General features: G+C 42.8%; 3 protein-coding genes across 5 annotated transcripts; all 3 read left to right on the forward strand.

Annotated features, from left to right (window-relative positions):
• The first annotated feature begins 1,086 nt into the window (after nt 1-1,086).
• On the forward strand, nt 1,087-8,107 carry CRLS1 (cardiolipin synthase 1). 3 transcript variants are annotated; one of them, XR_013956646.1, is made up of 8 exons: nt 1,087-1,556; nt 1,872-2,009; nt 2,585-2,714; nt 3,198-3,283; nt 4,005-4,073; nt 4,411-4,502; nt 6,897-7,071; nt 7,940-8,107. XR_013956646.1 is itself a non-coding variant. In XM_080616212.1 (7 exons), exons 1-7 carry the CDS (start codon nt 1,239-1,241, stop codon nt 6,994-6,996), a joined length of 933 nt encoding a protein of 310 aa, XP_080472338.1. In that variant the 5' UTR covers nt 1,087-1,238; the 3' UTR covers nt 6,997-8,103. The 3 variants fall into 3 exon arrangements, 2 of the variants coding, with proteins under 2 accessions (XP_080472338.1, XP_080472339.1); XM_080616212.1 differs by having other exon boundaries at nt 6,897-8,103; XM_080616213.1 differs by having other exon boundaries at nt 1,089-1,556; nt 6,360-8,090.
• Nucleotides 8,108-8,237: 130 nt separating this feature from the next.
• COMMD1 (copper metabolism domain containing 1) lies at nt 8,238-93,662 on the forward strand (the record flags this gene model as incomplete). Its single annotated transcript, XM_080616214.1, has 3 exons — nt 8,238-8,453; nt 32,522-32,803; nt 93,555-93,662. Exons 1-3 carry the CDS (start codon nt 8,259-8,261, stop codon nt 93,660-93,662), a joined length of 585 nt encoding a protein of 194 aa, XP_080472340.1. The 5' UTR covers nt 8,238-8,258.
• Nucleotides 93,663-128,540: 34,878 nt separating this feature from the next.
• Nucleotides 128,541-129,809, forward strand: B3GNT2 (UDP-GlcNAc:betaGal beta-1,3-N-acetylglucosaminyltransferase 2; the record flags this gene model as incomplete). Its single annotated transcript, XM_080616694.1, has 1 exon — nt 128,541-129,809. The coding sequence occupies one exon, from the start codon at nt 128,541-128,543 to the stop codon at nt 129,732-129,734; it is 1,194 nt and encodes a 397-aa protein (XP_080472820.1). The 3' UTR covers nt 129,735-129,809.
• Nucleotides 129,810-144,179: the final 14,370 nt, after the last annotated feature.

The raw sequence follows: 144,179 nt of genomic DNA on the forward strand, positions 1-144,179 counted from the left end.
TTGAGCACCTCGTATAGTGGAAGGTTCAAGGTCCCTTCCAACTCAAACCATTCTGTGATTTTTATGACATCTATATAACATAAATAATGTGTCTTCCACAAGAGTAAAGTGCTGAACGTTTCCTGACTTATTAAATCAGAATCATGGTCTAGTGCAATAAATGGCAGCTGAGCAGCTTTCAGTATAAGAAGCCTCCCGGATGGCAGCACAATGCTTAGCCACTCTTCTGCTTCTGTTCATCAGCAAACTTGCTGATGGTGCAGCCCTTCCCAGTGCTCAGATCACGTTCAACTCCTGCCTTCACCCTCCACATGTCTAAAAGGGAAAAAAGCAAATACATCTACCTGATGTGGCAGAAGGGTTAATAAATTAACAAAGTCACACACATTTTAGCTGCTTTTTCTAGATTGAGGCAGCTGTGGAAGAGGTAAATATCCTACATGCCACTGGGTTTTAAGAACCTCCATTTGTTTTACTGACTGCTGCGTGTATCTAATGCTGATTAAACAGCTGGGACTCAAACTTTACCTGGGTGATAAACTCATGCCAGAACTATGACCACCACCACTGCCTCTTACCGGCAGGGAGGGCGGGCAGGCAGGCAGGCGCAGGTCTCAGAAGCAAATCAATGGCTGCACTTGGAAAAGTAAACTCTTCTTCCTCCTTGAGCTAAAGTAAACGTGGGTGAGGGAGGCCGAAGAGTGAGCACAAGAAACTATTTGGTTCCTTTGAGAAGCTTCTTACGATAAAGCAAACTTTCTCCTTCATCCCCTTATAGAACAGCTGGAGCACAACGCCGCCCGTCGTGACGAGGAGCGGTGTGATCCCGGGCAGCCGCCCGCCATGCCGCCATGGACGCCGCCGCCCGCTCCCAGGGGCCCCCAGGGGACAGCTATAACCAGCGGGTAGGTCCTTAAACGGCGAAAACCCCGTTTTCTCCTCACTTCTTCCCGCTTCTCCTCACAGCTGCGATTTACCAACTGAGCCGGTCCGCCCCCCGCGAGAGGCAGCCTGCCGTAAAGTGCGCGGTGCAGCGGCACAGGCACTGCCGTAAAGCGCCGCAAAAAGTCGCGCGCTCCTCTCCCAGCCGCACACGCACAGCCCGCGGCTCGTCTCCTGTCCCCGAGCCCCCGCACGGCTGCCGGGGCGGCGGATGGCGCCGGCGGCGGGAGGCCGCTCGCTGCCGCGGGCAGGGCCGCAGTTCGCCTAGGCTCCGCGGGCAGGCTCCACCCCGCACCATGCTGGCCGCCGCTTGGCTGGGCAGGGGGTTCTGGGGGCTTCTCCGCGGCGCGGGGCGGAGGGGGCCGGGCGGCGGCGGAAGGCCTCTGGTCAGCCGGCTCGGGGCAGCGGCGGTGGAGGGGCGCGGCGGCCGCCGCCATGGCAACAGCGGAGTGTTCTGCTGGGCGGCGGGCAGCGGGGCTCCGGCGGGGTGGTGGCGGCAGCCCCAGCGGCTGCTGCGGGAGCCCGCCGCCGCCTGGCGCCTCCTCAGCGGCGGCGCCGCCGCCCCATCGGACCCCCCTCAGGAGCGGCGTGCGGCGGGGCGCTACGCCGAGCTGGTACGTGACACGGTGGGGAGAGGCGTGGGGCGGCCCGGGGCGGGGAGCGCTCGTAACCCCGGTGCTGGTGGGAACGGGTGGGTTTGCCCAGAGTTGGAGCCTCGGGAGGGCTCTGTGGGTCTTTGTCCGCGGCGCATTGTCGCTCTGGAGGCTGGGTTAATGTTCAGTAGCTCAGGAACGTGTCCATGTGTCTTGCGCAAACAGCACACAAAGGTTGGTTTAACTTAAAGTATGTGTTTGCCTTGATTAATCGTGTTACGTGCCAAATCGAGGTTTGCCTTCCTGGCCTGAAGTTTTTGCTTTCTTGTTTTACAGTATGAAAACCCCTGGACCATCCCAAACATACTGTCAATGGCAAGAATGGGTTTGGCGCCAGTTTTGGGCTATTTGATTGTTGAAGAAAACTTCAGTGTTGCGTTGGGTGTCTTTGTTTTGGCTGGTGTTACGGATTTGGTATGTGTGCATCAGCTTGGGAATGCTGTGGGGATAGTGATGGGTTATGGGGATCCAATGGGCATGCACTGAAATTGATACTCCAATACAGATTTGGTTTTATGCTATATATGCCCTTGGCAACATTGTGAAGGGAGCTGGCAGGTGCCTGAAGGGGTCTTAATGCTGTTGGAGCACGGGGAATGAGTATCAGAGTTCCCTGACCCAGCCTCAAGTGGGCATTCTCCAGTCAGTGCTTATGCATTGGTTGTCTGTTACTGTGTGCAGGTGTCCCAGGTCCACCCATCGTAACAATAATTGTGTGAATTTTAAGAGCATCAGTCACTCTTTTTTCCTTTTTCTTCTTTTTTTAAAAAATATTATTTGATAATCAGAATTCAATATGTTCAGCGGCTTCCAGAATCTGGAATGCAGTATGAAAAAAAACCATAAAATATCAGCTAAACGGTGTCATATTTCATCTTAAGCTAGCTGTATTATGTGAAGTCATTCATGAAGTATCTCTGTATACAGCCTATATAAGCTATTTTTATTCTTAGTTTTCTAACAAAAACGTTGACCTTTGTTTTTCCCAGTTGGATGGATTTATTGCACGGAACTGGGCTAATCAGAAATCAGCTTTGGGAAGTGCTCTTGATCCTCTGGCTGATAAAATTCTCATCAGTGTGCTCTATGTAAGCCTGACCTGTACAAATCTTATCCCAGGTGAGAAAACATCAATTGCATGTACTGTATAAGGTAAAGAAGGTGATTTCACATGTAGTAATATTTCTGGTGTTTCTGGTAGGAAAACTATGGCTTGGAACTCTTACTTTGTCAGTTGCACTTGGTTATTTGCTCTGATTAAATACTTAACACACATCACAGAAAGCACGTGCTGCCATATCCAAAACCAACTAGTATATGCTGCCATATCCAAAACCAACTAGTATATACTGCCATTTTCAAGTGTATTTCTTTAAAGCAATAATAGTGAGTAGCTATATCAGAAATTTTCTCATGGACTGGATTGTTTTAAGTCTTCAGATTAAACTCAGAAGTCATGGTAAAAACCTTCAGTCACGCATAAAACTTGTTCAGAAGCATTTGAGAGCGGTTATCCTCTTGCTTCGTGCTTTGTTCGCTTTTTGGTTTGGTTTTAATCATGGACATGATTTTTCACTAGATCCTATTGGCTTGGTTTTTCAGTTCCCCTTACTTCCATGATTATTCTGAGGGATGTAGCGCTCATTGCTGCTGGTTTTTATGTGCGATACAAAACTCTTTCTCCACCGGTAAGTGTATAGTCTTAAACAAAATTGTAGGAATATGTAGCCATTGTATTTTGATTAAACCTTCTGTAATGGGTTTAAACTAAAGCAGGGGAAGTTCAGGTTGGATGTAAAGAAGTTCTTTACTGTGAGGGTGGTGAGGCACTGGAGCAGGTTGTGCAAAGAAGTGAATGGTCCATCCCTGGCAGTGTTCAAAGGCCAGGTTGGACAGAGCCTTGGGCAATGTGGTCTCATGTGAGGCATCCCTGCCCAAGGCAGGCGTTGAAACTAGATGACCTTAAGGTCCTTTCCAACCCAAACCATTCTACAATTCAATGATTTTTGCAACTATAAAAATATGAGTAAGCCTTCAACAAAGTTGTAACCAGAAAAGATTTTAATCTTGAGACTTGATGGTGACTTAAAACTTGGGTTTTTAACCTAAGATGTGGTGGTGTGCTTATTCTTTCACCAGATAGATTTATAAGCAGAGCAGTATTTCATAAAGTAGGTTTCGTCAAGATGAATCAGAGCTACTGATTTTTTTTCGTGTGTATGATGTGTAATAAATCATATAAAATTTATTTTTACATTTTTCCTATACATGCTATGTAGTAAATCATGTAAGAGCAATAGCAGTATAATCTTTAATGCTACAATTGACTTTTCTGTGTTGTGTGAAGAGGTATATCAAATTGAATGTACTAAATTGACTTCTTTTTCCCCTCTTTTTCTCATCCAACAGAGAACACTCAGTAGATATTTTAACCCCTGTTACGCTACTGCCCAATTAAAACCGACATTCATTAGTAAGGTAAGAGTAGTAACTAACTCCGCAGTACTTGGAGTGGTGTGCAGTTTGGAGGGAGGGGGCTGAGTCCTACTACCCCTGAGTGCAGTTTCAAAATAGTGCCAACCAATTTGAAGGCAGTTTACATCCTGAAAGGTTTTCAGCTATGCTCTATCAGAGTGCATGCTAATTTTGAGTATGTATAGTGTATAGTTCAGTTGAGTATATAACTCACTAAAAGAGGCTCCTAAATAAATTTTCTGTGTATAGACTAATACTTAAACCAGTAATAAAAGTGTCTATATTCTTTGCATAGTACATATGTTCATTTTGGTCACATTTCCTATTTTTCTTTTATCAGATGAACACAGCAGTTCAGCTAATTTTGGTGGCAGCTTCTTTAGCAGCTCCTGTTTTCAATTATGTGGACAGCATATATCTACAGACATTATGGTAACTTATCTCTTCACTTGTTTTTGGTTTTGTTGTTTTTTTTGATAATTTAATGTACTCTTAAACAAACAGGTAATTGAGATTAATCTAATTGTGTGGCACAAAAAAAACCTATGCAGAGATGATGTAATAGACACATATGCCTGAATTTTTTACACTTTTATTCTTGAAAGCACAGGAGCTAGGTATTTATTGGTATTTAATTTACTGTACAAGCAAAAAGTAGTCAAACGATGCTAGTTAGGATCCAGGAATAAGAGCTGAGAAACAAGTCTTCAGAATAGGCAGAATTCAGATTAATAGAAAAGAAGGGAGTGGGAAGAAAGGCTGTATGGATTTTTTATTTATTCATGCCATAGGTGTCCTTGAAGAAATAACTTTCATGTCAGTAAAATAGATGGGAAATGGTTTTGCTTTATGTTATACCTGCTACCTTGAAATACAGGTTTCTGAAGCCTATTTGAAAAGCACCTGAAGAAATCTGTGATTCCTGCTAGAGTATAGGAAGGAAGGGGAAGGATGGAATGAAAACAGGCAAACAGGAGTGTAACTCCTTAAATAGTGGCTGTTCCTTTCACTGTCATTGGAGGTGTGAGCTGTACCGGAAGCTGAACTGTAGCTGAGGGCAGGTGTTACAAGTGCAGTTATTTCCCCTGAGCAGTTCTGTAAGAGATCAGGACAAAGAGGCTGAACAGCAGAATTACTAAGTAACTTAGTTTAAAGTAGTAGAAAATCCAGTGTTACTTGTATTATTTTTGGGGGGAGGGAGAGACACTCAAAAAACCCCACAAAACCAAAACAAACCTAAAAGCTTTTAAGGAACTAGGGACCTTGATCTTGACAGTCAATGTAGTTTTTCATCCTTTTGAAAGCCCAAAACTAGAATTGCATCTGTGAAAGATGCTTGCTTTGCTGCTTGTCTGGGACTCTTGAGTGAGTTACGACATCTTCGTTTTGGTCAAATTTCTTATTTTGCTTTTATTGATGAATACAGAGGTTCAGCTAATTTTGGTGTCAGCTTCTTTAGCATCTCCTGGTTTTGGCAAGCTGTGGCTGCCCCATCCCTGGCAGTGTTGAAGGCCAGGTTGAACGGGGCTTTGAGCAACTAGTGGAAGGTGTCCCTGCCCATGGTAAGGGGGTTTAAACCAGATGATCCCTAAGGTCCCTTCCAACCCAAACCGTTGTACAATTCTATTGTGTGAGTAATGAAGAAATGCTGGGTGTAACTCACCAGGGTCTTCTATAAACACACCCTCAAAAATTACTTGGATGAGTTGGCCAAGGGAGAGCAGTGGTAATGGAGGGGTAGGACTGTAGCAGTGGCTCTCACCTGAATGGTGTCAGCCTTTGACACAGAGGAGCACTGCTAATTTAGAAATATAGGTGGTTATTACCCAGCGTCTGAGAAGGGAACAAAAGAGGCTGAAGCCAAAATTTGTGCTTTAGCTTTGGAACTTGGTAAAATGAGAAATGCCAGTCCTGTGTGGTTTGAATGTTCCCCTTTTATACTACCAGTGTATAATATCTCCCATCAGACAGTTCTCAAGTTGGTAAAAATTAATGTAGGCTACAAATATTGAATCTCTTGTCTTCCTTTCTCTGTGACAAGGGCTAATATGGTAAAATCTTGTCTCCTATGCAATTACACTGAAACATTCTACTTTGCAGTACATGGCAGTTCCTTTGTTTATCTAATCCTCCACTTAAAACTGAATTTCAGTATGTTAACTGTAAAACCTATTTCTGTCGGACATAGCCCTTGACTGTGTAGTGAAAAATAGTGGTGAGCTTGAAAATGACACTTTCTTATTATTGTACTTGGACTCAAATGACTTACAGGAACTATTTTCCCCAAAGGTGCGTCACGGCTTTCACGACGGTAACATCTGCGTACAGTTATTACCACTATGGCCGAAAAACAGTTCAGGTGATAAATAACAAATGAAGTTCTCCTGAAAGGACAGGCTCTTGGCACTACTGGGTGCTGTACTGCCAAAGGGGGTTATATTGCAACTGAATTTTGGATCAAGAACTCTTTTTTTCTACTTAAAACCATGGCATCGCAATGGAGTGAAGATTGAACATGTACTGTATATATATAGACTTTCCAATGTATTTTTTATTTGTTTAAAAATAGAGTTGTTTACAAAATAAATAAATAATATCCTTAAAGACACAGGTTACTGATTGATGCCACGTGCATTCTGAATAATTTTATACTCTTTTTGAAGTCAAAATATGCACCTTTCACCAGCTTTCTTGCCATCTTCACACAAGACACTGAGTAGGCCGAGATCTGAGAAGAAAAGGCAGTTATAAGAACAGATTTGTCTTTGTACCTCAGCCTAAGTCACTAAACCAGCATTGCTCATTATGGTGTCCATCACCCTGCAGCAGAGGAAAGCACCTCATCGGGGAACAGTATCTTCAGAGATCTAAACCAGAGGGATGGAAATCTTACTTCATATTCTGTGGTGATATGGGCACGCCATGAAGAGTTACTACCCTGCCCCCTTTTTCAAGGAGAGCAACCATGAACTGTACGGAGAAGAGCATTGCTCCCAGAAAGGTCGGCTGTGCAGTAAGGAGTCTGTACTCAGATGGAGTTATGTTTCTCATGCTATATATTAATTTCTAGTCATTGAAAGGAACTGCTGTGTCTCCAGATTCTTTAAAGCTTTTAACGATGCTGTTTAAATACTGCTGTAGATAGAAAAGGGACATTTTAAGTATTGTCCAAATGAATGGAGAGAGTGGAGAATGGAGAAACTGTTAGCTGCACATACTGTTACATCTTTAATTTTCCTGTTTCTCTAGCTTGAAGATTCCCTCAGGCCAGGACAGCTTGCACTTGTTCTTTGCCTATTCTCTACTTACAAAAAGATACAGAATAAAGAACTAGGCAGAACAGATCATGTTGATCATAAACCTATGTTTTATATTTTTGAGCAATGTGATATTTCTTGTATGTCAAAAAAGTGTAACTATGAAGGGCTTAAATAATTGAAATCAGGTGGTGATACCACTGATAAATGATACTAGCAGAAGACAATTTGCTGTAGACTTGAAAGCACACAGTCTCTTTTGTGACTGCACATGCTTGTATGTACAAAGCATTTTAATATTTTTTATATTTAAACTTGTATAGAATGGTGCACAGAGAAAACACTTGATATTTGTTAGTACCTTTTTCTTAACTGTCCCCGTGTTTTGTGGCCAACCCTGCCTCTTACAGCAAAAGGATAGAGAGCAAAGCTGATGGAAGCTTCCTTAAACTACCTGAGTGTTCAGTAAAATGGAGTACTTGAAGAATCAGCATAGAAGAAAAATGCATTGTACCCAGTTGTGTCATTCCTGTTTGGTTCTGGTTAATGGGATTGGGGTTTAAGTGGGGTTTTTGTTGTGTTGAGGTTTTTTTTTTCCTGTTTTAATCACAGAGACCTTTGGAACATTGCATGGCATTGTCAGGGAATGGAATACTGGTCGGTGGAGGCTCCATGTTGGTGTGTGTTATTACACTTTGTTGAAATAAATTCCATGTACTCGGTGCGACGTGCCTAAATACTAGTGTTAAATAAAATTAGTCTGAATGGCAGAGCCGCTGCATTTTCCATTTGCGTGTTGAGTACTCGGTGATTACAATTACCTTGCTAAGGGCACGATGCGCCTCACCGCGAAGAGAAGACTTGGTACAGCGGCGGGGGCTGTCCCTGCGCGGCCGCCGTACTCGCGGGCGGTGTCTCAGCCCTCCTCACGATGGCGGCGCCGGAGCCGTCTCAGCCGCCGTCCGAGGGCTCGAAGCCGCTGAGCGCGCTCCTCAGCGGCATCGCCCAGTCCGCCTACTACGGCAACGCGGACATCACGGAGGAGCTGCTGCGCGGGCAGCTCTACCCCGAGACGGCGCCGGAGGAGTTCCGCGCCCTGCGCGCCAAGATGGGCGGCCTCCTCCAGGTACCGGCTGCGGGCGGCGCGGCTCTGAAGGGAGGGAACCCCGGTCGGAGGGGCTCCTCCGCACAGGGACCAGTATCCTTTCCCGCGGTGCGGCTCTGGCTGCAGCCGGGGCCGTGGGTGCTGCCGCGGGGTGAAGCCGGTCGCCCTCAGTAGCGGGTGAAGCCTTTGGCTCCGTCCCTTCCCTCGCATGCCCTGCTGAGCTCCCGGTGTCGTGGAGGCGTCTCCTCAGAAGCAGGCCAGCGCGCTGTGAGGGTAAAGGTAGCCCTTGGGTTTATGCTTATGGAAGTACCAGTACTTGAGAACTTCCTGCGAGGATCTGCTGTTCAAAACACGTATTTCTTACAAGAAAACTGCGGTTTAGGAGAAGCAGCACCAATTAGGAAGCACGCAAACAGATTTCTCTTTATGTGTAAGAAAGGAAAGTATTTTTCCCTGGAAGGGATGTTTTCCCTCTGTGTACCGAGGGAACAGCGCGGTGTAGTTCCCGCAGCTCAGTGTGGCACAGGGAGCCTCCAGCTAACAAATACTTGAGTGGCCGCTGCCACCTGGTGGTAAATCCTCGGATGTTCGCAGGTTGTATCAGCCTGGCAGGTTTTTGGGGAGGAAAAAGTGTATCTGAACGCAGTAGCGTAGTTTTGGCTGGGTAATTTTTTACGCCCAAGCCAGGGCATTTAGCAGCGAGCTTTCCCTTTATAAAGTGTCATATTTTGCTTACAAGTAAAGCAACATGCTTGCCTGCTTTGCTTTCTCTGTCTCTGCACGTTATTTTTACTATATGCTCTTTGTGTTGCCGAAGGTCGTCTTTTGAATTACTGTAAAGAATCCTCAGGATTACCTTGTGTTAGTCTATATGATGGAAAAAATGTTGGAAAATTTAAAAGGAATTGGCTTTTCTTGCTTTTATCTTTGTTCTTATTTGTTACAAGGTCAAAAGTAAGCGAGTGTGCCTTTTAAAAGAAAAATCACTATAAAGTGTCTTCAACCCCTCACCCCCTTTTATTGCTGCCTTGTTCTCAGGAATCAGTGTGTTAGTGCAGACATGCAGGTTAGCCCAGCAGATGAAGTTAACTGCTGCTTTAAATGACCAGTAATTCAATGCAGTGTCACAACATTCAGCAGAGAATGCAGCTTAGTCTCTCATCGTTAGGGTGTGCCCACAGCGCTGTTAGCAGCAGTCTCCCTGTTTGTGGCAGGTAAGGAACTGCATGTGTGAAATGTGCCACTTTAATTTGATATTTGGTTACTGTCACACATGCCTGCAAACAGCCTCTGTGGTGGGCAGAGCAGTCAGATCTGGTGTGTATTCTGCAAGATGCAGTATGCCAGTTGGGAAGTATGTTATGGCCAAAATGAGGGGGTTTGGCCCTTTTGCCCCATCTCACGTTTTGACAACTGCTGTGCTTTCTGGACTGCCCTGTGAGGTAACAGTTTTCTGTCAGATTATTGAATAACTCAAAGGGAGGAAGAGAAAGAGAACTGATGCAAAGTTCCCGAGTTTGAATTGTCTTGTGACAAAGATCTGATGAGCATCAGAGATGATGGGACAACTGGAACTGCACAGCCAGGAGTAAAGGGGAGCAAGAAGCAAGATCATAGAATCATAGAATAGTTTGGGTTGTAAGAGACCTTAAAGCTCATCCAGTTCCAACTCCCCTGCCACAGGCACTGACGCCTTCCACTAGACCAGGTTGCTCCAAGCCCCGTCCAACTTAGCCTTGAATGCTGTCAGGGATTGGGCAGCCACAGCTTCTCTGGGCAACCTGTGACAGTGTCTTACCACCCTCATGTAAAGAATTTCTTCCTAATATCTGACCTACATCTCCCCTCTGTCAGTTTTAAACCATTCCCTCTTGTCCTATGCCTACATGCCCTAATGTAATGGTCCATTAATTGTGCCATTTTAATTGTGTGTAATGGGCACAAGTTACTCCTGGGGAGATTCGGGTTGCAGACCAGAGGAAAATTGTTCATAATGAGGCCCATCAGCCATTGGAATGGCTTCCCCAGGGAAGTGGTGGGTTCCCCAGTACTGGATGCTTTTAAGATGCAGCTGGACAGGGTGCTGGGCACAGCAGTCTAGATCATGCTTTGCCAGGAAGTGTTGGACCAGATGGTCCTTGATGTCTCTTCCAACCTGGGATTCTAGGGTTCTCCCCATGTATTCTATCTGATACTTCAATGCTTTGTTGTAGATTCCTAATCAATTCTTTATTCATTTTTTGGGTTAATTGTAAAAATCAGTTTCTTTGCTAAATCTCCCTAAGCCAAATTTTACTGTGTCATTCATTCTCCACTGTGCTGGTAGTAATTTTTTAGACCTGATAGATATACCTTTTTCCTCACCTGTTTTTCTTGGTGCTTTTTTTTGAGGTGCCTTTGACTTACCTCTGAGATGTGGGGCAGATAAGAAACACAATTAGTATTTTTCTAGTTATTTCAGTGCAGTACTGCAGTATAGTAACTTTAGATGAATAATAACTTCATGTGAATGATCTCCAAACTATACAGCTTTGTTTTTCTGCTTGAAGAAGTGAGTAGCTCTTTAGCCATCACTGAAATGTCACAGCTGCTCAGCCAATGTGGTGTGTTTGAGGCCAAAAGAAAAGACAGTGCCACATTTGCAGGAAATAGCTAGAGAAATTTAGGTTTCAAATACAGCTCTTATTCAAGCACTGTTGAGCTGTCATGTTCTGGAGATAACATTAATTCAGGCCCCAGAAAACACAGATGATTCAAAGTATTCATTATTTTCCCATTTCTGTAACATAGACATATAGCTTAGGAGGATGGCAATATGTTGGGGAGAGAATATCACATTCCCTGTGTGCTGCTTTAAGAACCAAACCTGGTAACAGTTGTGGTCTTCAGGGTCATGCCTTCCAACATAAGTTCGTATTCATAAATAACAAAGCATCATCTCACTGTTGTCAGGTTCGTCTCATGGTCTTTATCGCTACCACTTTTCTCATCTTGTGAATGAAATTCCTGGGATATAACCAAAGTTTATATAGTTCAACACACTTTAAAGTTGAAGTTCTGAGCTAAGCAATACACCAACTACATTGTACAGACACAACTTCATGTCAAGTGTTGTGGATTGGGTGACTTAAAGGATGTAACACTTAATTCCTGTGGATATTTTCAGGACCTCTGTTCTAGAGCATCCTAAAAAAACCTCTTGGCTTTCTGGTCAGTTTGAGGGCCCTTCCTCTTTCACACCTCTTAGTTTGTGAGGGAAAGGTTGATATTAGTATTGTGCTTTGAAAGTAGGGAAGCTTAAACTTATTTTCCTCTTCCTCCATCTACCTAGTAGGAAAAACCATTGTCCTAGCTATTATTTTTGATACCTCCTTTTTAGTTCTTACAGAAAGCCTAGAAATCTCTGCCTCTTGCATAAACTGACTCTTCTGAAGCTATGACACAGAGGTCACACAGATACAGTGTGAGCTGTTCTCTTTTGTTTGAATGATGTACAGGGAGAGAGCAATCTTGGCCCTACAAGATTCTTAACCAAATCTTCAAGTAACTGAGAACTACCACACGCGTACTTGCATGCTTTAGAGAGTTGCCTGGAACACTTTTAGTATCTCTGTGAATTTAACTATGCGGAAGGTGCCGTTATATTGTATTTGTTGACAACAGCAAACTTCAAAAGTGTTCCTCTGTGCTTATAACATCTTAGTATTTGGACACACATCTTGGATGCTGGAGGAGCAAGCTCCACTCAGAGATCTGTTTTGTCCCTTCTTTGTCAATTGTCATGTGAGTTTCTGAGCAAATTTATTCCAAGTCTTGATATTTAATTCATTGTGAAAGATCTGAATGATTAAAATGTTTGTGTTTCCTTTCTGTGGTTTTATTTTTTTGTTCCTCTTCTGGATAGTTTAGGAAGGGGAGCAAATAGCAGAAATAGACAATTGAAAGTCAGAGTACTTGTTTAAGCAGCCATTTTCCTTGTGTGCAGTGATCTTGTCTGAACTTCAGAAGGCAACAGGTAGCTTTTCTATCTCCATTGATGATAATACCTGATTGCACCAAATACATTCTTTCAGGAGGCAGCCATGCTGTTTGGTTTCAAATACCTCCTTTAGAAGCCCAGGTCCTTTGTATGGCCAATCTAGAAAGAATTCGACGTCTTGTACTGTGTTCTGTTGAATTTAAAGGGAATGTAAGCACCTAAATTGAATGAGATGAATAATGCCTTCTGCCTGTCTCTTGAGGATTTTTTTCTCTGATACCCATCTTCTTGATGGTTAGAAGCAGAGGCATTCATTACCCTTGTGAATTAATTGCTGTAGTACTTCATGTCTTCTAAGTAGTGATCATAAATCTGTACTATAAATCAACCACTTAGTTGTATTAGAGATGAGTATAAACAAGGTGGAGGACTTTTTCTGCACCCTCCTGTGTTCCACCTGTGCAAAGCATGGCACCTGGGAGAAGTATTGAGATGAAAAAGAGCCACAAAAGCATATCATATTTATTGCAGCAATAAGCATTTAAATGTTTCTTTGCCCCTTGTTTGTGTATAGACTAGTCCTGGGTTTGTATTTATAAAAGATGTTATGATGTTACAGCCCAGAAAGCCAACCGTATCCTGGGCTGCATCAAAAGGAGCATGACCAGCAGGTCGAAGGAGGTGATCCTGCCCCTCTACTCTGCTCTTGTGAGACCTCACTTGGAGTATTGTGTGCAGTTCTGGTGTCCTCAACATAAAAAGGACATGGAACTGTTGGAACAAGTCCAGAGGAGAGCCACAAGGATGATCAGGGGACTGGAGCACCTCCCATATGGAGACAGGCTGAGAAAGTTGGGGCTGTTCAGCCTGGAGAAGAGAAGGCTGCTTGGAGACCTCAGAGCAGCCTTCCAGTATCTGAAGGGGGCCTACAAGGATGCTGGGGACAGACTATTCATCAGGGACTGTAGTGACAGGACAAGGGGTAACGGGTTCAAACTTAAACAGGGGAAGTTTAGATTGGATATAAGGAGGAAATTCTTTACTGTGAGGGTGGTGAGGCACTGGAATGGGTTGCCCAGGGAGGTTGTGAATGCTCCACCCCTGGCAGTGTTCAAGGCCAGGTTGGATGAGGCGTTGGGTGACATGGTTTAGTGTGGGGTGTCCCTGCCCATGGCAGGGGGGTTGGAACTAGATGATCTCAAGGTCCTTTCCAACCCTAACTATTCTATGATTCTATGATCTGCTTCTTACAGCTGTTTCCTGCCCATAGATCTGCTGAATGTGCATGAATCATTTGACCTCTAAAATGCTGAATTTATTTTGTAGAGAAATCATTTTACCTTATTAAATTTACTTAAAAAAAAAAAAAATCTCACTTCTTGTGTGGAATATCGTGGAAGGTAGAACAGAGCCCTAGGAAGGCTGACCCTGGAGAACTGTACCGTTTTAATGTTCTCTCAGTTGTTCTTTACCTTCATACTTCCCAGCCTTCTGTCCCGTAAGGTGGCAGAATATTGAGAAACTGGAGGAGATCATAGATCAGCTTTTGGAAATTCTTATCCCCAGCTTTTTCGGTTTTTAAGGACTTCATCGTCCTGATTAAAATACTAAATGTCTTCTGTTTGCGTAAGGTTAATTAACTGTATTCCACTGGTAACAGTTACTTTACATCTGGAGTAACTCTACTGTTCTCCTCTTGGTGGCAGTAAGCTATTGGATTTACTGAGCACGATTCAGTTGCTGCTGTGTTGGAAGTGTCCTGATTCGCTTTTCTGCCTCAGAACAAGCTGTACGTTGGCTAAATGACAATAAAAATTGCAGTGTGAGGAGTCTAAATATTTTATTATATTTGATTTACACGTGTTTATTTTCAGAAATACTGAGGGTGCCACCATCTGTAATAACAAATTCTGGTACGTTATTGGTAAAAGTATTAATCAGGCTCTACGCAAGTGATATATGAGAACCAAGAGCTTGATATCCATCATGTAAAATGCACCCGAACTCTATGTATACACTTTATAACATTCACTAGCTCTCTTCCATTGGTGGCTTTTGTTAGGAACCATGCTGGTATTTCTACCAGACTTTTCTGATGACAGATGTTTAATTTCACTGTTTTTCAGCCAAGAGGCTGATGGTAACCAATATTATTTGGCTCTGCTTAACCACTGGCACACACAGTGTATTCAAATCCCACCTCGTAGCTATTTCTATGTTGTGGAATGCCCAGCTATTTCTAGTGATTACTTTTCTTCATGCCTTTGATGAAAAACTGTTGAATAAGAAAGCTTTTGATCAAAATTGGATCTAAAGGCTTGTGGGGGAAAACACGATGACACTAGTGGATAAATGTGCTCGGTGTGTAAAATGTTCTGGACTCACATGAGCAAAATGTGGGTCCTTTGGAAGCTGCTTAGTGCTGTTATCCTGTGTTGTCCCTAAAGACTGTCCCTCTCCTGATAGAGAATGCAGTCAGTTCCTTTGAAGTTGCTGTTGTTACCTAGAGAGGAGGTCCCAAAGCATCACTGTTTCTGCTTAAGGAGGAGGCTGTTTGCTCTTCATAAAACGGATCTGTCCTTAGGTGAAAAGTCAGAGCAGGAAAGTAGTCACAAGGTTCACCCTCATAGTTGTGGAGGATAAAGGCCTTCAGCAGGATTTCTACTAACAGCCACTGGTGGGAAATAAACAACTTCTTGCATTTTCTAATAAGGGAAGAGCTGTCATTCTTGCCTCTCCCAAGATAACTTGTGATTCCTCAAGTGTGTGAGCTGAGTCATGAGCTCTTCAGTGCTTTGTAGTTGTCCAAGCTTCTGCAGGCTGAGAAGCAGAACAGCCTCAGTCCAAAGACTGATATAAAATCATTTGGGAAGAGTTGATAGGAGAGACTGCTTGTTTTCTGCCATTTAGAATTGTAGTTGTGCCTCCATCTGCTGACTAGAAAGATAACTCCATAAGCATGCTCATTCTTCTCAATTTGGGTAAAAGGTTACAAGTTGCTTGCAAAGCAGTATCAGCAAGTGCTTTGTCAATATGAGGTGCTTTCTGGCCAAATACGATTCTTTCATAGTGTTATAATTTTCACTCCAGTGAATGACTGTGCTTATTATAAATAATTCTGTTTGTTATTGGGTTAGGCAAAAATATACTAACAATAACTGCATGCAGAATTTTGGGAGGGGAGGGGGAAATGTCTACAGTGCTATAATTGGTCATACATAAGAAAATTATTATTGTCTCAATTGATGTTTGCCTGGAACAACTACATAACAAACATACTCTCTAATTAGTGAAACATCACTGTTATATAGCTCGCTAATCTTAACAAAGCTGGACTGCACCTCTGCATTTTCTCTCCTCTGTATATAAACTTACAGTTACTGCTTTTTTTCAGCATCTTGTTAGCTGATGCTACTTCAGCATCATCTTAGGAGGGTAGAAAATGGAATGTTTACTTGAATGTGCTTTATTGCAGCCATGAAAATGTTCATGGATACTGACCTGAAGTGTTCTTATTAGTGCTTCTGATTTGAGTTATTTTAGGTTTTAGCTATGTGTATGTGCAGTCAGTTCACGTAGGGATTAGTGCAGCTGCCAGTTGTAGGAACAGTATAAAGTAGAGGGGGAAAGTCCTTCAAAAGAATGAACTGGAGAGGAAGGTTGACTGCAGAATGTTATATGGTTGAAGAACATTGACAGGAGCAGTAAGATCAGTGCTTCACTGCCTAGAGCAGCAATTTAGTGTGTGTGTCACACACAACCTAACTAGGAAGGACAATGTACCTGCATTGTTCTGGATTTTTTTAAATGCTCCTTTTCCTGTGATTTCTCCAGTTATGAAAGTTGGTGTTTGTTAAAGCCTATTGTGTTTGCAATACTGCTTTCATTGCTATTGGAATTATTGAAAAGCTATATAGCAGGTGGTGTCAGTAGCTGTGGTATGCAGAGGTGATGGTATTCTGCACCATGAGTGAAATTAAGTGGGCTATCATTAAACAATGGGATATGAGCAAGGAATCTGCACCTCCATATTACAAACCTAGTAGTCTTCCTACTGGTGTGCCACTACAAGTGCAAATCCTGGAGGCAGGCAGATGCAGGAGGACTCCCACCATTATAACTTAATTCATTTAATTAGTAGTATCTTCTATAACTCAAGTGTGAGATGGGGAAAGGTTATTTACTTAGCAAGATCAATCTAAGACACATTTCATTTGAGATCGTAAAGTGCCATTATGCTGTAGCTGTGTCACTTTAGTGCAAATGGCTTACCTTACATTTTATGGTTTACTTGACCTTTCCTATCATATTATTTTTTGATGTTCTTATCAATGGAAAAGTGGTAAATCAAAATAAGTTGGTAGACCTGCGTCACTGATGTGTAATAGGTATGGTAAACTCCCTATTGCCCAAACGAGAGTCTCTCTCTCTGCGTTTTTCCTCAATTACAGTGTTGATAGTATCTCTGCAAGTAGAAATGTAGTTCCTTTGTCCCAGTTGCAGAGGAGGGGGCGGCCCTTCCTGTCTATGTCTAGAGCAGGCAGGTCAGTGCCACCTCTTCATGGTTATGATGACTCTGCATTACCTCTTAGTTTTAAAATGCCCTACTGAAAATCAGCTAATTGTTAATGGGCTTCCACAACAGCCTGCTGCTGAGAAAGTTGGATTCCTTGATGGTCCTCATGCTTTGTATGCTGTTGATTTCCCTTTGCAGTCGAAACATGTGGCTCACTTTGTTGCATTTGTAGAACTTCTGTCAGTAAGTAGTATTTTCATCATTAGTAGCACCATCAAGTTTTGGATGCACTCTGTTTCTTAAAAAACCCACTCCACACAGGTATGATGAACAGAAGTTCCATATACATGTGTATGTGATTAGCATATGAGTATATTCATGTGTTTGCACACATGCACAGAAAGGCAAGTGTATTGGTTATGCTGAAATTCATTAGTCCACTCTGGTCCCTGCAGAGTTTCTCTTGGCCATATCAAGAGACTACTGTGAAGACAAGGGAGTTGGATCTTGCCTTTGAAGTTCATTACTACAAATTAAATGCTTCTACTATACTTAATTAGTATTTATCCAACACATGCTGTATGGAGTATATTTGAAAAGGGAAGAAGACTCCCTTAGGCTTCACATGTAGTTTCATGCATTTATTACAGTAATGCTAATGCTCCATTCCCTATTTCCCAAAGTGTGTGGGAAATGCTGGAGAAGGTAATAAAGTTCACTGCCATCATCTCAGCACTGGTGATTTTCTGGACTAGTATGAATTGTTTTTTCTCTTGAAATATGGCCTATGAAAAGGGGAGAATGTGAGATGTCCCTTCTTTGATTTGATGTATAAAGAAAGACTAAAAGGAAAGGAAGGCTGTACACTGAAATTATATTGCTTATTACATGATACTTTTAAAATTGTGTCTGTTACAACTGGTGTGAAGGAAGATTAGTGCTTGCTTGCTCCAGGAGAGTATTGATATTGGCAATGGAGTAGAAATTCTTACTCCAGCCTTGCTGGTGTCACATGAGGCTGCCTACAGCTGGGGAGATAATAGACTTCTTTCTTTCTTCAAAGGTACATGCATTTTGTTTCATTGCAAATAATCTTATTAGGAAAAAAGACTAGTCAATGGAGCCTTTAAATTGGAGTGAGCATAATTCCTTCTGCTAACATATACATCCTCATTTCACAATTCAGACCGAGAGCAACAGGAAAGATGTGTTAATGTGCTAAATAACCAACACCCTATCAGTGATGCAGAGCTGTGGCATTCACTTTAGCCACTGAAGTTCACAGCTAGTGTATGAAAGGAAATTTGGATGACAAGAGTCAACCTTTTTATAAGCTGAAATTTTCCATTCCCACTAATTCTTAGCAGCTGCTGGCTTGGGATGATGTATGTTAGTTTTTCTACAGTACTGGTTTGTAGCATTTGGATGCAGTATATCCAACAACTTTATTATAAAAACCAAGCTGACAATACCAAAATCTTAAGAGTGGTGAAAATGCTGTGTGACTACAATTAATTCCATTTTGCAGCTTGTATTCTCCGGATTTCTTCTAGTCTGGTGACCAAGGTGATGGAGACTTGAACTTTTCAGCATGTTTGGATGACGTTGGTTTTCATAATAGCTGCAGTTGTTACTTGAAGTCTTTTGTTCATTGATGTTTTAGTCATTGAGCCTAATGGGGCAGAAGTTGTCAGGTAAGAACCTCTGGCAGCTTGAGCTGCTGTCTGAATGGGTGATGCGATTCCCTGTGGGCCTCCTTGGGCAGGAAGTGTTGGCTGCAACTTACTGAGAGGGCTCCAAGTTCACCCCTAGATGATCGCTGGCTTTAGAAAAAGATTAAGTGACTTTCTTTGAAGGCAGAGCCTAAAGTAGCCTATTTTTTACTTTTGTGCCTATCATTATAAATATATTCTTTTCCATAACTTAAAAATGTGTTTAATATGTGGAGTAAGTCAGAACTGACTGACATGGGTTGCACAGAGGGGTAGTGAATGAGACATTCAAGGAGACATTCAAGGCCAAACTAATGTGGTTCTGGGCAACCTGATCTAGTCGAAGATGTCCCTGCTCATTGTAGGGGGGTTGGACTAGATGAGTTTTGAAGGTCCCTTCCAACATAAGCCATTCTGTGATTCTATGGATGGCCTCCATTGTGAAGGATTAGGAGTTCATTATTGGGAAAACCAAACTGGTTTCTTACTACTTTGTTTAGAGTGCATGAGCATCTGTTTATAGCTGATAGCCAAAGATCTAAATCAGAGTACTCCATTTCTTAGGACGTTGGTAGTTTTATAGTTGTATAGCAAGCTTGTGACTACCTCCTCCTTCCCAGCTCCCTGTGGAGTTTGGTATCTGTTTATCTGCTGTCCTTAAGGACTGTGTGTTGCTATTCTAAAGGTGACAGTGTTTCTGGAACACATTTTTTTAAAATCCCTCTAATTCTTTGCCATCTTCTATATTTACCTCTTAACAATGCTGGTTTATGTGTGATTCCACATAAGTAAAAATAGATTACAACAGAATCTCACTGAAAGAAGACCTAAAATATACTACGTAGAACAAATGTGAAATAAGAGCCAGCTTGTACAAACAATTTTTAGACTTGTGTTTTTCTAATAATTTTTTAAAATACTTTTGAAATTATCTCACTTTGCATATGTTAATATATTTCTGAAAGCACGTTTTTCATCTCTCTCTCCTCTAACAATAAGAAGTGGCAAAACAAATACAGCTCAAGTGAAATTCTGTGTTTTTTTCCAAATAAGGTTAGATTTTTTTCTGGTTAAGATTTTTTGGGATCTCTGCCAAAAGATTCCTACCTCAGCTTGGTGGGTAGTTTTTTTCTTTCTTTATAGTCTTTATAAACCATGATGCCAGGATTATGAAACATGTTCTGAAGATAGATGCAGACACTTAAGTAGTATCTGTGTAAAAGGCAAGTAAGCAACACATTTTTACTCCTTGTCTGACATTTACACATGGCTCTGTTGTCTCTCTTCAGACTGTCGCATCAGATGTGCTGTTCTCTTATACTCTTTTTGCCATTTGAGGTTCAAAAGTAGTTTATATTCTGTTCTAACAAGAACAAGCTGTTCGTGTAAGTACCCTGTAGTTTTACATAGTCAAATATGGTACAAATATTGTATGCAATTGAGTAATTTGTGATTTCTTCTGTGTTTTTCATTAGTGAACAAAATATTCGTAACTCCTTTTTTCTGTAGAAGTAGAAATGGCACATTTAAGAATTGTGCTATTATTTTAGTAGATAGAATCATAAAATGGTTTGGGTTGGAAAGGACCTTAGGATCATCTAGTTCCAACCCCCTGCCATGGGTGGGGACACCTCACACCAGACCTTGTCACTCAAGGTTCTGTCCAACCTGGCGCTGAGCACTGCCAGGGATGGACCAGTCACCACTTCTTTGGGCAGCCTGTTCCAGTGCCTCACCACCCTCACAGTAAAGAACTTCTTTCTTATATCTAACCTGAACTTCCTTGTTTTAGTTTAAACCCATTACTGCTTACCCTAATGCTACAGTCCCTGATGAAGAGTCACTCTCTGGCATCCTTGTAGGCCACCTTCAGATATTGGAAGGCTGCTATGATGGTCAGATATTCATATGGTGCTCACACATACATGTTTACAGAGAATGCAGAGGTAAGAACAGAAGGCAGAAATGACTACCCTTCTAACACCATTCAGTGACAGACTTAGTTTTTATACGTTGCCTAAGATGAAGATGGTGGTTCTGAGCCTGGCTGGAGTCTTGCAGAGTGGCCCCAAAGTTTGTTCTCCAGTGTTACATGTGGGATGCATGGGTAGCTGGAACTGTACTTTACTGATGAGTCCTCAGGAGGCTAGAGGTTGTTATGCTGCACTTCAGACCTCTTGAGACCTCTAAGATGGTCCTCTCTTGAGGACCCAAAGGAGCCCAAAGGCACGAGCAGCTGATGCAACTTGGCAGAAGGACTCTTTCCCCATCGGTTACTGGACATGCCTCCATGTAAACAGATATCTGCCTGTGTGCCTCTATTTTGTGTCCATTGTGTGAAGTCTTCTGAATGTTTGAAAGAGAAGGATCTGGCATTGGCTTCTTGTGAACCAGGTTAGAAGAGTGTCAGTTGTTCCTTGCTGAGCAGGGAGTGTTTTTGTTCACAGGATTCATTTTATGACATGTCAGTTTACGACGTCAGGAAATCTATGAAAGGTCTCCTAATAAAAAGAAAGCACTGGAGAAATTTTCTAGTTCACGTGGACAAATTGTAGGGAGTTCATTTAATATGAGTAGACCCCAGTTTGACTGAAAGACAAAGAAAAGCCATGGGAAAATCTGATTGAACTATTTTTGATGGCATGGGCTGCAGTGTCTTGAAGCAATTGAGTAATGAAGTTTTCAGGGGTTAAGGCCTGCGATGATGAAATCTGAAGCCAGATTTTGTTGGTCACCACACACTTTTTACTCGTGGTGTGTGTCTACGAGCTCTTCAGACAACTGTCATGCATGTGCAGCTCTCAAGAGCGATGCATGTTGTCTGTGAAGGCACAGGGGTGTGGAGTAGTTCCTACGAGCTCACTGGAAAACCCAGTTACTTGGCCAGCTCTACTGATGGATGATTTCATCAGGAGCCTAACCTGATAGAAATAGAGAACTAGTTAAAGCAGTCATTAATATTTAATGGAATTCTGTTGAATGGTACTTTCACATTGATGTTTTGGCTGTTTGGTTTTGTTTTGGTGTTTTGTTTTGTTTTTTTTTTTCCAAACACAACTTTTACTGCATTTAGTTGTAACCATTTTTGATACAGCAAATGATACTTACATCTTTATGAGAAAGTGAGATACAGTTTATTCTGAGCAATCTGGTTTGGACTTTGCTCCCGATCAGGTGTTGTTTTCCAGCACTGGGGATGGAGCAGGGACCTTTGCAGAACAGTTTTGATGCCTACAGTGAAAAGTTTGACCTGCTGCTCCTTTCTTCTCATAAAGGCTCAGCTGTTAACAACCACCATGGCTGCTGATGGTTTGGGGAACATGTTTTGTATTTCACTGAGCTGACAAGAGGGAAAACCATTTTATCCGTATCAAAAGCAAGATCTGCAGGCTGGTATCCTGAGACTGGAAACTTACCTCTCGCCTGTCAAACCTGTAAACGTGCAACACAAGTTGTCAAAATAGGTGATGAATGACCAGATGGTAAAGTGCTCTTGCTTGCTTCCCTTGAAACTGTGTGGTCTGTAGCCTTGTCTCCTTTACTTGCTAATCTCTTTGCTGCTGTGGAATGTGTCTGCAGGGTTATGGGCTAAGGCAGTGATGTGCCATGTTGTGAGCCTGACCTAGGAGTGCAGAAACCCCTCTATTTCCAGGTAGGAAAATGTAACTCCAGCTATTGCCCATGATAGTGCAGGTAATAATGTACAATATAGTGCTGTGAAAGGAAGGGGGGCAGAGCCTGGAGTCAGGATTTGGCTGTAAAACATTATATGGCAAGACATCATACAGTTGAGGGGTGTGACTCATGTATCTCATGTTGTTCACTGCTGGAGCATCTGTGCTTTGCTGTAAAGGAAGCTGATGTCCAAATGTAAACCAAGGGGAAATGAGCTGAGTTAATGATTAACTGTTAAGATGCAAACAAGATACACAGAGTAAAAGTGAAAATTAATTTATGATGTTAGTTCTGTTTGCTGTTTTTGGTTCATCATAAAGCAAGTTTGTGCTTTGCCTGTTTCACTGACAGGATTGCTGCCTGCAGAGAGCTCCAATAAACTCTGCTAATGTCTGCACCATTTACTGCACTCAGAATAGGGCTACAACTGCACTCAGGGTAGGGCTACAACTTCTTTTCCACGTGCCTTCAAAATACGAGCTGCTCCAACTTCTATTTTTAACTCTCCTAAGTGAAACAAGATTAAACATGAAGCGGTGGCTGCGACAGCAAGTCATTTTCCCAGAATGATTGTAGAAACCTGATAAACACAGTTCTCATTTATTGTATTGTGAGAGAACAGAGGAGCAGAAAAAGAGGCTGACCACGTGGTCTCTTAAGGTCATGTCACCAATTCCGGGACTGTCACCATGTCTGTCTTCTCTCTTCCTGCTTTAACTCCCTCCCTTGAATTTTCCTTTATTTTTTAGTTTACCATCTGGTATTTATTCTGTCCTATCTGGATTTCTCGCTGCCTTTTATTTTCCTCTCTGTCTTTAGCAATACTGCATTAAATGGCTTCCATCTGTTGAGAGTTCTTATTTCTGAATCCAGTTCTTTCAGGAGGACTGAAGAAGAAACCATTTAATCCTGCATGTCACCTGCAGGATTTATGTGTTCTCCAAGAAAACAACTTGCTTCAGCCGAAGGGAGTTCAGGGAGCACATGTGTTTGCACATTTGTTTTGGAACAGGTTGAACCTCTCAAACTTGTCTGTGACACAGCTGCATGTTTAAGAACTACTGGAAATGAGACACTTCTTTGCCTTGATCCCAAGTGGCAAAATGCTTTCTGAACCATAGCAAAGAATTTGACTCAAGTGGGGAGAAAACTGACAGCAAAGCTTGGGGTTTTTTTGCTGTAATTCAGTTGAATACAGGCCAGGATGGACAATTGATATTTGTATTTTTAATATAAATAGATTTTTAATTTTCTGTTTGACCCTTGAAGTTGCAAGCATGTTTGCTGTTAATAGAACATTTCCTTATTTTTTCAGTTCCTTGTTTTATCTCCCTTTAGCCTGTCCAACAGCTATCTGTGCTCTCCAAGAAGCATTTTCCATTGCCTTTTTTCTTGTACATCTCTTCCTCTTTCTATTTTAAATAATTTAAGTAGTTTGGAAACTATTATTCAAGAATGGGGGGGTAGTGCTTTTTCTTTTATGTTTACTGTTTAAAATCCAAGCTTTTAGTGTCTGTTTACAATCTGAGAGTGCAGACATTGTTCAGAAATCTAGCTATGACTAATGTTATTAGTGGGTGGGCTTGTTCTGTCTTTTGGGGGTTTATTCCTAAATGTTTATTTATTCTTGTTCTGTAAGTGGTACAAAGCCTAGACAGTGTCTTTAAGACAAGTTCTTGGGGGTGTTGTTTGATGAGAAACTGAACATGAGCCGGCTTCAGTGTGCACTCACAGCCCAGAAAGCCAACCATATCCTGAGCTGCATCAAAAGGAGCGTGACCAGCAGGTCAAAGGAGGTGATCCTGCCCCTCTACTCTGCTCTCGGGAGACCTCACCTGGAATATTGTGTACAATTGGTGTCCTCTACATAAGAAGCACATGGAGCTGTTGGAACAAGTCCAGAGAAGGGCCACGAGGATGATCAGGGGACTGGAGCACCTCCCGTATGGAGACAGGCTGAGAAAGTTGGGGCTGTTCAGCCTGGAGAAGAGAAGGCTGCGTGGAGACCTCAGAGCAGCCTTCCAGTATCTGAAGGGGGGCTATAAAGATGCCACAGAGTGACTCTTCGTTAGGGACTGTAGTGATAGGACAAGGGGTAATGCGTTCAAACTAAAACAGGGGAAGTTCAGGTTAGATATAAGGAAGAAGTTCTTTACTGTGAGGGTGGTGAGGCACTGAAATGGGTTGCCCAAAGAAGTAGTAAATGCTTCACAGAGCCTTGGGCAACATGGTCAAGTGTGAGGGGGGTTGGAACTAGGCAATCTTCAGGTCCTTTCCAACCCAAGCCATTCTGTGATTCTAAGTAGGTCCAGACAGCAAAGTCCTGATGATCTTCAATTTTTGTTCAGCTAAAGATGGTTTCTAGGATGGCTCTGGGGTGGGGGAGCCACTGCTTTTGAGCTTAGCACAGCAGGTTTGCAGGCAGTACAATCTGACCGCGGGAGCATGGCTCAGGTTGAGGTTCAGTGGTGGCTGCCTATTTTAGTCAACCTTTCATCCTCCTTTGTTGTCAAATGAGTCTTCAAACCACCGAAAAATGACACCTCCTGTAAATAAATTTAGGAAGTTGCGTTTTATGGAATTGTGAGCTCAAACTGGTCATTTCTACAGACGTACAGGCTAATGGCAGAGGCAGGCTAGGGGGAAATTATGTGGTCACTTCAGATGCTTTTAGAAACTAATGCAAAGATCTCTTTTGCGTTCAATTGTAAGGTAGGCCAAAAATAGCTGAATCTCTACTCCACTGTTATTGAACTTCATGTTCAAGTGAAAAAGTAATTTTAGCAGAGAACATTGGGTCTGGTGAGCTTTTATGCACAAAAAGAAAAAAATAGGTAGGGTTTTGGAGGGTTTCTGCTTGGTGGGAAACTTGGGAATGGCAATGGAGGAGTCAGTCAAGAGGCGTGGAAGTGACCCGTTGAGAGGAGTTTCGTCTTTAATGTGCACATTTGACAAATCTAGATGGAATCAAGCATAATAAGATTAGAAGTACAGGAAGAATGGAATTTTGCTTGCAACTTCAGCATGCACATTCATTTTTTCCCATCTGCAGTAGCAGTTAAGTGGTTTTTTGTTGCTGCTGTGTGGTGTGAGTCCTCCCATCCAAGACAATCATGATTCATGAAAATCAGAATAACTCCAACTTGAAAATATTTACAAGTCTACTGAATGTCCGTTGACCTGGTTAGTGTCTCCTCAGCAATGAATCAAAGGGCTACACAGGTTGGAATAAGAAATAGTTGTTGCAGAAGATCTATTTATTACGTGCCAGAAAAAAGATTGAACTACAGGTTTTAAACAATATATGTATTATGATCCTTTTAATGATTCACAGCTCATTCTATTAGCAAACAGTTTCTTTCATTTCTAACTGTTTATTACAGTTAGTAATATTGGGACATAGTATGGAATTTGAATAAAAGAAATTTATGTGGTCTCCCAGGGCTTAGACGAAGACTTAAAGATTAGTTAAAGTCTTTCTTCTTTGATGTAGAAACACTAAATGGTCACTTAAGGTTAAGGTCGCTTGTGATTTCTGACTTACAAATTTGCTGGGGGTGTAGAACCCTTTAGCTTTGGGTTTTTTCCCAAAAGATGGATCACCATTTTCAAGTGCAGACAAGCAGGCTGTTGCATCTAATTTTATCTTAATTCCAATTCTCAGGAGAGCTCTTGGACTCTAACAAGCAGTGTTTATGAGGCACAACCTACCAACTAGTTGAAAACCTCCACTGTCTCCAGAAACGTGGGAAAGTCTACTGGACTAATGTCCAGGGAACATCTATGGGAACAGCTCGTATATTACAGGACTGGATATCTCAGCAGCCCTTGGGAGAGAGTCTGGTTAATGTATGCAGAGAAGGATCCAGAAACCACAGAGTTGCAGAGATCTTCTCTAGTTCCTTCTGTCTGAAGCTACTATTTGCAGAAGAGCACGCTGAGCTAACTTTGACAAATAGCTTAGTGTCACTTGGACCCATGTGTGCTGTTACACCCAAAGATGATGAAAGCTGCTTCTGTTCCCCCTCCTGCTCTCCCAGGGTTGCCTTTCTTTTTAGAGAAGGAGAAACTATACACCCCAAAGCTGCATGCAGCAGGTACCCCCTATTTGCCCCAAAGCCCTTCTAAGTGAAAGGAATGCACAGTATCCGGATGTTAACAAGAATTGGCTTTTGTGCTATCAAAGGGTTTGGCCAAGTGGGGTCCCTTGGCATGTTCCTCCTGTCTGTGGCTGGTCTCCCCCTCCGTGCTTGTGCTTCAAGGGTCTGAGAAACAGTTTTCAACGAGCATCTAAATTACAACGGTTGTGATACAGCTATAGCCTCTCGCTCCCACCTCCTCAAAACCTAAAGAGGCAAGTTCATTAGTGTGAACTTCATTAGTGTGAACAGAACTGAATTGTTTATTTCACTGAGCTTGTGATTGCTTTGTGCTACAGGTTGGCAGCAGCTTGTGATTTTGAGGGTCAGCTGGAGAAAATGCCTGCACATGCTGGCAAGGCCAGCTCTTGGACCTCTTCCGTAATGGTTGACAAGTAATGTTTTCTTTCTGGAAATGAAGTGCATTCTCTTTTTCCCCAGTGGGTTTTACCAGTTGTTGTTTCTCACCAGTATTGCTTGTCAGGCTTTGTTTCTGAGAAGAGATAATGAATATAAGTCTGTTTTCCTGTTCTGTGTACCATAGCACATGTCTAATGGATCTAATTAAGCTAATACAAAACTCTCCAGATTATCAAATACTGTTCCATTAAGGAAACGGTATTTGAAGTCATATTTTTATTGGCTGAATTATATTTGAAGACACAGTGGGTATGTGTTGAAGATTAGCACAAAGAGAAGTTAGTATGACCAAAACTGTTTCTTGTTTAAAAGCATCTGCTTAGCCTCTGGAAAGAAAGGTGAAGACAGTTGCTGAGAGTAGGGTTTACATGCTTGTAGTGTGAAATACTGTCCATAAGCTGTGCTTCCTAGGGGTAAAAAAATAGATATTTTTTTAAAAAATCTCAAAAGAGATAGCATGAGGAAATTTTTAATATTCGTTAGATATTAATGATGTTCTCTTAAAGACTCTAGTTTTGAAAATTGGCTTTTTTCACTTAGTCACTTGAGTGCATAGTCATAATAATGTAAATTAAATTACTGGTGTACAACAGGTGTGATTCTCTACATTCCTAGAAAACTTCTGCTTTTTGTTAGTTGAAGATTTTTATGTTGAAATAGTAAAGCATTTGTGATTTCCAGTAAGAACTGGAATTAGGTCCTGCATAACCTTTTTTTCCTCAGTGTCATACTTTTAGCACAGCACTTGTTGACATGCTGTGGAACTGCTTAGAAATGGGACAGTCTGTAAATAAAAAGGGAAGTGTGATTACATATTGCAAAAGTATGTTTATTGAGGATCATTAAAGAGATAAAGTGGGAAACAATGAAGGCAGGATCTGCATGTACACACACTTAGCTCAGAATATAAAGTCTTTATAATTTAATGACATGTGTCACTGACAGTATGGTGAGTCAAAGTATGGGAGTGGATCCTGCACTTCAAGGTCTGTCTGGACTAAGACATTGACATTAGTAAGATGTATCCCTCTTGAATCAATGCTCACAGCGATTCAGCTGAAGGAGCCGATGGATGAAACAACTTTCCACACCTTTAAATCATAGAATCATAGAATAGTTAGGGTTGGAAAGGACCTTAAGATCATCAAGTTCCAACCCCCTTGCCTTGGACAGGGACACCTCACACTAAACCATGTCACCCAAGGCTCTGTCCAACCTGGCCTTGAACACCACCAAGGATGGAGCATTCACAGCTTCCCTGGGCAACCCATTCCAGTGCCTCACCACCCTCTCAGTAAAGAATTTCTTCCTTATATCCAATCTAAACTTCCCCTGTTTAAGTTTGAACCCGTTACCCCTTGTCCTGTCACTACAGTTCCTAATGAGGAGTCACTCCCCAGCATCCTTGTAGGCCCCCTTCAGATACTGGAAGGCTGCTCTGAGGTCTCCACGCAGCCTTCTCTTCTCCAGGCTGAACAGCCCCAACTTTCTCAGCCTGTCTCCATACGGGAGGTGCTCCAGTCCCCTGATCATCCTCGTGGCCCTCCTCTGGACTTGTTCCAACAGTTCCATGTCCTTTTTATGTTGAGGACACCGGAACTGCACACAGTACTCCAAGTGAGGTCTCACAAGAGCAAGTTGTGATGCTAAAACGTGTCTGTGGTGTTTATTCCACCAGTGAAACTATCTTGATCACTGCTGATTGCTGTGGGAACTGGACAAGAGCTGATCGTTGTCCTGGTGGTGGGAAATACTCCTCCAAAACTCCTAGGGTTTAAAAGCATGAGAGGGATACCTATAATCAGATATATTTTATTTGTCTTTAGTCATAAGCACAGAAGAGCCACTCATGTTTTAACTTTAAATTAATCCTTAGAAATATCAGTAAGATGTGTTCACTGTGATTTGAATTTCTGCGTAATAAATGAACATTGTTAAAGGTAATGGATAGAACTGTTTGTAGTCCTGTTCGGAATATCACTGGAAATATAAATTCTTTTTTTCTTTCAAGTTAAATTTAAATATTTCCTCAACCTTGAAGAAAGTCCAGAATTTAACTATGTCCATTCATATGAGCAATGGAGTAGAACTACACTTGTTTAAAGAAGGAGTTGTTTAAGTATTCATACAATAGAGGAGATGGAAGATCAGCAAAGACCTTAATTGTTCTCTCATTTGTAACTTTTATCAGGTTTCCTGTCGATAGTGAAATGTTTCCAAGATGAAAAATAACATTAAATGAGTTGCTGTTCTTATGTGTTTTGACAGTTTTTATAGCTGGTGAGTTATGTTGAGGAATTTCAAAGTAAATGTATCTTCAGTAGTATCTTCAGGCAGCTATGCTGCAGTTGTACTCATTGATTCTTTGTACCCACTTCCAATTAAAATCTCTATATACTTTTTAAAAGGAGTTTTTAAGTGGTAGTTGTATTTCCAAGCTGAGAGAGATTTTAGTCTGAATGATAGACTCTATTGGTATATTATTTAAGGCCTGCATTACCTGATAAATATTCCACCAAAATACAGTATGGTTGTTACCTTCTGATTTCTTAGCTGTGTACATGTACAGATTAAGCAATCCATACTGTGTGTACCTGTGCACGTGTGAAAGCAAGCAAGGTAAATGATTGCTAATTATGATACATGGTTTCATTCCTCTGTATTATGGGATAGTATTTTGGTAGCAATACCTATCAGCGTGCTTACGATTTCTGAACATAGGGAGTTTTTAAATGTAGCTTGCACCAGATCTTAACTAATCATCAATCTGTTGATGATCTTTGCCAAACAAGCAAGTTTAACCCTCCTGTATAACCTTTCTTCTACTTAAAACTGCAAGCTTGGTCATAAGCTTCCTTTTTCAGATACACTTTGGAGTCAGACTTGTATTGTGTGTCAAGCACAGTAAGGAACTCTGTGTGTGTGTGGGTTTGGTTTTTATCATCTTAGCAAAGCACTGCCAGAAATCTTCCTGCATCTTGCAAAAAGAGTTGTTGTGAAGGGGTGAGGTGAAAAATAATCTGAAGAATTACAACCGTGAAATGTTTGAAGGTTATAGAATCAAGCCTAGGAAAGGGTTACCTCGTTATTTGATCCAGTGAATCTGCATTAATGAAGATCAGATGTTTCTCCATGACACCTTTGCTTCATTCATTTTATGATCTCAGTTCCTGCAAAGGAATAAAACAGAAGGTGATTTTCTGCACAGCTGAAACAGCACAGAAGAAAGTCTGCACAGTCTACACACACTTCTGCACAGAAGAAAGTCTGCGTCTCAACTTGATCTTGGTCTTGACAGGGCTTACATAAGGTGCTTGGGTCTGCAGCTCTATTGCCTCCTCATTCATGTAAACCAACATGAACCAACCAAAAGGTGTGCATAAGTGATAGTTTGTGTTCACAACAACTCATACAGATCCCCACATAGATGTAGTGATATAAAAAATATTAAACCAGAAACTATTCCACACTGCTGTAATAGACAGTCTTGTTCATGTAAGAAGTGGATGTAGGAAAGGGCTGTGAGTCCAAACAACTTTTCTTTTCAAAATGAAAAGTGCTTTTTTAACTTACAGCATAACTAGATACTAGAGAATAATTTCCTCTTAACTTAAATATCTTCGTGATAAAAGCAAGCAATATACACAGGGTGAATGCCCTATAGAAAAATCATTGGTACACTAGACATCTCAAATTTTGTAATAAATTGGCAGATGCTTCTATTAAGCTGGAACTCTGATACAGCCGATTGTTTACTTCTAGTGTGGATTGCCATTTCTTCTCTTGATCACGTAACAGATGGCAGCTAATCCATTGTGAGAGTGAGGGAAGGCAACACGTCCCTCTTAAAACAAAACACTACGAAAGCTCCAGGAGAAAGATCTTATACACTGGATGATTAAAGGCTGTTTAAAAAAGTGTTGTAAATCAGAAGTGGTTTGTTGGGGGGGTGGTGTGGGGTGGTGTGTTGGGCCGTATTGTTGTTTCTGGTTTGCTCTTGGCAAGAAGCAAAACCCTTTAAGTAAGGAGGATGTGGTGGTGTATCTACTGGAGGTTGGGCATGTCATTACTCCCTTCAAAACAGCAAACCTGCTGCTGTTCTGTCATTTGTGTGATACATAAGCTCTTTGTTTTGGGCTAGTTCTTCTGTTAGGTCTTTTTTAGGTCTTGTGCTAGGTCTTTTTTTCTACCTGCCATTTTATTTCAGGCTGCTCCTGTTGTAAGTAAGATCCCGTACTTTGACATCTGTCTGGTCTAGAGGAAGGTGGCAAAGCCTGCTGGTAGCTCACCCCGCTGACAGTTTCAGTTCATCGCCGATGAAGCAGCAGGTCTCACACCCTTGACAATCTCAGAAAGCACTAACCCCTTGGTTTTCAGCTAAGTGATACCCGGTTTTGCAGACAAGCAATGTGAAGTGCATGGATTGCATCCAGCCAAAAGCCACACGGCATCACCCACTTGGTTAACAAGAGCAAGATCATTACTTCCCTGAATGCATGGAGTACAGCAGCAGGAATACTGTGTCAAGGAAAATTAAATAGAGGCAAACCCCAGAGATTGCAGTGTTAGCTGCAGTTCACCTTGATGTGCTCCAAATCAGCACCTGCTTGGAGCTGTCATGTTCATTTAGGGTAAGATACATCCATTTTGAGTGAGAATGAAGTGAAAGTGTCTGTTTGAAACTACAATGGGGAAACTTAGCCACAGTTTCCTCTCCCCACCTCCTGTCCTCCCTTCCTTTCACAGCCATATTTAGCAACTGCTGCCAGTTAGGCAATGCAAATTTAAGGCTGTAGGAGTATCAGCTTTGAAAAAGTATCAGCTTTGAAAAAAGCTGATACTCCTACAAGGTGGAAAAACTGGGTATCTATTAAAAAAAGAGTTTGGCAAGAATAATTTCTGTTGTTCTGCAGGGAGGAGAAATAAATGACCCCTCGCACTCCCTTGCAAAACACACATTTAGCCCGACAGAGTCCACTGACCGTTTGGAAGAAGCTGCAGTTGCGTTTCTAAGGATTGCTCCATGCACACAGGCTCTCAGCCTTGGAAGGCTCACATTCTTGCTGCCACAGCCAGCACATTGCAGCGGCCAGTGCTGCAGACCCTGCTTTACTGGTGCAGCATTTAACAGTTTTGCTTCCTTGTCTGTGGTGTGGTGGTGGCAGATGAAGCTGTGGATGTTGCAATGTGTTGGGATGTCTCCTCACTTGTCTCAGCCTTGGCCAAGGGCATGCCGTGTTTGCCCCAGCTTTCCCCAGACCATCAGAACAGCAGTATTGTGCCTGATTCAGTGTTGCCAGCAGTGACCAGTTGGGTATGCCTGGAGCATACTGGAGGAGAGGGCCAGGCAGACAGTGAGAAGCCTCCTGTACCAGTACTGCACTTCCAAAGGTGCTCTCAGCTTCCTCATCACTGTTGCCGATCCATTGCCCTACATCTCTCTGGGGACAGGAATCTGGGATGAGTGGTAGGCACTTACAAACTGAGTTTCAGTGAAAATTGTCAGGTTTTCATGACCCAGATCTGTTTGCGCTATGCTTTTAAAATCCTATATTTTGTAAAACCCTAAATATGTGACCTTTTGGTAGACTGTTAAAAAGTAGGTTTGAGCCAGCTTTTCCCTTTTACTCCTCTTATTTTCCCCACAGTCCATTGCTTCAGCGGACATGGATTTGAATCAGCTGGAGGCTTTTCTTACTGCGCAAACCAAAAAACAAGGTGGCATCACATCAGACCAAGCTGCAGTCATTGCGAAATTTTGGAAGAACCACCGAATGAAGATCCACGAGAGCCTGATCAATCAGAGCCGTTGGGATAACGTCCTGAAAAACATGAACTGGCGAGTGGATCTGAAGTCACAGTCGAGACACATTGATCAGATAAACACTCCTGTTGCAATAGTTGAAATGGAACTGGGAAAAATTGGGCAGGTAAGCTTTCTGTTGCAAAATACAGAAACCTGATTTAACTACGTATGTGCTGAGACATTTTACCTATTGCTGAATTCTCTATATCCAAATCAAGTCAGTGTGTTTTTCACCACCAAGCCTTTAATGTACTTGTACTTGTGGTCCATCTTTGAATACAAAGATACATTCTGGCTGATGAATGCAATTTGGTTTCTTTTTAAATCTCCATATATGTATTGACAGCTCTCTTTACATTAAGCTTGAAAAATCTGATGATCTAGAAATAAAACATAAAATCAGCCATGCTAGTGATTATATTTGTATTCCATTGTCATGATTTAGACATCAGGACATCCATGCACTGCGAAGTCCATTAGTCTTCGTTTGGTCTATTTTTCTAACCAAATACTAAAAATAGGTAATATCTGCAAAGGAGAAGCTGAAAAAAAACTGAAGTTCACAGATTATGATGATCAAGCATCCCTTACATTTTAGGACAAATAAGGGGAAAGACTCTTATTTTACATAACACCTATTTTCGTGTTGCATCTTTATTACCAGTCACACCCTATGCAATCTAGTCTCAGGCAGTCTGGCCTGAGAAAAAAATTCAGCTCTATCAGTGCTGAACGCTGCATTTCTTTTTAATCTTTGACATTCATATGAATGTATAACTAAAGGCACAGCTTCCCATCTTCAATCTTTCTGTCTTTTTCTGACAGGAAGTGCGTTTCAATTTGTTATCTTTTTCTCTCTGCAATGTCTTAGCGCATCTTAGAACCTCATTTCTTAGCAGCAGCTACTGCAAAACATGCCATGAGCTGATTTGGGGGTTTTGATGTTAATAGTTAACATTTAGCAAGTTGCCTTGGATTTTATAAGATTTTAGTACCTGGATTATGTATACCTAAAATATGTATGTGCACGTGTACACACACACATGCCTGGAATACAGCTCTGCTGACTGAATGATTTAATTGAAACTGTGTGGCTATACCATGGCCAGAATGAATGTACCAGTAAATTGGAATCCTACAGAGACAATGTATATTGTTGAAGTTACTCTGTTTATCCACTTTTCCTCAGTCTTTGAAAGCTTATCCTTACTAAGTGCTGGCCCTCTGCCTTCCACTCATCTGTCTCTGCAGTGACCAATACAGTAAGAGTGTGTGAGTTTAGAGTTTTTTTCCTAGTGTCAAAAAAAAGTGGAGATTTCTGCTGCTGAGATTGGAAACAATTATATTCTATTAGTAATAAATGGAAAAAGTTAAGAAAAAAAGGTTACAGGAGTGCAATTGAATCAGTACATTAGTGAGCAAATGGGAAAAATACCCATGTTCATTTAAAACCAAATACAAATCCTGAACTCAGAACCACTGTTGTATTTCATAAGGGAATTATGTAGCTTGTGACTCTTGTTTTGAAATTGTATTTTCCCCAGTAATGGATTTTTGCGGTAACATCAGTCAGCAAGTACATTTGTATTTCTTCCACCCTGTGCAGCATGGGAAAGGGGATGTGAACATGAAGGAAGAATACACATTTCAGAGACACTGTCATTCCTTTTACCAAAGAGTCCCACAACAAAAGGAAATGAATTATTTTAGCAATGCAGCTTTGTATTTCAAACGGAAGCAGCTGTGTGAATGTGCTTTTTCGAACTGCCACCAGACATAACTTTTGCCTCCGTTGCTGAGGACAGTAGTGAGCTGTCAGCAAGTGTCTGATATTTGGTGCAACTAAGGGTATTAGACTGGTACTTCCAGAAATAATCACACAGTAATTAGCATTGTCACCACTTGAGTCAAAATTGGCATTTATTTTCAGGAGCTGTGGTTTCACATGGTCTTTAGCTTTGGATTAAATAGCTTTTCTGCTGAAAAGCTTTTCGTTGAGGCAGTCCTCATCAGGCTGCACGCTCCTGTGAAGGGCTGAGTTTTGGGAACCCCAGGACTGAAATGTCAGCAAGTGGGTTGCCAGAATAGTTCATCCAGCCCTCAGCCTCTTGCCACATGTGTCTGGAAAGAGGCTACTATTGAAGGTTGAACAAGTTGTTCTTGCACACTGGATCCAGTCTATAAACTTAAAACAATCATGTTTTATAGCCTCTATATGTATTTTTATGTTATCATTAGCACATTTCTATCAGCTCTAAATAATCAAGTTTTGTAGCATGTCAAATACACATATGCTGGTACCTTTCTGAAACTTAACAAAGAGAATGTCTTTTCTAAAAGGTTGTCAGTCATATATGTGACTTGGCAAATAGTGAAGATCTGGATTTGCAGAATAAAGCTGACTGATGATTCAGGAGTAAATTATTTAGAACAGATTGTTTTCATTTGGACACTTGATAACAGGGGAGTATACAAATGCATTGATGTGTAATGAATTGGCGTTAATATTTCATGTTTCAACAGAAGCAAAGAAATACTCTGTATAAAACGTACCTTTCCAGAATTTAAAGTCGCTCTGATTCTTCTCTGTGTGTCTGGGCTGGATTTAGATCTCTTCCCAGCAGAAGGCAAGACAGTTTGGTGGAGTGTTTGCTCCTTCAGCTTCAATAAATGACCTTGCTTTCTGCTTGCCATCTCTGAATTTAATCAGGCAATTCTTTCATGATGGAAAGACTGTACGTGTAAGACCTAATATGGCTAGAAATGGAAAGTTTGAAGTGATAATGTCACTAGATAGAGTTTGCATGAATTTTGTTACATTTCACGAGTGTTTTCTGATGGAAGAGGGATGTTTCTGGGCTTGAGAATCCATTACAACTTGCATGCATTACTTCTCACTAGCCTTGGCATTACCCATCATAGGAAAAAAAAAACGAACCCTTTCCTCTAAGTGCTCTTAAAAACACTTCTGATGAGAAACATTTGGAAATACTGGTGCCCTAAACTTTGAGAAGTTTACTTCAGGATCTTGCATCATAACTTGCATCTTGAACTTTGATTCTTCAGTAAAGATTTTACTGTAACATTTAAAGTTTCCTTTATGCTGATGATATAGTCTTTAAAAATCTTGGTTAAAGGCAGATGAAGATGCTAGCCATGAAAGACTGCTTTGAAAGCCCATATTCATAGAATAGAATAGTTAGGGATGGAAAGGACCTTGAGATCATCTAGTTCCAACCCCCCTGCAATGGGCAGGGACACCCCACACTAAACCATGCCACCCAAGGCCCCATCCAGCATGGCCTTGAACACCGCCAAGGATGGAGCATTCACAACCTCCCTGGGCAACCCATTCCAGTGCCTCACCACCCTCTCAGTAAAGAATTTCTTCCTTATATCCAATCTAAACTTCCCCTGTTTAAGTTTGAACCCGTTACCCCTTGTCCTGTCACTACAGTCCCTGATGAAGAGTCCATCCCCAGCATCCTTGTAGGCCCCCTTCAGATCCTGGAAGGCTGCTCTGAGGTCTCCACGCAGCCTTCTCTTCTCCAGGCTGAACAGCCCCAACTTTCTCAGCCTGTCTCCATATGGGATGTGCTCCAGTCCCCTGATCATCCTCATGGCCCTCCTCTGGACTTGTTCCAACAGTTGCATGTCCTTTTTATGTTGAGGACGCCAGAACTGCACACAATACTCCAAGTGAGGTCTCACGAGAGCAGAGTAGAGGGGCAGGATCACCTCCTTCGACCTGCTGGTCACGCTTCTCTTGATGGAGCCCAGGATACGGTTGGCTTTCTGGGCTGCGAGTGCACACTGAAGCTGGCTCATGTTCATTTTCTCATGGACCAACACCCCCTAGTCCTTCTCTGCAGGGCTGCTCTGAATCTCTTCTCTGCCCAACCTGTAGCTGTGCCTGGGATTGCTCCGACCCAGGTGTAGGACCTTGCACTTGGCATGGTTAAACTTCATCAGGTTGGCATCAGCCCACCTCACAAGCGTGTCAAGGTCCCTCTGGATGGCATCCCTTCCCTCCGGTGTATCAACCGAACCACACAGCTTGGTGTCATCGGCAAACTTGCTGAGGGCGCACTCAATGCCACTGTCCATGTCACCGACAAAGATGTTGAATAAGACCGGTCCCAACACCAATCCCTGAGGGACACCACTCGTTACCGGTCTCCAGCCGGACATCAAGCCATTGACCACAACTCTTTAACAGTATTCTATTCTTTAACAGTATGGCTAAAAATAAATTCCTAAAGCAGTTGCACTTTAGCCTGCATTTGCCTTCATCTGTTCATGATATTCACTGCTATTCGCTGCCAGTTCATTCTTTCCTTTTGAACAGCCCATCTTTTCTTTGGTGCAGTGGTTTCATCCTCCTGTACCTTGCTGGCTTTCTCTTAAAACATCTATAGCTCCCTGCCCCCTTCTTTATGTCTTTGTTCTCCCTCTCTGAGCATTGCTGTAAAGCTCTTTTGGCATGAAATTTCAACTGGACGTGAATCTGCTGTGAGGGACAGTGGTGTGAGCTGCAGTTGCCCTTCTCGTGCCCTTCCCTGCCCTGCTGCACCAACACTGCTCCATATGGCGAGCAGTCACTGCTGCGCAATGTTAGGTTACCTGCAGATTTCTGTCACAGATTTATATCTGACCTTGTCATTAATAGAAAATAAATGCATTGGTTTTGCACTGTGGTTTGGCATTAAGATATTTAAACTAGTTTTATGGACTTTGTAATGTTATTTTTCTTATGAGATGTGCCCCTCCACTGAGGCTATGTTCTTCCCACTACTATTGTGGGCTGTTTCACCGTTAAGTTTTACTTTCTTGCAGCATTACATATATTTTGCAGTTTCTTATCTGAGACTGATCAAATGTTATAGATTAGCCTGAGTATTTGCTCTTGACTTTTATGCTTAAATTTATTTACAGAATGGGTATTTTCTCATGCATTTCTTTCGATTGTTTAAAATACTGTTAATCCATGTAATAGCACTTTTATTGGAATTATGTGGGATGTTAAGCATGTTACATGAGCAAAGAGTATTTTCTGCCCTAATTTAACATGAAGTCTGGGATTCCACTGCAGTATTCTTCCCAAAAGACATGATGAAATTGCATCAGGATTATGAATTGGAGAGGTTTTCTGAAATTTCATTAACTTTAGTTTGTATGACTATGAAGATTTTATTCTTTTAGTGTTCTGGAAAGGAGTGAAATAGATCTCTAATAAAACTAAGTTTCTGACTTATTAATTGCATATGTTCTAAACAAATTTAGGTGAAATTTGTATCAGCCATGCTATGAGCAAATGCAAAGTTGAATTCACGCACATAGACAAATACTGAAATCGATCATGCTTTCACAGTAAAATAGTGAAAGAATTATTATTACTTAGTTAGCTTCTATAAATCTCATTACCTTGCTAGCATTACAGATTGAATGCTGCTGAGCATCTCTTGGTGTTTGTCACATTTTTGTAAGCACAGGTCTCTTGGCTGCGGTTATCTCCAGCAATAGCTTTCACCAGTGAATAAAGGTCAGATCAAGAAAATGTCATGAGTAAACTCATGCTATAGAGAAGAAGGATTATGGCTGCTTTTGGCTCTGTGTGACTGCAGGTCAGGCTGCTTCAGAGCTATCTCTTAAAATAACTTCAGATAATGGACTTCCTGTCCTTTTTATGTAAGATCCATTCTGTAAAGATGTACCACCTTTTGTACAGTATCAATATGAGCAAAGTGATGCTCTGGGAGATGAACAGCAGTTCTAGGTACCCAAACCAAAATAAGGGCAGCCTGGCCTGAGAATGGGGAGGAAAACCAACCACTAAACTGTTTCTCCTTTCTGGCATTAATCCACTTAAATCTTTGTAGTTATTAACATTATCAGAAATGTTGTCCTGGTCAAAAATGGAAAAACACAGGCATTTAGAAGCATAATTGATCAACTTAACTGCAACAGGCTTAATACTTTTATGTGATTAAAAATATAAACCCTGTTAAGTAGAAGTTAGTGGAAAAAAATCACCTTTGTGGCCAAGCCGAATGTCATCACTTGAGCTTTTTGTTCACCTTGGAAATTTATGAGCTGGAGGGAACAGTTACATAAGGCAGTACAGTGCAAAAGCAAATAAAAACCAGAGGGCAGCGGATCACTCAGCACAGAGAAAACTGGAACACAGCTGACTGACTTAACTCAGTTATTTTCTTAAACCCCTGCGTGGCACCCTCTGTAGTCCTTTGCTTTGACAGTTCAATTTTTGTCACCTTCTCCTGAAAGCAAAATGAGATTTGGGGAACAAGAAGAGAATTTTGTTGCTTGTTGCTGTTGGGATTTTTAAGTGTTATATATTACAGAGATAAGAGCATTAAACTGAGATATCAAATAACTGTGTTCTTGAATTATCGCTTTTCCTTTGAATATATATGACAATATTTTTTCATTAGTACCTCATCTATCCGTCCTACATGAAGCAAGGATATTCTACAGTTATTGGTACTAACAGTTTACATCATTGTTTATTTGTGCCGTGTATACACACATAGGGGTGTGTAGGTGCATGCACACACAGACATCCCTTGTCAACTGTTTTTACTCTGGAACTGGATTTGCTGAAGTAGTTTAATAGAGTAATTTAAGTGAGACAGATATTTTTGTGATTGTAGCTGAGCTCAGAGTGTTATGGGGAGAATTCTGTATGAACTAAAGGTGAGCTGTATGAAGATAGGTGTTATAATGATGCATATTTGCTGCCTTTCATCTACCTAAATTCAGAATCAGTCCGAGAGCCTTGTGATTTTTTACCTTCTCAGAAAATATATTGAGGTCTATATTATGACAGGGAACTTGCCATCTGTTATGTGTCCCATATGATCGACGAATGTTTTGCAATCTAACATCTGTCTGGCATTCTCATAGAGCAATAAAATGTTGCTTAGCTTTGATGAAACACCCTCCAGAGCCATGTCTTGCAGCCTTGGGGTACAGATTACGATGAGGTTGGGACAGGGGCAGCTGGGTTCAACAGGCCTGTCTGTTGAAAATTGTTTCTAGCAAATGCATTTCATCACTCAGCTACACCTTTTTCTGGAATTGGCACTACTCATTTACAGTCAGAAGGACCTGTTCTTTCTCGTTCTCATCATCCTTATGTTATCCCTGTCTGCTCATGGCTTTTCTGGAAGTCCTCGCCCTGGTTTTCTATCAACTCACTTGTCCCCAAGAAGTGGTTGGGGTGCTTTTGGAACCTACCCTTAGCTAACAGGCCTCGATCCTCGTCCTGGCTCCCCTACTAAAAGCTTTTCTATAGTTTTCAACCTTTTCTTTGCCATTACTGCTGCACTGGGGTAGGTTACTCTGAAAGTTTGTGGTTGTGCATGCTTTTAGATCTTCAAGACTCAAGCTGGATAAAGTCAGTGTGGTCACATGTATAGGCAGGGTCTTGGCCACAACAAACCTGAGCATTTAGCCCACAGGCTTTCAGGTAGAACAGATGGCTTCATGCTCCTTGTTTAATCCAGTCTCTGTGTGCATTTCAGTTCCTTCTCTATTCACTGAACCTCACGTGGAAGATTGAGCTAAGAGCATGTTTCTTTTGTACTTTGTGCTTTAGTTCCATGTGAATGCGTGAACTTCTGGGTCAGGAAATTGGGAGTTTGGTTTCAGGAGAGCAAGAGCATTTTCTTGGGAGCTGTGGCACTGAAGTGAGGGCAAAAAAAGCTGACAGCACTTAAAGAGAACAGGTTGGAGAGGCTGGATGCAGAGATGGCTGATGAGCTTCAGAATCTCCACAGCTCTGGCTCTGTTCTCTAATCAGAAAGTTATTCTGTGTTGCTAATGAGCTTAGAGGATGGTTATGAGTTTCTTGTGGTTTCTCATTGCTTTGCATTAACTGGGTAATTGGAGATGCTAAATTGCACACCCCCCATCACCAAAGAAATTACTCAAGTTTGAAGCAGGTTGGCGGAGCAGTTTCAATGTGACAGTCACCACTACTGCTGTGGTGGGTGTAAATAATCACAATGACTCCACTGTTGGTGCAATCCCCCATCACCATGGACTTGGAATTATATAGAAACTGACTGCAAATATGCAAATAAAAGCATTGAATTTGCACAAAATTCCACATGCAGATGGCACCATTTGGCTGCATGACCTTGCTCTTACACTAGTTTAGTCAGGGCTTCTGCCTTCTTCAGAGCATGTGGCCTGGCCTGGCTTTCTGCCAGAGGGTAGAAGAGCAGCTCTGCATTTCCCACACCTACCAAACAGGTAGAGAGTCAACCTTGCTGCTGCAAAATCAGGCTTTAATTGGAGTAAAATGTAGTGTAAGGCTTGGAAAGACAGAGTTTAATGTATGAAGTGGAAGGTCTTTGGAGATTTGCAGAAGGTGAGATGAAAAATTTTACTAATGCCAAGCCTGGTGCACAAGGCGGAGGGGACCACGCTTGGCCAATGTGATTGATTCCTGGTTTATTAAAAAGCAACTTTGAATGCAAAGAGTGGGTCTGTTTGCTGCCGTGTTTCCAGTTGTTGAGGACCCAGAGAGAGCATTTGGTGATGTAAGGCCTCCTAGGATCAGTAGGAATTAGTGAATTCTTTCGGCACTGCCCACCTTTTGTGAAACCAGCAGTGTGTAGTTTGGGTGTGAAAGTGAATATATTCTGTTTTCCGAATTAATTCCTCTTGGGATAAATATATTTTGTGAAATACAGTTAGCCTGAGAGGCTTTCAAGTGGAACGTGGTTGAAAGACTAAAAATTGCAATCTCTGCTGGATTCTTTTTAACAAAAGTCAAAAGTTTTGTGTCATTCTCAAATAAAACATTTTTAAAAGGGGGAATATTTGTGCTGGAAACCCTGTACACAGTAAATCAGAGCAACTGGTCTCTTTGCATCTTAGCTCCAGTGTTGCTGGCCATCTGTGTTCTTCAGAGGACTTGGGTAAATTAGCAAGTAATTTGTTCTTAGAAGACTCAGGAAGAAAAAGGAGTTGTTGTGAACGTAAGTGCCCACTGCATTGGTTAACAAAGCATCTTGTTTATACAGGCCTAGCCTCTCCAAACACATTTAAAGTAGTTTTGCCAGTTGGCCAGCCTGCCCACTCTTTTGATGCTATGCCACATTGCTGCTGAAAAACATTTTGGAGATCCTTCCAGGTTTGTCACAGTCTCTCTTGAGATCCCCAGATATTAGTGTTCAGGCATGTACTTAAGAACAGGTTCTTAACCTACTTTAATTAGGAAGAACTACTGCAGGAGAAGATATCAGAGGATAAAAAATTGGAAAGCTGGCATGTCACTGGGAAGAAATGCTTGTAACTTACACTCTGCTGCTTAACTGTTTGGATTCTCTTTACTCTGTCTTATATGTATGTGTATACACTTCATAAAGTATATATGCATACAGCTTAGGCTGTGCAAGAATTGATTCAACAAAAAAACCCAACACAGTCCACAGTAACAAAATCACTGCAAACTGTACCATTAAACTTGTGTGTTTCTCTGCATGTATTAGCTTTCTGAGGAGTGAACCTGTGTGGTTTCTTTTGAGCAGCTTGTATGTTATCTGCCAGCAGCTTTGTTTTTTTCACCTTTCTTCACGACTTGAATTCCCATGTGGTGAGCATTTCTATTAATACATTAGGCAACAGAAGGCATGGGCAACAGGAGAATGCAATTCATAGACAGTTCTCAGTGTAATCTTTTTATTGAGGAGATATTTCTCTTCTAACTTCTAGCAAGCTGTGGCTTTCTGTCCTTCTAGTGCTTCTACGCATGTGTCTCATCCTAGTTAAAAATGAAAAAAAAAAGGATAAACATCACCCTTCTTTCTTCCTTTTCTTCTTACAATTCCATTTACAAAATCTCTGACTGAGGGATTTCACTGGTAGCAGCTGGAATTTGCTGATGTACAAAGCTGTCCTGGGCCATCAATAACTAACTGAGTGTTAGTGCTAGGATATTATGAGCTCCCTGCATGGAAATGTAGTCAATCAACATGTGTGATGCTTGGAATGCTATCTCTGTGTTTGTACAAAAGTGAACTCTCATTCCTGCTGCAGATGCTCTTGCTGCTACCACTTCATACTACTAGCACTGGTACCTAGGGACTTCTAGATGCCAGCAAAGAAATTCTGGGTGAGGCTTATGCCCTTCCTAAGGAAGTGAATTAAAACTGTAGGAAACAAGGCTCATTTAGAAGATACCAACCTCCATGTCATGTAGGTCAGGTTTTCAGCAGATGACTGGTAGGAGTTTGCACCGAAGAAGCGCAAACTTTTCATCTCCGTTTGCAGGTTCACTTTCCTCCGTATTAAATAGATCTGCCTTACAAGTGCACCTTAGTACACTGGCCTTTGCTTCATCTTGTGGAAAGCATAGGCTGAAAGGAAGGCAGTAAATAGAACTGCCATGGAAAAATCACATGTGGGTCTGAGATTGTAGTCTCAAGTTACAGGTCTTTTTCTTGTAGTGATGTGGATTTAAAGAGTTCCAGACCTTTGTTACTTGTTCTCACCATTGCCCTACCCTGGTAGTTACACATTTACAGAGTTGAAAGTGGCTGAGACCAAATGAATGTTTTTTCGTTGCTCCCTCCCCACCTTTTTTTTGTTTTCCCCATATTATTTTTAGTCTGGACCCATTTGTTGAAGGGGTGGGATGGGGGCAAAATTGAGCACAAAAAATTAAGAGGTCATCCAAAAAGGTGCTCATTTAAATATACATGTTCAAAGGATTACCTATTTTAAACCTGAGCTAGTGGTCTCTTGAACATGAGAAGTAAAGCAGCTTTCCTTGAATGCTAAGGATGACCTCTCTGAAGTGCCAGCTTTTCCTCAAAGAGTGGAGGAGGAATAGAAAATGAGAGACACGGCTGTTGGATGAGTTTAGTATTGTAAACTTAATCTGGAGAAGTGTGGAAAAGGTATCTGATTTGGAAATGATCTAAAATGGTATCTGGAGGTGGGAACCTGCTAAGATTGCAAGAACAGAGGAATCTTGATATCTTAGCAGCATTAGTATTCTTTGTTTCTAGAATATATCTCAGCTACATACATTCGTGACATCATTAATGAGAAACATGATTGAAATACTTGTCTTATATTTGTCTGGTTATTTTCTCCAGTGTTAGGTGGGAAATATGGCAAGCTGAACCACAGATTTGGCCAAGTTGCCTGGAGTGATGCTAGAAGTCTGGAAACAGGAAGGAGTAGAGCTGAACAGCAAGCAAGTCCTGACTTAGTCACAGCTTTAACAATAAAACTGGTTTATTGTTTGGGATTGTGTGGGTTTTGAGGGTTTTCTTATTCAATAGTTAGAATAAGTTGATTGCTGTCAACAATTTCATTGTCAAAATAGCTTTTTCCTTGTTGCCTTGTGTGCCTCTCTTCCATTCTTTTTTCTTTTTGCTTGTTTTGAATATGGTTACTTGAGGCACTGTGCTGAAGCATAAGTTTCCCTGCTTTTCTCTGAAAGGAGATGGCTGGGAGGAGATCACTGACAGTGCTTTTGATTAATACATCACTGTCCCACTTACTGCTTTAAAAGTTGAGGAACTGACTACTTTGAACATAATTCCAAGAACAAGTCCTCTTCGTTTCGAAAGAGATTCTAGCTCACAAAAGATACAAAACAACCCTTTGATTAAGAAACCTCTCTAAGCTGTAATTTTGCATAGACCTTGACACAAGAGGGTTTTTTCTGTTCTCCTTTCAAACTGTCATTTGCAAAACTCTGTAAAGCTAATCAGACATGCAAATCTTCCATATATTTTTAGTTCAACTCACTGATGTATATTCATTAATATGTTATTAAGACAAGGAAAGCATAATTTAAATTGCATATGCTTAATTTGGTTAATAAATGCTTGAAATATAGTCCCACTTTTAAAAGTAACATACAAATGATGCCACTTTTTCAGGGTTTTTTTCCTTTTAAGTTACAAGGTGGGTATAAAACCTCTTGTTTTAAGCACAAAAGTAGGTTTCTAGTGCTTTTTACCATGACCCTGTACGACTAAAGGACCCCTGTGTTGAGTTTTAGTCCTCCTTGTATGCATTATATTCCAAATGATGTAACTGTAATAAATTGTGCCAGTGGGCACCTGGTGGAGATTATGGCATTGTATTTGAGTTCCCAAACTCAAATTAGGTGGAGTTAGGTAGCCGGATACAAGATGGAAACAACACAGCTTCCTTGTGTTCCAGTGTGGCTAAGCTCCACCAATGCAAATCAGGGACATGCTTGCCTTATATTTCGTTTGTGGTGGCCTAACCAAATGAGACACTCACAAATTACTACTGGAATTAGAATAAATTCTCCAACAGCTTCTGAACTTTCATTGGCCATTCAAAGCTGCTATATCTATTTCTTTAAACCTCTGAAGAGATACTTGAATGCTTACAGGCAATAAACTTTTCAGTCAATTGATTCCATTTTTGTTGAATCACTCTCAAAAGTGGAGCTGTGCTTTAAGAACTATTAAAAAATGTTCATTCCATTTAACCTGTAAATATGCCACAGGACTTGAGAAAATGAGTTTGATAATGGTATTTTGGGTTTTTTTTAAGACTTCAGCCTGGAAGGCAGCATCTTAAAGGAGCTCATCATTGAGGAGAGTCTCTATCCCGTTACGCTGGCCTGACTTATCTGAAGTAATGAGGCATGACAGATCATGAGTGCAGTGCATCATGTTCACAACAAATAACCCTGTTCAGAAAATTACATTTCTGCTCTAAGCAGTCATTTTGAGTTATTTGCAGCTAATTTTAAACTGCCTGCTTTTATGGAAATGGAGCGCTTGCATTTCCCAGTAAATATCACAATGGTGCTCAGAGACAGCTGTAAAGTGCGACTGTCTGGGAAAAAGCTGAAGTCTGATCAAACTTAATAAGACTGGAACCTGTTCCTGCCTGGAAATATCTTGATTGTACATGAGAACAAGCGTGACACTTGACAGAATTGGCTTTTGTGGTACCTACTGCTGTAAGGACATGGAAAAGAGCTGTTGATTCATGTCTGTCTTGCTGAAGGTGCAGGCATTGGCAACAGCATCTTCCTGTATTGTTTTCCTTCTTACTTACCCTTTCCACTAGAAAAGATACTGATTGAATCCAGTCAACTTCTGTGATTAGTAGAATGTGCCTTTTTTTCACTGCCATTGCTGTCCTGTGGTGTTTAGGTTGCCACCATTGGAGTCTGAGCAATGAGCCATGTCTACACCCAGCTGATCACCCGGAGCTTACTGGAGAGCATGTGGAGAAACCCTGGCTGCTTGAGGGAGTGGTAAATCTGGCTCAGTTTAGGTGTCTGCCTTGGACTATTCCCTCAAAGGATCTGTTTCCATGGACTCCAAAGGAAAGCAAGCATTATTAGCTGAGCTCTAGAGGCCTGAAGTTTGGTGAAACAGATCCCACCCTTTGTCTGAACTCTGTACTGATTAATGATGGCTTAACAACCACTCTTCTCAGATGAAGGATATGGATAAAACATTGCTTAGTTGAGCTCAGAGCAGATGAGGCAAACTATCTCATCCTTTTGTTTTCTAGAAAGCGAAAACAAGAGAAAGGCAGCTCGTCCACTTATCCTGTGGGAAGAGTAGACAAGTGAACGTCATTGAACTGTCAGCCAAAGAAGTGCTGGCTGCTGGATCAAAGACCTGCATTTGCACTGAATCTAAACTCCTGGGGTAAAATTAATGCAAGATATAAGTGAAAGGATAAAGAAACCATCTTTAAATGTTTGTTTCATTTTTTTTAAGTCATATTAAACAAGCATTAAGTTTGCAGAGCAGAAGTACTTCTGGGTTTAAACATGCCAAACGCCATGTGACAGTTAACAGCTCTGAAATATCGTCATGGTCTGGATGTGATGTGTGACTGGGCCACTTTGGGTCGTAACACTCTCCTGTGCAAACACACCTAGTCAAGCTTAGTGGATGCTAAAGCAGAAGAAGCAGAAGGACAATACCCCCAGCTGAGAGCAAGGATTTGAAAGACAGTGGAAGAACAGATCAGTTTCAAGGGCTTGAAGCTTCTCTCTTGGAGACACGGAGAGGCTTGTTTTTCCAGGCACAGAGCTTGGAGATCAAGAACACTTGCTCACCCCTGAAGGAGACTGTTCCCCAGAGCTGCTGGAGGAGAGCTTAGCTTGAGGGTCTTGGGGAGGTTGGATGGTGCTGCCACATCCCAGTGGTCTTGGGGTTATATGGAGGATGTTGGCTTGCCATGATCCTCATACAGAAGCTACCTGATAAGAAAACTGCATTCAGGTAATCTTTTTATTCTAAACCATCGACTTTTGCTCTGCACAGGCAGTACTTTATTTCAGAGAGCATTGGATGTTTTCTCAGTCATTGCTTTTTGGAAGAGGATTTTTGGAAGGAGTTGTCAGGGATGTGATGCTGTGCTCCAAGCCTGCGACACAACATCATTCCTTCTGCCCCCTCTGTTGTGTTTCTTGCTCCTCCTGTTTGCATGACAACATGCAGAGCTCTCCACAAGCTCTTGTTGCTCCTGAAAGAGATTTCAACTCATACCTTTCTCTCAGAGCATCAAACCACGTGCCAGACCAGAGGGCTGAGTATTGTAAGCACTTTAACATGCAAATGGTGGGAGAAATTTGCTGTTGACCAGGAAGCTGCACATGACTTTATATGCTGGCTGTGCTCTGGGTTGGCCTGGCTCATGATTTCCCATCCTAAGAAGTGACAGCAGTGTCCAGCAGCCCTCCCTCCCTTCAGAGGACAGGGTTTTCTCCTTCAGGCAGGGAGTTGTCAACAGGGCTCTCCCGTTGTCGTCTCACTGTCTTCCTCGTTTGGCATCATTCCCTGCTTGAGCGCAGCTCCTCTCCCCCCTCCTTTCTTCTATGCCCTTTGCTTGGCTCTGGTTGTGTGTTTGTTTTTTCTCCCACACTGTCTCTGTTTCATTCGCTGCCCAGAATAATAAGGGGCTTGTTGAAAGGGTGCTGTGAAGTGATTTGTCTTCTTCGTTCATTCTGTATTTATTTAACATTAGTTTTCAGCCTGCCTTGAATACAAAATTGCAAATTTCTTCATGGTTTATTTTAATAGTATTTATTATTTTGGAGGATCCTATGCAAGCCCTATTACTTCCATAAAAATCTCATAAATAAATAGTTAACATCAATTATGATGGTATTATAATTCCCATATCCATTCCAAGGATACAATCAAAGGGCAGAGAACACAGACACAAGGATTTCCACTAATTCTGCTGCCAGTTTAAAAAACCCTAACCCTGAGTTCCCAGAGTGCTGAGCTGTGGTGGTACAGCCAGTGTACGTTTCTGATTGCATACCCACCACTCTGATGGATATCAGCCCTTCTGCAAAGCAGACCCCAGGTGCTTCAGACAGAACCTGGAGAAAACTGGGAACACACAAGGAGTGACCCCCTGGAAAAATGCTGTTAGTGTGATTTGCCCACCATTTCATGTGTTTTCCTGTACAGGCACAGCCCTGTTCTCTGGGTATCATTCAGCTGGTTTATCTGTAAAATTCTTCTTTCTCTTCCTGCAGTTCCCTGTCTGCTTTGCTACGCACCTTCTAGCTTCTGCAGTGGGCAGCCTGCAGACCTCAGCCTGCTTCCCTACACAGCCCCTACACAGTTCATTCGTTGCCTGGGCATTGCCTGCAACAGAGTTCTGCTGGAAGATAAATAGCATTGGATCTTGACATGGCAGCTTGCATTACAGTGCTTATGCAAAAGGGCGGGAGGTTATTTTAAGTTGCCTGGCAACTGTAATTCTGACATTTTCTGTATTATGATAATTTTCCATTGTAGTGCTCATGTTCTTTAATACAGTTTTCAAGAATAGAGTTGGAAAGAGTTTATTCAGATTATGCATGCAGAAGGTCCTGACTTGGACCTCCTGTATGTACACAAGAACATTTACCTCTGGCCAATAAGTTTACTTAATGGCTGCATGCAAATAAAAGCAGAACACTCATGATATTCATAAGCCACTGGAGAAAATATTAGTGGGATTCTTCCAGCTAAAGAAAATCTGAGATGGAGGTATATTGGAGCAGAATATTAATACCTCCCCATCCAAAATCTGGAAAATGGCTTTTAGTGCTACTGTTTTCTTTCCCTGTTCTTAGAACCTAAGTCAAATGCTGCATTTTCTCTGAACTGGTTCACCCAGAGACATGGGCTGCATGCAAGTGTATTCATTATCCAGCTTCATACTTTTCTTAGAATCATAGAATAGAATCATAGAATAGTTAGGGTTGGAAAGGACCTTGAGATCATCTACTTCCAACCCCCCTGCCATGGGCAGGGACACCCCACACTAAACCATGTCACCCAAGGCCTCATCCAACCTGGCCTTGAACACTGCCAGGGATGGAGCATTCACAACCTCACTGGGCAACCCATTCCAGTGCCTCACCACCCTCGCAGTAAAGAATTTCTTCCTTATATCCAGTCTAAACTTCCCCTGTTTAAGTTTGAACCCATTACCCCTTGTCCTGTCACTACAGTCCCTGATGAAGAGTCCCTCCCCAGCATCCTTGTAGGCCCCCTTCAGATCCTGGAAGGCTGCTCTGAGGTCTCCACGCAGCCTTCTCTTCTCCAGGCTGAACAGCCCCAACTTTCTCAGCCTGTCTCCATACAGGAGGTGCTCCAGTCCCCTGATCATCCTCGTGGCCTCCTCTGGACTTGTTCCAACAGTTCCATGTCCTTTTTATGTTGAGGACACCAGAACTGCACACAATACTCCAAGTGAGGTCTCACAAGAGCAGAGTAGAGGGGCAGGATCACCTCCTTTGACCTGCTGGTCACGCTCCTTTTGATGCAGCCCAGGATACGGTTGGCTTTCTGGGCTGCAAGCGCACACTGAAGCCGGCTCATGTTCATTTTCTCATCGACCAACACCCCCAAGTCCTTCTCTGCAGGGCTGCTCTGAATCTCTTCTCTGCCCAACCTGTAGCTGTGCCTGGGATTGCTCCGACCCAGGTGTAGGACCTTGCACTTGGCATGGTTAAACTTCATCAGGTTGGCATCAGCCCACCTCACAAGCGTGTCAAGGTCCCTCTGGATGGCATCCCTTCCCTCCGGTGTATCAACCGAACCACACAGCTTGGTGTCATCGGCAAACTTGCTGAGGGCGCACTCAATGCCACTGTCCATGTCACCGACAAAGATGTTGAATAAGACCGGTCCCAACACCAATCCCTGAGGGACACCACTCGTTACCGGTCTCCAGCCGGATATCGAGCCATTGACCACAACTCTTTGTGTGCGGCCATCCAGCCAGTTCTTTATCCACCGAGTGGTCCACCCATCATATTGATGTCTCTCCAATTTAGAGACAAGGATGTCGTGTGGGACAGTGTCAAAGGCTTTGCACAAGTCCAGGTAGATGACGTCAACTGCTCTACCCCTGTCCATCAGTTTCGTAGCCCCATCATAGAAGGCCACCAAATTGGTCAGGCAGGATTTCCCCTTAGTGAAGCCATGCTGGATGTCACCAACCACCTCCTTGTTTTTCATGTGCCTTAGCATGCCTTCCAGGAGAATCTGCTCCAAGATTTTGCCAGGCACAGAGGTGAGACTGACTGGTCTGTAATTCCCCGGGTCATCCATTTTCCCCTTCTTGAAAATGGGGGTTACATTTCCCTTTTTCCAGTCGTCAGGAACTGCACCTGACTGCCATGATTTTTCAAATATGATGGTCAGTGGCTTAGCAACTTCATTCGCTCCTTCAGGACCACAGATTGATTTCGTCAGGTCCCATGGACTTGTGTACGTTCAGGTTTTTAAGATGGTCTCGAACCAGATCCTCTCCTACAGTGGGCCTGGGGTCTTCATTCTCACAGTCCCTGTGTCCGCCTTCCAAGACTTGGGTGGTGCAGTCAGAGCCTTTGCCAGTGAAGAGTGAGGCAAAGAAGTCATTAAGAACCTCAGCCTTCTCCAAATCTTCGTAACATCTTCCTTTTTCCAAATTTTGAAGTGTGAAGCAGTAGCATGTTAAACATAGTGAAACGTAATTATACAGTTATATTGCATGCACTCTAGTCAATAAGGTGAATCTCAGCCTTAGCTACAGGAGTAGGCAATCATGCAGAAAAATCTCACTTACGCTGATGCAGTAGGATAGGTGTAATACCAGATCCTGCTGAGCTGCAACTGAAGTACACCCTGGGGAGGTGCTGACTGTTTTTTCTTGGCTAAAGTGGGCATTTTTCAAGGCTGGAAAGCTGTGCAGGAAGCACATTATAGAACAATTACCACTGGGCTGTGTTTGTCCAAGGAAGCGTCTGTCATCTTTGTCAGGGCAGAAAGGTCATTTTCTTTGGAACATCTGGAGAAGGTTGTTTGAAGTGTGGCAAGCTAGCATGGAGGATTTGCTTTTGAGATACTCTGCTGCTTTTCTAAGTGATTACCCATGGCTTTAAGATTGCCTGTGTACCAGTTGTGGTGGGTTTGCTGGTAGAAAGGAGACTTTCACTAGGGTTAGCTGCTAAATAGGGAACTGCTAGAGAAGGGTCAGTTGGGAGCAGGAGGCGTTAGCAAAGATGCCCAAGTAAGAGTCTGGAGAGGGCTTGGACTCCACCAGGTCCTTAAATGCAGGTCACCTCTCAGCAGTGGCAGCTCTGCGTGCATCTTCCTGTTTCTCCTTTGCCTTTCTCTGCCAGTTCTGCTTTCATTTCTTCTCCTTCTTCTCTTTTCCCTTCTGCTTCTGCATCCTCAGGGTGCTGCTCTGCCTCTTCTCCCCTCTTTTCATCCCCTTGGCTTCCTCCTCTCTCTCAAACTTGGGTTTTTCTTTTGTTTCAGGAGACCTACCTGGGGCTTTTTTTCTTTGTCAGAGCTGTGCAGCACAGCAGAGGGCCATGAACTGGCCCAGGTCAAAGGTGCCCATGAGCACGTGAAAGTGCAGAGGCTCTTCTGGGAAAGGTTCAGTTTTGCATGGTGTCTCCATGTGCCCTCTGTTATTGTACTGAGACCAGCACTGTGTTACGGAAACAGCGTATTCTAATTGCTCTGTGGCAATGTTTATTTTTCTAGGAAGCTGTGAATAGATTAAGTTGTGTTCTTGGGGTTGTGTGTGGCTTGTTTTTTTGGGTTTTTTTTAAAGCAGTGTATGAAGTTTTCACTTATAACTGTGCATGAAACTCCTTGTCTGTAATTGTCCTGTGGATTTAGTGAACTGCAGTATCAAAGCAGAGCTTTAAAAACAAGGATGGAACATATAGGAATTACTTGGCAGCTGCATGTTCTAATGTATTGTAAATAATTAGCTTTATGTGGTAAGTTTATGTAGCTGAGCTTTGTAAATTTGTTCGTGATGATGATTATACTGAGAATCACTTTTGCTAGTTGAGATACATGTGAACACAACATAGGCTTATTACCCAGGAGACCTGATTAGCAATAGTGCGGGACTTGGGCAGAGTGTGGCTTAAAAGTAAGCATATTTGCATTTTAAGTTAGCTGCAGTTGCCATAAAAGTATGTAAACTGCTGTCAATTAAAATGGTATGTCAGACTGTACAAATGATCCTGCGTGCTAATGCAGCCCAACATGTGGCTCTGGGGTGCATCAGAACACTGGTTCTTCTTTGTGATATTTGTTCCCCTTTAGAGTAGTGGATCATGTGGCAATCTCAGCTTCCAACAGGATGCCATCAAGGGGTTTAGTAGATTCACTGAGAGAATCAATTATGCATGTGTTAGATGAAGTCTTCAGATTTCTCATTAAATATCGGCAAACCAAAGGGTCATCATCCCCCATGCTTCATCTGTCATCTCTTTGTAGCCTGCATAAAAGTCTTCCTCTTTAGACCTTTACTTTTAAGTTGGACTTCCTTGAAAATCAATTCAGAGAACTGAAGATTGACATATATGAACAAATGGGTCCATTTATTTAGAGAAGACTAGCTCTGTATGTTGCATATGGAAATAGATATTTTTTCATTTTCCTTTGCCCACTAGTAAACATACTTCACACTACAAGCATTGTTAATGCAAAGCTCAGCATCCTGTTGACACTCAATGATATTTTTGATGAAGGCAAGGGTTGGGTCACCAAAGTGGATGGAACATGACTTTTTGCACTGAAAAAAACCACATTCAAATTTCTTACTTGAAGACTCATTTTGTCCATGGTTTCTCTCTCGTCTGTACAAGCACATCTTTATCTTGTGTTTAGACTTTAGACTTGGCTGGTAATAATTAGAGACAAACCAGGTGGAAAGTCATGAGTCATATGTTGAGGAAAAGATACAGCTTTTTGGGATCAAAGCAAAGTGCTCTGTATACACAATCTGTATTTCTGGATAAGCAGGAGGACTTTTTCATGTTCTTCCCAGGGTATTTTAGGGTATTAAAGTGATAGCATAAGAACCTAAACATAAAAAAAACCCACACCTTACAATTATGAGTGTGTTGCATCACCAGAGAAGTCACTTTCATGCACAGTAAGTGCTGTGCTGTGCACATGGGCAGAAAAAAGTCAGGCTTTACAAAGCTAATGGCATATCTCCGTGCTCCTGATAAATTCTGAATATATTTGGTTCTGTATGCAGCCTTTCACTTGCACCTGGCTATTTTGGCTTTTCCTGCTCTTCGCTTTGTCTCCTCTTCCTTCTCACCTCTGAAATTCTCACTCCGATTTGAGTCATTGCCATGTGTCAGGTACTCTTGTAACTCACCCCCTCACAATCGTACATGCCCATGGACTTTTGTCTTTTTTGGAAACTTGATTTCAAACTCACAGGGCTGCACCCTTGCCAACGTGCTGTATGTAGGTGTGCCAGGAGCAGAGTATCAATTACTGATGCAGAGGGAAATCTCCAGGGTGGAGGCAGCCCTGGAGATACTCAGGGAGTATTTCTTCGGAGGCTCTTGCAAAGGCTAAAATCTGGTTATTTCAATGGTAATAATAGTAGTTGCTAGGAATAAATGCAGAGGTCTGCTTTACTCATGTCAGTACCAATGCTATCTATGTCCCTCTTGATTACACATGGGTGATCTTATGTGTCCCAGATACAGACAGCTGTTTCCATGTTAGGGATAGAGATGGGGGGAATGCAGAACTTATTTTTTCTTAGTTAATTATCAAAACAACTCTTTGCAGTAAATATTTCCCATAGCAGCCGTTCTCTGTCCGTAGTTCATTTTGTGTGTCTTCCTCCTTACAGGATTGCAAGGGAAACAAATTCTTCACTCTTTTCTGGATGTGGAAAAGAAATGAGTTAGTCCCATATGTCATGCTTGTGAACGATGAGTCCCAATTCTAACCTTACAAAGATGCTGTTGTGTACTGTAATAATTCAAAGGTTTTACTTCTCCTCTAGCATTTCATTTCTAATAATTCCTGGATTAAGGGAATGTTTGAAGAGGAGGGGAGGGAGTATGTACTGTTTTCAAAACACTGAAATGCTTATTAGTATAAGTTGCACCACCTTAGAGTGGTTTCATGCCCAGGGGCTCAAACGCCATCAGCATTACTAGGTTTTAAAGAGTGTTAAAGGAAACAACTATGTTTTCCTGTCCCCCAAGTTACAAGGTCCCTTCTTCTGCAGTATGTAATACCAAGAGTATCTTTTCTTTGTGTACTTACCTTCCCTTTCTTTTACCATCCAAGGAAATCAGAATCTAAAAGGGAGCCTCGGAGCTTACCTCATTTAAAACACCTCCAGATTTCTGGCTTGCTGTCACTGTCATTGCGACAGTGTTGCAGTCAGGTACCATGGTGATCTTAAACACTGTCACGCTGCCTGCATGTACTTGTCAAATAATTTTTATAAGGGTTTTTTTTATTGCTTTGATTCCAAGATGGCTAAAGAACAGTCATATCTAATTCTCACTGCAGTGTCAGTGATGATTTACCTTAGAAGAAATTAATTCTTAACTATTTGCTTAGTGCATATCAGTGCCTTATTCCTTTGTACTGCTTTAGCTTTAGGAGGACAGCTTCCGACCATGGAATCTGCCTGTGTAAAAGTGCTGCTCCCTGTAATACAAATGGATCCCTACTTCAAGGAATGTGTTTCAAACGAATGCTGATAAGGAACTCTTTTGTACTTCTACTTCGAGAATAGAAATACAAAGTGACACAGAATTGTCCTGACGTCCCTGGCCTTTAATTTATTCATGAAGCATTTCTTAACAGTCTTGTCCTGAAACCTGAAACAGAATGTTCTAAAACATGGGAAAACACACTGCATACGGAACTCAAGGCTGTGGCTGCAGGCATGCAGCAGAACCAGTTCAGAATTGTATTTAGACATTGCTGGTGGTACCAGGAGGTATAGTCTTCCCTTCCTGTGTGGCAAAGCCTCCTGTGATTCCAGAATCATGTTGAAGTCTGAAGTGCTCTCCTTAAAGGGTAGGAGTGTAGTTAGTACCATGATTTAGCTGATATTATCTTGGAAAAATTTGTCACGTGGGTTTGAATTGAAGGTATGCATCATGCTTGAGCAGGTCTAACAAAGTGCCGCAGCTGAAAGAGAGGTTTTAGTCATAGAATCATAGAATCATAGAATAGTTGGGGTTGGAAAGGACCTTGAGATCATCAGGTTCCAACCCCCCTGCCATGGGCAGGGACACCCCACACTAAACCATGTCACCCAAGGCCTCATCCAACCTGGCCTTGAACACCGCCAAGGATGGAGCATTCACAACCTCCCTGGGCAACCCATTCCAGTGCCTCACCACCCTCTCAGTAAAGAATTTCTTCCTTATATCCAGTCTAAACTTCCCCTGTTTAAGTTTGAACCCGTTACCCCTTGTCCTGTCACTACAGTCCCTGATGAAGAGTCCCTCCCCAGCACCTTTGTAGGCCCCCTTCAGATCCTGGAAGGCTGCTCTGAGGTCTCCACGCAGCCTTCTCTTCTCCAGGCTGAACAGGCCCAACTTTCTCAGCCTGTCTTCATACGGGAGGTGCTCCAGTCCCCTGATCATCCTCGTGGCCTCCTCTGGACTTGTTCCAACAGTTCCCTGCTGTGTTCTTCTTTCACACAGCAATGTGCCTGCTTTAGTAGATTGATTTTTGGCCAGGTTGATGAACAGAATTGGCTCATAGAAGACTCCAGTGATCACTAGCAATGGTGCAAGGGAATTTTCTGGACAGGGAAGAGGACCTCTGTTTGACTGCCTTGTGTAACTTCAGGAGGCTCTGCCAGAAACTTGCTCTAAATGATGGTGCCCACAAGCCAGCTGTGATGGCCATGATTTGGAAGAGTCCTGTGTCTGAACCAGCAATGCTGTAATTACTACTTTTGCCTAACCTGAAGCCTACTTTGTTTTCACCACTAAGCTAAAGAATTATTTTGAGGGGCTGTTAAATTTGGTAAAGTCAACAAACAACTTAATGAGAACTTAAACTGTAAGCATACAATAATTCCTTCTTTTTTTCTAATATTCTGTAGGTCACATAAGGACCAAGTAGCCAGAAGCACTAAAAACTAACTTACCAGGAAGCTGATGAGGGACGGAGAGGAATATGTTGAGTGGGATAGCTTTCTCCTGCGAGAACTCTTAAGAATATAAACATTGAAACAGAGAATCCGGTTCTATCTGAGTAACTTGTCGTGTGGGTTTGACAAAGGCTAACTTTCAGTATCTAAAGTAAAGGAGGCCTTTTACTTATTTTGGGGATCGTTATTTTATTCTCATCTCAGGATCTGGGATTTAAAATAGTTGGGTTTTTTTCTCCTTCAAAAATAAAGCCACAGCCTTGTTGCCATGGGCTTGGGGAAGATAATTCTATTGAATTTCACAGAAAGGATCCTGCTTCGCTGTGGGTTTATAAGGAGCTTAGAAGAGTACAGCTAAGTCAATAATTAGATTTTGAAATTAAGAGGTTTATATACATATGTGGGTATATATATATATATATATATATATCAGCTGCAAGAAATACATGGAGCTGACTGAATGTAGAAACATGTGAAAGATAAGAGTGGACCATCAGCTAAAACACTTTTCCAGCAGAGAAAATCTGCTAAGAATTAGTGCAAGGAGGTGTTTGATCTTGCTGTTTCTCTGTCCCTTGTGCTAGCAGGTTCACAGGCTTTTCAAGGCTGATGCCTGCAACACCTACCTGGGGTCAAGCTTCCTGGGCCAGAGCCCTGGGGTTTTTTGTTCCTTCTCCTAAAGCTCCGTCTCTAAGGCTGTCCTTGGTTTTTCGTAAGAGTACAGAGAGAGCGAGAAGAGGCTCTAGGTGATGAATTACGGGTCTGTTTTACTAACGGCTTGTATTTCACTGAGGACGTAACTGAAATCTGCCAATATCGCTTGCTCAAAGAGATGTTGTTACAGCAGGAACTTTGACAATATTGCAGTGAGGTTTTTTTCACTTTCATGAGGACTTCAGTACCAGCCTTTATGTGCAGTGCTTGTCTTCCTTCCTAGTGTCGCCTCATTATGCTGGCTTTATGATTTCCTGCTACGCAGGTGCTTGGGATAGTGTATGAAAATGTGAATTATAGTGAAATGAATGGAATTACTTGGGGTTGAATTTTTTCCCCCTCCTGCCAGCAGCTGAAGGTGAGGATTTGTTTTCAAAGTGCAGTGGCAGAATGTCAGTGAAATTTCTGATGGATGCAGCTCTCCTGAGACATGGCAATACTTCATTCTTCAGCTTGGCTGGACCCACAGCAGTGTTCATCTGCAAGTAATATGGTTTCTTGTTCTGTATTATGGATCATGATACACTTAACAGACCTTTTGGCTGTTTCTTAAGGTTTGATGATAGTGGGAACAGGCTCATGGAGCTTGTATCCAGGATAGCAGAGATAACCTTGGAAAAGGTCTTGTTCTAGGGGGATTCAAAATTAACATGACCTGATGGGCCATCTTAATGAAAAAACAATGAACAACTAAACAATAAATACAAACAGCAACCTCCAAGAAGTACAGGGTGACAGCTGGTAAGATTAATTCCCCACCTAATTTTTGGCAACCAGAATTGCTTCTGAACTGCATGTGTTGAGTCTTGAGTCTCATCTCTGTAGGTTCCTTGTAGTGGAAGGAGAGGCTTCTCTGGAGGGTGTCTCAAGGTTGACTCAAAGGGCAAATTCATAGAATCATAGAATCATAGAATAGTTAGGGTTGGAAAGGACCTTAAGATCATCTAGTTCCAACCCCCCTGCCATGGGCAGGGACACCTCACACTAAACCATGTCACCCAAGGCCTCATCCAACCTGGCCTTGAACCTTAAGCACCACAGCTACCTGGGCCTGATGATGTGAATGCTCCTCAGTGTGGTTTATTGTACAGATATTTGTAGAAGACTGCTGGTTGTCCAACCAGTATCTCAAAAAGCCATCTTCCAAGTTCAACTGATGCAGTAAAGAAAAGTTTCTTTGTGATACTCGGATGTATGTTGACAGTCCGTCCTTGACCGTTTGTCATTTTTTCCTATGCTAGCCCTTCTTGATTTTTACTGTGAGGGTGCTGAGGCCCTGGCACAGGTTGCCCAGAGAAGCTGTGGCTGCCCCATCCCTGGCAGTGTTCAAGGCCAGGTTGGTCAGGGCTTGGAGCAACCTGGTCTAGTGGGAGGTGTCCCTGCCCGTGACAGGGGGTTGGAACTGGATGAGCTTTAAGGTCCCTTCCAGCCCAAACCATTCTGTCAATCTATGATTCTGCGATCTTGTCTCCATCCAAAATCACGCACTCATGTTTTGAGTGGCAGCGTTTTCCTGCATCTTTTTGGTATGCCACACTATTTAATCTCTTTGTTCCTGGTGGCAAGAAGAGGGTCAAAAGGAAGTGTGTACTATGAAAGACATTTTTTGTGAGGTGTTTCTTTGTCTCATGTTATCTCAACAACATTGTTAATAGCTATGCCTGTAACATCATCCTTAAATAAAAGCTGAGTGTTTGCTGATTGTTACCCTCCAGTGTTGGACGGCTGCCCTGTTTCATCCTGTATGAAGTGGTATTACTTTGTCTTTTACACTTTGAAACCTCAGTTTTTAAAACGAGATGGAAATTCAAGATGAGTGCAATGCTGTAACAAAGGTTATGGATTTATAGAAGTTGTAATAGGAATAATGGAAAAATAATTTTCTGTTTATAAAAAAATAGAGGGAATTTGTTCGCCTAATGCTCTAAAAGAAACAAAATCTTCATCCATAAATTGATCAGCTGTCACCAACAGAAGTATTTCTGTGTGGCTCTGAGTAGTTTTCTAAACTTGCGATCAAAGATAAAAACACTTCTGCAAAAACAATTAAACCTCTTTAATTCTGTTTTCCTTTCTCTTTCTGTCAGATGCCTGAGACTGTTCTGCCTTAATCTTTAGCAAGTATATACTTCCATTTTAAAATTACAGAATAGTTCAGTATTGCATCAGTATTTTCACAGTGAGTACCAGTTGTAGTAAGAAAGTTTTATCATAGGGTTAATAAAATGACTTAAATATTCTATATTGTAAAACTACAGGAAACTGGTGTGTAGCATATTGCTTACTGCATGGTGTTTAGAGCAGGAGGGACTTGATTTGACAGCATGGCTGGGAAGACAGAATTAAATCCAGTTTGGTTTATTTTTTCATTGAAGCATATCAGTACCCTAAAACCCAACCATTTATTCAACTTTCAAACATTAAATGGTAAAATTAATTCCTTTCCGTCTGAGCAGGAAGTGGCCAGTGCTATCTAGGGAGTTTTCCCATTAGGGGTAGATCCATAGGAACACCTACTGACCTCTCTGTGTCTTGAACTTCCAGACTGATGACTTCTGTTTTGCCTGTTTTATCAGGTGCACTGCTTGCCTCAGGGAATTTCGTGACAGAGAGCAACTTTGCTGATAATCAGCATTCAGAAACCTCCTTAAAATATATATATACAAGTAAATGCACAGGTCTAAAAGATGGACAATTTCATCCAGGGTTTTTTGGATATTTTCTCTTTTATTATTATTATCATCACTGTAAAGAAATATATTTTGTATTAATGGTAGATCAGACAAAAAGTGTGTACTTTTCCATCTTAGATTTATACATACAAAATATATATATTTAAAATAACATATCAGCTAGTTCACTGTTTAGTGAAAAACTCTTGCTGGATTTCATTGTGGGGTTTTCTGTGGAAGAAGTGGTCTAGTCAAATCACAGAATCACAGGATGGTTTGGATTGGAAGGGACCTTCAAAGCTCATCTAATCCAACCCCCTGCAGTGAGCAGGGACATCCTTCAACTAGATCAGGTTGCCCAGAACCACATCCAGCCTGGCCTTGACTGTCTCCTGTAGTGCAAATTATACCAGCTTAAAAAGACTCTTCAGATTCTGGCATTTTTGTGTTAAATGAGCCATGGTGGAAGGATTGCTGGCACAGGATCTGCAGTGAATGGGAAGCTGCTGGTCAGGCTGAGGAGTTTCTGACCACTGAGCTCTGAGTTTCTATCTTTTCTAGGTTTAGGATCAGCAGTGACCAGAGACCTCTTCAAGAACGACTTAAGGGCTGGCTTATGTGCAGGAGTCACTAGTTACGTGCAGGAGTCAATGGTTTAGGGTTTATGCTCCAGGAAAGCCTGTCTTTACCCCTTCTCACACTGCACAGCTTTGCTGTTCAACCCTCTACCCAGGTGTTGAGGGAAAAGCTGTACCCTTGAATTTAACATTGCCTTCCAGAAATCCACACATCTGTGTTGCCATACTCTGCATGCATTTGCATGGCCCAAAAAGAAACCCCAACCCAGAAAAAGGTGTTACGGTGACAGCCAGTAGCTGAACAGTTCAGCCCAGCAAGGATGAGGGAAGCGTTTGGCTTTGGGACAGGAGGAGCTGCAGGTCAAGGCAGCCAGTTTTTAAAGCCTTGGGTTTGTTTCTGTTCTTCCCAGCATGAGGAAAACCTTGTTTTCATAGTGTTTCTGGAGCACAACTAAAAAGTAAGGTTAAATTCTTTCAGGACAAGTTCATCGTATCTGACCTGGGTGGTGGTGGTGGTGTGGAAGTCTTTTGTGCTTATCTCTAAAGTGCATTTTAACTGAAAATTAGGGAAAAACAATAAACAATGAAGGAGACGGGGCTATTTCTGTCATTTGATACTCTGCCTTCTGTCCCTTGCACACATGCTGTGATTTATCATGGTACTTGCATAAGGTTAGTTCAGCGCCAGGCGTAAGACATTTATAAATTGTCTCTGCAGAGTGATTTTCTGCAGGGGTGTGTAATGGTGTGTGCCAAAGCCAGGGAGGGAGGTGAAACCCTTTTCCCTGGCGTCGTGGCGGCTGTGCAGTTGGAGGTCAGAGGAGTCTTTTCTTCTTCTTTTTAGAAGGGAAAGATGTTTTCCTACAAAATTCGGCTTCTCTCCTGTCAGCTTGCTCGATGCATGGTAAATAAAGAGTAGTGGGGGAAAGCGTCTCGTGAAGAAGAACTGGAACAGCATCTCCTTTATTTTCAGTCTTTAAATTTAGTACCTTTCAGCATTGCTACATGAAAAACATGGACCTGATGGCTAAAGCTTATTTTGCCTTACGCTTTATTTATTCAGATCACTCTTTGACTTGTTCACGTGGGAAGAATTGGGTCTTCTATTGTCTTCTGGGCACTGAATTGCGGTCCTTGTTATAGTGCCTCATTAGAAAGTCACATCTCCCAAGAAAGACCTTTTTGTCTGGTAAAGTGCAGCAGGCCAAAACCCTTACTAGCAACGCAGTCAGGCCAGCTGGGCAGCAGTTGCAGACACTTGGGGTTTTGAGGCTTTGCCTGATGGACTGCAATGGTATCTGATGGGGGCTGTTTCCAGATGGTATCTGATGTTTCCATCCACTTTTTGCCAACTTAACTATCAAGATACTGATGCCTGTTATGGTTTACAAATGGGTCACTGAAAGAGGTTTCAGGGCAGGGCATATTTTCCCAGGGAGAGGGCTTGTTTTTTCAAAGGTGTTGTCCACCGTACAGTTGCACCAGAGCTTTGTGCGGGTGTCAGGATGCCACATGGTTCCTCAACCATGGTATAGCCAGGTCACCTGAAAAGCTGTAGGGGCATTTTGTGACCTGGAGCTGTGGTCAGAGTGTGACCCAGTCCAGCCCCTTATCACAGGGTCAGGGCCCTGGGCACGTTCCTGGCTTCCACCACAGAGGGAGGAAGGCTTACGTCTCCTGCTGTTCAAATGAACATAATTAGTTTGGACATTGTGTTTTGAACAACGCGCATTAATTGTGTGGCAAGGCTTTCACTGGAGATTACGTGTTTGCCTTTGCCTCATGCAGTTACTCACACATCGACACGATCCTTTGGTTTAAGAGACAGGTTTATTGGGCAGACATGGCGTATTGCAATCCTCTGAATTACCTCAGACACACCTCAGCAGCAAATCTTGCTCCTCTATTCAGAAAAGGTCTGTGACAAGATTGCAACCTGTGCCATTCAGAGATGCTTTTTCCTTTTGTTCTGCTGGGCTTAAGTCCCCCACGTACATTTTCTTGTGCTGCTGGTTAACAACATTCAGAGGTTTTCAGGTTGCACGTCCTAAAGCTGTTTCCATCGGTGTCCTAGGCTTTTGTTGTTGAACAACAGAAAAACTGAGGTGAACTACGGTTTGTCATGCCAGATCCAGGCTTTGCATGCGTTTAGGGTTTCAGACTGCTGTTGAGAAGGAAAAATCAGAATATCTGACATTTCATTATCTGGCTACTCCAGAAATGAATCCAACAAGTGTTCTGGAAAGTTCCCATCACAGGCCTGATACGAAGTTAGCGGTGAGCGTTAAAGATTACAAATTATTTGTAGCTCAAGATATGTTTTACTCAAACACTGGCTGTACTGCGCAAGGGCTACTCCGGTTCATTTCAGGTTTCAAGCAGCAGGCACAGCGCTGCCCCTCAGCATCAGGATGTGCCTGGTTTGAGAAGACATGCGAGATGGATGTCCATCACCCATCCCTGAGATGAGAAGCTTAATTTTTTAGGAGGGGTTTTTAATACGTTTTGGGACCCTTCAGTCATGTTAAATATGGGGTTCGTTTCCTGTGGCTTGCTGGCTGTCCAGTAATCAAACTCTAACAAGTCTTCTTTGCCACTTGTGTTATTCTGTTTAATAATACACTATTTTTAAGATGCGTTTCATTTGTATTTACTCTCAGTGAACACTTTGAGAAGAGAATTAATCTTGTCTCCTCTTGAAGAAGTTAAAAATGTTCAGGACTGAAGTCAAGGAAGCACTGACTGTGGACTGGTTTGCTTTATTGCATACACCAGCACACATGTTGAACATGCATATTTTGCTCCTGAAACTTATTAACTGTTGGAGCATGGCTCCTTGTGAGCTCAAGAAGATGCAACACAAACCACTAATGCAGTCTAAGTATATGAATAATACTTTATTAAAGTACATTTAACAAAAACTTGTGAACAGAGCAGTTGTAGCTAAATAGTGCATGGTTAGGGTCCAGCAAAAGCTGTATTTTGTGAAATCAAACAAAATTATAGCTTAGGCATCTACAAACTTGGGTTTTATTAGTTCTAAATAAAAGTACCTATTTCTAAGAATTCTCTTTATTACTTTAGTGATAAGTCTTACAAAATGCAAAAATATTTCATGATTACTGTTCAGAAAATTTGGAATTCATTGCAAATTTAGAGAAATACTCTGATATTTCGTGCTTATTAGTAAGCTTTGATAAAAAAGTAGTTTTTACCCCTTCAAATTATACTTAATTCTAAAACTTAACTCCTAAAATTACCTGTGGGTACTCTATCTTTAAGGAGGAAGAAACTGATGGTGTTCACTATTTATCCAGCTGGCTTCCCACTCTTCCCGTGAGTACTGAAACCATATGCAAATAACCACTTGCACTCCATTTGACGTTGCTTTCATTAAATCCATCTCTTCTTCCCTGTAATTTTCTATCTTCAGACATCGGTTATTCTCTTGGTTTTCGGGGTCTTTCTGGAGAAGTTTGATGGCTTGTCCCTTACTATAAATGATAAACCATTGTAAATTCCTGTTAAACTGAAGACTGATGGATCTGCTGTTAATAATTTCTACTTGTGGCAATGTATTAGGTAGAAATGCATTGTGTAGCATAAATCATCGTGTATTTCAAAGCAAGAAACATGCAAAGTATGGAAATTCCAGGCAAGTAGCTTTGCAAAGGTGCATATTGGGATTTAATAAGGGCTGTTCTTTAACTATGGCTACTCAAGAAGATTCTTTCTTATTAGTATGTCAACTAATACAAGCAGTAGTATTTGGGCCAAAATAGAGCAGGTCAGGGAGCTTCACCTTTGGGAGGTGAAGTTTTGTCAACAAATGTGATATCTTTAAATAGTGTGGCAGATGGACATAGTAGATCGGTAATCTGCAGATTGGGGTTGATTTCTGTGTTGATTTCTGGGATTTGGGGCAAGATGCCGAAGTCTGACAATGAAATCAGCTCTATAGAAAAACATCTATAATAAAAGTTTCTGTGACACATTGGGCATGAATAAACCATCAGGTTTTATTACTAGGAAATACCCTGATAGTGGAAGAGGGAATTTTTGAAACGTGGAACTTGAAGTGAATGTTTAACAACACTTGGGAGGAAAGCAGATTGTTCAAGCATGGATGTTTTAATGAAGAGCCTTATTGAAAGTCATGGTCTTTTCCTGTGTTCATTATGTATTTTTCACAGTCATCTGTTCCTTAAAATATTTTCAGTTTGGGGTTTGTTCTGGAGCTTCTTTGGGATGCTCAGTGACAAGCTTCAGGGGGAATATGTGTAATCCTATGCTTTGAGGAGAGTGTCAACAACCAAGAATCCAAGAGTTGAGGCTGAACTTGTGGAATTGTTGACTATAATATGTCCTACCCTTTCAGATACTTGAAGAGCTAATTAACAGTTTTCTGGCTTTCAATTCCAACACCATATAGCTCGGGCTGCTGCATTCCTCTGAGCTGGGACTCGGTTAGGAGCCTGTAGGATTGGTAGTTTTGAGGAAGATAAAACTGCTATTTTTGTTTCTAACTCCTTTGGCAGGCAGAATGTTCAGGGGATAAGGAGGGAGCAATGCTTATTAAACTGGATCATTTGTTTTGGTCAAAACTCTCTTAAGGGCAAGCTATATTTAGAGCTTTATCTGCAACATGAGTTCACTGAGGTGTTTTGAAGCTCACTCCAACAGGAACAGGGATTGTTTTACCACCAAATGTGAACAACTTTGTTTTGTAACTTGAAATCTGTGTTTAGTTACTCTGTCAATGGCTTTGTGGATCCCAGTTGTAAGAAGATTCAGCACGTAGATGTCAGGGAAAACTGCTAAAACAAATGCACCCAGAGGCAAAATTGAAAGGGTTGTGGAGATGTCTTGTACCTTTATTAACATTTATGGCTCAAAATAACCTTGCTTTTCACATTACAGAATATTGATTGTTTTGCAAAATTTGCTAATGATACAATTGCTCATCTGTGTTTAACCGCATGAATGAATAAACCCAACCCAGATGCAACATCAGCCTCAAATAAACATAGTAAACCTTTCATTAGCAGATTCCATAGACCTCCATTTCCTAAACTTTTTAGAGCAAACATCTTGACAGGCATCAGTAAGCAAGATGAAGCTTTCTGGTGATGCTAAGCTAATTTCTTTTGTGCAGGAAGATGAACTTTTTGGCTGGGATCAGGAAGGGCCCAAGCCAATAGGCTGCAGCCCAGAGGCTCTCAATAAATGAAACCAGGGGTTTCTCTTCTCTCTCACCATGCACCTCTTAACCCATACACTGCAATTCCCAGATGATATTTCATGGGTGGGTTTGCTACCAAACTCTTGAAACTTAGCACATTGAGTGCTGTATTGATTAGGATATTGATTGCTTTGCTCTGTCAATCTTTAACCTGTTAGATTTTCCAAGATGTGCAAGTAATAAGTGTCCTGCTTTTTCCAAGAAACAAAATACTGACAGGTACTTCAGCGCTTAAGAAAAACAAGCTTTTGTAGCTTAAAAAACCAATTGTTGCTAATAAAACTTTCAAATGAGAGTAAAATGCGTTGGAGCGAGGCACTTACACATCAGCACAGGGCATTACACTGGCACTTCCTTCCTCTGCTGAGAATATCCAAGTCTTGAATTAACCAAGGTTGGCAGCTGTAATAGCATAAGTTTGTAGTCTCAGGTTTGGATTGTATTTTGGTTTTCTGTGTTTTAATGGATGTGGAAAGAGCATTCCAATTAGAGCTCTAGTTTCGAAAGCACACAGTGTAAAAACTGAAAAGCAGAAAAAATCTCTTTGTCAGGCCAGTACTTGGTTGATGCTCCCCTGCACCCATGGGCATCCTTTAAAAAAAAACCAAACAGAAATAGGTGAAAAATACGTAATTCCTTCTGGTTCCTGGAGGCTCCAGGAACAATGTCTGGAGCTGCAGGCGGGAGAGCCGGTCCCTTTGTTTTTAGCTCTGCCTGTTGTTTTTCCTGGTGATTAGTGATCAGCCCTCTCCCAACACAGGGAACTTCAAAGAGCTTCAAAAGCCACTTGCTTTTTCCTTGATTTGGATGGGAGGAGGGATGGGATTTCGTTGCTGCCCAGGCTTCATTTTCTGAGGTGGCAGGTCTCAAATTCATTTTTTTCTTCTGTAGATTTGAGGATGTGAAAGATTCCTTGGCCGTAATCTTGGGTCTTTCGTATCTCTTCACCTTCCTCCAGGGTTTAAGATGCAAAGCCTATCTTGCAGCTCTCAAAATTCATCCAAGCTTGAATTTGGCTGTTAGCTGCTGTTGCCAGCTTGTATTGATCTCTTGCTAAACCATGGCTTAAACCCATGTCCATTTACTTAAAAACAAGTCCTGTTGTAGTCATCTATCAGAGACGATTGATTTGTGATGTTCTTCCCTGCTTCTTCACAAATCTTTTTCTTTTCTCCAATGGAAATCAATTTGGATTTATGGTACCATCATTAATGGATGGTCAATACATCTAAAATTTATGTAAGGCTCACTCTGAAGGATAAAAACAAAGTGTTACACAAACATTCATGCAAACATTAATTCATCACCAATATGAACATTCTTATTCATGGCAAGCATCATCTCATCACCTCATCTCAAACATTTTCAGGTTGTTTTCCTTACAAAGAGGAAACTACAGTGATATTTTTGGAAACTAGATCATATACTAGACATACTGATCAAGATGAGATCCACGTAGTCCTGTTTCCTGTAAAGTTTGCAATCTTACACAAACTGTTCTCACACTGAATGTGTTATAGCTGTGTATGAGTCTGATGCTGCATCTAATATGTTTAAAGTAAAGCTGGATAATCCATGAGCAAAACAGGAAGGGCATTAGAGATTAAATGGAAGAATGACTACTGATGAACTGCTGAATTTCTGGTTTTGAAACTCTAAAAGTAGTTGCTCACCCTGTGAACTGGCATCTCTGTTTCAAATAATGCTCAGGCATTAAAGCAAAAGCTTTAGCGGATCTTGCTGTGGTGGGATCCACATTGTTGAATTAGGGATGTTTACTTTCTTGTGTAGACCATGCAGATAGTGCAGAATTTAAAATTCCAGTAATAAACCCAGTCCTTGATTAGATAGTTAAAATATAACCATGCTTACTGTGCTCTTCATGTGAGTGGAGTGCTTTGTATGTGCCTTCCTGCCTGCCCTTCTCCTTAGCACTAAGGGCAATTTTAAGAACTTGTTGGGGTAAGCAAAAGGAAACTTGTAAGAAGCAGATGAGGAAGTTCTCCAGCAGAGTAATTCAGTCCCCTGGCTCTGTCATCCTGCAGTAGGAGGTATCAGATTTCTGATAACCCTTTTTTGGAATGGGCCATCAAGAAGGAGCCCTCCCCAGCCAGCAATAGTGTTCATCACAGGAGCAAAACTCCTAAAAGGCCTCATGTTTCAGCCTGATGTGTGTCATTTAATAATGGTTTAACACAGTAACAAACCTAAAAAATCATGCTAAGGTATTGAAGAGTATTTCTGAGATATGAGATTTTATTCCAAGGCTGCTTCAGATTTTGTTTTTCCTGCCCAAGTTGTATTGTGCTTCATGGAAATGAAGTCTCAGATGGCTCATTTAGACGCTGTGTCACGTCTGCTTGTTCACCCAAAGAAAGAAGAAGAAAATTCATGCTAATTCTGATTTCTTCAGTCAGTCTTTTATGTCTGCTAGGCAGTTACATCTGTAGTGCCTGATGTTAGCGATGTAAAATGAGCACCAAAGGTTTTACAGGGGCTTTCTTCCCTCCCAACAAGAAACATTTCTGTATTTACTTCAAAGAGTGCTGCCCGGTTGTGTCACCTACAAAAACAGAATCACAGAGTGGTAAGGGTTGGAAAACATCAAATGAAAAGCAGCAAAAGCACCTGGAAAAAAGTGGCTTTTTTTCTGTGGAGCAATTTGGTAAGTTGGAAAATTGTTGTAGTGGGGTTTTGTAACGACTGGCAAATTGTCTTCTCCCCCAAAATGAAACCATACCATCCTTCATTTACTGTGAGCTGCTACACTTGCTAGCTCTAAGGATGGACCAGTTCTCCATTCCTTGACCTTTACACGGTTTTTCCCTAACAGCCTTTTTCCTACTATTGTTTTCTTTTTGCTACACCTGTTCCTCCCCCCCTCTTCATGCAAAAGCACATTAGTCATTAACACTGGTACATGTGGCTGAAAAAGTGCCTTTTCAAAGCTGCTTTTAGCTGAGGTATAAATATTAACCAGATGATGCACCAGTAGCTTCTTCAATACTGCTGCTATTAAATGCCCTGTTTCTGCATTTGAGAGGGACTAGTCTGCTGTTATGCACTTGGAGATGCTTGATCCATTATTTAACATCTTTGTTGGGGACATTGCTTGAATACACCCTCAGCAAGTTTGCAAAAACGCCAAGTAGAGTGGTGCTGCTGACATTCCTGAGGGAAGGGATGCCATCCAGAGGGACCTGGACAGGTTGGAGAGATGGGCCAGTGCAAACGTCATAGTTTCAACAAGGCCAAGTGCAAGGTCCTGCACCTGGGTCAGGGCAATCCCAAGCACAAACACAGGCTGGGCAGAGATCGGGTTGAGAGCAGCCCTGAGGAGAAGGACTTGACAGTGTTGGTTGCAGAAGAGCTCAATGTGACCCAGCTGTGTCCTGGGCTGCATCACTGGCAGCGTGACCAGCAGGTCGAAGGAGGGGATTTTCCCCTTCTACTGCACTCTGGTGAGACCCACCCTCACAGTCCTGCGTCCAGCTCTGGTGCCCACAACATAAGAAGGATGTGGAGCTGTTGGAGCAAGTCCAGAGAAGGCCACAAAGATGAACAGAGGACTGGAGCACCTCTGCTATGGAGGCAGGCTGAGAGAGCTGGGCTTGTGGAGCCTGGAGAAGAGAAAGCTCCGAGGACACCTTAGAGCAGCTTCTAGTGCCTAAAGGGGGCCTACAAGAAACCTGGAGAGGGGCTTTTGACAAGGATGTGTAGGGACAGGCCAAGGGGGAATGGCTTTAACCTGGCAGAGGGGAGATTGAGATGAGATCTTAGGCAGAAGTTCCTCCCTGTGAGGGTGCTGAGGCGCTGGCACAGGTTGCTCTGAGAAGTTGTGGCTGCCCCGTCCCTGGGAGTGTTCAAGTCCAGGTTGAATGGGGCTTGGAGCAACCTGCTCTAGTGGAAGGTTTCCATGCCCATGGCAGGGGGTTGGAACTGGATGAGCTTTAAGGTCCCTTCTGACTTAAACTGTCCTATGATAGTGGACCCTAAAAATGAGCAGCAGTACTAGGGACAGAAGTGACATGATCTCAAAATGAGTATAGCATGTGCTGGTATTAATCCTCTTCCATTTAATATGGTCTTGGGATGGTGCCTGTGGCATGGGATCATCTTTTTTGAATTGTGGGGCTCAAAATACTTTGCAGGACGTGCTGAACCCTTTGGATGGGTGGCTCCAAAGCAAAACTATGAAATTAATTTTCTTCATTAACTCTTCCTCATCTCCTGGCAGTGGTTCAAGGATTCCAGAATAAAACATGCTATATTAGGTGTGTTGAGAACGTGTTGTAAAAAATGATCTCGTTACCAGACTGCTAATGGAAGGCAACAAAGGGAGATTAAGCAGAAGAAACAACTTCCTTTTTGAAACAATAAATGCTGTTCTTCTACATTGGGGTTTTTTTTTTCCTACTCTCTTTGCTGTGACAATATAGTCACCCTGTAAGGAGCACATGTATTGCAATTTGAAAGTAAAGATGCCTTAAACATGTATCAAAGTCAGTCCCAAGGCAGGGTATTGTAATCAGAGTGGCCCGTGGTGATCCTCTCTCTTTCTATAGAGATGGAGAGATGAGCTATGAATCAGAAAAGCTAAAACAGAGAAGCTTGTGATATTGATGATGTCAGATCAAGACAAGAGAGGGTATTCCATGGGTGTGAAAAAGAGGAAGGCGCGTAAGATTTAGTTCTAGATTTAGTCCTCAGCCACCTGCTTATCTAAGCTCTATATGGGGCATTCTGGAGTGCAAACCGAAGTGTAATGTTTAAGCCAACAGAATAGCAAGCTGCTTTTCTCAGGCCTCATTATACATTTATAATGTTTCTGTGCTTTTAACACTGTCATTAGAGCCGTTCACCACTAGACAATGACAATGACAGCAGTCACATCTATGATGCCAAGAAGTTATTGAAGGGGATGTGTCAGATATAAATCAAATGTAACACATTCAGATTATTTATTTTCAAGATCAGGTTGGACAGTGCTTGGAGCAACCTGGTCTAGTGGAAGGTGTCCCTGCCCGTGACAAGGGGTTGGAACTGGATGAGCTTCAAGGTCTCTTCCAACCCAGACCCAAAAAGGGTGCCACCTTTTCTGATATGAAACTCAGCTTTGTAGAGGATTTGTATTTTCCACTTAGAAAATGGTGTTTCCTGCTGCCAGTGAAGAGTCCCAAGATCCTGCTCTGAATCACACCGAGGCAAGCCATGTCAGGGAGAGCCTATGACACGAGGAAAAAGTAGATCGCAGACTAAGCACAAAAAGCTGCAAATTGAAAGGTATCTTTAGTGAAAAATATCCCCCGAGATCCACAGTCCAGATTCCCCAAGCCTTCTTTGAAGAAAACTCTATGTTTTTTATTTTCCATAAGTGAATTCAGACCAAGGTGAGCAACCGCAGTGTTTGCTTCCCCTCTTTTGGAGCTGTCAGCTGAGGGCACATGTCTGCATCTGCAGTAAGATCTTGCTGCAGCAGTGTATCTCTCAGGTCACTGAGAGTACGGGGAGGGGTGATGTAACTGAAACTCCAAACATATTTGGGGTTTGGGGTTTGCTGGGTTTGGGGTTTTTTCCTTAAAAAAAGAGAACCACCCACAAAACCCCCCCGGTTTTGCCCTTTATAGCTGAAAACCAAGAGGACAGTTATTAGAGCTTTTACCTAAGACAGAAAATTAGTACAGCTGCTTTTCTGGCCATTTTATCTGATAGGAATAGATCTCATCAAGCAGAGTGCATCTGGCCTTATGGATGTGGCTATTCTAAGACTGAAGAACTTCAGACAGTGCTACCGGTGCCTTAGATGCAGGTACCAAGGTCTTTTTGCTCCTGCGGTAGTTATATTTTAGTGAGTGAATCTGCAGAGTAGAACATTAAATGCTAGCTCCTCATTATAGTCAGATAAATGGGTTATAGCTGGGGAAAAGTATGGTGATTCGTTTTTTAATGGAAAGAAATGGCTCCAGTTCTGTTCTGTTTCTGGTAATATGCTATCTTCTATCCTTGTGCTGTCATTTAAAAGTCTAATCCCAGTTTTAGACACTGCGGGGGTTTTTATTTGAACTTATTTCCAGTGTGAGTGTTCCTCTCAGGCTGGTATTTTTCGATGTTTAAGACTCTTGTTTAAAAATAAAAAGTATGGAGCTTGGAGTTTAACACAGCCAGGTCAGTAAATAAGCATCAGTTTTCAGTGTTTACATCCCTGCATCCTCCACATTCAGAGCTCCTGAAGGGTTTCTATATTTTTATTGTCCCTTAATGATGAAGTTGTCTCCACTTATTATACCCATTACAAAGGGGTGGTGAGGGGATGGTCCAGACGGCCTTTATTGTCTTCATCCTGTTCATGAATGATCCAAAGAACAGTATCCAGTTCCTGGAAGCTCTAGGGCTTCATTTTTAATTTTGACTAATTGTTTCCTTGAAATAATGAGCAGTGATGACTCCAGAAGCTGCATTCTTCTGGCGCCCGGGTCATTAATGACTCACTGTATCTTTAGTAACAGTTAAAAATACACTTCACCACAGTTTTAAAAAGTCCTGGTCATTTTGCTCACAAAGGATGCGTAACGTGTGGTAGCAAGAAAAAGCAGAGTTGCTTTGCAGGACTGGTCCAGCTGGAAAATATTGCGTGAGGTGTTCTTTTAACATGTCCAATGACCCTCTTGCCTTCTCCTTAACTCCTTTCAAGTGATGCAGTGCAAGTACCACACCAAGTTTTTGAGGTTCATCTTTAATGGGAGCACTAATGCTAATCCCATCTGTAATGGGACCATTAGTCCCTTGTTCAGGAAGACTTTGGTTTTCTTGGAGATTTCATGGCACACGCTCAAGAGCAGCGCTGGAGGACAGTGGAGGAAGGAGAGTGCGTTGTCCATCCATGGTACCATGTGAGAGAGGTTTCCAGCAAGGGAAATGCCTCATCACTTGTCTCAAATGATTCACAGGCAGGTCTGTTCTCATCCCTATTTAGTTGCTGCTAAGGATTGACCACTGAGTGTGACTGCAGGCTCGGACTGAACCCAGGCCTTAACCTCTTTGCAGCAGCACAGGATTCAACACTGCATGAGAAGAGTTTCTTCTGGAAAGCATCTCTGAGATGTTTTTCATTAGAGGTGTGTTGTTCTGATTTTATAACGCACTGAAGATGTGTTTGATTTCTTCATGTGACTGAGTTGCTTTGTTAGAAGGTATGGTGAAAGTTAATTGTTTTGGAAGTTACTCTTGTGTTGTTACTTTTTGGGGCAGAGGATGCTTATGGTGACCTGTGTGCTCCCCTGCTCTGCTGCCACAACAAAAAAACCCCAAACAGACACCCATCGCTGTCTCTGCACTGGTTTGAAATGAGAAGCTGGGGTCTGTAATGTCAAGCTGAAGTATTTTATCAGCATTTAATTACAGTCCTTTGTTAAATGGGTGCATACAGAAGTAGCACAAACTCATTAAATGGTAATGCTGAATTGTCATCAAGAACTTGTTTATTGGAGAATCAATCGAAGGAGGTAAAAAATGCCATCTTCACTCGCTGGTTACTTCAGGAGCTGTACAGTATGAAAACCCTTTTTATAACCCAGGTTGATATCTTAGAAAATATCTTTACCTGTCTGTAACTTGTTTCCGAAACTGTTAATTGGGCTTATGGGGAGAAAGGCTGTGCCAAATGCAAAGCTGCTTCCCAGCATCCTTTATCTCAGGATAATCCATTTATCCAAGAAAATAAAGGTACATTTTATAATGTCCAGTGGAACATTACCAAGCCTACAGTGGAGCAGAATGAATGCAATAAGCCCATCATGCCACCATGTCTGTTTTTCTTAGAACTTCTTAGCAAACTTGCATTTCAATTTATGAGTGAATTTAGTCCTCCTGAAAATGAAATACCACTTTTGGCTTTGCATCATGCAGAATGCAGGCAAGTTCATGCTGCAGCGTTCACTGCCCAGCCCTGCCAATGCACCTCTCCCTGTGTTCAGTGCTGTCTGTGCATTGTCCTGTGCTCTTCCTGCAAACAGTTTGGCAGGCTCCAAGAAATTAATCACTATGGTTTTGTGGTAGATGCAGACAGCAGCTAACATGAGTTGAACCCAGCCTTGCTAATTAATACAGCCAAGATGAATTTGTGTTTACATCTCCAGAGGGGAGGCAAAAATGATGCTTCAGAGGAGTCATTCGGATTTTGTAAACCTCCCTGAGGTCTGTGTGTAAAGGTTTGTGAAGGAAGGGAAAAACAAGGTGCAAGTGTTGGATGGTCAGTAAAAATCTCCACTGGGCATTCAGCAGCAGTTCAGATAAAAGCAAGCTTAAAGAATCAAAGAGTCAGCTAGGTTGGAAAACACCTTTAAGATTATCAAGTCCAACCATTACCACAGCGCTGCCAAGACCTCCTAGGAGGACGTGTTTAGTCTGATCACATGAACAAGGAGGAGGTGAAACACATCTTGTTTCTCACAGTCCCACAGCAAGTGATGACCTTACATCTACCAAGGGGAACCAGTCACAAATCTTACATTTTGTTGATGCAGGAGAAATAGGCTGTGGCATTACAGGTTTGCTGCCAATGAGAAATGCATCTATTCTGCTAAATGCTGATGTCCAAACTGTGGATGCAGACCGAAAAAGAAAGGTTGCTGTTGTGGAGAGGAAAAAAAAGAGAGACTTCTCCTCTGCTTCAAAGAGACAGAAAGCCTAAATGAGCCATTCACTCATCTCTGTTTTCCCCAGGAGGAGTGGTTAAGTTCTTCTATATTTCATCTTGTTCATGGGGAGAAAGAGAGAACCAATTAAATATCTGATGTGGAGGAGCTGCAGCTTTTCTTTGTGCAGAGGTATCTCCAGCTCTCACTTGCTTATTTTCATATTCAGTTTTCATATGCTGAGCAGATCACTTATTAATTGTTAACTGACTGCTATGCAATTCAGTTACGGAAATTATGTCCACATCAGTGCCACTTCACCCTTGAACTGAGAACAAGAGGTCAACCAGAATTAGATAACTTTTCTTTGAATCTTCTAAAAACATAAGGTTCAACATGGTGCCTCTCTGTCTAGAAGATTAAGAAGTGCTGTGTGTGAAAACGGTCTTCATGGCATGGCAGGTTTTGGGATCACATTGGGAACTGGTGTCCTGATCTGTCCTAATTAAACTTTTAAACAGATGGATGCAGAGGTGGTGCACTGACCGTGGTGCAGAGTTCATATTTATTGCCTGTACTGATTTCTAGGATGAATTTAGCTTGACTAAAACAAGGTTGTAATATTAGCTGAGGCAGAGGGCTGTGTGGGCAGAGCCTGCAGCCCCATGGCTTCAGTGGGATTCTGCACAGGCGTAAGTGTCCTCCCACACTAATATCTCCCCAGTATTGCACCTAGAGCTTCAGCTTTCACCGTGAGCCTTTGCTTTTCCTCTTACAGGAAAAAGGCTGGGGGAAAAAAGGCTTTAAGTATCATGCAGCAAATATTAGCAAGGACATATTATGTGTTTAAAAAAAGGGGGAGGGAAGAAAAATGCAAATCTGTGGCTTCTCTCTTTTTTTCAGCAGAGAGCTGTATTCCTCCTGTGCCTCCCAGCTGGCACGTAACAGTGATATTTTAGTGCATTTGATCCAAAGGTCACTGGAGTCAGTGCAGAGATTTCCACTATCTTTAGTGGGCTTTGCACCACACTCAGCAAGAGCTGCTGTTTTGCTGATAAATCCGAGTGTGATGGCTGTCCTGAGGCTTTGAAAACAGCAACATCAGCAGTGTATGAGGGGCTGTAAAACAGGCTGGACTGCGAAGACGTGGCTGCCCTCCCTTCTGTGGCAGGTTTCTCATGGCAAATGTGAAGGCAGAATTTTGCTTTCTGAAAGAAATGAGAGGAAAAAAAATATGCCAAAAATGAAATAAAACATTTTCTTTCCAATTTGGCTTTTTTCCGCCATATAAGTTCATACATTTGAATTACTAAAAAGAAGCAAGCATAGTTATTTTAGTCCTGCTGAGAATATGTGTTTGCAGTGGCAACATAACTCTTGAGTAGTCCCTTTTGTCCCCACAAACTCTATTTTCAGATCATTGGAAAGGGCATGGATGTATGCTGTAAAAACAGCAAAAAAAGCCTGTTTGGCCTGACCACTTTGTCTTGTTACATGTTTTAAGAAGGAAAACCCAGCTGAATGCATCCTGAACTGCAGGCATATTTTCAAGCCTGTTTTTGTATTTTTAGATGAGCCCTTCTCTTTTCACTCTCTATTTTGAGGCATATTTGTATGTAATTCAGGATCTGTGTGATGTATCAGTGTGCCAGGGACAGAGGGTTAATGTTGCTGTAACAAGATGGGGATGCTGGTGGTAGTGCGTGTGCCTTCAAGGATGCCGCCAGGCTTTGTGCTCTTCCTCCTAGGTGGTAAAATACCCTGGAGCAAATGTCTGCCTGGCATCAGTGTGATGCTGTAAACACAGCAGGGATAGATGCACATAAACAGATGCCCTTGAAAAATTACTGTGTGAAAAATTCCATGTTGTGGTCACAGATTCTTTGCTGTAGCTGGGTTGTGCTGAGCTGAGAGCTTAGGTGCAAGAATACAAGGACTTTTGGGACATGCGGCTTTCTGAGGGCAGTGCCTGTCGCTGTTCAGAGATGCCAGCCAGCAGGTTTGCACAGCTTTTACTAACCACTTGCAAAACTTGCAGCAACCAAAGTAAACGCCGTTGTCCTTTTTGTTCAGCTCTGTGTGTTGAAGTCTTTCAGCAATATGCCCTCTACTCCCCTCATCTGCTCCCTTTCGCGCAATCCAGGTGCGTTTTAGACCACAGGACAAGTACACACTGTTCAGAAAGGAGCCGAAAAGGTTTTAAACACACCTTATTCAGAATGCTGGTTCAGTCTTAGCAGTAGATTCTCAGAGTGTTCAGTCTCTTCTTTGCCCAAACCAGATGTGTTCTTGGCTAAAGACAGATTGGAGTTGAAAAGCCAAAACCTCCTAGCAATTGCCATCAACAGGAGTTAGCACTGCCTGCTGTCATGGAAAATAAGGCCACTTGAACTATCTTAGAGTACTGATTTCCACTCAGCTTTTATATTTGGTGCAATATTTTCAGGCAGAACATTAATGGACGCTTGAATCCGTTATGTAACACAGAAACTAAAACATTAAAGAGCTGCGAGGGAGCAAGAGAGATCTGTTTTGGGGATGCTAACCAAGTTATTAAATCTGCAGGCTGATAGTGCGCTCAGCCAGAATACACCTGGATCCCAAGTCACGCATCCTCCTAAAGGTCGGGTATCCTCTGCTGAGGTTGTGACTGCATTCTTTGACTGTGGGGTTATTTTTAAATGTGGATTACTTAAACTGTGTCTATGTAGTTGCAATAAAAGTAATTCTTAACCCCGCAGCTCATTCCCGTTCCCCTGCCAGTAAATCCTGAAGTAACAAAGGAACGTGGTTGACACTGATCTGAATAAATAAACAGTTAAGTTGAAAGCACAGAAATTTCCTTATGTAATGAAATTTTAACTAAATGAACAGTCTGCAAACTCCAGTGTTGCTGGTACCCTAAAACAAACACATGCCCCAGTAGCATGGAGGGTTTGATGGTATAATATGGTACTTTCCCATACATTTAAGAAAATAGTAAATAATAACACAAAGTACTTAAACTTGGTTCTGAAAAGGGTTTTATTACAATGCTGGATGATTCCTGATTTTATTTTTTCTCTATGATACTGAATGGCTCCCATGTCAGATAATAGGGAGGTTAAAATGTGATGAATCTGAATTCCAGGTCTGATTAATGTTCTCCCTAGGGAAGCCGAACTTAAGGTAAAAGCAGGAGATCCTTCCAGCAGGGCTGTCTTTTCCTTAGACTCATTTCATACTGCAATTAAGTGCCACAAGACTGAAAAAACAGAGACTAGGTATTTGGAGATTAAACAAGGATTGAGAAAGCTCCTCATGGACATTTCAGCTCTGTGTTCAGGCTTTAAAACACCGACCAAACAAACTGTGGTGCAAGAAAACAAGTACAGCTGTCAAACAAGATAGAAATAGAAAAATGCAGATCAGCACAGGAAGGCAGTGATCACAGCTGAGGAAGGACATTTACCCTTTCAGGTGCCCTGCAGGGGACTTCTGGAGGAAAGTACATCACCCTGCAGCGGTTCCTCTTTGTTAATGAAGAGCTGACACAGCAGACACAGCTCAAGTAAACGATGATGGAGCTTTCTCATCACTGGTACCCTTGTGAGCACCGGCAAGGGAAGGAATACCAATGTGGGGGAGCTGAGATGAGCTGGAGAATGATTAAGAAGATGAGAACCTGATACCCTGACAGAAATACAGTGTATTTCCTTTAGTTTTTAAACACATGTTTTGATACGAATCTCACAGTGGTAAAGATATTTTAATTTATTTTCTTTAATGCTGTCTTTATCTGCTTCCCTGTACAGTTTGGTGACATTTGCAGGTATCACTGTGTTTTTGCTTTTAAAACCTCTTAATCATAGAATCATAGAATCACGGAACAGTTTGGGCTGGAAAGGATCTTAAGATCATAGAATCATAGAATAGTTGGGGTTGGAAAGGACCTTGAGATCATCTAGTTCCAACCCCCCTGCCATGGGCAGAGACACCCCACACTAAACCATGTCACCCAAGGCCTCATCCAACCTGGCCTTGAACACCACCAAGGATGGAGCATTCACAACCTCCCTGGGCAACCCATTCCAGTGCCTCACCACCCTCACAGTAAAGAATTTCTTCCTTATATCCAATCTAAACTTCCCCTGTTTAAGTTTTAGCCCGTTACCCCTTGTCCTGTCACTACAGCTCTGCCAGATATCCATAGGCATGCACTGGGGCGTTCACATGGAGAAAGATACATATAAATGTTAAACTTAATAGTTCAGACTATTAAGTTATAATAGTTATTTCCCTAAGACTGCATCCTGTGACAGACACTGGCATTGCATAGGATTCTCAAAAGCTTTCTTGTAAAGGAGGAAAAATAATGAGAAAATTTCAGTCTAATTTACACTTTTAGGATGATTGGGAACCGTGTTTGTTACAGAATTAACATGATTCCACATAAAGCTTTAATGTCCTATCTCCCAAATGGGGGTTAGTCCATATATAAGACCATATATAGTCCATATATAAGGAAAAATTTTTTACAGTGAGGATGGTAAAACACTGGCTCAGGTTGCCCAGAGAGGTGGTGGATGCACCATACCTGGAGACATGCAAGGCCGGGCTGGATGTGGTTCTGGGCAACCTGATCTGGTTAAAGATGTCCCTGCTCATTGCAGGGGCTTGGACTGGATGAGCTTTGAAGGTCCCTTCCAACACAAACCATTCAGTGATTCTGTGATGGTCAAAAATTGACCACAAGCCCTAAAATAAATTCTCCCTAAATTCTCCCTTAATAATCCTTGCTCTTGAAGAGTCCCAGCTCTCTAGACTTGTATTGCCCCTTTCGTGCAAGGAGGAAACAGCCATGCCTGTAGGATGGGGAAGACCAGGGCTTTCTCCCTAATATACCCATGGAGCGATAGAAATCTCTGCAGCCCATCTGCAGAGAGGTATTTTAAGCTTGCCTAATGGAAACAAAGTTTGTGCAAAGAATAGTTAGAAAGCAAATGCATTTCCTAAGTGGTGATTTAACTCTTCGCTTGTTTGCTCCTTCTGTACGTAACAACAGGGCTTCATACCCAACCAGAGTTGCATACCAGCAACACCAAGAAAGTGTTAGTGGACTAAGCAGGTGAAGTGATTTATTTTGCATGCTGTTACACCTGTTTACTTCAAGCTGTTCAAGCAACAGGAGATAAATGCCCCTTTTAAAGACTAAACATCCCATGCCCATTGTTTTAGGGTTTGAAAAACTCTTGAGCTCAGCTGTTCTTTCAGAGATGCTGGAGTTCAACTGCAAACAGATGTGATGTGCTTTCTGTGTCAAGATAGTGTCCGTAGGGTTGGACAAGTGTTGGAGGGGGTTCTTGTTGCATTATATTCTAGACATCAGTTTAGATACAGAAGCATCTTGCTTTTCATTCCTGCACCAGGAGTTAGGTCCTAACACTTCTTGTTCTGCTGCAACTCCGTTCCTATCTAAAGAAGGCAACAGTGATGGCACTGCTGTTATAGTTACCCAACACTGTATTTAGTGGCCTTCGGCTTTGACCAACTTACATGGTCAGTATTTCACATGCCAGGCAGAATCCTTTCCAGACTGTTTGCCCATCTCCAAGATCAAGACCAGGAGAAAAAGAAAAACTTAATTTAGAAGCCTCTGAAAATCTTATTTGTGCATCCTTGATAGAGATTTCATTCAGCAGCTCAATTCCTAGAAGATTTTGCCTGAATTCAGCATGTTCCAGGGTGGAAATGCAGCCTCTGGATGCTGTAGGCACTGCTGTAGGTGCCCAGCTTTGGGTTCAGGCTGATGAACCGTCTCCCCAAGGGTAGGACACAGGGCATTGCCAGAAGGTAAGAGACAACCTCACGCATAAGTCAGTGAAATGCAACTTCAGCCTGCAAAGCCCTGGTGTGAGGCTCCGTGAAGCTGGCCACAGTTGAGCACTGCAGAGTCCTTTCCCAAGTGAGATGTTCCCCATTTTCTGGGTGCCAGAGGCAGATGCAGCTCAATCTGCAATGAGCCATGTGCTTACAACCACAGGGGTTGGAGCCATGTTGAAAAGTTGTGCAGCACTATTAACAATACTGCAGGTTTCTAAAAAATGGGATAGATGTCACAAACTGTGGCTACACAGAGGGAGTTTAGGTTCTGCATCTCTTTGCCTGTTTGCCAAGTGCTGAAATGAAGCTGATGCAGCTTCATGGGTTTGATTGACTTTGCAACATTATTATTGGTGTTCAGTGTTGGCATGTGGGACTCAGGAGGAGAAACTAGGCTATTTTTAAACAATTATTATTAACACATTTCAGTCACTCCACATTTATGAATCTGGTTGACTACAGGGTTGAAGAAATGATAGGGAATTCCCTATCAAATTCACAGTTTTATAACTAGTGGCTTGAACTGTAAACAGACAGGAGACCAAAATACCATGTATGTTCTATGCATCTAAACATACACTGCTCTTCAGCGAGGGAAAGCCATAGGGGGGAGTTCCATTCTGTTAACCTCCTGTGATGTCCAACGACTGCAGCAGATTTGGAAAGGCATTTATGGGGAAACTTGAGTCTCAGATACTTGAAGACATTTTAAAAGGGTGTTGGAGCAACCAGGTAAGCAAGCTGAGCAAGTGGCAATCAATCAGATAAGCCCACATAGAATAGAATCATAGAATAGTTAGGGTTGGAAAGGACCTTGAGATCATCTAGTTCCAACCCCCCTGCCATGGGCAGGGACACCTCACACTAAACCATGTCACCCAAGGCTCTGTTCAACCTGGCCTTGAACACCACCAAGGATGGAGCATTCACAGCCTCCCTGGGCAACCCATTCCAGTGCCTCACCACCCTCACAGTAAAGAATTTCTTCTTTATATCCAATCTAAACTTCCCCTGTTTAAGTTTGAACCCATTACCCCTTGTCCTGTCACTACAGTCCCTGATGAAGAGTCCATCCCCAGCATCCTTGTAGGCCCCCTTCAGATACTGGAAGGCTGCTCTGAGGTCTCCACGCAGCCTTCTCTTCTCCAGGCTGAACAGCCCCAACTTTCTCAGCCTGTCCATACGGGAGGTGCTCCAGTCCCCTGATCATCCTCGTGGCCCTCCTCTGGACTTGTTCCAACAGCTCCATGTGCTTCTTATGTAGAGGACACCAATTGTACACAATATTCCAGGTGAGGTCTCCCGAGAGCAGAGTAGAGGGGCAGGATCACCTCCTTTGACCTGCTGGTCACGCTCCTCTTGATACAGCCCAGGATACGGTTGGCTTTCTGGGCTGCGAGCGCACACTGAAGCCGGCTCATGTTCATTTTCTCATCGACCAACACCCCCAAGTCCTTCTCTGCAGGGCTGCTCTGAATCTCTTCTCTGCCCAACCTGTAGCTGTGCCTGGGATTGCTCCGACCCAGGTGTAGGGCCTTGCACTTGGCATGGTTAAACTTCATCAGGTTGGCATCAGCCCACCTCACAAGCGTGTCAAGGTCCCTCTGGATGGCATCCCTTCCCTCCGGCGTATCAACCGAACCACACAGCTTGGTGTCATCGGCAAACTTGCTGAGGGCGCACTCAATCCCCCTGTCCATGTCACCGACAAAGATGTTGAATAAGACCGGTCCCAACACCAATCCCTGAGGGACACCATTCGTTACCGGTCTCCAGCCGGATATCGAGCCATTGACCACAACTCTTTCTGTGTGGCCATCCAGCCAGTTCTTTATCCACTGAGTGGTCCACCCATCAAAAAAAGCTAAAAAAAAAGCTACAGTTATAATCTTGCAGAGAGTCATCCATAGATGAGAATGAAATTTGCATTTTGTCAACATACACAGGTCTTTTCGTCTGTATTGTGTTGGTACCAGCAGAACTGTGGCTTTTATAGCATTTCCCTTCTGGCCACAGAAAGTTGCTGTATGAAGTGGCTCAGCATTCAGGGTATCTGAATGTGTTTTGCTCGTGTAGGAGAGATGTTTGCAGTGTTTTCTCCAGACCAGCTGAGGGTTTGGGCTAATCAACATCCATAATGAATGAGCAGTGTCCTAGCAGCATCTGGAACACAGTGGTTGTGACTGAGCACTCTTTTGCTAATGAAAAGAAACAGGAGATCACGAACGCAGGGTAATTACTCGTGTTGGACGTCCAGCGTTTGTTCAGTGCCAGCCTCTGTATTTGGGCAGTGTGGTGTAATAGTTTTAAGTGGAAGCATGGGTAAGTAACCCCTGTAAGAGAGTTTGTGGAGGGGAAGCACACAGGGCAGGATGCTGCTCTCTGGGCGGGATATGGGGAATACATAATGTTAAAGCAGTTCGAAAAAGGGAAATGGGTACAAATCAAAGTGATCCTTTACAAAAAATAAATAAGAGAAGTTGGAAGGCTTACAGGAATCAGTACAAGTTCTTATCATCAGTTTGAAAACAGCATAACCATATAGAAAATACATAAAGCTTGCATAACACTGTGAAGCTGTCTTTTTCTTCCTGTTAATTCTTTATTATATGTTATTCTTGTTAATTTGATGCGAAACATGTAAGAACTACAGTGTAAGCATCCTTCTAATTAATTACACTGATTAAAATATGGATTGGGGGTTTTTTCCCCCCTGTAACACTTTCTGAAAAGAAATCTGTGCTTCTAAAAGAGACATAAAGACCAGCAGGTTAAAGCACGTGCATCTCTGCATCCATAAATACTCATTTTTTGTGTAAGGTATAAACATGAGGTAGGCTATTTTCAGTAGGCTGCTAACAAAAAGCAATGACATTACATTTGCTGTGCAGTATCAGAGACCTAGTCTTATGCTCCTGGAATTATTCCAGTTTCTACAATCCTTCATCTGTTTAATCTGTGATATTACAGGCTTGATGTTACATTAAAAGTATTAAAAACTCTGCAAGCGGGTTAACTGTTCTTTTCTATGGGGCTGTAGTAATCATTTGCTCAAGAGATTCTTGGTTTATGTAATACCAAAATAATGGAGGGGAATTAGAAGGCACTTCCAGTTACAAATATTTGTGCTTTATTTTATACAGTATTATGGAAATGAACTGCACTTTACCTTAGAGTTTTTTAAGGCCGTGATTATAGGCTTGAGGCAAAAATAGCTCTGCATTGAATGAAAAGTGATGGATTTAGTATTGTCAGAGATGTGGTCATATGAGATCAGTGGATCCGTTCCAATTTTTCTGGAATTATCTAGACTTTGCTGTCATTATCTTGTGCCCCAGTGTATCTTTGCAGAATATTAATGAATCTAAGAATAACTTCTGAGGTTTGCAGGGGGATCACGAGTGATGCAATGTGATAGAAGATGCGATGCAGCATCTCGTACTTTTATCTCCCTGCACTGGTTTGTGACAGCCCGGTTTTAGGGGGGATTCTTTTCTTCTTATCACTTATCAGGTGTTCCCAATCTGAGAATCTAAACAGCAAAAATAAATCGCTTTCATAAAAATTTTTGTGTCCTCTGACACAAAATACTCCTCTTAGCATGAATCACCCAGTTCAGTGTCATGTTACCCTGATTTCTGAAGAAGAAATAAGCTCAAATTCAATATTTTTCTTCTTTTTTGGGTCATGTTTTCCTAGTTTAGAGAACATTGTCATGGTAACTTACACATTATCTCTTACTACTTCTTTTAGCATGTGTTACACAGGTAATTTCTGCCTCATGTTCTCCCCAGTCCTGCTAGGAATGGCGTGAGCAGCTATTCCTTGTAGAAGCAAACCTGGAGCAGCCAGGAAGTGCTCAGTGCTGGGAGGGATCTTCCACCATGATGTTCTACAAGAAGATCAGGTGTCGCTCACTGTGTATTTTGACATTCCTGCAGCAGCTACCACAGATGTTTTCATGGAAGATGGATGTGGGTTTGCATTGTGCAGAAAGCACAATGTAGTAGAGCAAAACCCAACACCTCTTAACCAGGCAGCCCTGGTGAGTCACATCTGAGTTGTGTGCACTAGGAGTCAAGGAGAGGGCCTCCAAAGGAAGGTTTGGAAGCAAGTAATAGTGATGATAATGCTGGGGTGAGTTTGTCAGGGTTTACTTATCAGGGTTCATTTGTTTTCTGCCACCAGACAGTACAATAGCAAATTCCCACAGTAATGAGTAAAGAGTCTGCGATGAAGGGAGCGTCTGCAATAGAGCTTGGCAGCATCATTGCAAAATGACTTTCAGATGTGCGTTTTCCAAGGAGAATGACTCCTTTCCCTGTTTTAAATGTGTCTAATTTCCAGTTTGAAATTTGGGTTATTTTGGGCTTTTGAACAACCTGGTCTAGTGGAAGGTGTCCCTGCCCATGACAGGGGGTTGGAACTGGATGAGCTTTAAGGTCCCTTCCAACCCAAACCATTCCATGATTCCATGATGCAGACTTTGGCCTCTTCAGGAACCTGCTTAGTAAGGTTCCATGGGACACAGCCCTAGAGGGCAGGGGGGCCCAAGACTGCTGGTTGTTATTCAAGGATCACCTGCTCCAAGCTCAGGAGTGTTGCATCCCAACTAGAAGGAAGTGCAGCAGGAGGGCCAGGAGACCTCCTTGGATGGATAAGGAGCTGCTCAGGAAAATTCAAAGATAAAAAGAGGCTTATAGAAGGTGGAAGCGGGGACAGGCAGCCTGGGAAGAATACAAAGATGCTGTCCAGGAAGCTAGAGATCAGGTGAGGAAGGCTAAGGCCCAGTTAGAATTGAACTTGGCTAGGGATGTTAAGGATAATAGGAAGGGATTCTATAGGTACGTAGCGAGTAAAAGACAGACTAGGGACAACGTAGGCTCCCTTCGGAAGATATCGGGAGAACTGGCTACCCAGGATTTGGAGAAGGCTGAGGTTCTTGATGACTTCTTTGCCTCAGTCTTCACTGGCAAAATCTCTGACCGCACCACCCAAGTCTTGGAAGGCGAACGCAGGAACTGTGAGAATGAAGACCCTAGGCCCACTGTAGGAGAGGATCTGGTTCGAGACCATCTTAAAAACCTGAACGTACACAAGTCCATGGGACCTGATGGAATCCATCCGTGGGTCCTGAAGGAGCTGGCGAATGAAGTTGCTAAGCCACTGGCCATCATATTTGAAAAGTCATGGCAGTCAGGTGAAGTTCCTGACAACTGGAAAAAAGGAAATATAACCCCCATTTTCAAGAAGGGGAAAATGGATGACCCGGGGAATTACAGACCAGTCAGTCTCACCGCTGTGTCTGGCAGACTCTTGGAGCAGATTCTCCTGGAAGACATGCTAAGGCACATGAAAAACAAGGAGGTGGTTGGTGACAGCCAGTATGGCTTCACTAAGGGGAAATCCTGCCTGACCAATTTGGTGGGCTTCTGTGACGGGGCTACGAAACTGATGGACAGGGGAAGAGCAGTTGACGTCATCTACCTGGATTTGTGCAAAGTGCTTGACACTGTGCCACACGACATCCTTGTCTCTAAATTGGAGAGACATCAATTTGATGGGTGGACCACTCGGTGGATAAAGAACTGGCTGGATGGCCACACACAAAGAGTTGTGGTCAATGGCTCGATGTCCGGCTGGAGACTGGTAACGAGTGGTGTCCCTCAGGGATCGGTGTTGGGACCGGTCTTGTTCAACATCTTTGTCGGTGACATGGACAGGGGGATTGAGTGCGCCCTCAGCAAGTTTGCCGATGACACCAAGCTGTGTGGTTCGGTTGATACGCCGGAGGGAAGGGATGCCATCCAGAGGGACCTCGACACGCTTGTGAGGTGGGCTGATGCCAACCTGATGAAGTTTAACCATGCCAAGTGCAAGGTCCTACACCACCTGGGTCGGAGCAATCCCAGGCACAGCTACAGGTTGGGCAGAGAAGAGATTCAGAGCAGCCCTGCAGAGAAGGACTTGGGGGTGTTGGTCGATGAGAAAATGAACATGAGCCGGCTTCAGTGTGCGCTCGCAGCCCAGAAAGCCAACCATATCCTGGGCTGCATCAAGAGGAGCGTGACCAGCAGGTCGAAGGAGGGGATCCTGCCCCTCTACTCTGCTCTTATGAGACCTCACTTGGAGCATTGTGTGCAGTTCTGGTGTCCTCAACATAAAAAGGACATGGAACTGTTGGAACAAGTCCAGAGGAGGCCACGAGGATGATCAGGGGACTGGAGCACCTCCCGTATGGAGACAGGCTGAGAAAGTTGGGGCTGTTCAGCCTGGAGAAGAGAAGGCTGCGTGGAGACCTCATAGCAGCCTTCCAGTATCTGAAGGGGGCCTACAAGGATGCTGGGGATGGACTCTTCATCAGGGACTGTAGTGACAGGACAAGGGGTAACGGGTTCAAACTTAAACAGGGGAAGTTTAGATTGGATATAAGGAAGAAGTTCTTTACTGTGAGGGTGGTGAGGCACTGTAATGGGTTGCCCAGGGAGGTTGTGAATGCTCCATCCTTGGTGGTGTTCAAGGCCAGGTTGGATGAGGCCTTGGATGGCATGGTTTAGTGTGAGGTGTCCCTGCCCATGGCAGGGGGGTTGGAACTAGATGATCTCAAGGTCCTTTCCAACCCTAACTATTCTATGATTCTATGTTGGGATTTTTTTATAATTATTTCTTTTCTCTTGTCTGTTTTGGGGTGGGGGAATATTAATTTTTTAATTATTTTTAAAATTTCCCCCCCCCTTTTTTTCTTTTAATGAAGATTTGAATTTCTTTGTCATGCAAGCCTCTAAGCAGGTCCAGCTAAACCTGGCAGGTAATACTGTTTCTGTCTGTGTTAAGAGAAATAGCTCTAACATGGAGCATGCTATTAATACCTTCAGGCAGTGGCCAGGTCACTGGCATGACCAGGGCTATTTGCCAGCTCCCTTTTGACACTGGAGCCAGTGGACTCCACAAACAACTCAGTGTCCCTGCTTTAGAGCTGCTTCTGCTCCCCCTGCTCCCAGCAGTGCTGAGGTGTTGAGGGGTGACCAAAGCCACCTTGTGCTTTAAATCTGTCGACTTAAAAGCGAGCCAAGTGACTCTGATGGAGCACTGTGTAAAGAAAGTCTAAAGGACTTTGACTGGTTTGTATTATTGTTATTTGCAAAGCCAAGGTGCAGTTACTGCTGTCAGGTCTCTGGCAGTTCTCTGGGTTTCCTCACTGGCTATTTCCAGACACTTTCTTTTCAGGTACAATTATAATCTTTTAGTGATTAAGAAGTTAAAAATGGGTAACTGAGAATGTGCAGTTCTTGGTTGTGAGAATGGGAAGCTGGATCGCACTGGCACAGGCCAAACTGATCCTGGTGCAGAGCAGGCAAGGAGGAAATTGTACCTTCTATGGCAGGGTAAAATGGGAACTGATAAGGTAGTTGGCCATTATTGATTTAGCCCATGGCAGGGGAGTTGGAACTAGGTGATCTTAAGGTCTTTCCCAACCCTAACCATTTGTGATTCTATGATTCTATGATTTTCCTGTTGAAACACCATTACACTTGTGACTTGAGATATTATTTACAGGGTCGTCCCTGCAGGTGTTTTACTAAAATGGTATTTAAATGGAATTAGCAAATTTGGAGGATTTCTTTATGAGATGATTTTTCGGTAACCCTAACTCGTGCTGCTGAAGTGTGTTCTATCTAAGCCCATGCACATGTTTCCTTTCACTCCAGATAAGCAAAGTCTTGAGACTCATTTGTAAAAGTGAGGAAAGAAAACCCCAATATGCTATGGATTTACTCTGAAATCAGTGTTTTGTCTTTTCTGTTCAATTAATGCCTTGGAAACAAAGCAACATTAGTTTCTGCTCGTGGGTGTTGCTGGAGGAGATGAGTGTGCTCTGAATTCCCACACGTGTTCGCTGTCGTGCTTGATGCAACCTGACCGCAGGCTGAGGCTTGCATGATGCTTAGTGATGCTTTAGTGACTGGCTCCTCGCACCTCACCCTGACAGCAGCTTTCTCCAGGATTGTTTTATTCACCCCCTCACTGGCTTTTCTGTTTGCAGCCTGATTTGCTTGTGTTGTGAATTGTGAGGTATTCATCTGGTGTTAATACATTGCTGATTTAACCCTAACCCTGCTGCTCTACAGTTTCTTTAGCGCACTTACAATAAAAGTGAAAGGTGGTTTTCAGAGATGTGTTTACAGAGATAATTCTGTCTGAAAGAAAATGTTTGGTTAGCTTGTAACATGGCTTTAAATATCCTTGTGTTTCTTCTGAATGTCGTGGTTTAAGCCCAGGCCGTAAATCAGAATCACGCAGTCCACTTCCCCCCCCACCTTTCTTCCCTCCGCTTCTGGAGGGACGGGGAGGAGAATCAAAAGAATGCAGCTCCCACGGGTTGAGATAAGAACAGTTTAATAACTAAGGTATAACACAAATCACTACTGCTACCACTAATAGTAATAATGATAAAGGAAATAACAAGCAAGAGAATACAACCGCTCACCAACCGGTACCTCACCCCCACCCTGCCATGATCCAGCCCTTCCGGGAACTCTCCATTCTACATCCTGGGCATGACGTGCTGTGGTATGGAATACCTCTTTGGCTAGTTTGGGTCAGGTGTCCTGTCCCTGCTTCCTCCCAGCTTCTCCTCCTCCCTGGCAGAGCATGAGACTCACAAAGTCCTTGGTCAGGGTAAACATTCTGACCCACAACTGAAAACATCGGCTTTATCAGTATTATTCCCAGGTCGAAAGTCAAAACACAGCACTGCACCAGTAGAAAAAATGACTGCTACTGCTAAACCAGGACACTGAATCATAGAATTGCTTGGGTTAGAGACCATCCAGTTCCACCCCCCTGCCGCAGGCAGGAACACCTCCCACTAGACCAGGTTGCTCCAAGCCCCTTCTGACCTGGCCTTGAAAATAAGTAATTTGAATGTGTTGCATTCTATTTATATCTGAAACATCCCCCTCAATAACTTCTTAGGATCAAATATAAGACATGTATTATTCAGATGTATAGGTATGCCTGAAATCCTCCAAAGACAAGTTGTCCTTCTATGTATTTCAGTGCTTTTTCCTGCTGTACAACTGAGTAAGATGCCTGGCACCACATTCTGCAGCAGGAGGGTGCCCACAGCTCAGTGTGCTGTGCTGGGTAATGGCAGCATCCATGGAGGAGTGGGCTGGGGAGGCCGCCTTGTATCTCCCCAGGCTCCTCCTGAGCTGTTGCACACATCCTGCTGCAGGTTTGGTGGGGGTTCAGCTGTGGCACGTGAGCCAGATGCAGTCTGCAGGTGACTCCTGGCCCAGTCTTCTGCAGAGGAGACCGAGCAGCTGTTCCGGGGGAGAAGTGTCCGTGGTTGGCTCCTGGCATATTAGGGTAGAACATTACAGCATTTTACAAGGGCCTGTAGTGACAGGACAAGGGGGAATGGGTTTACATTGACAGAGGGGAGATTGAGATTAGACATTAGGAAGAAAATCTTCTCTGTGAGGGTGCTGAGGCCCTGGCACAGGGTGCCCAGAGAAGCTGTGGCTGCCCCATCCCTGGCAGCGTTCAAGGCCAGGGATGTAGTGGCACTGATAGCCCAGTGAGTGGCCTCTGGCACCCGAGTTCAAGGCTGCGAGTGGGCTTGTGCTCACTCCAGGTATGTCCGAAATCCAGGGAGGTGAGGATGGGCACAGAGCATTTCCTATATTCTCCTTGCACGGAGTTTTAAAATGCCACTGCTTTTCATATGGAATAGTATCTAACTGGACCAACCCTGCATTTCTCTCTGTCTCCATGCCTTGAACGCTAGAGTGCTCCCTGTGTGAAGGTGGAGTTGGCTCCCTGTCAGCACAGGACATCTTTGCTGAGCCATGGAGACCTGCTCTCCTGGTAGCTGGCTCCCAGCTTGGCAGCACTGCTCTGGTTTAATGGCAGAAAGCACCCAGTTCCTTGAACCCACCTGAGCTGTGTGCTGTTGAGGCTGTCATCAACACCTCAGCATCTTTGTTCTGTTGCTGAGCAATCTGTTTTCTGCCCCTTGGCAGGGGGTTCCCCTCACCTCTCACAGCTTTGTCCAAGGTGTTTCCACATGTCGGCAAATATTTGCATGTAGCAGCCTTCACTGGCCTTGGACCAGCAAGCGTGAGGCCTGGCACCCCACTGACTGAACCCCCACCACTGTCTCACTGCTTGCTAGGAAAGCTGAACTCCTCAATTCTGTGCTGGGACATGCCCCAAGCCACCACCCTGGCCCATGGAGCGAGCCTTAGTCAAGACACTTTATGATCCAAAGCAGGTTTACCCCAGCTTAGGCTGCAGTCCTGGCAGTGACCAGGTTCCCTGAATGAGTGTCGTAGGAGGTCCTGAATCAAGTGGAAATGAATAGGAATAAAATTATACGTGAATGCAGAGGGTTTACCTTTGGGTTTCCAATACAATAGCTAAAACTTAGAAATACCAGGTGGATCCAAGTTGCTGGAGACCGTTTTAAGTAGCTGCTCTCACTGCTGGAGTAGAGAACTACTGTATGTTTTTAAGTTTTGAATGTGTGAGGACTGGTTTTCTAAGAACACATGGGTTTTAACTGTAGTTACTGAGATAAAGTTATGCTCCTCTTTGTCTCTCACACAAATATTTTTGCAGCACTCTGTTGTTACTGAAAAGGAAAAAACCTGGAAGACCTGATTCGAGGCTGGGGGGAGTTTGTGTTTCTTGGATGTTTGTTTTGCAGTTCCTTTTTATAGCCCAGGCTCAGGAGGGAAGTGGGAGGAGGGGTGGGAAAGCATGTGGGGGGAAAACCAAGACAGCCACAGGAAGTGGATGTCCATTCCCACAGCTTTCTGAGAGCACCGAGCTTGGCTTTCCAGCCTGAAGGTGGGATGTGCGTGCTGTTGCCACTGCACATGACTATGCTCTAATGGCCCCGCTTATGTGCATACTTGTGCCTTTTTCTAAAGACCATGTCCATCTCAAGGCCAGGTTGGACAGGGCCTTGAGCAACCTGGTCTAGTGGAAAGCATCCCTGCCCGTGGCAGGGGGTTGGAGCTGGATGTTCTCTAACATCCTTTCCAACCCAGACCATTCCATGATTCTGTGATCTCCATGAAGAGCTCAGCTGAAGCCCAGTGTGCCGTGCTTCAGGACTTGCATGCAATGAGTGACTTGTTCCAATTTGGTTTTGCTTAACTGCAAGGGCTCCAAGTGGGCTGAAATTTTCTTTAGCAGTAGGAAGTATCAAAAGGGATGCTGTGTTTCTTGCTGAGGGGGAGCAGAGGTACCAAATCTGTGCTGCTCCTGGAGGACGCCTGAGGAGAGCAAAGGGGAGTTTAGAATTTCCCAGCTCTGTCTTCTTTTTCCTTCCTGTTTTTCATGGAGGGTATAAACTAATGAGGCATTAAATAAAAACCCACAGCCCTCTTGGTCATGTTTTAGATTGGTCCACGTGAGACTGTCATAACGAGGTACCATACAACCCTCATAGGAAAGTTTTAGCTGCTTCATAGATAAAAGTATGCTTAAGTGAGAACACTTAAGCTTGTATAAAATGTCTTGCAGAGTTAGTGTAATCCAGGAGTGTCCTTTTGCTAAGTTTACATTCCTTTTAACTGACAAAACCTGAAGAGAGGGGAAAAAAATGTCCTCCTTATGCCTCAGGTTTGTGTAAAAACATCTCCACCAGAGCTGGGCACTTTGCTCTTCTGTCCGCTCACACTCACCATGTAATTAAAATCAGCTTATGCAGATGTTGGAGGTTGTATGGGCCTAGGGAAGTTGATTGATGGGCTAACATGACTTGGGGTGCACAGTTGTGGCTAGAAAGCCTGAGATGTCACCAGGAGTTTGGCCTTGGAGTTTGGCCTGTTGAGGACTGTGACTGTGGAGTTAAGCTGTCAAGTTCTTCACCAAACATCTTCGTTCTGCACAGTGACCAGCTGTAATTATGCTTTGCTGTAATTATGCTTCCAGAGATATTTTATGCAAGGTATTTCCGTAAGATTTGTCAATAGCCATTGTCAAGGACAAGAAAAATCATGTGAGAGAGCCCTTGCTTCCAAGTCCTAGATTTCATATCTCTTGTCATTGATCCTGAATGTTTAATGCTACTTCTGCGATGTTCTGGAATGTACTAAGTGATGCTATAGAGATTAATAATTAGTTCTAAAAAAAAAAAGAAACAAACCTACAACCTATAGTTTCCAATAGGATGTTCTTGATGAACATAATTGCTTGCTCACACAAAGGCCTTTCCTAGTAGTCACCTGTATATTCTGCATGGTATATGTTTACTTATGTGACTATTACTGAACTTTACTGATGCATCATTCAAACACAGTTCTCCTTAGTTCTGTGAAATCCTTTCTAATCAGAAGCACCCACATACTAAATCTATAAGAAATCTCTGCCCCTTGGTCCATTGGTTGATTTGGTTGTTAGCAGATAAGATAATAAACATTGAATGAAAATGCTTGTAGCAGTCCTAAAATGTGGTTAGTAAAAGTTGATGGGTTTAATTTGTCCAGTTATTTTATCCTTGTGTGTTAACTATTAATTCCATAAATGTAAAGGATGAAGCTGTGGTGGCTTTGGTAGGGGTTAATTATATGGAAAAAAAACATGTTTTGCAATAATGATAGAAATTTTAGTCTGCCAGAAAACAGGTGGGAGCCGGAGATGCCCTTCTGCTTTTACAAGCACCACGGGGTCTGTGTTGCATATAGAAACTTGGTGGCTGTACAGTGATTCTCATGGCTGAAACTATTCCGGTGTCTCATAAGGAAACCTCCTCCGTACCGGCTGCACTTTCATCTTCAAATACTTTCAGTTTGTTTCTCTGTTACTGATGGTGCTTCACCTGGAATGACCTTTAGGACAGACCAGGCTTCTGGCAATCTGAAACATTACTTCTGCCAGATTCACTATAGGAAATACTTTGTAACTATAGACATAGCAGTACCTAAGGTCAATGGGCTGGAGAGCTCAATATTGTGTTCCGTATCACTGCAACTTTTTTTGTATATACCCTTATATATACATACATATTCTTTTATATATATATATATTCTTCATTATCTGGGCCTTTGAAAAGATTGTTTTACTGTATCCCAATATCCATCTAGTCAATAGATAACTACTTTTCAAGATGTGACAGGACTTTTCAGAGCGAATTAGTGCTGCTTCTCAACTCACTTCTAAGATTGTATTGACACTACAGCCCATGTATAAGAGAGTATAAAACTCTCCTGAATTTCCAGACTGGAAAAGAGTCCAGACTGGACTCTGGTTTGGAGTCTGATTTTCCCCTGTATAAAACCTGGGTTTTGTATGTAATGAGCTTTGTGCGCTAGCTCCAACCACTTTGCAGTTCCCAGTGTCTGGAGCGACAGCTTTGAGGATCAACAGATTGGAAAGAAAAGGGGAATTCTCACATAGAATTCAATTTCCACAAGTTTTGCAGAAGTCTGCAGCTAAGGAGAGACCCAAACTGATGCCTACACTGACAGGAAGGGTGGGCAGAGCTCAGCTGTCCTATGTCCACTTTGACAGCTGCTGGCACATACTGCTCTCTCAGTTGGTGTGTAGCCAACCTCTGGGTCTACTGAGGTTATTTGAGTGGTACCAGGAGAAATGGGGACACAGGACACAGATTATCAGGAAACCAGAACTCGCTGTCCTGACTCCATTGTATATCTGAAACCCTATTATCTTTCTCAACTATTGTTCTTGCAATTTTGTTTTGTAGGAATCGGAGTTCCTCTGTTTGGAGTTTGATGAGGCCAAGGTGAGCCAGATGCTGAAGAAGCTCTCAGAAATAGAGGAGAGCATGAACTTGTTGATTCAGACCACTTAACCAAATAAAGAGATTGGAACTCAGAAAATGAATGGCCCTCGGTACTTTTCATTATTCCTCTTTGTGCACATAATCTAGCTAATGATTGTTAAATCCTGATTATAACTGTAGAATGCGTTTGCAACCAAGTATGGGCTAAGTCACACTATGAAGCTTTCTCTATCCCCTCCTCTAGGCCTGTTCTCCAAGCCAGCAATGGTGTTGTTTGTGTAAAGCTTTGCATCATCAGGCCTTCGAGTGGAGCGTAGCTTTTCTCTTTTTCCCCTCAGTCAATCTCTGAGTCATGCAGATGGTGTAAGTACTGAGCTGTATGAACAGCAAAGGTAAATTGGCCAGTTGTGGCAGGGAAGAAATGAGCAGAAGAAACAAGCAGACTGTGGGGGACTCATGTTTATCCTTCCAAACCATGGGCTATGTAGAGCAAATCCACCCACATGAACTGTGTCTGGTTTGAGCTTAAAGTCCAGGAGAGCAGGTGAAGTGCAGCGAGTTCAGGGAGCAGAGACACAAACACACTTCTGTAATGGGAGTGTCTGTGCTGCTGAAGATTAAATGGATCCTGAGGGTGTGAGGTGGTCAGTGTTGCTGGCCCATCCAGTCACACCTACTCAACACCATGGAGAGCCAGAGGGCAATCCAGAGGAGCCACAGGGCTATGGGAAATGCCAGTTCTCCCAAAGGAGCAGCCCTCCTACATGTGCTGAGTGCCTGATCCAGCAACCTGCTGGCAGGCCTTCAAAGCCGCTTCTGACCTGCTTCCCTGAAGACCATCCACCCTAATCAGCCTTCCAGCTCTCAGTCTGTAGTGGTGCAGCCCTGGCACCGAGCTGCACGGTGTGTTTGAGAGGCCAGTGCTTTGTCAGAGCACAGTTTAACTTGGCTGCTCTTAGTCCTGTTTGTCGTGATGTTTGTTTTGACCTCAGAAAGCCCCAGGTTAGACCCAGGGTTTCTAGTGTGTGCACATTCAGCTTGGAATTTGGATAAAAGGAAAATGTCCTTGGCAACCTTGCAGGCTAAAGCCCTTTTGATAAAATAGTTGTGTGAAGAAAGCTTCCAGAGGCAGATAAGGTACGCACAGGGCACCACGAGCTGAGTTGCCCAAGTTGCTCTGCCTCTTGGCTGTGGAGGCACCCACATCTCTTTGCCATAGCACCAAACTGCAGAGCAACCACCACCCTTCCGCTGCAGAGGACCAAGAACTGTTTTCCGTTTCAGATGTTTCCGTTCAGGGGTGCACGTCCCTGTCACAGCAGGATGTATAACCACATGTACTGGCTTATCCGTGCAGGAGAACCTGGAGGGGCTGTCCTGAGCATGGAGCTTGATGGTCCCTACTGGAGAAATACCTGATAGTCCATAAGGTGGTGATGGACCAGCTGGAGATGACAGTGGCTCGTCGTTTTGTGCTCTTACTTGACCTGAAGGTGTGCACATACATTTGGTGGGAGGCTACATTGATTCTTTCAGTTTTATTTCAGCTTCATAAGCAACCTCCTCCTGAGCTAAAATTACATTGAGGGCTTGTACCAAGATAGAAATGACAATATAAAATGTTCTTGTGCCATAACTGAAGTACTCCTCATTGCTCCTCCTTGTGAATTTATTGCTTGTGGACTTGCCAGATTGTACTTGGACACAAAATCTCTTCAGAGTGAGGGAAGGGCACCTTTTCCCATCTGCCTGGTCAGAAGGGCAAGCATCACTCAAGCCAATTTGCATCACTGCATTGGGAATTAACATTTCCTTTACTGTGCCTGTCCCTCTGCCGCCTTGTCTCTTATGGCCCCCTGGTTCTCCCTTCCATCTCATGGAAGGACTGCACAGCCCCACAGCTCCTTGCTCTCCCCAGCAAATACTTGTCAGAGTGGAACTGGACTGTAACTACCAACCAGTCCTCACGCTGGTCCATGGGTACCTGGCTGCTGGCACAGGTGTGGAATGCTGAGTGGTTGATGATTCTCTGAGCTTTCCACTTGCTTTTTCATTAAAATGGAGGGGGTTTTTTTGCATTTTAGAGCATACTTAAAAAAAGAAAACTCAAGGTCAGGGAAGGATCATGATCCTAAGTAACTTGCACCGTGTCAAACATGCTTATTGTTTTATTTTAACATGGTCAGAGGATAGGAAAATGTGCTATAAATGGAAATTAAAGAGAAACAAACTGGGAACAGATGTCAGGAAGTATTATTTCATGCAAAGAATAATAAATATGTGGAATGGGTAACCAGGCACAGAGGCTGAGGCAAAAAGCATCAGAATCATTTAGGAAATGGTTAGATACTTTCCTGGTAGGGGTGTGAAGTTAAATGGGGGCATGTTTTTATGGTTGCCTGCTTCTGTCTTCCTAATCATCACTCCCCTGCATAGCTAATGTCCTGATTTTCTTCTTGGTGGATCTTCGTAAACTATTGTGCAAAATGAGGGGAAAAAAGCTGAGTGTTTTGAGGACCACACTGCCCAGCTCTTGGTCAGGGCACAGGAGCGTCACGGGGCAGTAAAATCATTTCTGCTTCATGAGGTTTGACATAGGGAAGAGGATGCTGTGCTTCCCCAGACTGCTGTAATCCCCAGCTGGAGCTGGGGCACAGAGAACAGATTTCCCCCTTGAGCAGGACTGTGCTTTCCTACTGGCATGGTTTATGTGTGTGTCCATTCATCTGCCCCTCCCTACAGAGTTCTGAACCTATTGGCTACTTTCGACTGAACTTGGAGAAAGAAGCCTCCGATGCTGCTCTGCTTTGCTTCCTTGAGTAAAGGACACAAGCACCCGTGGCTATTTGTTGGGGTTCATGGATGTCACTTGCTGTCAATGGTCCCACTAAATATCTCTCTAGTGTTGGCAAATGAAAGCTGCTGCTTACACGCTTCAGGAGAGATTTCGGATTCCTTCCTCAAAGGAGGCACTGTGTCCATGATGATGCACTGTGCGCATGATGGACAGCCCATCCCAAGCTCTGCTGCTTCTTACTGGAGACTCAAACAACAGCCACATGTTGCAGCCTTCAGCTGGTTCTTCTTCAGATGTCACCTTTTTCACCGCTAACATGCTCTGCAATTTATTCCTGCAGTCGCTTCTTGTTTTCTGGGAATTCCTCCAAGTTGCCACTCGTTTATGATCTGGTGCTCCCTAAAATATCTGCGAGTGCTGTTGCTTTCAATCACGCATTACACAACTGGCAAGCTGTGCACGCGTTCTCTGCTTGGCAAGATGATTCCTCTTAGCACTATTTTCTCTTTTCTTGGTCCGTGTATTCCCAGAACTGCTGAAGTTTTTGAGTATTTTTCTAGGCATATCTGTATTTGGAAAAAAACCCAACAGTTTAGGCACACTGTGTTTTTCCAAAGCCAGGTGTTGTACTTCATAAAGCGTCAGGCCATGGGAAGCAGCAGATGATGAGGCATACTTACATTGGTGTTGATTTACTTTCCCATTGCTCAGGTTACTCACTGTCATTTTATTTTACGTTTCTTTTTTTCTTTTCTTACAGGTCCTTTTTGCAAGTATAAATATCAGCATTAACGTCTGTGCATTTATTGTGTTTCATGGGAGGGTTTTTGCTGGAGTCCGTGACCTCCACATTTTATTGTGCTTTAACTTTCTGATAAACTGGTTGATATTTTGCTAGATTTTCTGTCCTGTACATCAGTTCTTTGCTGTCTGTAATAAAATAAATAACTTACTGTTTTTCTGAGTGGATTTCCTGATTTAGACAGTTACCGACCATTTGTAGATGCGCAAGTCTCTGAGGAGCTTTCCCTCAAGACTCATGTTTGCCACACATCGCTTGTGAAAATGTTTCCTTCCCCTTCTGGGGAGTTTCAACAGTTCATTCATTTCTGCCAAACATTTATGAAGAGGTGCTCAGTCAGTGCTGGGGACAGAGGGAGCCTTTTTAAGAAGGCAGTACCCCATGGCAATGCTGGGCAGGGGAACGCAGTGCTCCTCCACAGCAGCCGCTGATGACTTTTTAATGCGTTATGTTTCATGTGGTCTCCTCACACGGAAAAACAGGCAATGAGTCCTCGCCTGGGGCTGGGGCTGTTAAAATGTGCCTCTTAAATTATTCCCAAATCCTGGGGAAGCAGGGCTCAGGGTGCTGTTTAATCCAACATGAAGGCCAGAGCTCGGCTCCTGGGCCTGTCTCACCGTTTTGGGAGGTAAAGGTGATGGTGCAGGGAGACAGGCAGCCATCACCATTGGTACTTTCTCACCTCAGCACAGCAACCTAAAGCTGTTTCTACCCATACAGGTCACCCTGGTTTAGTCAATCGTTGCCAAAGCTGCAGATGAGTCCTTCTCCCTTTGAGAGTGACACACATACACCAACAAAAATGCCTCTTCCCAGTAGTTGAATCCCACAGGTAATCCCTGGGGCAACTAGGGCCCCCAGAGAACATGATGTGCCACCTCCCATGAAAGGGCTTCAAGGGGGATGCAGCTACAACCTCACCTGATGCAAATCCACCTCTTAACTGCCAATACCATTTGGGGAGGATTATTTTGGGATATAACCTAAGCTGCTTGTCTCAGCAAAAAATCCATGGGTGGTAGAGCAGGTGCTATGAAGCTTTCCTCCCAGATGTAATGGAGTTCATAGAATCACAGAATGGTTTGGATTGGAAGGGACCTTAAAGCTCATGCAGTTCCAACCCTCTGCCATGGGCATGGACGCCTTCCACTAGAGCAGGTTGCTTCAAGCCCCATCCAACCTGGCCTTGAACACTACCAGGGATGGGGCAGCCACAGCTTCTCTGGGCAACCTGTGCCAGGGCCTCACCACCCTCACAGGAAAGAATTTCTTCCTTATATCTAATCTACATCCTACCGGCTTTCAGTTCAAAGCCATTACCCCTTGATCATCCCCATGCTCAAATCCCCAAATGCCTTGCCCTTCCTCCTTCGTTTTGGTGGGAACAAGGCAGAACTTGAAGTGCAAGAAATTGCAGGAGAACAGGTTTGAAAGCATGTTGGAAGGAGGGGGCTGGAATTGCATTTGGCCTCAGGCATTTTGCTGGTGGCCCTTGGCATTATCGCAGCACCCAGGACCTAAGGGCAGGTCCCTGTAATGTGGTGCTGTCAGAGGACATCAGCCAACAGGGAGGTGTGAAATACTTCTACAAAGACATATGATTTTCTTGTTTCTTATCTCCCCTGAGTGCAGGGGACTTGGAGCTTGCATTTTAATTCACTTAGTGTTTGGCCACACTGAAGCTCCAGCACTCAGCCATTAGCTTTTGTCATGAGATGGTACTGGAGAATATGTAAAACCAGGCAATTGAATAAATGGTGGTTTTGGATGCTGACGAGTGTCTCTAGACCCTTGAGGAGTGACATTTTACAGGGGTGAATGGGGGAAAAACAGTTATCACAGCACAAAACCCATAGTGCCTCTGAACAGAACCTGCGAGGAAACATTAATCATTTGGGGTTGATAACACGTCATTTCTCTGCCATATTTGCTGAGCTTTATGGCCAGCCGGCAAAATCCTGGCCAAATGCAGCATTACCAGGAAATTGCATGATACAGTGCATTTTAGTAATAAATGGCAATCTTCCTGCCTTGCAAATTAAACCATGTAGAGCATTAGAGTCTTCATGGCATCTCTGTTCTTGGCAGTGAAACAGAAAATAAGCAAAGCCACAACAGGAAGATGGCAGGCTGAAACAGAGAGAGGTGTCTGTTCGATCCCAGCCTCCTGTGAGTGGGTCAGGTCTCTCCCTGCGCTCCTAAAACACGGCAGCCACCCCACTGCCCTCTGCAAAATGCCTGGTGGCTCTGTGAGCCCTGGCCTCCTCCAGGCATCCCCTTAAAATACATTTGCTATTGCAGAACCTCAGGACAAATCTGCATTTTTCTATGGCCAAAGAACACAGTGTGTAAAGCTAATCCCCTGCTCTAAGATCTTACGAGGCAATGGCATGCAGAAGTACAAGGTTAAAAAATGCCATCAAGAAGCAGTGGCCGGGAACCATAAATACTTTTCAGGCAGTCCTCAGGCCCATCAGGAGACAAGCAAAGCAACTGGAATTTATAAACTTACATAATTAATTTTTCTTTGTGGGGAGAACAAACAGTCCCATGTTCCAGCTCTCTCAGGGCTTTTGACAATCAGGCTCCTTTCTATAAATAATGTTATGTAAGTTTATACATTTCAATTAGTGCTTGTTCTGGCCTCTCGCAGCCCAAGGATGTTTTCGCTCCAGTTTATTATTTAGGCTGTGGATAGATCATTTTGCCTTGGTGAATCTATAATGTGAGTTAAATTAAGATGCTTGCAAGCAGCATAATAGTAATGAAACGGTCTCTGGAAAACATTGGCACATCCACCATAAGAAGGAAAGAGAGAAATGAGCTTTACACTGTGGTGTCTGACTATATATCTGCACCCTCCTTTGCAGGGCAGGAGTGGGATTTGTCTGTCCAAGGACACAGCCTATGAAGGGTGAGTGCTCATACCTGGGCTGTGCTCTGGGACCACTGCTGACATAGTGGAATGGCCACCGATGGTTTTTTCCCAGAACAGAAATACCTCTAAGTCATCCTCCAGCCCTGTAACTACAATGCGCTGCAATCAGAGCTGGCAGAAATGCTTAACCCCAACGACTTAATCCCCAGCCATTGCAAATTAGTACAGCTCCATTAACTTCAGGGGACTATTTACATGGGGGAGGTTTAATATGTACAGGATCAGGCACAAAACCTGCAGTGATTTCGTACATGAGCAGTGGTTTACTCATTTACGAGGCTCAAATCTCATCTGTGCTGTGTGCTGGTTTCTGAAGTTTTATTTATTTATAGTGAGCACAGCCACGTCACAGGGATTTCTCCATCAAGCGCCGCGAGAAAACCCTTCATTTACTCTGATTATGTTTCTGATCTCAGTCCCTAATGCAGGAGGTATCTTCCCTCCAGGTCATTTTTCAGTAACCCATCAGTATGAGGCTGGATATTAAATCTAGATATGTGGATTATTTCATTTCCCTTTACCCTGTTTTTTATTTCTGAAGTTTATCTGCAGATGCTACAATAACAAGATAAAAGGTTTCTGATCTCCTTTTTTGATATATTGTAATTCTGATACGCCAGGGGCTACATCCTGCACCCCGGGTGGTACTGCTGGCCTCCATTCAGTGCAATGAGGTCTCCTGATAATGAGTGTGTGTAACCCGGCAATGTGGCAAGGCAAGTGGCCTGCAGCCTCTGAGGTAGCTTTTATGAGCATAAATACATGTCAAATGGTTACAGGAGAACTGCAGGGCTTGGGAGAAATCTGATGAGCCCCATGTGCCTGCAAGAAGCCGTCAGCAGCCAGATGGTGTGGAGAAGGAGCTTCCCAGCTGGGAGCAAGGCCCCTGGGTGCTCTGCGAGCTCAATATGCTGGATTGGTGCCTGCACCCAGGGGCGGACACAGAGGAAGCCAGTGGGGCTGAAACCAGTAACTGCTCTCCTGCCAGGGTCCCCAGAGGCTGGCACAGATCTCCCTGTGGATAGGGCCTGATGAGTGCCTTGGAGGGAGTTTCAAGACAGCCCAGTTACATTCCACCCCAACCCTGCAGCCTCAGGAGCCACTGCTGTCTGCCTGAGACACAGCTGCTCTCCCCACCCTGGTTTTGAAGCCCTTCTGCTCATGCCATCCAAAGGAGAAGCCTTCAGCAAGGAGCACCAGCCCCAAGTCCAGGTGGTAACAGTTGCTGTGCCCCGACTGCTAGTCCACAGCCCTGTGGGCTGAGCAGGATTTCACTCCTGTGGTGGCTGCAAGTGCCTTGCCAAATGTTTGGGAGTGTCTTGAAAAACCTCCTGCGCACGGTGTTGGCTTCGTTTTCTTTGCCACCCAGAAACAGCTAGCTTGGATGCCAGCACCCTTCCAGATACAGGACTGGTTTTAATTGGAGTTGCCTTACCCAAGCTGGCACTGTGAGAATGTAAGGGAAATCACACCACAGAGCCTCATCCAGGAGATGCGTGAAGTCAAGATGGGTTAAAACAGTCTAGTGACATGTGAAGACTGGCAGCTCTCCCACAGCTGGGATTTTACTGATGCTTAAAACTGCATCTGCTAAAAAGTAAAAGCAAAATTGAAGTGGTTCAGCTGAAATACATTTTTTTCCTATGTGTAAACAATTTTCTCACCTTCGCAGAGACTCAGCTGCAGCATCTGCTGCCTGGCAGTTTTCTGTTTCGCAGGTCTTCAGGTCTTGCTGCAGAACACTGTGGGATGCCTCTGAACTGAGAAGGAGAAGTGCAAGGGGCTTGCATTTCAAGGAAGAAAAAAAAAGATGCTTTGTACATAGAAGGCGCTTTCTTGTTGTTTGCCAAATAATTACTGTCTGGTTTTCTGCTGATATACAAGTGGATTCTTCTCCATCCTCTTGCCTGCACTCTGCACTGCTGTGCCTTCTGTCCGCAAGGAAAAGGAGCCTCACCAGGGGAGAAACACTATTAGTTACTGCAGCTTTTCTCTGAAAAAAGGCAGGTATGTCCTTCTAAAGCAAGAAAACACTGTCTTGAATCCAAGCAGCCTGGAGAGTAATTATTCTTGGCAAATGTGAATCAATACAAGCACAATGCAGCTCTGCCCACAGTTTACAAATGACAGCACACAGTGTAGCTCGGGTGAGCTTCCTCCATCGCCATCCTGCCCCGCTTTGCCTGCAAGAGCAAACTGCAGCGCTCCAGAAAAAACAAGTGTAGCTCTGGGGAACATGGATGGATATGCCAATCTCTTCAGGCTGAGTGGTTTTGCTAAAGCTGAACATAACCACTTGCATCTCCCCCATCTCACCAATGCTCAAAAGCAAAGGGAAGTGGAGCAAACCAGTTCTGTGGTGGTTGTTCTTGCTGTGCTGGTTTGCATGCAGGTGTGTCAGGAAGAGAAAGTGGAGAAAATGACTGTGTGAGACCACTGAAATACTGTGTTCCTGTCACTGGCAAGCCTTGCTGTCAAACCTTGCTGTCAAACTCTGCTGACAAACCTTGCCAGTCCTGGGAGAGGCTTTTTGCTTGGCTGAATTCCAGGCTCAAACATTTGGGTGGGGAGAACCAGGTTCATTCTTGGAGGAACCGAGATGCTCCAGCTCCGATTGCATGTTGTCTTTGCATTCTTACTTCTTTCTGTTTGAAAAACAGGGCTGCTGCTGAAGTGTCACATGTCACAGGAGCAATCTTCAGGCTCCTGTTATTATTTAAATTTTAACCTCTTATCTTGTGTTCTTATCCTTCTTGGTCACAGAAGCACACTCAGGTTAGCCCCATGCTTTCCAGGTGTTCTCCAGCCACACCAGTCTGTCCACAAAAATCAGATTAGACCTGTGCCCTGGATAAGCTTTTGTCCATCACAGAAAAATAATTCCAGCATGCACTGGCCTTAGGGGAGGGTTTGAGCAAGGTGAACTAGGTATTTACTGAAGGGAGGTTGGGAAGTGTTTCAGTACATGTGTGGCTGCAGCCAGCAGCATTCTGGCCCAGGTGGTGGGTACATGCTTTGAAGCAGAGGCTGTGGTGTTAACAGATGTCATTAATCCTACAGGATGCAGAGTGAAGGGTCTGCGTCAAGCATTTCTCTAATGCAAATGCTGGACTTGCAGGTGCTCCCTATAGAAAGGAGCTAGTCAGTGTTTCTGACGGGATGGGTGGTGGGGAGGAGGCTCTGACCATATTCACAAGGGTGTCTGCAAGTACCTGGAAATCCCAGGCAATACACAGATTCAAGGGAAAATCCTGTGTCTGCTGCTTCCTGGTAGCTGGGAGAGGAAGTGCCTGCAGCTGCTGTGATGAGCCCAGCAGGTGTGATGGGACCAAATGTGCTGCCCTGTGGCTCCCTCAGGGCAGCAGCCCACAGCTCCCAAGGGCAAGTGCCCCATAGCCAGGCCCCATCTCATCGCAACCTGGCTGTGTCTGACTTCTCTTACTTTTGCTTTGCTGCTGGGAAACAGGAAGAGCAAGATAACCTTGAAGATTTTATAATGTGGGACTCGTTCCTACTTCTCCTTTGCTCCTGGCAATGTACGAATTATTAATTAACAGGCAAATGCTGCTGAGAAAAGGCATACATGAATACATAGCTCATTTCCATAGCTGCAAACGCCGTAGCCCCCCAGTCAGCTTTCATACCAGTGAACCCAATTGCAATGACAGCAATGAATAAATAGCCTGGAAAAAACAGAAACTGTTTTGAACTTGATAAAAAATGAGAGTTGAGTCCTTTTAAAAGACTCTTTTTTTGCTGTCGTGCGTATCGCACTACCTATGGAAAAACTCAGACAACAAGAATTTGTGTCACTAAGTGACATGACACCAGTGCCGTGAACACGACTTCCCTGTAACCAGCCCCTGAGAAATGTCTGATGCTCTGCAACTCACTGGCAAGGGCTGTACACTGGGTCTAAAAATTTGCATCATGATGCTGAGTGAAGGTGGTATTTTTGAATATGCAGGCAAAAAAGTTATTCCAGATTCAGGCCAATTGGAACTGTGTATGTGCTGCTGAAAACAGCTGCAATCAAAAGCATCTGCTCTCTTTCTGAGGAAAAAAAAAAAAGAAAAAGCGAGTATTTACTAATGTGTCCATACCAAAGCTCATCTTTAAAGACCTGAATCACGAAAATCCTGCTTCCTTTCTAATGAAACAAACTTCAGAACAAATTTAACATCAAATTTTTCATGGCTTCCTTAGCTTCACCCAAGCACAACCAGCCATCCAGGAGAGGTTGTACACCTGTGTTTAGATGCAGTCCCAATGCTATGATTCTATGTCCTGCTTCATCCTGCTGTGTACAGTAGAGTCCATACTCCCTCACTGTCACACTGGCAGATGTAATTAGTGTCTGCTCCATCACCAGTGCTTTAAAAAGTGTATTTTTATAAGGTTACTCCTTACTGTGGCACCTCACTACCTCACTACCCATCTCAACAGCTGGATACCAAATCCTCTTTCCCAGCAGGCTCTGCCAAAGAAGCAACAATAACAACACAAGAGCTTGGGAACAGCATGTCTGTGTGCTGTTAGGAACTGGTTCAAATTAATTAATGTATAAGGTTGTATCAGGTCATGACAGGCAGGGGGGTTGGAACTAGATGATCTTAAGGTCCTTTCCAACTCTAGCTATTCTATGATTCTATGACACAGCATGGCAGGGCATCAGGTGGATTTGTGTCCTTGAGTTGTTTTCTCCTGTCTCAGTGGCTGTGAGCAACAGGGTCTGCTGAAAAGGGAGAGATACAAATAAAATACAATACATATAAATCTGAGAGCAACTGAGGTGCTTCTCTGCAAAGGAGTTGGTTAGCTGGTGCTAGCCACTGTGCTCGCCTCATCCCTGAAACCCCAGTGCGAACAGGGAGGTGTCATGACCTGCAGTAAGAATGTGTGCGGCAGGAGGGAAGGAGGCTGCTTTGAAGAGAAGCCTGAAGGAGGATGTCATGGCAGGATAGGGGGGAGAGTTGCTTCGTTAGGACTGTTTTGTGCTAACGAGACTTCATTAAAACTGATGACTGACAGAGGAGATTCGAGTTGAGAGCTGGAGCAGTTTTCAGGCGGTTGCAGCAGGCTGAGACACACTGAAGCTTGGCAGTCCCTACCCCAGAACTGTGCTATGCTCACCATTACTCCTCCTGGGGCCTGTTAATTGTCAGCATCAGGCAAGAAACCTGCCGAGGCTTAATGATTTGTGGATCTGGGGAAGGTCAAGCTGCCTGCACTCAGGGTAACGGGACTGGAAAGTGAGCTCCTGCCTTACCCCTCGCTGGGGTTTGTAGGGTATAGCTGCACTGAGCACAGCAGGGGCACTGCAGTTAGGCAGTGTTTTGAAAATACACTGTGCTCAGTGGCAATGTCAGTTCTAGGTATCTTCCTCCTTTCAGCTTATTTTTGAGGCTCAGCTGCCAATTGGATCAGGGAATACATTTGGATTAGAACACCTCCTCCTCCTCGAGGTTTCACAACACAGCCCCGTGACCAGTTGAGTCGGTGTGGTTACAGAGGAGCAGGCATGGCTGTGGGATAGGACCAGGAGGAGGGAGAAGTGTCCTTGTCCTAAAGACAGCAAGACCATTTCACCACTGGCCAAAATTTACAGCCTTAGTGTGCTTTTCCAGGCTCCTTAGCACCCAGTGTTACATGACACGCTGTTCTGGCTGATTTTTGGTTTCCTCTTTTCTTTATTGATCTCAAAACACATTGTTATGAAATCTCCCATGCAGTGGAGCAAAGTTCCTGGCTGTCAGACGCTTAATTCTCCTTTCAAACCTTGCATTACTTAATGAACAAAGATGCTTGCTGATTTAGGGTAACTCCTCCCTTTCCTGTAATCTTTCTACTGCGATGAAAAGGACAGCTTTACTCAGACATGAAGTACATATATAAATATTTGAAGAGGAATGAAATATGCAATGTCTCTCCCAATGCACTGTGGATAGGGATGCCCCTTTCAGACACCTAAAGGAGATTTTTGAGCAGGAGAATCACAGGTTTTCTCTGGGCCTCCCATACGTAATGACACAGAGCTCATTGCGTGCTATGGGCACTCATGCTGTTTACCAAACCAGCCTTTATTGCTGTATGTATCAGCTACTGAAGCTTGAGGAAAATGAGTGCTGTAAAATGAAAGTGCATAAACATGTATTTTTGTGGATCGTGGGGACATGCTTACCTCTCCCTCTGCGATGAAAACAGTTTTTTAGTGGCTGTGCCAGGTGTCATTGAGATAATTGCTTTGGTTTGGGCCTCTCCTTATATTGGATTGAGAATGCAGGTGCTAAAAATAGAAACAAATGGCATGTGTTCATTTTCTTCCCAGATAGGATAAAAAGCTGTGAGGTTCACAGTCCAAGGGGGCTGTAAATCTGCCTGCTGGTGGCTATTGATCTGGCCCTGATGAGTCTGCAGACTGTATTCCTTGCTGTAACAGCACACAGTTGTATGTTTTATTTCAGTAAGCATCCTGCATCTTGGAGATTTCTCTAGTTTGTTTCAATAAGGGTATCTCGCCAGGATTTGTAGTCTCATCAATTTAGCAAGTAAGCAAACAGCAAAGAAGAGGGTTAGTAATGAGTGAGTCATGCATGATTAGTATCAGCTCTGGAGGGCAAATTTCCAAAATCTGGAGCTCTCAGAAACTTATTTACCAAGAGAAGCACTGACAGCCTAAACCAAACCTTTCCTTCTTCCTGCTGGACTCAGTAACCAAAGGTTTGCGGACCATCACATAAAGCTGAGCCAGTTTCAATTACTTTACTTTAAAATGAGAAACCTTATTAAAAGGTGACATGGAATGTCTTTTTATAGCATGGCTTGATGCTGTGTGGAAAAAACCCCAAAGGAATGAACATTGCCATAAGGCAAGGTAAGTGACCAGCCACCCCTATGGCTGTAGGGGCCACCAGCCTGTAAACCTAGAAGGTATTTACCTCAGAAACATGCTTTTATTATTACAGGAGGGAGGGAAGGAGGTGCCAGCTCACCTCCCACTAATGAAGCTGGCAGACATAAATGCACTGGTGGTTGCCTTTCTGCCAGGTCAAGCACTGCTCCCTCCTTGTGGGAATGGCTCACAAACCGGGCACCCTCCACTTGGTGGGGAGGCCCTGGGTGACTCCTCCGTCCTGTGCCGACAGCGATGGCGTGCTTCGCAGCTAACTACTGCTGTCTGGGGACATGCCGGGGACACGCATTTCCCCTTCCATACATGTTTTACCTCACGACCTGTGAGGCGTCGAGGGGAAACATGGCGGAAGGGAGGCGGGGCTGCAGGAGGTCACCATGGCGGCGGGGTCAGGATGCGGGGATAAGCGGCAGCCCTGGGCTCGGAAGCGGTCCCGCGGGACAGGATGGAGAGGGACGGTGCGGGGTAGGGTTGGGGGTAGACCGTGTCCTGGGCAGTCCCATACCCCCCACCTCCGCCCGCCCGCTCGTTTCCTCAGGGACACAACAGTGCGGCAACCACGGGGACAACCGGGGCCAGAAGGGGCGCAGGGCCCCCGCATCCCTCCTCCGCCCACGTCCCCGCTCCGCCAATCCGCTGTTCCGCGGCCGGGCAGGGGCGTGGCTTCAGCGGGAGCACCGCCCTCCGTGGCTCCGCCCACCCTGCAGCGCGTGGTTGGTAGGCAGGCGGTGCGCCCGCCCCAGCTCGCTCGCGCATTGTGGCGCGCGGCGGTGCCACAGGGCAACAAGTGAGCGCTTCCCGCTCCTCCGGCGACGGCCGCCCGGCACTCCCGGATCCCGCAGCGCTCCGTCGGGGTCACTGTGCCGTCTCCGCGCTCGTTCCCTTCGCTCCCAGCCCCTCTCCGTCCGCCGGCCCCAAAGAGAGAGAGGCGGGACGGGACGAGACGAACCCTCCGCGATTGCCGCCCCGGCATCACCCTCAGGTGCGGAGCCCACGCCCGGTGCGGGGTCTGGCGGAGCGCGGCGGCCGCAGCATGGAGCTCCGCCGGGTGTTGGGGCCGCGGTAGGGCGGCAGGCCGGGGAGGGGGACACCCTCACCGCGTTAAGAGGCAGCTGGCGGCCGAACTAAAGCATGGTGGACGTGGAGGCGGCGGCAGGAAGAACCCCGGCAGAGCCCCGCGGCAGCTTGGCAAGGTACGTGCGTGAGGAGGTTTGGTGGCAGCGCTGCCTCCTCGGGGTGGCGGGTTCGGCGCCGCGACGGGGCGTGAGAAGGAAAAACCCATCATTTTCTGCTTAATTTTTACCTTTTTACCCTTGTTCTACGCTTCGTGAGATTTTTCTTCCTCGTAGCTTGTTTGCGTACTGACAGATACAAGCTGAGGGGAAGCGAACAAGGATGTATATGTTTATTTGGGATATTTTCAGTGCGTTTTCCCTTTTTTCAATGTATTTTGCCTCTCTCGGTGGGGGAGGCGGCAGGCAGTGGGGAGGGTGGGGTTAAACCGCGCGGACGCGGAATCACTGCCCTGGCTCACAGGAGCATCGGCAGCCGGCACATGTTGCAACAAACTCGGTGAGAGCACGGCAGAGGCGCAGGCTGTGGGCATGGGTGCAACTTAAGCCAGCTCAGCCGCGTTGAACGACCGTATGTTCGTCGTCGCTTCTTTTATTTGTTTTTATACGTTTGTTTTAACGTGGGGAGGAGGAGCTGGTGCTGGAACCGTGAGCTTTTTTCTTCCAGAGAAAACCTGGGACGTGGGGTTGCTGCAGTGCTGTGTGCTGCTGCAGTCCTCCCCTTGGCTGGAGGGGAGGGACAGGGGAGGACGCGGACACGGCAGCGCCCGTCGGGTGTTCTTCAGGGACTGTGTTGGAGGAGCTGGAAGGCTCGCACAGCTCCTGGGATCAGCTAATTAGTCGGTTTTAACCCAGTCGGTTAATGATTAATGTCTGCTAAGCGTTAGGATGTTGCTGTCACGCTACAGTGCTGAGGTGGTGGCTCTGAGCTACGGACTTCGGTGAACCTGAAAGGGGAGAAATGGTATTTTTTGGTAGAATTGGCCTGAATATATCACGAGATGATGCTTTCTAGCCCTTTGAACTTCCTGAGACATGCCGTACCCCGTCAGGAGGGGACTTCAGGTTACTCGCTGTGATTGTGGCCAAACTGCAGCTCGCAATTCATTAGTCATCCTGCAAAAATTTATGGTGAAAGTTATTCGAGTAACCCTTTAGGCCGACTTCCCAAAATGCTCAGTGCTGTTGGAGTTGATTATTAAACATTAATGTTTGGGTTTAACTGCGCGATGTAACAGCTTACTTGGGTCGGTTGGGTGGCTTTTCCCTCCCCTCTTTCTTTTTATATTGGACACAAAGTGGGTTTGGGCACAGAAGAGTTTAATGTGTATGTGGAAGGATGCATGCATAAAATTACGTGCTAAATATATAATCTGAAAGTTGTTGAGGAAGCATGATTATAGCATTCTCCTGTGAGGAAATTTCTGGTTAATTATTCCTCCCCTGTCTTAAAGAGAGACAGCCTCGAATTTAGTTATCTCCTGAAGTTGCTTAAAACGGTTTCGTGTTCATGTTGCGGTTCCGCTTTTGCGTCAGGCAGATTTTCGTGGTGTCACGGAGGGTGTGTGCATGGGTGGGGTGAGGGGAGAGATGGCACTCCGGTGAGTGGTACAGCTGCAGCCGGTGGTTTGCTCGGATGATGAACTGGCTGCTGCCAACTCTGACTCCTTGTCACCCAGCCTGATGCCTGTTGAAACTACAGGGGGAGTTGAATTAGCTCCGAATTATTACCAAATGCGTGGAGGAAACAAAACGGAGAATCAGCTTTTCTCGTTCAGAAGATGTAATTTCTGATGGTTTGTTTTGATTTCTGTGTTTCTGATTTCTGATTTTCAAGTAAGCAACTTGAAAAGAGAATAGACTCTTAAAAAAAAAAAAAAACAAAAAAAACAAAACAAAACAAAAAACCGAAAAAGCAAAATTGCAGTGGAGATGAATTAAGGTATGGAATGTTTGTCTTGTACTTAAAAATATAGCGCTGTTGGTTAGAATTGAAATCCTTTGGCTTACAGGAAACACTGATTTTGCTGCTTGCTTTGAACGTGCAACTTCCCACCAGAGATGTTGTGCAGTACTGTTGTACAGCTATACGAAAGCTACAGACACTGCATGAAGTGATCAGAAATGAGAATTTGGCATTTTTGTCACCTGTGAACTGGTTTTGCTTGGGTTTTTGCTTGTTTCTTTTCCCATTGTACTATAAATGGATGAGGAAGACAAGGTACAGCAGAAAGGTAACACTGCTGAAGGGACTTGCTTTGAAGGTCGTGTATTAAATGGCTGGGAGTGCTAGCTGCCCTGTCTCGTAACAGATACAGCTCACCAATCTCCCTAGAGATTGTTCCCAGTGAACACAATGTCACCGGTGGTCAAAAATTTTGTTGCCTTTAAGCTCTTCCTGAATTTTTTAAATACATCTGGATAATGAAGATACTGTTGAGATCAGTATAAAAGTAGTGCTTGCTCAGAAAGGCTTTAATGAAAAATGAGAAGTGCATAAAGTGGCTTTATATTCTGTGCTGAAAATATATTTGCGGTTGTCTGCATTAATAAGTTACATATTATGTATATGGAGGGAAAAAATAATGCAGAATTTGAGTGTTCATCTTCTTGCCTACCCATCGGACTCCTTGGAGAGCAGAGTCTTTCAGAGAAGTACTCCTCCATGGTGACTTGTCAATGCCAAGACCATTAGCAATTGTCATTTTACTGCCACCTGGTGCAGCTGTTTTTATAGTGGGACTAGCTCTGATAGTGATTTTTCCCTGTTGGCTGCAGGAAGCCACTTAAAGAACAAACGGTGGTGATAAAAGACAGTCTATGTCAGTGCTGATAGTGTTGAAACATAAAATGTAGTCATATGTCTCCTACCACAGCCAATATTGTCATTATCACAACAGTCAAAAAGCAGGGATGGCTTGTCACTGATAAATGTACTTGACTGAAATCTGTATAGCTGTATTTCTCCAAATTAACTAAAGGAGAGGAAAAAGATTGAGCAGTATCAACTAAAATCCTCAGCCAATTTCTATGGTAACTTGTTCTTTTTCAGCAGATTACTCAGTTTTTGACAAGTGTGTCAAATTATCTTGTAAAATCTTTGCTTCAGACAGTTTGTGAAACTTCACAAAGTTAGTTTCTTTATGGGCTGCTTCTGTGTGCTGTCACACTTGTGGGTTTTGATGGAAAGTGACTGAGCAGCTGTCAGAAATGCATTAAGGGCTGATGTTTCAGATCTCTCTTTTCCTGCATTTGGTTATGTTTCCTGCTGTAAAAATCTCATTAACTTCTCTTTCAGTTGAAGTAGGTGGCTCTAAATAGTAGAGCCTGGTAGATTTCTCATGGGTTTGTCACATACTTAAAGTTTTTAAACTGTATTATTCAAAACCCTGCCAAGGATAGGCCAGAGGGGAGCTATTGTCAAAAGTATGCTTACTGTGGCAACAAGCTCTTAATCTTTTTCATTTAGATTGGTATGTTTTTGTAGGAAGCACAGAATATTGGGGAGGGGTTGTGATGGGGAGAAAGGTGTATTTGATTAAAATAATGAGCCTTTTTAATGTGTATAGTTTTCATGTTAATGTGTCTGGAAGGTCATTAGGATTGATCACCTTTCAAAAGCTTTAAACAGTCTTTGTCCCTTTCATAGGTGAACAGTTTGGGATTTTTTGCCTAGTATGTCTATTTTATTTTCTATTACTATACAATAGAAGTATATGAGTAATTTTGAAGCACGTAGCCATCTATTTGCATTTTGAATTTAAATTTAAAAAAAACTTCTTTCAGGTATACCCAATTTTAACTTTTTACGGTTGTGAAATAACATTTTTAACCAAAGTGTTACCAATTAGTTGAGAAAGAAAGTGCAGTTGTCACAGTTGTGTGCCTGAGAAATCACAGGGTTAGTATTTGATGTTCCTAGAGTGTTGTAGGCTATGTTCAGATAAGAGCTTCACATGGTCTGGAGAAGGATTTGTGCCTGTGAGTGCAGTTAATAAAAATTACTAATGTAACCTCCCTGTTATGCCATGTTCTGACCTCACAGATACATATTTAGGTGTTTTTATCAGTCTACTACTACTTAGTAGTTGCATTGCACAATCCTTATGAGCTTAAAACCCAGCAAAAAATAAACAAGAAAAGATGATGATACAGTGAAATGCCCTTCCCATCATTTTAGTATAGAATGAATAAACAAATGAAGGCTTGGGGGGGTAAATCTGCATGTTCTCTTCAGGCACATTTTGCTCTTTTACATAGGAAGAACTGACAGGTATCTTGGGCTTGATCCTGCACTTCTCTTGCATTCTTTTCACTGATTTCATTGGGCCTTCTAGGACTTTAAAGACTAGTAAGTAAACCTCCTGGAAACTCCAGGTCATGTAAAACCCGGTGAGAAGGCTGGATCATTAAAATGTCTTGTGATGAACTGTGCAAAAGAATCGAGTTGATGTCTCATGAGAGGCAATTAACATTTAAATAAGAAGAATCCCAGTGTGAGGGGTGTGGTACTGAGATCTTTAAAGGGAGCATTGATGGAACAATTTCCTTCAGCAGTTGGTAAAGAAAGCTTTGTCGTTTGAGAGAAATACAATAGCAAGAGTTGAAAAGTATTTAATTTGGAGCTAGTTTTGATCATCTTTGTAAATAACTTCTGAAATTTAACGGTTGCTTTATTTTAAACAACAGAAGAGTTACTTTGAGAGTGACTTGACTAAATCACTTCATTTGTAAATCAGCTACCAAACTTGAATGAGTCTTGGATTATTTTTTTGTGGATGACTAGTTTTATTACATTTCTATAAAAGATTAATTCTTGATGGTTTATGAACCACCAGAGGATGTGCATATTTGCATGCTGTTTACAGTAGCAATGTGGTATTGGAAGCTGATGTGCCCCACCAAGGTGTGTGTACACATGTGGGATGCTCAGCTTCCGCAGACAGCTGCCATTCAGCCTGCACTAGGTTTCCTGCTTACAGCATCCTCATGTAGGTTGACGCAGTTTTGAGGTATAGCTGCTAAAGCAGTTCTTCTGTCTGCCTCTGTGCCCACAGGCTGTTGTGTGTGGTGTAGCACAGCAGTGCCCCCCAGTCTATTTGTACAGCTGTATTGTGAGCTGAACTGAGCAACCAAGTGGATTGAGAAAATCCTTTATGTTTGCTTGTCTTTAGGGGCTATATGTAATGTAACACAGTGAGCTTTCCAAATATGGGAATTCATGGACTGGGGAAGGGTGGGGGTTATTTTAATATGGTTTAAGGAGTGGTATGGCTGAATGTCAGGTTGTACCATGAATTCAGTGCTGTTTCATCTCTACTTGAGCAATGATATTTTTTAATCTAATATTTGAATGTTAGGAAATGGTAATGGAAGGCAATCTTTGGAATGGAGAATGCTGTTGCAAACTTACTGTTGATCTGCTTTTGAATAAAAACAATTAAGAGACATGCAAAACAGCTTAAAGTTGATTACTCGAATGTAGTGGATACTTTGCATTGGTGTGAAGGTAATATGTACAGAAGTAGTTCCTGCTTGGATTTAGATGTGTCTAATTGGGTTATGTGCTTATCTACCATTAACAAAACCAGGAGTTAGCTGCCTAACCTGCTTAAAGATCTTTTACGAAATCCTCCTGGTACTTAAATGAATCTTTAGCTGCCTAAAACTGCTGGGGAAATTGTACCTATTTTCTTGACAGGCTGCAATGAGGCTTGTATCTTACATCTTACAAGTTCAAAGGAGGAAAATGAACTTCTCTACTTTTACAGCTCCAGTGGTTTTTCTGAACTTTAAATGGATTCTTCAGAAAGATTAAAAACCTTTTCTCCCCTCTGCATGTTAATTACACTTGAAACCAAAACTAATTAAGGCTTTTCATGTATTTGCATTTTAAAATGTAGGTTCTGTGTTCTTTAACATTTATTTAGTTCAGTACTGTAAATTCAGAGGCAGATCCCAGAATTCTGACCTGAATATTCACAGTATGAATTTGGTTTGAATTTACCTTTGACGGAGTAATGGTATAGCACTTTCAGGGAAATATGATTTGAGATGGCTGGGAAGATGACTGTCCCAGCTGTGTATCCTGTCACCCAGCCACTGGCTGCCATGGTAGCACTGGTTTTCAAATTGAAATCCAGTGTCCGTTTTTATTACTAATTATCCAGTGATAATTAGGGGCAGTAACTTCATCAGACATAGCAAGTTATACCGACCCTGCTTTTGAAACATGGTTTTTAGTAGTGTAGGTTATGTCTAACTTTAACATGGGTAAGAAGACAAAGTAGCGGTAAAATTTTGGTGACCTTGAAGCATGGTGCATACAGAATGGCTTTGTTGACTAAATAACGGTCTCTATGCAAACATGAAAGTGGTTGGAATATGGATAAGGCAGTATTAATTATTGGTCTGAAGATAAAGCTGGAAAAGATGCCAGGAGGAGATGAATTATCTTGTTTGTGGAAACTATGGTTATTTGCATCTTGAATGGGAACACTAAGTAACCTTTTTTATTTCAAAAGTAAGACCTCCTATCTGTCCAGCAGACATTCATTGTATAAATGTTCATTGAAAGCATCGATCAGGTTTGCAATGTGTTACTCATTTTTTATTACCAGAGCTAGCATTGATCAAAGTACTAAGTATCTGGCAGGAGGGCAGTTCATTATCCACTTCATAGCTTTCTAGTAATGATGATAACACTCAAATTTAAATGAACCCCTTAACAAAGAGCAGACAACAGTAGGAGTAGGGGAAGTGGGTGGGTCATGCTGGTTCACTGCTAGCTCACTGACTTGATTACAAGAAACGTTAGAGAAATTCAAACCCCAGGGTGTGTCTTGCTGTGGTTGAGGTTGCCAGCCAGGCTGACTGCTTCTGGTGGATCAGGCTTGCCTGTCCCTGCCTGTGGGGATCTCTGTGAATGAAGGTGGGAACAGCATCAGTAGCGTCATGCTGGGGTAGCAGTGTGCTGGTAAGTGAAAGCTCAAGATGGGGAGGGATCTGCTGTGGTCTGGGCCGTGTGAGTCTTCTCTCTTCTGCACTGTTACTGGTGTTTGTGCAGCACAGCAGCAAGCAAATCTGGTGATGTGAACTGGCTGAAAACTAATTGCTGCTTTGTTAGGTTCTGTATCATCCTCTTTAGCTGCCTGAACTGACTCATCACAGTCATATCAGTGCAAAGTGGGATGGGAATGTGCAGTTTACAGGGGAAGGAGTGTAAATTACAGGAATGTGTCAGCCCTGACTGAAACTGTTTTAAACCACCGTGAAACTGTACCAGCTGACTTGTAATCGATGTGGTGAATGGAATTAATTTTCTTCCAAGAAGTGTTTCTCTGCTGCCACCCAGTTAAACCTCTTCTCTTGATTATTATTATTTGTTCAAGCTGAAGCCTTCTCAAAGGTACGTAAAAATCTGAAGTTCATAAATCGGAAGTTGGCAGCTCTGGGTTATTCCTAAGGAATTGTACAATGTCATAATTCTGAAGCTTGAACTGACCTTAGAACAACATGTGAATTTTGGTGGTGTTTTTTGGGGGTTTTGGTTTTTTTTTTTGTGTGTGTGGTTTTTTTTTTTTTTTTTTTTTAAAGACTAGATTGGGAATAACAGGTCATTTTCACTACTGCAGGCCCTCAAATACTAAAGTATTAACCTTCAATATTAGTATTTATGGCAAGTTACCAGCTGGGCTTAAACCATGACAACTTGTTAGTGTACAAGCTTGGTGTAGAAAAAAAACAAACCCCAAATGCAAAGCAGTTAACCCAGATCCTCTTTACTCTTAAACAAAAAGCCCCAAACTTTATCACAAGATTTGATTGGGTTTTCGTTTTTTGCATGCACTTAGGAACACTTTCATAGATGTTTAGTGTAGCCACAGGTATGGCAGCATAGAATGGTGATATTGGCAGAATGCACTAATGTAGAGACACTGCCATGGTTTAAATTGTCATATGTAAACGAAGTGTTCATGTGGAGCTCTGTTGCTTTTTTTATCCCTAGAAGTCATGAAATAATTTTTTCATCCCTAGAAGATCATGACTAAACTCCAGTAGTACATGCCAGTAGAAAAATTGAAGTATACATTAAACCTGGGATTGAATTTATAGATAACCTTTTTCTAATGACCAGAGGGCTTTTCTTGCATATACCTTGATCTTCTAGAGAAATATTTAAAACAATTCAGATATGAACATTCTTTCAGAAAATCCAAGGATTCAATCCAAGGATTGAACAGGTTAAGAAAATATATATATGTATGTATATTTAGACGTAACTTGCATTGAATTCAATAGGTACACAATATTTAAATGTCAGCTTAATTAAACCCAGACCTTTTGAGATGGGACATTATAACAACATATAGGTAGGGTTTGTAATGATCTAGGTGATTTACTGGTAGCTGTCTAATTAAGAATGGATGGAAAAAATAGATGACTTTCCTCTTAAAGGTTTTGTGACTTTTATCAGTTTGGTTCAGGGTTGGAAGTATTCAGTTTGAGATAATGGAGATCTGGTGGCATCTCTTCATCTGTCGAGCAAGAATTTAATGTAAACTGGTTTTAATGAAATGAAAAATCTTGTTTTCTTGAATCATTTTGTAATGATAGTTTGATGCAGTCTTTGTGGGTGTGGCTGCAGTGTTTGAGCAGAAAGATAAAGTCAGTAAAATATCTGTTTCATAGATGTTATTTTAAATAGTGTAAGGTGATGCTCTGGTAACTTCTCTTTCACACTGAAGGAGTGAGAGGGAGGGAGGCACTTGAAATTAGACAAAGAGGGTGACAGGAAGCCTAGTAGTATAACTTTGAAGATTTTTGGGATTCTGATATTCAGAACTTACTATTCAGCAGTAAATAAAAGACTATTCAATCTTAATGCTTAATGCCACAGTCAGAAGCTGACAGGACAGTCTCAGGACAGCAGTCAAGTAAGCTATTAGGAGTGGGGAGTTTTGGATTCTCATTATGCTTTTGCAAACTTCAGTATAGTAGGAATTTCCCCACCTTTTTGTAGCAACTTCTGACATCATGACTTCTTGAGTTTCATCCTAATATAACTACTGTGAGCAATGCCTTTAAACATGTGTTATCTGATTACTTTGGGAAGCAAGACTCTGCAGAGAATAAACCTGCTGACTTAAGGTAGTAGTAGTCAGAGAAATTTAAATGTTTGTAGGGCTCACAGATCTTTTCAGATAGCTGCAGGGTCTGTCTGCATTGCACCTAGAGGAGTTGGATTCAATGATAATCTGATCGTCTACTGACAAGGTTGTAGAATGGTGTTCTTAGCTAGTGAAGACAGACTCTTAATCCATGTGATTTGGAGTCTTGGTGAGACCTGGTGGCGGAGCTCGGTCAAATCTGGCTTATGCTATAGAAGAGCCTTGTTGGAACATGTTCTCTCTACTTGGTTGTGGTTGTGACTTGGATGAGGTTTGAAAGGCTGCAAGTGGAGTCTTGCTTTGTTATTTTGCTTTAGAACTGTAGCTTATGTTGGTTGCATGGTGACTTTATTGTCTTCCTTCTGTATATAGTAACTGCAGAGGCATTTTTTTAAGCAGCTGCCTAGAATGTTTGAAGGGTGTTCTATGGATCATAGGAAACATGAGATGGTATAGCTTACATAATTAAGCCATTTCGTTTGTATTTACAGGGTGCCAGATGATGGTCACTCTTAGCCTATGTGGAGAAACCTGTTTCTTAGTTTAAAATATCAGTGGTTCACAAAACTGGGCTGTAAGTTACAAGTCTAAATTGTATTTGGAGAAAATGCCATGCATTTTGATTACTGCTGCACTTAAAATTCTGTAAAGCATAAGATTATGTTTTCTTGCATTTCTAAGATACGTATGTTGTATAATAACCTTCATGAGATGTTTTTATAACATTATGCAGTTGCAATGGTGATGTTAATTTCTACCTTATGTGCTGTTTGAGGCTATTCCTTAATTAATGCATTCAATCCACCATAGGAAACATAATCCCAGTAGGCTTCTTGAAATGTCATCTCTGTTTAGATATGGACTATTGCTTTAGTGCATGATAAAGTTGGCCAATGTTTAGGGATAGATTCTTTTGTTTTGCACCATAGTCTTTGCTTGGCTGATGGCAAAAGTTGGGATTGTTGAAAATAAGTTTGCAGGCCTCGTTTTGATGATTAAAACAATGGGCCTTGTCAATACTACATTACAACATCTTGCAGGTTTGTATTGAAGCCATTAAATCAGCATTGGTTTGAATAGTTACGTGTTCATTAGACCAGCTTGTCTTAACTTTTTGTTTCTTTGGTGACAAATACACTTTCTATAGAATACTGGATTAAATGCCACATGGAGTGAGACATTTTTCTATGTGGGGAAGTTGCAACAGTTTATATCTTTCCTGTTTTTTAACACCATCTCAGTTGGAAACCAGGGTTTTTCACCCATCTGTGTGCAGACATATGTTTATTCAGCATATTTTTAGAAGCTGATTCTAAGCTCTTACCCCTGTGACTGCAAATGTGATGTGCCAAATGAATTGAAAATGAACGGTGCAGTTATTTCCTGAAGTCTGTAGGTAGCTCCAGTGTTGCTGCTGCTGCTGCAGAAGTTTTTGTTGTGATTGCCCCTGGCAATGTAGAACTCTCTGAAAACTACCAGTGAAGCTGAGAGGCATTATTTCAAAGCAAGAGCACATTTGAAAACCCTTCTGTAGAAATAGAGCTACAAATGGCTATCAAGAAAGGAGGCACAGTGGAGGGCTCTGTCCCTCTGCCTAGGGTGACTCCCATGCTTGGAGATGGCTTTCTTTCATGTAAGAGGCTTCAGTTCTTCCATACCAGTTTCAGACTTGAAAAGAGAGTCTTGAGATTGTAACCTAAAAGATAAACCAGTGGTAGAGCTGATGGCTCAACTTTATCATAGGTGTTGTAAAGCTGCTTTGTAAAACAGATGAGTTACATGGATAAGGGTTAGGTGGAGTGGAAAATGGTGAGTAAAAAGGAAGCAGTACCTTTAAGGCAAAGGATGGAATTGGGCAGATGACCACAAAAAATGCTTGTTTGATTGGAAGAGTGGCAACTGTTTAACAATCCTCCTTTACTCTGGCAATTTCAGATTTATTTTAATGTAGTTTATGAGGATTTTACTAATTGTTTTTGTCAGTCTGTCTCAGAAGAAAGGAACAGAATCCATCTGGGAGTGGGGTTGTGGCATGGATAACAGAAGCAAAGTAAGAGGTGTAGCGCAAAACTGATTAAATTGTTTATGATTCCATGTAGTGTACGCTTCATTCCCTTAAAATGTAGGACATGGTCTAGGAGTAACAAGATTAATTAAGTCTAATATTTGAAATATTGAGGTTTCAGGTTGAAGTTAATCTTTTTACTTGACAGCCGAAACAAGTGTTGATTGTTGATAATTTCAGCGGTAAAATTTGTGGGTGCTGGAAACTGATTTGAGAGAGGATCCAACTTCATAATGAGTTACAAGACAGTGATGACTTCCCTGGTAAACTGAATGGCAAAAGCTCTGCATCATCTGCCTGCTGTGAGGGTCCTTGGACAACCAGTTACATATGTAGGTGTTTCAAATGAGGCAGCTTTCTAAGCTAATGGGAATACACAGAGATGTGTGTGGCAAAGTTCTTTCTCAAATTTTGTGGTTGTTTTGGAAGTAATCCCTATTTAAAGCTTAGCAACACTGAGCCCCTTATACCCAGCCCCATTGATACATGGCTCTAAAAATGTTTCTGCAAATCTTTATTCAGGAGCTTTAAGTACTAAATGCTTTTTCGTTGTTGCCATATCAAAAAATGACCTAACAGAAGAGTGCGTGTGTGGGGAAGACAAGGTTAGTCAGAAGTGCAAAATAGTTCCAGAAATAAAATGGCTAAGGCCTTTATCACGGTAAAGGAGGAACAGAGGACAAAGGTTTGTTTTATACATGGTATGGCAAATGTACATAGAGAAAATAACTACAATTTTTTAATGTTGTGTTTTTCAAGAGTTCCGCTCTTGTGTGGTAATAGAAAAGCAAGCAATTCCAAGTTCTTGCTCTGTGGAAAATTAATCACCAGTGGAATTCATAAAAGTTGAAATGCATTCAAAAAGGGATTGGACAAAGTGGAATTAGGTACAATAGCAGTAATAAAACATGCTCCAAATGCCGTTCCTGACCCTTTTAATACCTTACTGCAGAAAACCAGGTGAGTATCACTAGAGAGATGCTTCACTGTGCCACTTGGGGTTTTGGGTGTAGGTTTTGGTTCGTTTGCTTTTGGGGCTTTTGGTGTGTGCTTTGAGCGAAATGTGCTGAAGATGTCTAGTGGGAAACAATATGAAGCTAGATTGCCTTTTATTCAAACTTGCTGGTTTTTTTATGCCTTGGGCTGCGTTTTAACAAAATAGAAGCACATCCTTCCCTGGTCTTGCTATTTACTTGGATCTTGAAATTCCATGTCCAAGTTGCGCTGGTGTCTTTGAGTATTTAAATATTGGAAGAGTAGGATTTCTCCCTAAACTAAATAATATGCTGGAAGATGACTCAAAGCAGGTATATGAAATTAATTAATGTTAAACATTAGCTGCTGTGAATGTCATTGCACTTTTTGGTGCTTTGTTTAGTGTGTTATCTCTCTAGCTTTTCTTCAACTGAAACATTGTTTCAGACTCCGGGTACTTGGAGAACACAGAAAAGAGGGACTATTATTAAATGTTGGTAGCCACTGTGATGTGCTTCTGCAGAAGCAGAATGCTGGTATCTGTTCAATGTTTGCCAGTTCTTATTATGATCTTCATTACTATTGTGTAAAAGTGAACTTGCATAGTCCTGAGGTGGAAAAAGTTATCTGATTGTGTATTGCTAGAAATAGTGTCCAAGTTCTTTAAAGCTGGAAATAGCACAGACATTTTATAACAACCTGAGGCTCTTAACATCTTCATAGTCTTAAAACTGTGGTGTTTCTCAGTCTTTTGACCCCTTGATGAAGAACTGGTGGATCTCACAAGGGGTTAGAGGGACTATGTATGGCTTGTGATGTGTTTAATAGTATCTTCAGAACCATAGTGTTGCTATTGCATTCTAGCAGTACTGGAAATTGTGCTCTATGTACAACTGCTACAAGGGATATCAGGCTTCAAAATGAAGTTACATGGTGAGACCCAAGTCTGCCGTAGCCTCAGTTATAGCTAGCCCTCTGCAGAGAGAAAGGTGGCAGGATCTGATGGATACCTGAATTACAGCTTTGTTTTGCCAAATTCCTGATAGTTGAGCCCTGGACGTGAGTGGTAGGTGTCATACCTGCAAGAAATAAGGATTATCTTATCTTTTGTCATCCCCAGTGAATAAGTGGAGTTTTAATGCTTGGGTTTGGCTGTCAAATAATGTAGACGGGTTGTTCAGCCCACTTGGAAAATACAGGATAATTCCTATCTTCAGTATAAGATACAGATATTTGCAGTTCAGGGTCATGGCTTCTGGCAGACTTGAAGAAGGTGGAGAAGTTACATGTTTTACCTTGCATCTATGCAGTCTGTTCAAAGTCTGGTGTTACATGGCTGAGTATAATGTCATTGTTGATGATGCTAGATAGCCTCTTATTAGAGAGTGAATGGGATTATGAATCCAGAACCAAGGCTCAGTTCCTGGTGTGTTGTCATCCCTGATGAAGATGGGACATCTGTCTGCTCCCCTGCTCTCTGTTGTGTGCTTTCTCTGTAGCTGCTGTGGTGCTTATCTGTTGTGCATCTCTGGTCATTGTTAGTTTTCTGCTGGGTTAGTGATGTGAACTGATTTATGTAGAGGCCTGGCAGAGCACTAGAGCCAGTGTGAGGGAGGGATTGGGCCTGACTTCTTGGAGTCAGAAAGGGAGGAGGAGAAAGTCCATCAAAAGGAGAGGTCAGGCGATTAGATTGGTTCAGATGCTTGTAGATCCACAGCCTGGAACGTCTGCAAGAGGTGAGGGTTGAGGCAGGTTTAAACATTGTTCTTTAATTCTGAGGTTGCGTGAGTGTGCCTAGGTTTGGTTTAGTGCCTTGAAGTACAGCTCTGCTGCTATGGCTGCATCTGCTGTGGAGCACTTTGTGAATGCAGGAATGCTTATGCAGATATATGCAGTGTGGGAAGGAGCACTACCTGAGGTAGCCCACATTGTGTTATCTAATATTCCTTTCCTAGTGGAATTGTTAATTGTCAATGCTAAATATTCAAGCTGGTTTAAGGGAGTTTTGCTTTGGGTGGTTTGCTTAGCTGTGAATCTCTGTGATACGCTATTGAGACTGCTTACTGATAGTCACAGCTTGCTTCTACCACTATTGAGCTTTCATGTTGAGATTTGAGGTTAATAAATATTCATAAGTAAAAGCATAAAGACAGAATGTCTTAATAGCAAAGGACTTGTCTTGGAGAGAAAAAATTGATGGTTGGTACATGTAGAAACACCATTTAAACTTATTTTTAAATAGAGTTATAACCTTGAAAATGGCTGTTGTCTTACTTGCCATTTGCTCCTTGAAACTTTCCTTCTTTATGTAACAAACAGTAATACTGTGTTTTGTTCATCTTGCTGGAGGAGCTTTTGGTGTGTGCTGGTTCTGGGCAGTGGAATGCAGCACAGGTCACTGTATTACCACAGGCTGCACTGCCTTTTGAAAGCAAGCTAATACCTTTGCACTCGCTGTTGAGGGTTGTGGGGTGTGAACCCACTTGCTGACCTGAAGCTGCTTTTGAGGATCCTTGCTGATTAGTGCTGCGTTACATTGTGCTCAGTGGTGCTGGTAACAAAATGTACCCCTTTATTTGAAAAGGGTAATGATGGAGCCTGCTTGCAGTAACAAGTAATACCTTTTTAGGTGTTAAGCTTTAAATAGTCACCAGCAATCTGATTGCATAATTTATCATTGGCTTCAGCATTTATGAGCAAGGAAGACGAATTTTCTAAGTATAAGACACACGAGGTTACAGTTGCTTTCCCTTTTTTAGCTGACTTCTGAAGGCTTGTTCTTTGATTTCATGCTATAGATGTACTCTCATTGCATTGCAAGTGAAAGCTTGGGATGGATACTGTGTAGAGTGAAACTGTAGAGTGCTGCAGAAGATGCTTCAATATACAGTTGGGTATCTTAGAGGCTCGGCAGGCTGGGAACTTAAACATCAATAAAAGTCAGCATATATGATCAATATCTGGTGTATGAATATGTGGTTCTTTGTCAGTCCAAGTGAAACTTGGAGTAAAAGAAAGTTCTCATTTAGGAAAGTGGCGTTCCTGAAGTTGTCTTACGGTGTCTCGGTTAATGTGTAAGCAACCAGTTAATCCTCTGGCATTTTAAGCACTCAGTGGGTGTTCATTGAATATAAGCAGAATGAAGTAAGTTAGATACAAAACTGGTGTGACTTTTCAGGAAAGAGGGCTTTTGCTTCATTGCTAAAATTGGTAGGATTGACTGTCAAAAAAGTATTAATTTGCCACTTGCGTTCGTGCTCATGAATGCCCTTCTTTGTTTTGATGGTATTTCCAAAAGAGCACCTGCTACCTTGAAGGTTTTACCATCTATGGTAACATTTTTAACTCAAACCCTTGCTTAAAAACTGTAGGAAAGAAAAACTACATTGTTCAGGGTGGTGATTCAGATTGGGATGTTGAAGCAAGTTTCATGTCTTTGGAGTTCCTTTTTGGATTTATTGTAGGCTGCACGCAGTGACTGCAAATCTAGGTGTGTTTGTTTCAAGATCTTGCTGTAGAAGAGTAGTCAGTGCACCCTCTGAATCCGCTGTGTTTCATGGCCTCTATCCCAGGGAGGATTGCTTTTTCTGATTTTTTTAAATATACTTTGGGATTTTTTTAGCCAATTCTTTGCAATTTCTGCTTTTTCCTCTTGCCTTTTTGTCTCCTACAGCTAAACCTCAGTAGAGGTTTAGGATTGTTTATGTGCATAGTAACATGTTAGTAGCATCAGTTAAAGCGTTAAAACTGTCACCACATGTTTCACATTCTAGCTTTGTTAAGTCATTATGGTAAATCAAGTGCTACAACAAAGATAATCAAATTCTGCAGGATCCCAACTCCAGTGTGCGTGAAGTTCAAACTGATATTGCATGTGCACTTCATTAGGGGCCGGTACACTTGGATGTATTTATTCTTGGTTTTGGCTTCCTCCCAATGTAACCCTGGTCAGGGGGCATCATGGCCCCTGTTTGTGTAAATTCTTGCTTTCAGAAAAGACTCTCTCATGCATAATTAATTCCTAGGACTCGATAGAGTGTGCATACTCGATGTTCAAGAAGCATTTGGACAATGCTTTTGGATATATATGCTTTTAATGTCTAGGTTGCCCTTGTGGAGTCAAGAGTTGGACTTGATCCTCATGGGTCCCTTCCAGCTCAGGAGAGTGATTCTGTTGTTCTCATTTCAGACCAGCTGTTGCAGACTTCTGAAGAGGTTCCTTGCAGGCTTTTGCAATACATTCACTCTTGAGATAAAGCATAAAATAATACTATTTAAAAACCACCTGTGAACAGTTTCTCATTATTTGCATTAATGTTATTTGGATTTAAAGGCATTTGGAATCTATTTGTAGCTCACAGCTTCTTTGTAATACCTGTTTTCTTCTGTTGTTGTTCATTGTGTTTTATTGATTGCTGCCTGCTCCCACAGTGAAGCTGTTTTTCTTACCAGGTTCCACTAGCTTGCCATTCCCATCCATCTTTTGATCTTGGTGCTGCTTTTGTGGCTCCATAAATCTGTTCCCTTCCTTCTATCAATACCTTAGTTTTTACTGAGTGAAGTGTAAAAGAGTGGAGTGGAGCTGAAGAGGGCAACTCCTCCTTTCTCCCCACCTCACCTCCCAATTTCTGCAGAATCAAACTTTCCAAATACAGTTTCTGTAGCAGACCCTTGTTTTATGCACAGTATAGTTAATGTTAACTTTTTTTTTCCCCTAGCCACATGAATGTTTTCTAAAGGCTTTGAACAAACTGACTTTATGTATGCAGTGATACTGACATAGAACTCCACACAGCTGGAAGCTGCATAAGCAGAAATGTAATGATTTGTACAAACTTGAACTGATTGCTGAAATGGTCTTCACATCAGTGTGGCTGAGAGGTTGAAAATGGGCATTGAGAAACTGTGTGTTGGATCACCTTTGAGTGTAGGTAACTCTTCACCTTCCCTGTTGAAGTTAGAATAAATTTCTGCTGTATTTTCTGTTTTTCAGGATCTGTGTGTATTGTGATTTGCTTTACTGATACATAGTGTTTACTCGCGTTCTGCTTTTTATGCTAGCTAGCTAAGTGTTCTAGCCTCTTTTTTAACACCTAAAGCAGCAGGAATTTTTTCAAATGGAGTGTTGCTTTGTACTGCTTGCCTCAGTTCTTCAGCAGCACAGTATAAAAATGCTTTGGATAGATTTAAGCATGAACCCAGTCACTTTTAGTTTGGTTTTGGCTTTCCTAACGGATCTTCCGTTCTCAGCAGTCAAAAAAGGCAGCTGGGAGTTTTTGTAATATTAATGCTGATAGAAGAAGCTATTACTGGAATAGGAGAAAGTTCTTGTGATGTGTCCAGATTGCTGTCACTAAGCTGTAAGTAGGAAATGAGCACTGTCTTGTATTCCACAATGCTGCTCCTTGGCAAGCTGCCATATGCACAAAATCTCCATCGTGCTGGTGCTTTGGTCAATCATTAGTGTCAGCAAAGCAGATGAAGAATGAGATTTGCCTTGAGACCTTATGGTGTTTACTGGGGGGGGGAGGGGGGGTTGGGGAAGAAACCAACAAAAACCCAACAACATACCCAACAACTGAATACCCCCAAACAAAAAGTCAACTATCCCACTAGCAGCATTACAGATGCAGCACACCCTCCATTGTGATTGATAAAAAACCACATGTTGACAGCTTTTGATTATCAAAAAGAATGCTTTCATGCAAAGTTGTGGGAGCCTGTTCATGTCTTGTAAATCTCTTATTTGTATTGACTGTCACGTGTTACATAGGTTTTCTCAGAAATACTAATTTTACCACCAATATTCGATAGCTTTTGAAAAAGGAGACTGAAAGTTATACTGGAAGTGCTTACATGTGGGTCTGATAGCATTTACTGTGCTTTATGTGATGGAACCACAGTCATCTTGAGACTCTACCAAGTCTAGCAGTAAATGGAGATCTTTCTGTGTGAGTTCCCAGCCTCCTTTGCTGCACGGGATTGCAAGGCTACATGTGAAAACCAGGAAGATTAGAATTAAAATGCTTACCCAGGAGACTTAGTGATTTGAAGGGTTTTGTAAAGTGATTGAAATAAAGTCTTTGCAAATGGTGTTGTATGGTCTTCAAAACAGTCAAGCATCCAGATGACTTAGAGGTGTTGAATACTCATAGCTTAGTAGCTGGGGGATGTGACAGATAAGCTGTGATATCCTGGAAAATGAGGCTCCTCACAATCCTGTGTTTGCTAACTGTTACCTGGGGGGGAGCTTTTTGTTCTAGTGAGAAGTGCTATAGAAGATGGGGTAGATAAGCATTGATGTAGAATCATAGAATAGTTAGGTTGGAAAGGACCTTAAGATCATCATCTTAAGGTTCATGTACATGCTGAACTGCATGGAATAGTACAAAACACAGGACAGCTGATTCTCCCCTTGTACTGGAAGGGAAGAAAACCAGTATATAATGACCTGGTTTTAGTGGAAGCTGCTGTGGCAGTTGAAAAAGGAAGATACAGCTTCTGTGAATTGTGTGGCCACGCCAGTGCTTTCTGACAGTTCAGTTGTTTAGCTTAAATGATGGCACTGACCACACATGGTTTTGGTTTTGAGGTATAGAAGGAAACTGCTTTAAAGTTAGAACAGCAAACTTTATAGCTGCCTGTGAACTGGATGTTAAATAACATAGATCTGGCCTGAGTGTATGCAAAGATAAATATGCAGATGCATGATGTCAAATGAAGGAAGAGCAGAGATTTTTTGCTGAGTAGTCTAGCATTGTGTCTAGGAGTGGCTTTTTATTTATATTCCAAAGTACTCCCCCTCCTTTAGATTTAATGACAGTCCAGGGGTCAAATGAGGGGAAAAGAGTTTACTGATTATTTACTGGCTGCTTTCTTATACTAACTTTTGCATGTCACTTGCAGATGAGTAAAAGAAAGCAAGACTGGTCAAACCGTAAGAGACCAAGGGTCAGTCTAGCTCACGTGTCTGGTGATGACTGGAAATAAGATAAAGAGCAAGTACAAGGTGTTCTTCTCAAGTGTACCTTCCTGACTGCTGTTGCCCTGTGACTTCAGGAGCTCTGAGGCAGTGTTGGCAGCTAGGCTTTTAACAGTGATTGCAGATCTTTTTCATGAGGTTTTTCTGGTCTTCTAATATACTTCTGGCTAATGAAAGCATTTTCAGCAATGAGTTCTGTATCTGACTTCAGTGTAATCTTACTTTCTTATTAATTCTGAATTATTTTCTAGTCTGACTTCCTAACTTAGAAGGGCTTGTTGCTTGTACATTGATAGCCATGGCTAGTAAACAGATAAACACCCTGTTTTCATGCTGCTCCTTGCACCTTTCATTTTGACAGCTGTGGAAGAAAGAAGGGTTGATCTGTTCCTCTTAGTAAAAAATGGAGATGGGTCATAGAATAACCTTTGCTACAACAGGGAGAGGTACACTTACAATTCCTGGTCTTAAATGGATATGAAACCTCTCCTTTTTTCCATTTCTTCTCAATTTCTATTTCCTTCCTTATTACACTTTCACTTTCTGGGGCCATTCACTTCCTTTTCCAGTTGGAGAGAGGAGAAAAAAACTATTAGAATTAATGTTCTCTTCTGTCTGCAGAGATCTGAATACCAGCAATGCAGTTGGCCTGTTTTGTCAGCCTCTCTCCCAAGGAATGGCCAAGTGAAATGGACAGAAACTAATTGTGTGCTTTAAAATTCAGCTCTGCCTATTATGTAGTTGGAAGGTATAAGAATGTGAGTATAAAAGCTTGAAACTTAGTTTAAAAATAACTGACCTTATCGTATAGCAATTTATTCTATACCCTTAAGCTCACCTTACTAACAGGAAAAAAATGTTTCTTTGCCTTTGCCAAGCTGAGGGCTCAGATTCGAATTACTATACAGACCAGTGTTTAAAGGGGACTTAAATGAGGAACAAAAACTGCTGGCTGGCTTAGAAACAGCATAATGCTCTGTAAAATTCCTGAGTAACAAATGGCAACTTTACATTCTTACTAGCTTTTGGTTGTGCGCACCCTACAGCTAGTAGGTGCAATCTTAGAGGTAGGTTAGTTTTTGCCTTTGTGGGGGGGTGGTAGGTAACCTCTGGTTTTAGGCTACTAATTTGCACATTCTTTGTCTGAAATTAGTTTGTGGTTTTGAGATGAAGAACTTGATAGGAAAGCTAAAAACCTGTTGTATTTTTGTTCCTCTTTCCAGATATGAGAAATGAGTGTTGGACGCAGAAGATTAAAGCTGCTGGGAATTCTGATGATGGTAAACATTTTCATTTATGTGATTGTGGAAGTCTCAAAAAGTGGCAGCCAAGAGAAGAATGCAAAAGGACGTGTTATTATACCACGCAGCAAGTTCTGGAGGAAGTACACTCCTCACAAAGCGTATTGGAACAGACAGCAACAGAAGCTTGAGCTGCTCTACAACCCTATTCTGACCTTGCTTTCCAATATGACTGTGGAAGAGAACTTAGTTTCTAATGCGAGCATTCTCAATTCCTGTGACCCTGACCCATGGGTAGCTTCAGAGGTTAGTGACTTTGCAAACTTGCCAGACAGATTCAAAGACTTTCTACTATATTTGAGATGTAGAAATTATTCATTATTAATGGATCAGCCAAACAAGTGCAAACATAAACCTTTTTTGCTGCTGGCTATTAAGTCACTTACACCCCATTTTGATAGAAGGCAAGCCATTAGGGAATCCTGGGGCAAGGAAATCGAATCAGGGGATGTGACAGTCAGGAGGGTCTTCTTACTTGGACAGACACCACCAGAGGATAATTTCCCCGATCTTTCAGACATGATAAGATTTGAAAGTGAAACCCACAAAGACATTCTTCTCTGGAACTACAGAGACACTTTCTTCAATTTAACTCTGAAAGAGGTGCTGTTTCTCAAGTGGGTCAGCAGCAGTTGTGCAGATGTCCAGTTTATTTTTAAGGGTGATGATGATGTTTTTGTGAATACCAATCAGATCCTGGATTACTTGAAGAGCTTAACAAAGGACAAAGCCAAAGACTTATTTATAGGTGATGTGATCAAAGATGCTGGACCTCACAGAGAAAAAAAATTGAAGTACTACATCCCAGAAAGTGTTTATGAAGGGTCGTATCCTCCGTATGCAGGAGGTGGTGGGTTTCTGTACTCTGGTGATCTGGCATTAAGACTTAATAATGCATCTGACCAGGTACTCCTTTACCCTATTGATGATGTTTATACTGGAATGTGCCTTCAGAAGCTTGGGCTTGCTCCAGAAAAACACAAAGGCTTCAAAACGTTTGACATTGAAGAGAAATACAGAAATAACATATGTTCCTACACAAACTTAATGTTAGTACATAGTAGAAAACCTCAAGAAATGATTAAGATTTGGACACGCTTGCAAGATCCGCACTTAAATTGTTAAAGCAGTGTGCATTAGTGTCTTAAGTACAAATAACTTTCCCAGTTTGGGTCTGACTTTCTTGGTGGACCAGTGAAGCTCTGTTTTAATAGTTTAATTTTCTCTGAAAACTTTTTCCAGTACTTCTGAAGATAATAATACTAAAATTTGACTTGATGGCTTGAAGACTTGGTCCTGACTTTTCCACTGTTCCAGTGGTCATTATGTTTCAATATTTGTCTTAAATCAATTTGAAAAAGGACTTCAAGGCTGTAACTAGCTGTCAGTGACTGGTTAGCTGTTTTGGAAACAGGGATTGACTACTACAATGCATCTTTCGTGAACTGTGATGGTGGAAGATAATTTTTCCTTGAGTAGTGTCTGATGTGGGTGCTTAGAAACCACTGTCAAATTGAAAATTCACAAATTGGAAGGATGTAGTTTTAAGTATGAAACACTCTTACGAGACTTCAACTATCGGATTTTGTAATTTATGGGTTTCAGTCTTTTTGCACCCTGGAACAGTGTTTTCTCCTTTACTGATGATATTTTGAGCAAAGCGTGCCTGCGTCTGAAGGATTTAACCTTTTATTAGGTGATGCTGTTGGGGAACGCCCCATAAAAGAGCTGAATATATAAGGAACAGGAAGAACAGATTTTGTTTGGGGCTGGGCTATGGGTACTGTTAGGCCTGCCCCAAGCTTACAGGAGGTAAAGCTGACTTGTTGCTCATGTTGTTTATGTGAAAAGCTACTCTGGTCAGTCCTTGCTTTCTGTTTTGGCACTAAATGTGGTCAAGTAGCTTGACTTGATGCAGATAACAGATAAGTTGCACATTGCTTACCAGAGCATGGTTTGGATCTCTTATAAAGCGGTAGCAAATCTAGAATTGTGCAGATCTTAAGAGTTTGGGATTTTGAAACAAACTTTGAAGTTGCATGATGTCTCATGTAGAGTTAAACATGTTCTCAAAACTCAGAACTTCTGTATTTCCACATTTGCTTATAAGAGTTATTCTAAATAGTGGTTGCTTCCTTTGTATGTGTAGAAGTGCCTGTCTATTTATTGTTCAGATTGAAGACCAAAACATTTTCTTAAATATATTTTGTGTAACATTTTATTTGTATAGTGTTGTCACTCGGATATTTAAATAGAGCATGATATTTTAAATCTGAGATGTGTAACATGTTAAATAAAGCTAATTGTTATTTTTGAATTTGAAAATAAAATGTGATTTAAATATTTCTTGGCATGCTTCATTTGAGACATAACACTGACTTCCAGGGCAGTTACGCTCTACTGTGTGGCATTCAGTAACAGCACATTTCAGAAGCAAAAGGCTCTTATTTGGCAAATTAATACTTGTGTAGCAGACTGTCAGTAAACTGTTGTTGCAGTTGTGTGTAGATTTGTTAGATGCTGTAATAGATGGACAACTCTGGCAAAAGCCAAGGGAACATGAAGTGCCGTAGGAAAAATAGTGTGTACAGAAATAATTGCCTGTACAATAACACTGCTTGTACAATTGAAAGGAATCAAGGAATAGATTGAATGGCTGGCACTTCAGGTTTTGCTTGAAATAACTTGGCAGCCACAAGTTCTTTGGTTCCTTCACCTGCTTGCTTCTTCCTTCATTTACTTTAAAGAAGGTGGTTTGTTTTGGTGTTTTTTTTTGTCTGAGGAAAGAAGGTGGTTTTTGGTTTTGTTTGGTTTTTTTTTTGTCTGAGGAAAGGTGAGGTGGTCTGGTCTTCCACCCTTGTGTTCTGTACATGTTCACGATGATGCCAACATAGATTGAAGACGGTTTGTGCTCTGGTATTGTGCTGTGAGGTTTGGCCTCTGTGCCTTGTCATTCCTCAGGGAATTGCCCCTGTCTGAAAGAGCTGCAGGTTTTACTGTACATATGCTGCTTCCTGCCCTGTTCTTCCTGGCCATGCTAAGCACCCTGTTTGTTTTTAAATATTAGTGGGATTTTTGTCAGGAGTTTGGGACAGGTGAAAGGAAAGTTACGCTGATGATGGGGAATGCAAGTGGAGATATGGTGTTAAGATTCTATATGGACTACAGAGAGAGGAAGAGGAGGGTACTGTGGGTGGGCAGAAATGTGGTGGAGAGAGAGAGGCAGAGGAGAGGCAAGTGAGAGCACTAATCATGAGGACAAGGGGAAGGATCACACTCAACCAAGAGCAGGTTCCAAGAGCAAGGGGACAGGAAAAGAGCCCAAGAATTAAATCATATGAGTAAGAGAGGGTGGAGTGCACATGTGATATTAACCTGTTAGTGAAGTGGGTGGGATTGGTGGAGTGGCAGCATTAATTAATTACTTCATACTCTTCCTGTAACCATGAGATTAAAAACAGGCCTTCTGTGTAGGACACAACGAAGGGAAAACAGGCTGAGTGGTACTTAGCAAGAAGAAATGCTGTGAGAAAGCATCTACCTGCCTTATGAAGTGATGAGAGGGGAGAGAAAAGACTGAGCAGGTGGTAGAGACATTGAGCAGACTCGTTTTGTTTACACTGGGTGTGGAGAAGCACTGGTGACTGTACTGTCCCATTGGATCTCCGGTCCACTCCCATGGAGAAAGAATTGTCTTGACTAAGAATTGGGAGTGTGTGGAGTAACAAGTAAGTGAAATAAATAAGAACAGAGAGAAGGAAATGGAAAGCAACCAAAAGGAACAACATGAGGTGGGAAAGGGATTTGGCAACAGATGGGAAATAGAAGATGAAAAGTTGTTGTATCTTGCTTTGGTTGTGTTGCATTTTGTTTGTTGTTTGCCTGGTTTGTTAAAGTAATTAAATCGTGAATCTTTCTATTTTTTAAATACAGGCTGTTTTCCTATGAAGCAAACTTCGAGTTGAGGAAACAGTGAACAAAAGCTGGTAACTACTATAAAATAAAACGCATGAATGACTTTTGGAGTTACTTTAGTGGGAAGTGATTTGAGAAATAATAGGGAGCTAAAAATTGATACTTTTTCTTCCCACTTAAATTTAAGGGAGAGGAAAGAGTCCAGTAAGATGAAAGCATGAGGAAAAACTGACTACTATGGGAGGTGTTTAGATGAGGCAAATGAATGTGGATGCAGTCTTTATCTCTTCCCTGAATACAGCAGGGAAAATGGAAGTGCTGCTCTGATTAAATGACATTGCATCAGAGCAAGCCATTAGAATCCATTAGCTTGTTTGTATAAAGGCTCAGGCCTTTACTTCTAAATCCAGTTGGAAGGAAGAATTGGAGGCCTTTGGATAAGGTAAATGAGCTATAATTAATGCACAAATTACTGTGTTTATCTTCTAGAAGATGGCATTCCCTTTTTCCTAAATAAAAACATTCTGCCTGTCTACTTGGACTGTCTGCACCTATTCTTGGATCCCTTCCCCCCTACCCAGTTTTATTTTGTTATGTATGCTTGAGTGAAATGTGCCACTTGAGTGGTGATAGGAGAATTCCTGACAATCCTTTCTGCTTTTCAGTGTTGGAAGTACTGAATGCTGAAATTCAAAAGAGCTTTCATTGAAGAATACAAGAAAAATGCAGACTAGAGTTTAGTTAAACCTTTTGCTTTAGGTATGCAATTCAACAAGGATCCCTATGCAGGTAGTTCTTAATTTGGGGCTTTGTGGTGTGGCAATGAGCAATCTAGCTCTTATCTAGTGCTGTTGTGGTGCTGATCTAGCTTACAGTAAGCAGTTTACTCCCTGGAATCTGGCCTCCTTTCTGGCTTATTAACACTTCATATGCATAAGATTTCAACTGTACTTGTGTTTGCCTGAAGGCACCAATCCAAATGAGTTCATGTCTACACTGAACTATTTCCCTCTCAAAGAATGACCATGAAACCAACTTGACAAGCAAATAGGGCAGGGAGATCTGCTTTATGGGCCCTTTTTACAGACAGTAATGGGCAAGAGATGGTCTGAAAGGAGGAGTGTCAGCCAGTATGAGTACAAAACATCACCAAATTCTCTTCAGCCTCTTCCTCTAACTTTTTAAAGCTGTTGCCCTGTTCCTTGCTGGATGAAGATGAGATGAGTGGGAGTGAGAACTTCAGTAAAGCAAATGCAGTTCTGGAAGCTGTCATGGCCAACAAGCCCCATGCTACCCAGACATCTGATAGTGGTTTTCTCAAGAATGGAAGTTGAATAAAGACAGGGTTGCAAAGAGCCACTCTTGATCTTAACCTCCCGGTAACAATTTGATGTCGCATTTTCCTGTAGCTCCACATATTACAAACTATATACTGGGAAACTTAATTGCAAACTGTATACTGAGAGACTTAAGTATATTTTCTAAATGTCAAGGATGATTGAGGACTGAGCAGGTCAGTTTTTTCTTTTGTTGCACTCAATTAGGTCTTTGGTTTGCTACTCAGTATAATATTGGCTCAGCCTGCTCAAAGTAGTGTTTAAACAATGCTGGCTAGACTCTGCTGAGGGGTGGCTGTTTGCACACCAGCCTTTTGAAAAGACAGTCTGTTTTCATTTGTCAGTGAAAACACTTGTACCCTGACTAGCATCTGACTGAGCAAATTTGAGTTGGACATCTGCTGATCTTGGTGTTTCAGTCTTCACTTCAGGGTCTGTTAACATGTAAGTAAGAAATAAGTCTGTGTGATGTCAATTTTCTTCTGTGTTTGTGTGTTATTACAGTAATTCAGTTTTATTTTAACTGCCCTCTAGCCTAAGGACTTCAGATCATGAGTTACGTGCTTATAGCTTTGCACCCTTCCCTGGTGCAGGGGCTGGGGCACTCACATGTGCTTTGCTGACAGCAAAGCCTTGGCAGCATGCGGCTGCTTTGCTCTCTGAAGAGCTGTAGAGGGAGGTCTCAAAACTTGTCCATGTAAGTTTATAGCCCAAATTTCCTGTCCAGCTCAGCAGTAGCATGGTTGGTTTGTGGTACAGTCATACGGGCCTGGCAAGGGTCACTCAGTTCTGACCACAGGTGTCAGTGTCCTGGTGACTCAAAGAGAATTCGTTCAGCCCCAAAGGACAACAAAGAGATGGGATCTCTGCTTTTGGGATCTCTCCTGTTGCTGTAAAGTTACTGATCTTTGGTCAGGTCCTTCTTTCAGTCTTACCCTGATCTCTCTGGGAGGGGGTTTGTGTGAATGCATACTGAATTTCCTGTTACAGATTTATCAAGATAGAAGTTTACACAATCTCAAATTTCATAGTGAAAAAATTCCAAATCACTCCTCTAATTTCTAGGCTCCTTGACTTGCCTCTGCTTGTTCAGCGAATGACATGTGTCATTTCCAGCCTTCCCTGCTAAGCTCCTCGTCTAAATGCATCCATCTTTCTTCCCTTGTTGTCATGTCTTTGTCCCCTTTGTTCTGTATTGTCTCAGGTGTTGGTGGAGACAAAGCGCTTCCCTCTCCAGTAAACCTCGAGGTTTACTGAGAAACAGAAACACCTCTTTGGATTCACTGGAATGGTTGGATTTTCCTCCCTCTAGCAGATAGATTTGGATGCTCTCAGACAGAGTAGTCTTAAGGTACTTGGTTATTTTGTGGCTTCATGTTTAGTGACACACCTTTGGACTATGGAGGAGAGATTTGACAGTGTTCACTGGGAAATCACCTGGGAATTCAGCTTCCAAGAAACCCTAAACATCACTGACTTGGAGCCTGATTCAAACCATTTCAGTCGGTGGAGTAAGGGGTGGGGGAAGTGCTGAGCTGCAAATCAAGCTGTAAACTTTCTCATTGATTTTTAGAGTTAGCTTTTGTACAGTCGCTGCTGTTGTATCTTCAAACTAAACTACTGCAGGGCAGATTTGGAGAGAATTTCTACAAGGGTTAGAAATAATCCCTAAATATATCCTCTGTTAGCTTTTAAAGCCAACAGCTGCAGCTCGGTATTTGCTGTGGCTGTATTTTTGTGTCCCTTTCCCCTCTTCCTCCATCCCTCTGGCTGAATTTTGACCGAATTCTGCTTTTTGCTGTTTATTCTGTGTGAGGGGGTTGTACATGATTCATTCATTTGTTTCCTCGTGTGGCTGAAATGCGTCATCTGTTTTTTCTCCACGACTCCTACCACTGCTACTGATATTCCTCCTCCAGAAAAGCCAATTATCTCAGGACCGTCTGAATTTTGTCTTCTTCTGGGGACATCACGTGTGTGTGTGTGTGATGCTGGCAGACCATCAAGAATGCATGTGTGATGAGTATTTGATAGCCCTCTGTAAAAACTGTGATTTCCTTTTAAGAACACAGACCTTTAATTTATATGATAATTTGGAGCTGTAACTGCAGAAAACAGCATCATCTTTCAAGTAGCTTCTTTTCAGTTTTCTTACCTGTAGGATCACTCAGGTTCTTAATGGTTTTGCTACATTTTGTGCTCTTATTTTCCTGGTATTCTGCAGCATTATATTGCTTGTTGTGATAGAGCTGGAAACAGTTGTGTGATTTATGTTTGGTCTATAGAACTACTCAGCCAAGACGGGAGGCTAGCATTGGTCATCTCTACAGAAATCAAACCTGAAAGCTCACCTTGTTAGTAGGGGTGAGATTAAAAATAAGCAGTTATAGGCCAAACTTTTACTGAGATTTGAAGTATTCTTCAGTAACATTATTGAAGAAAATAGAAGCATGTTTTTGTACCTAGAGACCCCTTGTGTTTTCCAAAATCTCCATCACATTTCTGATTATCTCGTATTCAAGCGTTTACAAATGATGTGAAAAAACAAGAAGGGGCAAAAATCCCCAAAAGCTTTCAGGTAAGGAACAGCCAGGGTAGGGAATTATAGGCTAAGCTGAAGGAACAAATGACCTCTCACTAAGACAGATGCCATGTTACGCACAGTGTGAAGTGAGGGATTTCTTTTTAAGATGTAAAACCAAAGGAACTTGCCTGTTTTCCCTTACCTTCAATCTTTCTGGTATGTGAGGAAACAGACTTCTGCTTTAGACATCGGTTTGGCAGCTGCCCAAGAGATCTGAGAGGGAGAATTTCATCATCTTGTTAGTTGTTGACTGCTTTGCTTATGCAAAAATAAACGCCAGAGAGGCCAATGAATTGTTCTGGTTTTCTTAAATCTATCCTGCATGGTTTTGATATAACCCCAAGTGCTCAGGAAAAATATTAATGATGTTTGGGTGAAGATAATCGTGATCACTATCAAGAAAGTTGAAACATAAGCCATGCTTTATGATACTAGAAATTGGATGGGTTTCAAGAGAGGCAAGCTGCATAACCCAGCTCTGTCTGTGCCCTTCAGATTTCAGAGAGGTTCCTCATTGGAATGAGTCTGAGAATTCTTGTTATTAGAGCTCTCATCCATTCTCTGCATAGATCTAACCTGGATTGTTCTAATTTAGGTTTGAGAAAGAGCTGTATTGAGCCAAACCAAGGCTAGATGGGTCCTTCAGGCCCCTCAGCGGAAGCACAAAATGCTTCTGGTAGCTCAGGAGAGCCTTTAATCATGATTAGAAGTTGCTTCTAGACCATGGTGGTTAGTGACAAGCAACAAAAATACCTAAGTAACTTCCTGGAATTTGTCCTTAATTTCACTGCATGCTCTGGCAAAGATCCCTGCAGCAGAATTATGTGCTGTATGAAAATTCGGTGTCTGGCACTCCAAGAATGAGAAGATCATTAGCTGGCTGTCTCCACTGTGAGTGGACACAAGTACTCGCTCCACTTCCTTATCAAAGCCAGTAATTCATGCCTGAAAGCTGAAAGGGTTGACTTGTGCAGTAACGACTTCTGAGCAAAACATCATGTTGTGAGACCTGTAGCAACCATATAAGAACTACTATGTACATATGGTATACAATCACTGTTCTGCATCATCTACTCCTACTTAGTAAAAGCCTGCAGTGCTACTGAAGCACTCTGGGCGTGGAGGAAAACACGCATTGAGGGAGCTGTTATATCCTCAGAATCCATGGCACATGGATTTAGAATGAAGGGCATCTTTATTACCCTTTTGGAATGGACCATTCTCAGCGGGTGTTGGTGGTACAGCAATGGGTGGTATGACTTAAACCTGATGCCCTTGTGATCTTCTAGTAACAAAGTGTAACAGGAAACCATGAAAGTTTTATAGGTGGTCAGTTGCTGGTTACATGATGGAACAGCTTTTTTTCCTCTATGAACTTGTACCTTCATGTGATTTGTGGCAGCAGTTCTTATTCAATGCTGATTATGCATTTATTTTCCTCTAGCCTCCTGATTTTGAATTCCTGTCCCTTCTTCCTCACAGGAAAGCAAGATAAACCATTTTAGCTACAAGTGAAAGAATATTAAGTGTGGAAAAAATTGGCTTCAGAGCTGCCAGACAGTGAATGCCACAGTAGGGGCCTTATGGAGGCGTTGTCTTTGGGGATCTAATTGGAGCATCTCAAAGGTTTTCAAAATATTCATGTTTGATCTAACTTTGGAACTGATTTCTTACTATTTCCTATGCCAAAGTTGCATTTACATGTGCCAAAATCTGTCATATTCTCTAGCTCTCTTGTGTGTTGCCTGAGCCATACTGTGTGATGTAGTTGCAGCTGCCTGCTAGAAGTTTCCTGGCTCAACAAGAAGTGAAATATATGCCTGTGTCTTGGGAGGAGGAACTGGCATGGGCCCAGCAGAGTAATTCTTGGGTTATGCCTGGTTCTCTATCCCACTTTCCAGGCTGCTCCAGCACACATGAGGGTCCTCTCACAAATGCAGATGCTTTTTCCCCTACTCCGAGCATATTTTAGGGCAGGAGAGAACATGGACCTTCTGGTTCTGCTCTCAGCTGGGCCATTAACAGTGTAATAACCTTTCCCCTGGTTTATTTTCCTTGTTGTCAGGTGGTCCGTTTTTGATTTTCCCTGTTTCAGGATGTTTGTTGTATGTACCTGGTGTTTAATGCCAGAGAGATCTGAATCATTAACTTGGGGTAATTAATACTGACTTAATTACACAGATGAGTTCTGCACTGAAATTTTTAATGGTTCTTAATAATTAGAAGAGTTCTTCATTCCCCACCTCTATGATTCAGTTCTTTGGCTTTCGTGCCTCCAAAAAGCAAGAGCACATGATGAAATTAATTCCCTGTTTATTTTGGATTGGGTAACTCTCCAGGTCCCTGTGGTTCCTGCCTGGAGAAGCAAAGGAACTTACTATAGTTGAGCCTCTAAGCAGAGAAAGCTGTGGTTGAATTCAACAAAACTGTTGTCCTTCATCTAAACCAGGAGAGGACATCAATGAAATTTTGATCTCTGTAGGAGATTGCAGATGTCAAACAGGAATAGGGAGACTCAAAGGCAACACCTTTGTTTGGCTGTTGTGCACAAGTGCAGTTTTCTGTTCAAGAAATCCTTAAGTCACGTTCACTAAATGGGAAGTATGTTAAAGATACATCTTATATACAAAATCCTATTTACCTCCATTCCCAAACTCTGCGTCTAGAGAGAAATTGTAGAATCATAGAATGGTTTGGGTTGGACGGGACCATAAAAAACATTTAGTTCCAACTCCCTGCCACAAGCAGGGACACTTTCCACTAGAGCAGATTGCTTCAAGCCCTGTCCAACCTGGCCTTGAACACTGCCAGGTATGGGGCAGCCACAGCTTTTTCAACCTGTTCCAATGTCTCACCAGCTTCACAGTAAACAGTAAACTTCCTAATGTCTGATCTAAATCTCCCCTCTGTCAGTTTAAAGCCATTCCCCCTTGTCCTGTCACTACATGCTCTTGTAAGAAGTCCCTCTCCAGATTTCTTGTTGACCCCTTTAGGTACTGGAAGACTGCCATAAGCTCTCCTGAAAGCCTTCTCTTCTCTGAACAAACCCAGTTCTCAGCCTGTCTCCATAGGAAAGGTGCTCCAGCCCTTGGAGCATCTTTGTGGAGGCTCCTACATAACCTGGTAGAGTTACCCTTTACCTTCTTAACTGATGGGTGTGCAGGGTAGTGTCCTAAATCATTGCAGTAAATGGGAGATGCTCAAATGATAAAGGCCTCACCTCTCCCGGTTTCACCAGGCTGGGGACAAAAGTGTTAGAGGCCAGCATGGTTTCAGACCTCCATCATGCCTGCAATAAAGCAGTTGCACACTCCAAGCAATCCAGCTGGGCAGGAACAGAGCTGTGCCCAGCCTCGTGTAGATCAGCTGAGGCAGTAAATGATGGACTTGACTCATGGCACTCCTGCTGGCTGAGGCTTGCTGAAATGACTTCCTGTGCTCCTCTGCAGAGCAGAGAGGGAAGGGGGGGGTGTCTATAGACAAAGATAAAAAGCTCAGAGTTGGGAGTGTTTGTTGTAAAGGGAGAGCCTGCATTGCTGAGGGCTGGCAGGGTCATCGGAACCCCGAGGATTTTGCGGTGAACTGCAAACTGGGAGCTGCAGGCAAGAACCATGGCCCACTGCTGCTTCCCAGGGAAACACTGATGAAAAATCTGGTGGAAAACTGATGCACAGAAATAGTTGAGTGACTTTATTTCCCCTGGGTCTGTGTCTCTTCCATGACTTCAAGTGAGGCACAGTGGTTTCGGGACCACTATAGATAGCTTATTTCTACACACAGTGTCTGTTCATACCTCGCGTGTCTCCAGGGGCTTAAAAAGCCACCGGAATACGCTTGTGGCTGTAGTTCTGTGAGGGTGAGCAGATAACCATGGTGCGTTAGGGCTGATGTTACTGTTTCTATCCCTCGAAGGGAGATCTGTGAAATGAAAAGGACCCGAGTTGTGCAGAAGAACACTGCAACAGGCATCTCCTTTAGTCACTCGGCGTTTGCTTAAATACGTGAGTCCTGCTTTAACATTGTATTAAACATCCCTCCCACATACTTCTCTTTAAATTTCCCCTGTGTTTCTTCCTTTAATTTCTGGTCTGTTCTGAATATCCTGGTGTCTGGAATTTGTCTTTTATAACGATACATAACGTGGCGTGACGCCAGCCTCTACTCCAGGGAATTTTTGTTCATGTTAAGATTTGAAGAACTTCATAAACACGTGCTTGGATGAAAAAGAGTCTGGTATTTAAGAAACAGGATAAAGAGCTTGGTGCTTTTACCAGCTGTGTCATATCTTCCTGGGGTGATATTCTTGGGGGGGAAAAAAGGATAACTTCTGAATCGTCTCCAAGATGCTTCCACACTGACTCATGGGAAGAGCATAAAGAGAGCATCTGAGATGTGCTGTATAAATATAGGTAAAAATTCAATGAAGAGCTTTTGTTCCTAACCTCTTGGGCATGCTCTGGCTTTGCTGGAAGAGTGAAGAGTAAAGAGTAAAGATCTGAGACACATTATTGAGAAGAGGCAAATGGTCCCTAACAGAAATTAGACCTCTTATTTGGACTCTCCTTCTTATTCAACATCTTTGGTCCCAGGCAGGTAAAACATAGGACAGTCTCTTACAGAAACCAGGATGGTTTGTGTATTCATGCTGAACTGGAAGTGAGCGGTGGGATGGGACAGCATGCTTATGAGATGAAGTTTTTGAAGGTGGTGAAGAGGAGGACACGTGCAGCCGGGGGGGAGTTCAGAAGGGCTGCTGGAAACCAAGTAAAATGAGAGGTAGACATGAAGGAAGATAGGTGGAAGATGACACAATGGGGAGAGAAGGTGCTGCTCTGGAACAGCATCTTGGGGTTGCTATAGGTAGCAGTGGAGAGTGGTCAAAGCCAGTTGTACATAAAACATGGCAAGGAAAGGGACAGAGTACGTCTTCATGACATTCTAAATCCATGGTCCATCCGTATCTTCAATAATGTACATGGGTTGGGTTTGCTTACCTAAAAAGGACGGAGGAGGACTGCAAAAGGAGGACAGCAGAAGGAGACAAGGATACTGACAAACTTTGGTATAACTGAGGTATGAGTTTTGGATTTAGAAAGAAATGTCTGGGAAGAGGCATGACAGAGGGCCTGGAAATCAAGAAGTGGGGGTCTTCAAAGGGAGCCAGAGCCAGAAACACAGCAGAAAGCGGTGGGGTTTGTAAATGCAGCAGGCAGTAGATCAGCGGAGCTTCCTGCCTGAGGCTTTTTGAGTGCTAAACATATACATGGGCTCAAGGGGAAACTGGGCAAGTACTCAAAAAAGGGAGTCCCCTTGAGGAGTGTGGTGTTTGTGTGGCTGGTGTCACAGACCAGAAATCACATCCATCTCAGAAGACACCTGAGCTGAAGGCAGTTGAAGCAGGACAGCTCTTCAGAAATACCTTTCGTGGTCATCTTGTTCTTACTGTTTCCTGATCATTTGTTCATGACTGCTGTTGGAAGTGAAGACAGGGCTGGAGGCAACGTTGCCCTGATGTGGTGCTGAATCCTATGTTCACGTTCCATAGCGTTGTCAGGAGCCAGCCAAAAACCTCTTTCTCATACTGTTCAAAATTCCTAGCAATTACCAGCAGTACACTGTGCAAGAACACCAACTCTGTAATAACTGCACAGCTGATAGTTATTTTCCTCATTTTCACAACAAGCCATTGCATGTAGGCAGTGCTCATTTACTTTGTTGTCTTCATTTTCATGTAGCTCCCCAGAACCCCAGTCCTAAAGCTCAGGCTTTTGAAGCAAGAATAACTGGCTCTGCAGACAACTTGCCAGCTTCTTGAGTGAGAGTAAATGAGTGGAGAAAGCTGGTGTTACATGGTGGTGGCTGTGCTTATTGCTCATATGTCTACTATTAACTTCGTACTTGAGGTTTACATCAGGAATGCTCTGGTTCTTGCTTCTTCCTTCTGCAGGAGACTGTACCCTGGAGAAAACAGTAAATGCCACTTCTCAGCTGGTTTTGCTGGCTGTGTAACCGCCTGGGGATGAAAGGCCACTTGGAAATTGGTAGGTGTTTTGCCCCAGTGTCTGGAGAGAGTGAATAGGATGGGATGGGCAAGCTGCCCTGCCCTACAGCGATGCTCCTCACTTCCCACACAGGCTTCTGCTGCTCCATCCATGTCCGCATCCATGGACTGCTGGAGCACCTGCTGTTCTGGATGGAGACGGCTTGGCTCAGGAGGACACTGCAGCCCCAGCTTGCACTCACTTTGTGTCATGGACAAGTTTTCACTGGGATGAGTGCCTGCTCTCTGAGGATGGTTAAGCTGGATTTCTCCATGGCTGTATGATGCAAACTCAGCTGGGATGAGCCCAGCAGGTGGGAGCTGGGGCTGAGCCATCAGCCTGAGCTTGAGGAAGCCAACAAGGAGGGACCTGGCAGAGAAACCAGCCTGAGAGAGTGAGGGAGGGCTGGGAGTGGAGATGTTTGTGTGATATAAAGCATATCTCAGCTGCCAGAGGGATTTGCAGAGTGGCTGGAGGAACATACTGAAGGCTGTTTGAGGTAACTCGACAGCTCTGTGCTGAGCTTTCTTGCAGACACTGGAGCGTTCGCATGCAGGTTGTCTTCTGAACCAGCACTGCCCTGACTGAGCACTTACATGGGAAGGACGTTGTCCTTGGATGCTGGTGTGATGGCAGCTCCCTGAGCTGGAGGGCTGGAGGGTGCTGGTGGGGCAGGAGCAGCCACAGTGTGCTCAAAGCCGGGGAGCTGTGGGCAGAGCAAAGCCTCTGGTGGGCTTCAAGTCTCAGAACATTTGAATGTTTCAATAAATGCCTGTCCCTAAGCCCTCCCCCTGCACCGAAGGTGCTGCCGTGTCAGTGATTTCAGGCTGCAACTCTTTTTATAGATATAAAAATTCCTATGTTATGATTTTACTCTATTAGGGCAAAATTCTGCATAGAAAAAAATCCTATTTGCAAGCATGAGGCAGCTGCTTTTCATTAGGATCATTTGCCCTAAGTCAGAAATACTGCGTTTAAAGAATGTGGTCGATTCTCTCAGTTCCTCTGCTCCATGGTGAGCTCATTGCTGGGGCGAGGGTGACAGCCTGGTTTTCCACCATGTTGGGACTGTGCACCTCAAAACCTTGGAGTTGTACAAGCTCCGCAACACCCAGTTGAGCACAAATGCCCCAGGTGGGGAGATTATTGATGGTGCTGGTGGCTAATAGACAGCAGCCAGTGTCACCCGGGGATGTAAAGTAAAGATGCAAACTATTTGTTAAAATACATATGCGTTATCAGATTGAGTCCTGCAGAGTTCTGTCTTGCACAACATCCTCCCCAGCCCAGTGTGCGTGGCTGATAAGAGCATCCTCCTCTGCAGCAGCCCAGGCACTTGCAGCCCAATTGCTTTGGACAAAGATCCAGAGAAGTGGTGTTCAAGCTGCCGTTTCACAAATACCCTTTCCAAGCATACCTTTTACTGACATTTTAACTTTCAAAGCTGTGAAGGGCTGCTGCACGGTCTATCTTTTTTAACCATCCATCATCCTGGTTTACTGCAGGTGAGATGTTACTCTTTGGTTTGGGAGCTGCTGTGGCTGCTGGCAGTCATTCAGCCAGTGCAAGCTGTTATTCAGCTGGGTTTTTGCTCCCGAGCTCCTTTACAGCCCAGCCAGCCAGGAAAGCAAGGAAGCACACACCAGACACAGGCCAGATCTTTGGCGTGGCTGCCATTGCTAACATCTGGATT

Source organism: Psittacula echo (assembly GCF_963264785.1).
Source record: "Psittacula echo genome assembly, chromosome: 4".
Taxonomy (NCBI): Eukaryota; Metazoa; Chordata; class Aves; order Psittaciformes; family Psittacidae; genus Psittacula; species Psittacula echo.

What these genes read in the sequence shown, in the direction of transcription:
- CRLS1 (XM_080616212.1), top strand. Translation starts at nt 1,239, where the DNA reads ATGCTGGCCGCCGCTTGGCTGGGCAGGGGGTTCTGGGGGCTTCTCCGC. An exon ending in CGGGGCGCTACGCCGAGCTG is followed by an intron (nt 1,557 to 1,871) that starts GTACGTGACACG and finishes CTTGTTTTACAG; the next exon opens with TATGAAAACCCCTGGACCAT. An exon ending in AACCGACATTCATTAGTAAG is followed by an intron (nt 4,074 to 4,410) that starts GTAAGAGTAGTA and finishes TTCTTTTATCAG; the next exon opens with ATGAACACAGCAGTTCAGCT.